The sequence below is a fragment of the Nycticebus coucang genome, chromosome 18 (genome assembly GCF_027406575.1).
Source record: "Nycticebus coucang isolate mNycCou1 chromosome 18, mNycCou1.pri, whole genome shotgun sequence".
NCBI lineage: Eukaryota > Metazoa > Chordata > Mammalia > Primates > Lorisidae > Nycticebus > Nycticebus coucang.
The window spans coordinates 59005673-59147545 of NC_069797.1; the positions used below are offsets into that span (position 1 = coordinate 59005673).

The 141873-nt window shown below is 46.1% G+C and overlaps 3 protein-coding genes across 7 annotated transcripts; 1 reads left to right on the plus strand and 2 right to left on the minus strand.

Moving 5' to 3' along the window:
- The first annotated feature begins 21792 nt into the window (after positions 1-21792).
- Positions 21793-67437, plus strand: DHX8 (DEAH-box helicase 8). Its single transcript, XM_053568350.1, has 23 exons — positions 21793-22055; positions 25686-25771; positions 26629-26701; positions 27370-27455; positions 28868-28977; positions 29687-30046; positions 31097-31241; positions 31334-31537; positions 34528-34615; positions 37934-38031; positions 40893-41040; positions 47848-48029; positions 51336-51530; positions 52551-52736; positions 52859-53069; positions 54282-54463; positions 56691-56831; positions 61143-61298; positions 63122-63259; positions 64074-64202; positions 64383-64579; positions 65022-65201; positions 66367-67437. The coding sequence occupies exons 1-23, from the start codon at positions 21908-21910 to the stop codon at positions 66584-66586; spliced, it is 3663 nt and encodes a 1220-aa protein (XP_053424325.1). The 5' UTR covers positions 21793-21907; the 3' UTR covers positions 66587-67437.
- On the minus strand, positions 44974-45992 carry LOC128569819 (cofilin-2-like). The gene is made up of 2 exons (XM_053568360.1): positions 45689-45992; positions 44974-45418 (listed from the first exon to the last, which is right to left on the minus strand). Exons 1-2 carry the CDS (start codon positions 45961-45963, stop codon positions 45247-45249), a joined length of 447 nt encoding a protein of 148 aa, XP_053424335.1. The 5' UTR covers positions 45964-45992; the 3' UTR covers positions 44974-45246.
- Positions 67438-70971: 3534 nt separating the features above from the next.
- On the minus strand, positions 70972-87661 carry ETV4 (ETS variant transcription factor 4). Of its 5 annotated transcripts, none has more exons than XM_053568352.1 (13): positions 87450-87661; positions 86837-86947; positions 86558-86651; positions 86293-86340; positions 77928-77981; positions 76623-76749; positions 76004-76165; positions 75508-75776; positions 73159-73233; positions 72935-73003; positions 72540-72712; positions 72144-72245; positions 70972-71846 (listed from the first exon to the last, which is right to left on the minus strand). In XM_053568352.1, the coding sequence occupies exons 2-13, from the start codon at positions 86894-86896 to the stop codon at positions 71622-71624; spliced, it is 1458 nt and encodes a 485-aa protein (XP_053424327.1). In that variant the 5' UTR covers positions 86897-86947; positions 87450-87661; the 3' UTR covers positions 70972-71621. The 5 variants fall into 5 exon arrangements, with proteins under 5 accessions (XP_053424327.1, XP_053424326.1, XP_053424328.1 ...); XM_053568351.1 differs by lacking the exon at positions 87450-87661 and adding an exon at positions 87150-87251; XM_053568353.1 differs by lacking the exon at positions 87450-87661 and adding an exon at positions 87069-87219.
- Between the last annotated feature and the right edge of the window lie 54212 nt (positions 87662-141873).

The window sequence follows — 141873 nt, forward strand, 5'->3', positions numbered from 1 at the left end:
ATTCCAGAGCGTTCTGCCACATAGGATGAGGGGTGTTTGTGTGTGTGTGTGTGAGTGCTACACAGAAAGAGAAGCCAAGAATCTGAACAGACAGGCCTTGCTGGGTTCCCTCTCCCCAGTGTATTACATGAGATCATACCCTTTTGAACAGTCACATTTCCATTTGGCTGTCCATTTTTTGTGGAATCTAAGCATAAAAACAGAGTTTTCCCTGGTTCTTTGGGCCTGTATTTCGGAAAGTTCCTTTATCATGTACAACTTTGATTAAATACATTTGTTATGCTTTTTCTCTTGTGAATCTATCTTTTGTTATGAAAGTGTTATCTTTATAATGCATGAGGAAAGGTATCACTCCTCCTGCCCCTGTATTATCAAGCACCATCCTGTTTACTTCTGTTTTTTTGTTTTTTGTTTTGTAGAGACAGAGTCTCACTTTATCACCCTCCGTAGAGTGCAGTGGAGGTCACACAGCTCACAGCAACCTCCAACTCCTGGACTTAGGCAATTCTCTTGCCTCAGCCTCCCAAGTAGCTGGGACTATAGACACCCACCACAACGCCTGGCTATTATTTTGTTGCAGTTTGGCCGGGGCCGGGTTTGAACCGGCCACCCTTGGTATATGGGGCCAGCGCCCTACCCACTGAGCCACAGGCATCGCCCCTGTTTACTTCTTTATCAGTTTGTTTGTTGTCGGACTCCCTGGCCAGATTGGAAGCTCTGTGAGAGCAGAGACATTTCTGCATGTTTTCCAATGCCCATCTTCAGTGTCTTCAGGAAGAGTGCCTGACACATAAAAGATTGTCAATATTGGGTGGCGCCTGTGGCTCAAAAGGAGTAGGGCACTGGCCCCATATGCCGGAGGTGGTGGGTTCAAACCCACCCCCAGCCAAAACTGCAAAAAAAAAGATTGTCAATATTTGTTGAATGAATGAACAAGGACCATGTTTGTCACAAACAGGTGTGTCCAGATTAAAGAATATATCCTCTTTATAAAAAAGGAGGATTGTCCTGAAAATATTTTACTGCATAAAAAGAGAAAAGAAAAAAATAGAAAAAAGGAGGAAAATTCTGATACATGGGTAGATTAGGGTTGTAGTGGAACTCTTCCCATTAATCCAGAGTCATTTCCTACACAAAGCATGAATTACAGGGTTTCTTTGGCTAACATTAAAAAATATTAGCTTATATTTGCCTTGATTACCTACTGTGTGCCAGGTACTGCTAGGAGCTTTCACATATGTTATGACTCAATAGAGAAAGTCTGTCCAGTAGATTAATATCATTTACAATTTTGCATCTTTCTTTCTTTTTTTTCTTGCATCTTTCTTTAAAAAAAAAAAAGCACAAGGACAAAAAATTTAAATACCCATTTTATAGAGGGCTCCGGCTTCTGGCTTATTGGTTCTTTATTTGCTTGGCATTAAGTGCCCTGGAGTGCCCTCCATATGTATCTTTCCGAGTATCTATCCCACCACTTCCCTTCAGGTAGGCCATCAACTGCACAACAGCAAATCAGCTGCTCACAATTCCTGCTCTTTTCTTCCTATCCTATGCACCTGCTGCTTCTGTTCTTGTCCCTGGACTGTCTCTTTCCTAATCTCCATGCGTCTATGCCTACTCACCAGTTAAAGTCTAGCTCCTCCAGAAAACCTTTCCTGATACCACTGTGGATTTATGGTAGGGCATCCCTTATCTCTTCTCTTTGGGATCAGGGAAGCTTTTTGGTGAGCCCCTGGCTGCTCCTCCCCTGGTCTTTAGCATGGATTTCTGCACATAGTAGGAGATATAATGAAATTAAAGGGTTTAGCATAGGTACAAAAAGATTTTATTCACTCTTGTATTCATTTGCTAGGGCTGCAACAACAAAGTAACTAATAAATGTTTGTGGCTTAAACAACAAAGACTTAATTTCTCATAGTTCTGGAGGCTAGGAGTTTGAGATCTTCTAGCTGGGTCCCCCCTCCCCAGTATATTACACGATAACATGTAATATGTACAGGAGGGTTTCCCTTTGAGGGCTGTGATGGATAATTTGTTTCATGTCCTCCTTCCAGCTTCTGGTACATTGCGGGCAATCTTTGGCATTGCTTAGCTTTTAAATGTATCAGCCTGATCACTGCCTTTATCTTCATATGGCATTCTCCCTGCCTGCAGGTCAATCTTTGTGTAAAAATCTTTCTTTTTGTAAGGACAACAGTTGTATTGGTTTAGGGCCTACCCTAATGACCTCAGTTTAACTTGATCATCTGCAAATTCCTTATTTGTAAATAAGTCACATTCACAGGGGTGTGCTATGGGTTAAGATTACAACATCTTGGCGGGTGGATGGGTTAAGATTACAACATCTCGGCGGGTGGGCGGACACAGTTCAACCCATAGCAACTCTTTTTTACCTTTGTGGTATGAGGTCTGACAATTAACTTCACAAACTCATCCCAGAAAATGTGCTACATACCTCATTGCTGAGTATCACTATAGTCACCTTCAAACTACTCTCCCCTTGGGAGGCTATGACCCAATACCAGGGCCTAATCTACCTTTCTTTTTTTTGAGACAGAACCTCAAGCTGACACCCTGGGTAGAGTGCTGTGGCGTCACAGCTCACAGCAACCTCCAACTCCTGGGCTCAAGCGAGTCTCCTGCCTCTGCCTCCCAAGTAGCTGGGACTACAGGCGCCTGCCGCAACGCCCGGCTATTTTTTGGTTGCAGCCGTCATTGTTGTTTGGTGGGCCCAGGCTGGATTCGAACCCGCCAGCTCAGGGGTATGTGGCTGGCACCTTAGCCGCTTGAGCCACAGGCGCCGAGCCTAATCTACCTTTCAAAACAATTTTGGAACTCTTTTTCTGGAACAGCCATCAGAACTGTTGTCATATTACCTTTGATGTCCTGAATGTTATCAAAATGTCTTTCTTTCAATATTTTCTCTTTTTTTTTTTTTTTTGGCCGGGGCTGGGTTTGAACCCACCACCTCCGGCATATGGGACCGGCGCCCTACTCCTTGAGCCACAGGCGCCGCCCTCCATATTTTATTTATCTTCAGGTAAAGAAAAAAAATAGAATGGGGGCCAGACAGGTGAGCACGGAGAGTGTTCCAATAAATACAGTTATTTGTTTACTGGCTAAAAACTCCTACACAGACAGCGCCATGTGAGCTAGTGCATTGTTGTGTTGTAAAAGCCCATTTTTGCACATACCTTCCTCATGCCAAGATTTTCAATTAAGGTTTTCCTATTGATGTTTACTTGGTCCGTTATGCTTTTCACAGTAAGCTGACAATTTTGGCACACAATTTGATGAATTTCTGCAATGTTTTTGTCAGTTCTGTACATGGCGGCAAGTCCAAGAACTTAAATGTCAGACCTCTTGTAGGACTGACTTCCCTAGTACAAGAATACCTTGATAAACCATAGAGTGCTAGGAAATAGAGGAAGTTCTGAATGAATGGACTTTTCTAGTTAAAGGATGGCAAAAATAAACCTCTTTTAGCTTAGAAGCTTGTTGAAAATCTTTCTACATTAGCCAGGTGCAGGGGCTCATGCCTGTAATCCTAGCACTCTGGGAGGCCAAAGTGGGTATATTGCCTGAGCTCAGGAGTTTGAGACCAGCCTGAACCAGAGAGAGACCTCATCTAAAAATAGCTGGGCTGGCGGCACCTGTAGTTCAGTGGGTAGGATGCCGGCCACATACACCAAGGCTGGTGGGTTCAAACCCAGCCTGGGCCAACTAAAACAACAATGACAACTGTAACAAAAAATAGCAATGGGAGGCTGAGGTAGGAGAATTGCTTAAGCCCAAGAGTTTGAGGTTGCTGTGAACTGTGATGCCACGGCACTCTACCCATCTACCCAGGCGACAGCTTGAGACTCTGATTCCAATAATAATAATAATAATAATAATAAAATAAATAAAATAAAAAATAAATAAAAATAGCTGGGTGTTGTAACAGATGCCTGTAGTCCAGCTACTTGGAAGGCTGAGGCAAAAGAACTGCTTGAGCCCAAGAGTTTGAGGTTGCTGTGAGCTATGATGCCACAGTACTCTACTGAGGGTGACATAGTGTCTCAAAAAAAAGGAAAAAGAAAAAAGAAAATCTTTCTACATTAGTCAGGCATGATGGCTCACACCTATAATCCTAGCACTCGGGAGGCCAAGGTGGGTGATTGCTTGAGCTCAGGAGTTTGAGACCAACCTGAGCAAGAGCAAGACCCCGTCTCCACTAAAAATAGAAAAAAACTAGCCAAGCATTGTGGTGGGCACCTATAGTCCTAGCTACTCAGGAGACTGAGGCAAAAGGATCACTTGAGTTCAGGAGTTTGAGGTTGCTGTGAGCTATGATGATGACTCTACCCAGGGCTACAGAGTGAGACCCTGTCTTAAAAAAAAAAAAAAAGAAGGGCGGTGCCTGTGGCTCAGTGAGTAGGGTGCCGGCCCCATATGCCGCGGGTGGTGGGTTCAAACCCAGCCCCGGCCAAACTGCAACAAAAAAATAGCCGGGCGTTGTGGCGGGCGCCTGTAGGCCCAGCTACTCGGGAGGCTGAGGCAAGAGAATCGCTTAAGCCCAGGAGTTGGAGGTTGCTGTGAGCTGTGTGATGCCATGGCACTCTACTGAGGGCCATAAAGTGAGACTCTGTCTCTACAAAAAAAAAAAAAAGAAGAGAAAGAAGAATATCTTTCTTCATTGTCTTGATCCATGACTTTAGAACTGTGTGGTAAAGATGAGATGTTTTTTGATTCAGAATCAAGGGACTTGTTTGGGAGCGGCTGTGTTCAGTACTGGCAAATTATATACATAACAGTGAATGTAGGTAGGTGATTTGGGTTAAAACCATGGTGACACATAAGATTAAGCCTAGTCTTTACCTTCGAAAAAGAACACAAAATATTGGTTTATTCTGCTTTTGTGCTTCCAGTTAAAAAATAAGCATTAAAACACAAAAGAATTCGCTTCTTTAAGCAAAGATTATGTCTGATTAACAGAGATTTTATTGTACATTTAGATTACCTATACATTTGTATTAAATTTTGATGCCACAAAATTTTGAGTATTCGATAATAGTAAGTGACGTATGTCATGCATATGTGTCAGGTACTATCCTGACTGTATTTATTAACTCATTTAATCCTCAAAATAGTCCCATGTAGGTATTTTATTATCCCCATTTTACAAATGAGAATGCTGAGGCTCAGAGAGGTTAAGCAATTTGTCCAAGGTTACACAGCTAGAAAATAGCAGAGTCAGAATTTGAATCCAGGCTCCAGAGCTCACGTTCTGCTCTTCTGTGTAGGGTGAACAACTTGTCCCAGTATGCCAAGGACTTTCCTAATTTTGGCAATGAAAGTCCTGGGCGGCACCTGTGGCTCAAAGGAGTAGGGCACGGGCCTCATATCCCAGAGGTGGTGGGTTCAAACCCAGCCCTGGCCAAAAACTGCAGAAAAAAAAAAAAGAAAGTCCTGTGTCCTGGAAACCCACTCAGTCCCAGGCAACTCAAGATGATTGTTACCTTGGCTTCTTCAATTTAGCTTTTTAGCCAGGAACAGTGGCTCACATCTGTAGTCCCAGTGCTTTGGGAGGCCAAGGTGGGAGGATTGCTTGAAGCCAGGAGTTTGAGGCCAACTTGGGCAACAAAGTGAGACTCCTATCTCTTCCCTCCCCCCAAACAAAAATAAGCTAGTCTGGTCACATGTGTCTGTAGTCCTAACTACTTGACAGACTGAGCCAAAAGTAGGATGACTTGAGCCCAGGAGTTTGAGTTTATAGTGAGCTATGATTATGCACTTCAGCTTGAGGGACAGAACAAGACAAAACTTTGTCTCTAAAAAATAAAATAATATAAAATAGGCTGGGCACCTGTAGCTCAGTGGCTAGGGTGCCAACCACATACATGGGAGTTGGTGGGTTTGAATCCAGCCTGGACCTTCCAAACAACAATGACAACTACAACCCCCAAATAGTGGGGTGTTGTGGTGGGCACCTGTAGTTCCAGCTACTTGGGAGGCTGAGGCAAGAGAATCTCTTAAGCCCAAGAGTTGGAGCTTGCTGCGAGCTGTGATGCCATGGTACTCTACTGAGGGCAATGTAGTGAGACTCTGTCTCCAAAAAATAAATTAATTAATAAATAAAATATAATAATATATAGAAAAACTGGATGATGGTGATGGTGATGTCATCTCTAATGCTGGTTGAGATTGTGTCTAATCATTTTACCAGCATTAACTCATTTAATCCTTAGGCAGTGCTGTGAAGTGGGCACCACTAATATCTTACTTTACAGATGACAAAATTGAGGTTCAAAGAAGTTAAATTAGGCAAATCCTTGTAGCAGCAAAGGAAACAGCTGACCTCAGGAAGGGATTACTTGAGAAAGCCCAAGAAAAGGTGGTGGACTTAGACTTGTTCGTGGCTCAAGAATTTTTTCAAAACGTTGTCAATTTGTACTTTTTCCAGAATCTATGAGGACTGAAGTACTTTTTCCAGGCAGGCCTATGATCAACTCAGATTTGAACAGCATAAAGACTGATGGTGAACCTGCCTTTTTCATTCACCAAATTACTTTCCTGCAAGCAGTAAACGTCTTTTCTTTTTTTTAGACAAAGTCACTTTGTTGCCCTTGGTAGAGTGCCATGGCATCACCATTCAAACTCTTGGGCTCAAGTGATCCTCTTGTCTCAGCCTCCTGAGACTGGTCTTGCTCTTGCTCAGGCTGGTCTCTAACTCCTGAGTTCAGGCATTCACCTGCTTCGGCCTCCCACAGTGCTAGGGTTGCAGGCATGAGCCACTGCACCTGGCCTAGCAATAAACTTCTTTTACGCACAGAGCTTACCACATGTCCTGGTTTTTCTGAGTTATTAAGAGTCAGGTATCTCCTGTGTGACTTGGCTGGATAACTAAACGTTAATGAGTGACTGGCAAGAAAATATGGGAGCAATTGCCCCCATTAGCTGTCCCAGTGCTGCAGGAGATGCTTTCCTGATGTCTGCCTTCAGGGTCTGCTGGAACACCAGTTTCATTTTATGCACCAAGATTATTTATCTGTTACTTTCAAGGGCTTGCGATTAATTTTCATTTGTCGTGGTCTTTTACAAGAGGCTTACAAATGTCTCCCTTCCTAGTCTTCTGCAAGAGTCTTTCCTTTTAAAATAATCCCCTATAATAGGTAGAGAAGATTTCTTTAGCACTAGATAAGTATATGAAGGGCTTTTGTTTTGCTTTGAGAAGGGAGTAGGCCTAATTTCCCAAAATCCCAGTGGCTGTCCTTGATTCTGCTCTCAGAATGTATTTTAAAAGGTGGCAGTGCTTTTGTTCTTGCTGTGTTTTGTTGGTACCATTGCTTTAAAAAAAAAACCACTGATTTAGTGGATGTGTAAAGTGTGAGGTTGAATGGAAGAGTAACTATCTGCATGCATTTTAAAAAATAGATATACATGGTATTTATTTATTTATTTACTTCTATGTTTTGTAGAGATGGGGTATCACTATGTTGTCCATGCTGGTCTTGAGCTCCTGGTTCCAAAAATCCTTCCATCTCATCCTCCCAAGTGCTAGAATTACAGGTATGTTGCTTGAGTTTTAAAAAGATACTGTGTGGCCAGGCACGGTGGCTCATGCCTGTAATCCTAGCACTCTGGGAGGGCGAGGCAGGTGGATTGTTTGAGCTCATGAATTTGAAAGCAGCCTAAGCAAGAGTAAGACCTCGTCTCTACTAAAAATGAAAAACTGAGGCAAGAGGATCTCTTGAACCTAAGGGTTGAGGTTCCTGTTAGCTATGATGCCATAGCACTCTACCAAGGGTGACAAAGTGAGACTCTTTCTCAAAAATAAATAAATAAATAAACAGGGTGGCACCTGTGGCTCAGTGGGTAGGGCACTGGCCCCATATACCGAGGGTGGAGGGTTCCAATCCGGCCCTGGCCAAACTGCAACAAAAAATAGCTGGGTGTTGTGGCGGGTGCCTATAGTCCCAGCTACTCGGGAGGCTGAGGCAAGAGAATCGCCTAAGCCCAGGAGTTGGAGGTTGCTGTGAGCTGTGACGCCACAGCATTCTACCAAGGGCGACAAAGTGAGACTGTCTCTAAATAATAATAATGATAATGATAATGATAAATAAATAAATAAAAATAAAAGATACTGTGGTAGAACCCACCTGGCTAGCTCAGCTGGTACAGTGTGACACTCTTAAAAAGATTGTGGTAAAAGCCACGTAACATAAAATTCACCATCTCAACCATTTTTAAGTGTATAGGTCAGTAGCATTTCACATTAACCTTGTGCTACTATCACCACCATCCATCCACAGACAAACAGAACTTTTTTTTTATTTTGAGGCAGTCTTGCTCTGTCACCAAGGCTAGAGAGCAGGGGAGTTATCATAGCTCCCTGCAACCTCAAACTCCTAGGCTCAAGCTATCCTCCTACGTCAGCTTACCAAGTATCTGGGACTACAGGTGCCAGCCACTATGCTGGGCTAATTTTTATTTTTGCAGAGATGGAGTCTTGCTATGTTGCCCAGACTGGTCTCAGACTTCTGATCTCAAGTAATCCTCCCATCTTAGCCTCCCAAAGTGCTGGGATTGCAGGCCTGACCCACCATTCCTGGCCATCCACAGAGCTGGTTTTATCTTGCAAAACTGAAATTCTATAGCTACTAAGCATTAACACTTCATTTCCCTCCCCCTACCTTTGTTTTTTTTGTTTTGCAGTTTTGGCTGGGGGCAGGTTTGAACCCACCACCTCTGGCATATGGGGCCGGTGCCCTACTCCTTGAGCCACAGGCGCCACCCCCTACCTTTGTTTTTGACAGTATGTTTTAGGATGATCGGAAGGAACATTGAAAGTGTCGATTTGGGGAGGGCACCTGTGGCTCAAAGGAATAGGGCGCTGGCCCCATATACCAGAGGTGGTGGGTTCAAACCCGACCCTTCCCTCCCAAAAAAGAAGCAAAAAAAAAAAAAAAATGGTATGGATTTGGGTGCGCTGAGTGGCTCATGCCTGTAATCCTAGCACTCTGGGAGGTCAAGTCGGGTGGATCACTTGATCTTAGAAGTTGGAGACCAGCCTGAACAAAAGCCAAACCCTGCCTCTACTAAAAATAGAACAATTAGCTAGACGTTGTGATGGGCACCTGTAGTCCCACCTATTAGAGAGGCTCAGGCAGGAGGATCACTTGAGCCCAGGAGTCTTGAGGTTGCTGGGAGCTATGATGATGGAACTGCACTCTAGCCCTGGCAACAAGTGAGACTTTGCCTCCAAAAAACCCCTCCAAAATCCAAAAAAAGCCTGTTATTATGATGTGATTTTATGTCCTCTATGGATTATAACTTGCTGTGGGCAGTGGCTTTTTACCCACTCCGGAATCTCCCACAGCATTTATCCTGTACTAGGTGTTCAGTTGCTTTACTCAATTGCTTGTTTGAATGACCAATTACCTAGAACCATGCAGAGACCTGGGATAAGTCTGACTTCTCATTTTCCCCAAAGCCAAGGGAGATTCCAGGTGCCTGGTGGCTGACCTGGAGGAGTCTGTCCAAAGGAGCAAATGATCTCCCCATGGGAATTATTCTATTTATTTCCTCAGGATTGAGTCTGGTTGGAATCTAGCCAGGAGCCCAGATGGTCCAAGACAGATTTGAGTTAGACATTCGCACCCAGCTGATGCTGCCTGCCCAGGGAACAGAAGCATCTGTCAGGTGCCAGGGTAGTCCATGACAGATGTCTCCCAGTGGGAGCAGAAAGAGCTTTGACAACTTCAGCTGGGGGACATTCCCCAAGTGACAGAACTGCCTCCGCCCCCATTTACATTTTGATCTAATTTCTGCATATGATTTCTGAACTGACATTCTCCCGGTGACAATGGAATAAAGCAATGACAGGTCTGAATCATCTTCATGTGCTCAACAGGAGAAATCACGTATCCAATTGCTGGGACTGCCTACTAATAGGGCAGGGTTTTCACTTCCACAGGTTTTAGGCAATGGAATGCCCTGATGCCTCCTCTAGTTAGCTTCACATGTCATTGAGAGCAGTGAAAGAGCTTGGGGCCATGTGTCTAAATTATAAATCCTTTGGCAGTTCCTGTGTTAATCATTCTATTTTTCTTGAATGTTTTGTGCTCAAGCCATAAATTTTGATACAACTTGCTTGAGAAGCAAGACCTTTCAATGCTTGAAAAATCTAATAATTTCTAGGGCCAGCAAGCATTTATTTGAAGGATTTTCTGCAGGGCTGGCAGGCATGAGTTGTGCTTCTCTCCTGCAGTGGGGAAGTAAGCTCTCTGAACTTGTAGTATATAAATTCATGAAAGGGTTAGGAATGCTCACAGTTTAAGATGTAGTATTGTGTACAGTGATCCAGGGCAAAATAACCCAAGTTTAAGTGCCTCCTCTGCCCCTTTTTAGTTGTGTCACATTGCATGAGTCACTCCATTTGTTCATTCTTCAAATGGTCACCAAGCGTCCATAGCACAGAATGAATGAAGGAGTTTATTGAGCACCTACTATGCTCCTGACATCGCAGGAAGTGTCTTTTCACAGTTTTCTCTTCTATAAAATGTAGGTAATACCGTACCTGCTCTCTACCCCTCCAGGGTTGCCACAAGATCCAAAATAAGATCTCATGCAGGAAAGTGCTTTGGAAGCAGCAAAGTATATAACTATGAAAAGGCCTGTTACCTTTGCCTTTAATTCAGACTTTCCACATCCTGTTTTCCCCTCTCTTTCTTCCAAGTCTGCACAAGTTTGCCTGGGTGTGGACTTGTGGGAATGATTATTCACCATGTCCCATTTAAGTCCAATATAGACACACAGCTGGGAAGGAGTGTAGCATTTCCTTCTTATCCCATGCCCCTAGGTGCACGTGTCATATTGAAATGTATAGCGCCAGTGGGAACACCAGGTTCCCAGATGCTTTAGGAGATTGAGGCCGAAATGTGCATGAGTCACATAAAGTTGAAGTGCCTTTATGCTGAGTTTGGTGCCTTTATGCTGTTCATTCCCACGCTGGCAGGGATAAGATCTAAGTGACCAGGTGAACTTGAGCTCCTGCAGCAAAAAGAACATGGGCTCAGAAGTCAGACCCTGCCATCCAGGCCTCTTTAGTCTGCTAGATACTAGTTTTATAAAGATGGCTTGACCCAGCTTGGAGCAAAAGGGAGATGTAGTAGGAGGATCCTAGGGCATCTAGAATCAGGGATAATTGGAATAAGGGACTTAAATACCCCATGGCACTCTTTTTTTTTTTTTTCTCTCTCTCTTTTTTCCCCCCTACATGTTGGCTTTATTCTTTCAGTCCAGCTTTCTTCCCAGAGAGGGGATCATGGCTTCTGGTATCTCTTGTGTTTCATGGATCATCCATAGCTTTTTTTTTTTTTATGCAGTTTTTGGCCGGGGCTGGGTTTGAACCCACTGCCTCCAGCATATGGGGCCGGTGCCCTACTCCTTTGAGCTACAGGTGCCGCCCCAGCTTTTTTTTTTTGAGACGGAGTCTCAAGCTGTCACCCTGGGTAGAGTGCCATGGTGTCTCACAGCTCACAGCAACCTCAAACTCCTAGGCTTAAGCAATTCTCTTGCCTCAGCCTCTCAAGTAGCTGGGACTACAGGCACCTGCCATAATGACCGGCTATTTTTAGAGATGGGGTTGCACTCTTGCTCAGGCTGGTCTGGAACCTGTGAAATCAGGCAACCCACACAGCCTCCCAAAGTGCTAAAATTACAGGTGTGAGCCATTGCGCCCGGCCTTGAAACTTTATAAATATTGGAAAATGCAAACTTACCTGAATATTACTACAAAACTTCCAAAAGGACAAAACACAGGGGCCAACACAAGCACCGGCTATCCTCGGGGCTCATACCTATAATCCCTGCATTTTTTCTGGCTGAGGAAAGAGAATCACTTGAGGCCAGGAGTTTGAGACCAGCCAGGCAAAAGTGAGATCTCATGGAAAATAAAAAAATCAGTCAAGTGTAGTCGTGCTTGCTTGCACTCTTGCCCAGAAGACAAAGCAAGACTCTCTCAAAAACAAAAAACTGAAAACAAACAAAAAAAATTATATAGGGCAGTACCTGTAGCTTGGTGGGTAGGGTGCTGGCCACATGCACCGGGGCTGGTGGGTTCAATCCCAGCTCTGGTCTGCTAAAAAAAAAAAAAAAAAAAAGCTGGGCAATGTGGAGGGCACCTGTAGTCCCAGCTACTCAGGAGGCTGAGGCTAGAGAAAGCCCAAGAGTTGGAAGTTGCTGGGAGCTGTGACACCATAGCACTCTACCAGGGGCAACAAAATGATACTGTGTCTCAATAAAAAAAAAAATTATGGGGTGGCGCCTGTGGCTCAGCGGGTAGGGCGCTGGTCCCATATGCTGGAGGTGGTGGGTTCAAACCCAGCCCCAGCCAAATTAAAAAAAAAAAAAATTATATAGTGATCTTATATTAAAATGTAGATGCTCAATAAATACCAATTATTTTCCTTTTCTCTTTCTTTCTTTCTTTCTTTTTTTTGAGACAGGGTCTCATTCTATTGCCTAGGCTGGAGTGCAGTGGCGTCATCATAGCTCACTGCAACCTCAAATTCCTGGGCTCAAGTGATTCTCCTGCCTCAGCCTACCAAGTAGCTTGGGATATAGATGTGCACCACCACACCCAGCTAATTTTTGTATTTTTTGTAGAGATGGGGTCTTACTGTTGCCCAGTCTCATCTTGAACTCCTGGGCTCAAGCAATCCTACAGCCTCAGCCTCCCAAAGTGCTGGGATTATAGGCATGAGTCATCATGCCTGGCCTCAACAATCTTTAAAGAAATCATGAGCACACAAACAAAGATGGCTACAGACATTCCATTATAAGAGCTGGCCATGGTTAATTATTGGCTGTGGTACCCTCTGATTTGTTTAAAATTAGCCCAGAGGATCCCACAGTGATTCTTGATTTGGCCTAAGCAAGCTCATTTAAAATAGATTTTGGTATTCTGAAAGCTTTCCCGGCCCATAAGGAATCAAAGGAATCAGGCAGGCTGCAGCATGTTTGCATGAAGACTCACATCTAGCCCATAAACACATTAAAAAACGCTTATACAGTATTATTTATCTTGTATTACACAGACCCATGCACGTAATTATAGTGGATGGCATACCAAAGGCTCAAAATAGCAAAAAAGTTATTTAAATTGTAGTTTAGAATTCCTGAAATCACTACCTTTTCCTGAGAAGTCCATGTGCTGATTACTTTGTTAGCCCAATTAAAAAAAAAAAAAGAAGGAAATACGGGTTTTATCATCTGAATGCACCATCTCCATCATATGGCAGAATTTCTGTAACTGGTTTGTGGCTGTGGGCAAACCACTCGATCTGTTCCATTCAAAATGTTTGCATGCCTACCACGTGCAAGGTTTTGAGATGGACTTCAGGGGGATGACTCAGACTTGCCTTTAAAGAGAAGGGCCTTCTGATTGGAACTCTCAGTAAAAGTAAGTGCAGAAACTGCAATAGTTCTGCACAGGGCATATTTAGAAGTGGGAACTAGCAAGTAGGCTGGTTTGGCAACAGTGTATGGGACATGCAGAGATTGTAGGGAGCTAAGGTTGTAGGGAGCTATTAATGATGTAGGGGTCATGGCATTGAAGGAATGTGGCATCACAAATTTGGAACCTGAGTGACTCCGAGAATGGGACTGCCTTTTCTTTCTTTTTTTATTTTTAGACAGAGTCTCATTTTGTCGCCCTCATTAGAGTGCTGTGCTGTCACAGCTCACAGCAACCTCTAACTCCTGGGCTTAGGCGATTCTTTTGCCTCAGCCTCCCAAGTAGCTGGGACTACAGGCGCCCACCACAACGCCCAGCTGTTTTTTGTTGCAATTTGGCTGGGTTCAAACCCGCCACCGTCAGTATATGGGGCCAGCGCTCTATCCAGTGAACCACAGGCACTGCCCTTCTTTTCTTTTCTTTCTTTCTTTTTCTTTTTTTTTCTCTGTTGCCTAGGCTGGAGTACAGCGGTGTGATCATAGCTCACTACAACCTTGAACTCTTGCACTCAAGCAGTCCTCCCATCTCAGCTTCCCGAGGGGATTACAGACATGAACCACCACATCCTATGATTATATTGTGTCTTAAACTCTTTCCAACTCTATGAGAAATATGAGTGAGTGAATATTGCATTACATCCAAATTTCCAAGCAGCTGACAGTGTGACCCTAACCAATCCTTGTTCTAATACATGTGAAGTCCCATTAAGTCCATAACTTGGACTATCTTGGGGGTTTCTGCATGTGCTCAATGGTGGGAATAATCAATCCATATTGGACCTCTATGTCTTTCAAAAACTTTTATACAGCCAGGTGTGGTGGTTCATGCCTGTAATCCTAGCATTCTGGGAGGCCGAGGCAAAAGGATTCTTGAGTTCAGGAGTTCAAGACCAGCCTGCGCAAGACTGAGACCCTGTCTCTACTAAAAATAGAAAAACTAGCTGAGTGTTGTGGTGGGTGCTTGTTAGTCCCAGCCTCTTGGGAGCTGAGGGAAGAGGGTCTCTTGAGCCCAAGAATTTGAGTTTCTGTGTGCTGTAATGCCACAGCACTCTAGGCTGGACAACAGAGTAAGAATCCATGGCAAAAAAAAAAAAAAAAAAAAAAAAAAAAAACAAAGAAAAAGAAATTGTATAAATTCTACTCATACCATCATTTGGGAGTGGGTTGTGGGAGTTAGGAAAGATTAGCCTTTCTTTGTCGCAGAGAAACAAATACATGACTAAGAAGAAAAAACATCTTTGCCCCACACATACCCAGGTGATAGAGGTTTATCCTTACTTCCCTCTTTCCTTTCCCTCAGCCAATTTGAAATAAAAAAAGGTAAAATGTCGATGTCCTGGAACAAATCACTTTGTCTGAAAGGCTGAATCACAAGTTGGTGGGTATGGGAAGACTCAGACTCAGACTCAGACTATTATGAGGAAAAGAAGATGCTTGTTAGGGACTTGTGATCATTATCGAACCAAGCTGGGGGACCAGGGGCCCTGATCTCTGTCTCTTTATGCTGTGTTCTGAAAGCAGGAGCTCAGCTCCCTAATTGCCCCATATGCTGGTTTTACATAGTATTTGGTGGCTCAGCTGGGTGGAGTGAGGCCCTGGGAAGAGATGCATTCATTTTTAGTTACTTCACCAGATTGTTAATTTTCACTCGAGAGGCATAAATCACCATAATTACTGTAATCCCAAAGTGAAGGGGCTGCTATTCTGGTACAAGGGCAGCATCTATTGCTACCAACACAGCTGTTTTACCTGAGGCTTAGGGCTGGGGGTGGTTTGGTGTGGGGAGCTGCCTATGGCTAATATTTGGGATGGAGGGCATGCTGAGGACTCATTCTCTTGTGAGGGTGGGGCGACAAATGGAGGTCCTGGGGGAGCAGCTTTTTCTGTTAGTGGCAATAGCCCAGGGTTTAAGCCAGAGTGTTGGCTGTGGGCTCTTAGGGCAGCTGTTTACATGCTTGGCTTGCAAATAGGATGTCAACAGAACTTCAGAACTAGAACATCAGTCCTCTTCTCTATCCCTTTTTCCTATCAACTTACTTCTTGGTTTGGCTTTGTTCTTGTTTTTACATCTCTCTTGGGGAAAGCCTTAAAAGTTCCTGAAGAATTCCCTCAGACAGAAACCGGAGACAGCAAAAACACCCAATTCCCCAGAGTGGGGGCTAAATGCCATTAGAGAGAAGAAAAAGCCCAGTGTAACTTGTTACTTTGTCATCCATACTTGTAATGTGGATTTAGAAAGTTTTTTTAAAAAGAAAACTAACCTGGGCGGCGCCTGTGGCTCAGTGAGTAGGGCGCCGGCCCCATATGCCGAGGGTAGCGGGTTCAAACCCAGCCCCGGCCAAACTGCAACAAAAAATAGCCGGGCGTTGTGGCGGGCGCCTGTAGTCCCAGCTGCTTGGGAGGCTGAGGCAAGAGAATCGCGTAAGCCCAAGAGTTAGAGGTTGCTGTGAGCCGTGTGACGCCACGGCACTCTACCCGAGGGCGGTACAGTGAGACTCTGTCTCTACAAAAAAAAAAAAATAAATAAAAGAAAACTAACCTAAACTAAGTCTAAGAGACACCCACTAGATTCCAAATCAGGGTGACTTAATAAATGAACAACTTTAGGCTGGGTGTGGTGGCTCACATCTCTAATCCTAGCACTCTGAGAGGTCAAGGTGGGAGGACCCCTTGAGCTCAGGAGTTCAAGACCAGCCTGGGCAGAAGCAAGAAACTATCTCTACTAAAAATAGAAAAATTAGGCCAGGCACAGTGACTCACACCTTTAATCCCATCACTCTGAGAGGCCAAAGAGAGTGGATTGTTTGAGCTCACAATTCAAGACCAGCCTGAATAAGAGACCCTGTCTTAAAAAAATAGCTGGGCATTGTGGCAGGTGCCTGTAGTCCCAGCTACTTAGGGGACTGAGGCAAGAGAATTGCTCAAGACCAAGAGTTTGAGGTTGCTGTAAGCTATGATGCCATGGTGCTCTACTGGGGGCAAGAATGTGAGACTGTGTCTCACAAGAAATTAAAATAACAGGGCGGCACCTGTGGCTCAGTGGGTAGGGGGCCACCCCCATATACCGAGGGTGGCAGGTTCAAACCCAGCCCCGGCCAAACTGCTACAAAAAATAGCCGGGCATTGTGGCGGGTGCCTGTGGTCCCAGCTACTCAGGAGGCTGAGGCAAGAGAATCACTAAGCCCAAGAGCTGGAGGTTGCTGTGAGCTGCAATGCCACAGCACTCTACCGAGGGCGATAAATGAGACTCTGTCTCTACAAAAAAAAAAAAAGAAAAGAAATGAATCCCCAACAATAAAAAAAAATGGAAAAAAAATTTTAAATAACATAAAATAAAATAAAAGTAGAAAAATTAGCTGGGTGTGTGGCAAGGGCCTATAGTCCCAGCTACTTGGGAGGCTGAGAGAGGAGAATCACTTCAACCCAGGAGTTTGAGGTTGCTATGAGCTAGGCTGATGTCACAGTATTCTAACCTGGGCAACAGAGTGAGACTGTCTCCAAAAAAAAAAAAAAAAAAAACCTCATAAATAAATCATGAAAATTCCTCACCATTACCATGGACAGTGGAGAGACAAAAAGGTAGAAATAACATTTTCTTGACAAGTTGACATCGTAGTGGCGTCTGGGTACCTGGCTTTGCTTTTGTTTTTGCCTGACATTTTATTTATTTATTTATTTATTTATTTTTTGAGGCAGAGCCTCAAGCTGTCGCCCTGGGTAGAGTGCCATGGCATCACATCTCACAGCAACCTCCAACTCCTGGGCTCAAGCGATTCTCCTGCCTCTGCCTCCCAAGTAGCTGGGACTACAGGCGCCTGTCACAACACCTGGCTATTTTTTTGGTTGCAGCCATCATTGTTGTTTGGCGGCCCCAGGCTGGATTCGAACCCGCCAGCTCAGGTGTATGTGGCTGGCACCTTAGCCGCTTGAGCCACAGGCACCGAGCCTTGCCTGACATTTTAAATGTAGTATTAAAGTGAGGGAGAAGAAGAAACTTGACTATAACAAAAAAGACAAAGACTGACAAGGAGAAATGTTTCTTTGCCTAACATAATACTAGAAAGCCTTGGAGAATTTAGAGCCCAAAGCATCCATTCTTGCTAATGGCCTAAGAAGGAAGGGAATTTTATGTCAGGAATGTTTTGTGCAAAATGAAGATAAGGCAGACAAATAATGGATTGCAATACACTAAGTTGCCCTGAGATACACACACACACACACACACACACACACACACACACACACGCACCCTCCTCCAGGCTGTCCTCAGATGACAGGGAATAGATCTGCTTTGCTTGTTTCTTGCAATCACCTCCCTTCATGTTTGGGCAGCAGAGAGACCTGAGCTACAAACAGCTCTGCCAGGAGCTCCCTTGGCCAAATATGGCATTTAGAGTATTCTAGTATTCCTGTTCTTCCTTGATGTTTTTCACTATCTTTCAGATTTGTTCATGATCCTTTCCATTACCTGCCTCACGGTGCCTGGGCACAAAGTAGATGCTCAGTATAAACTTGATCAGTTGGTTCAAATTCAGAGAAGAATTTTGGGGAAAGTCAATTAAAAGAGTGAAAAAGAGGGGTATTTCCACGTGCCTAGCAGTGAGGGCCTCCAATGAAAGGGTTCACACCATTTTCACCAGGGTCTTTAGATGGTTCCCAGGCTCTCTGGTTGGGTCAGGACCCCAAGGAAGCAGTGAAGAAAGGGCCATTTTTCTGAAGTCTCTGCATGAATGACAATAGTCACGTGGCAGTCACATGCTTAGAAGCAAATATCCTGATTTTGCTTTCAAGAGCAGAGATGTTTCCCCTAAGATCCCAGTTTTACCCCAGCAAAAAAATCCAGAGATGTCTTGGTTGCAGCCACATTATTTTATTTTGGTGATAGGAAACCTTGTGATTTTTCTTAATCAACTTCCCTGAGGATGCTGCATTTCAGGTACACACACTTAGATTATTTCTTCTTTTTCCCACCCAATCTAGGCTTGCTAAGAAGTTCAATAGTTTCTTCTCTGCCTCCTACCTCATCTCAATCCTTAAGTTCTACTCAGATACCAGGAGCTGGGATCAGTCTCTGCAACAGAGAAGAAATAATGGAATTGGGCGTAGGATTGAACACATATCAATCTAGGACAGGCAGAAAAGCAACACCTTTGTTACTTCTAGAAGAGTGGTGGGAAATTTTTTTTTTTGGGGGAAATAATTTCTTAACCATCATGGGTGGTTGTGTGGGTAGTAACTGAATGTAAGCTATTTGTAGAGGTAAATTATTTACTGGGCTATATTATCAATGGCTATGTTAAAGGGCCACATGGAAGCTATCTAAGGAAAGTCACACAATAACAACGAACAATTCATACCTGATATATTAAAATATATATATTCTGGGTGGCACCTGTGGCTCAAAGGAGTAGGGCGCTGGCCCCATATGCCAGAGGTGGTGGGTTCAAACCCAGCCCCAGCCAAAAACTGCAACCCCCCCCCAAAAAATACTACACACACTCACAAAAAGAATATATATATATATTCTATCCAAAGAACAGTTAGAATTATTTCTTCCTTCCTTCCTTCTTTCTTTCTTTTTTGAGACAGAGTCTCATAGCTCACAGCAACTTCAAATACTTGGGCTTAAGCAATTCTCTTGCCTCAGCCTCCCAAGTAGCTGGGACTATAGGAGCCCGCCACAACACCTGGCTATTTTTTGGTTGTAGTTGTCATTGTTGTTTAGCAGGTCCAGGCTGGGCTCGAACCCACCAGCCTCTGTGTATGTGGCTGAGTGCCCTACTCACTGAGGTATGGGCGCCAAGCCAAAATGCATTTACTTTCAAATGGCATTTGGCTCAGTGTCTCTTATTGGGAGAGAGAGGAGGATTTCATGTGCATCTGTGTTTGGACCGTCAAATTATCTGTATCTATATATTTGTTTTCCCTTTCAAAAAATACCTGGTGTTAGAGGAAATAGGTGTATTGCATAAAAACTGTCATTTAGGAGAATGTGGAATTAATGGCATATTTAAATAAAATGTAATAATTATTGCTTTTAATATTTACTATCGAGATATATGTTCAATAATTCAAGTAATTCTAAAAACTCTTACAGTATTTATTGCTACTACTATTACATGTTATGATTCTACAGCTCCTTTTCTGACAGCTTTTAACACAAAACAAACTCTGTATCAGCACTCAGTTAGATACTGGAGAAAATCAGAATAGAAACATGAATTTTGAAAGGCAAAGCAGCACAGAAAAAGGAAGTCAAGTGGAATAAGCCTCTGCAGTCCTAATGATACCAGAATTTTTTCCTCAGTAGGTGCTTGGTCTTGTGGATTCGAAGAATGAACCCACGGACCACAGATCAGTGGTAAGATAGGATTTTTATTAGATAGAAAGGAATACAGAAGTAAAAAGCACCTGAGTTTCTGGAGGGGGGGAAGAACTAACTGGGGAGTCTCTACCTGGGCTTTTCATCTAGGGTATTAGGTTTTGAGAATTACACTTGGCCAGGACTTGGTAGGTGGAAAAACATCTTTTCAAAGTCTTTGAGTGTATTAACAAACGAATGAATGTAGTTCCTCCTTCACTAGGGTAAGGTTATCAGGTCCTTATAGTTTTTGTCTCCAAGAAGGGATTAAGGTGTGTGCTCCCTACAAGGTGGAACCACCCCCCAAAAAACATCTCAGGCTGCTTTGTTTATGATCTCGTTACAGCCCAGAGGTTGTGTCCTGAAAAAGGCAGCCTGTTTGTGCCTGGAAATGAGGGTCTGATTTCTGAGCTCACTCGGGCCTAGAGAACGGGTGGTGGAATCCATGTCCAGCCCTGAGTGGTGGAATCCTGTATCACTAACTCCAAGCTGGCAAGTTGAATACATTTAATCAAGTGCAGGGTTTTCCATTCCAATTATGGGAAGGAGGAAGAGAAAGGGGATGGGGCAGGAAGAGCTCAGAGGGTACAATCCTCAGGAACCTGGAAACAGGGAGTCCTTGGAGACAGTGAGGACTGCTTCGGTTTTCTCCTCCTGTCCTTGGCGAGATGTTGGAGGGACAGATCCAAAGGTACACCAGTGTAATTAGCCAAAACAAGAAGCAGAAGAGTCAGATTTCCTCACTGTTTAATTGGCTAGCCACTCACTTTGGAGGGGTGGGGGTGGCTCACGTCCCTTATTTATCCCAGAGCGTGGTGCTGTGGGGAAATCCCTACCCCACCTTAGGGTTGCCACAAAGGAAAAAGGGACCTGATGTAGAAGGTGGGACACCTGAACTTATAACCTTGGGTTCAAAACACAGCTGATATTTGGGGGGTACAAGTTCTGAGAGGACTGAGAGTATTGGCATCAGGAAAACTGGGGGATGTGAAAGTAGGATTTCACCAGAGAGAAGGCCGGTGGCTCTGTGGGGTCCCAGACTGACCACCGTCTTGGCCTTGGGATATTATAGTAACTGCCATTTGTAAAGTGCCTACCGTATGTCAGGTGCCTTGTATAGTTTTCACCTACACCCAGTTACAATAGTGTTGTCTCAGTTTATAGCTGAGAAAACCAAGGCTCCAAAATTAACTTGCCTGAGGTACCCAGCTGGATAGTGGAAGTTCTAGTTTCGTTTTCTGTAAAATGAGAGCAGTTAATCCACCGCCTGCTGGTTTGTCAAGAGTCTCTCTTTTTTGTTTTTTGAGACAGAGCCTCAAGCTGTCACCCTGGGTAGAGTGCTATGGCATCTTAGCTCACAGAAACCTCCAACTCCTGGGCTTAAGCGATTCTCTTGCCTCAGCCTCCCAAGTAGCTGGGACTACAGGCGCCCACCACAACGCCCGGCTAGTTTTTGGTTGCAGCCATCATCGTTGTTTGGCAGGCCTGGGCTGGATTTGAACCCACCAGCTCAGGTGTATGTGGCTGGCGCCTTAGCCGCTTGAGCCACAGGCGCGGAGCCAAGAGTCTCTTGAGATCGAACATCAGGAGCCACGAATAGGCAAGCCCTAAAAACATGCGGGTCTACAAGAAAGCGTGTTTTGGTTTTCTCAGACGCGTTTAGAAGTCTTTTTCAGGCTTCCAAAGCCGCAGGCGCGGACGGTATGAGGCTGCCGCGGCTGCTTCCTTGAGCTGGTGACGGTCGCTCTCTGCCGACTTAGAGCGGGAGCGCGCTGAGAGGGAAAAAGCCTGAGGGCGGGAGGAGATTTAACTAACCTATAGAGGGCGCAAGTCGGCGTGGCGAGTAACCCGCTCTCGCCGGCCCTTCCTTAAGAACTTCCTGTCTGATCTCTATGATCCATCCTGTGGCGGCTAGAGAGTTCCGGAAGTTTTCAATTTCCAGTAAACAAAAGAGACGTGCGCCAACCCGGAAGTAAAAGCCAGAACCCGGCTACAGCACCTCGGAGCTGGAGTAGGGAGGAAGGAGGCCCAGGGAAAATTGTAGCCATGGCAGTTGCTGTGGCGCTGGCGGGAGCCGTAATCGGGTCGGAACCAGGCCCCGCAGAAGAACTCGCCAAACTCGAATATCTGTCTTTGGTGTCAAAGGTTTGCACTGAGTTGGACAATCACTTGGGGATCAACGACAAGGATCTGGGTGAGCCTGGGGAGGTCTCTGCGACCTCTGGGCTTGGGTTGGGCCTGAGGGAAGTGGCAGGAGAAAATGTGGTCGATGGGCCCAGTTCGTGTGTTTGTGTGTCTCTCTATTTGTCACAGACAACCGGGCCCAGGGAACCTGCGGCTATGGCCTCTGCTTGCGAGCCCTGCAGTTCGAGCTGTTAGAAACGATTTCTCAGCCGGGCGCGGTGGCTCAGGCCTGTAATCCTAGCACTCTGGGAGGCCGAGATGGGTGGATTGCTTGGGCTCACGAGTTCCAGACCAGCCTGAGCAAAAAAAAGAGAGACCCCTGTCTCTACTAAAAATAGAAAATCTGAGGCAAGAGGATTGCTTGAGCTCAAGAGTTTGAGGTTGCTGTGAGCTATCATGCCACAGCACTCTACCCAGGGCGACAGCTTGAGACTGTGTCTAAACAAAAACAAAAACAACCATTTCTCAGAGTTGTCAGTGAAGCCCGAGGCAGTTATCTCTGCTTGATTGATTTTTCCAGCCTGAAATAATTAAACAGCTTTAATAACAACAGCAGTAGCCGCTGTGATGATGGTGATGGTGATGATAATGACGGGCATTGTTGGGTAGTACTCACTATGTGTGAGGTGTTATTCTCAGTTCTTTATTTACATTGTCTTATTTGGTCTTTTTTTTTTTTTTTTTTGAGACGGGGTTTCACTTTGATGCCCCTCTCTATCCCCCGCCCCCCGCAGCCCCCAGTGCCATGGTGTCATAGCTCACTGCAACCTCAGATTCTAGGGCTCAAGCAATTCTCTTGCCTTAGCCTCCCGAGTAGCTGGGATTAGAGGTGTCCACTACAACACCTGGCTCTTTTTTAGGGCTGGTCTAGAGCTTCTGAGCTCAAGCATTCCTCCTGTCGCGGCTTCCCAGAGTGCTAGGGTTATAGGCTTTAGCCACGGTACCGGGCCTATACATACTATCTTTTAAACAACAGTTAGACGTTTGGGACAACCTACATCTGGGGAGCTCAGTCTGAGGAATGAGTAAAGTCTAGTGTCCTAGACCTATGGAGTGTCTATGAAGGTAAACAGGAATGGATGGGATCAAGGATTTTAGTGGAGAGATTGATCCATGATAGAGCCATTGTAACAGGAGAGAGGATAGAATATAGTCGTAGATGCAAATGGGTTTAGAGATTGGTGATAGGAAGAATGAGTGAGAGAGGTCCATCTGACTTATTTTCTAAACCAGCTGTTCTCAACTTGTGGGTCTCGACCCCTTTGGGGGTGGAACCGACCCTTTCACAGGGTTACCCAAGACCATCCTGCATATCAGATATTTACATTATGATTCATAACAGTAGCAAAATTGCAGTTATTAAGTAGCAACGAAAATAATTTTATGGTTGGGAGTCACCACAACATGAGGAACTGTATTAAAGGATTGCGGCATTAGGAAGGTTGAGAACCACTGTAAATGAAAATGAAGTGACATCATCAATTGAAGAGATAGAAGGGAAGGGGCAGATGACAGAAGGGGTAAGGAAGGTTAGATATATGACCTTGGATAAAATACTTGGTTTCTCCAAAGCTGTTTTTATCATCTGTGAAGTGGGATAATAGTATCCCTGGTAATCCCAGGGTTACCAGGTATCACTTAGTAAAAGGTGAAAGATTTATGTGATCTGAAGAGAAACCAGAGTATATCCAACTAGTACTTAGGAAGATGCCCTGCAGCCAATGTATTTTAGTTCGTTTTTCTCTTGCCTCTCAGTGAATATGTGCCTGTCCTGTATAATTTTTCCTGGATCTCCCTCTTTGAGGTGATAGTCTTGTCAGTTTTGCTATCTGGATAGTATGTTTCCTTCATTCCCCAAATATTGAGCTATGGGACTAGGAATACAGCAAAGAAAAAGACAGATTTCTACTGTCGTGGAGCTTATATTTCTCTCCATTTTTGTTTTAACTTCAACCCCCTTTGTTTACCTTCTTGGCCCTTTTAGAGGAAACAAAAAGTTATTGACACCTTCCAGAGTTTCATTGTTTTGGTGTTAATCTCATTATGTACAGAAGTAAAATGAGGTATGAACTCCTATTCTCTTAGTTTATATATAATTAAATATCCCAATTCGTTTGCATATAAACTATAAATAGACTTTCTGTTAAGTACGGAATTACAAAATCAGTAACATTAAAAATACTAACATTGGTTTAATGTGATAGTGTTGTTTTTGAAACTGAATTGCTAGAGTTGGGTTTAATAACAGAAAGGTATATATTTGCTTCTTTTGTTTTATTTAGTGCCTGATTCTTCTATTTTTTGGCCTTGATGGATTATCATTTAGATCAGTGTCATTATTTTTCCTATTTTCAACACTGAACTTGTTTTTTTCTCTATTTAATCATAACTATGTACATTGATGTATTTATGGGGTACAGTGTACTGATTTGATATACAATGCGAAATGCTTACATCAAACTCATTAACACATCCATTACCTCACTTACTTATAATGAACTTGTTTTTAACTACTAATCCATTTCTGATAATGGATTCAGTTAATTTAATGGTACCCCATAAAGTTCTGAAAATGAAAAATATTGATTAATGATGACTGGCAGTGTGAATGTTTAGAAATGGGATTTTTGTTTGTGGTGCCTAGCACCATGTAACTTAATTCTCTCTCCACATTTCTTTAATGAATGTAGACTCTGAAGTCAGATTGCCTAGGTTCCAGTCCTGGCTCCACCAGTTATTATTGGATAGGTCAGTGCCTCCAACCCTTAGCTACCTCATCTATGAAACAGGACAGTAATGGCACCTACTTATGGTGGATGTTATGAGGATCATGGGAATAACCCATCTAAAACACTTAGCATAGTACCTGACACATAATAATGTTGAATAACCATGAACTTTTGTCCATGTTGTTATTGACTTGTTATACACAAGCTATGTCCATGTAGCCTGATGGCATTTGGCTTTCACTTAATGTCATCAAAAGATAAAGGTAAATTCTAGCATGGAAATGATAATGGTAGTTTAAGTTTATAGATTTGTCATCCAGATCTTTCATGTTATTTATTTATTTACTTTTTAAGGATTAGCATCCAAATGAAATTATTGAAAACTTTTTGTGGGACTCACAGTGTGAAACTCATTATCTTAATCTGTGGTAAAATGTACTTCCTTTCTGAAAGTCTCTTAATAAATAGCTCTAATATTAGATCTTTCAAGAACTAGGCAGATTTGTAGAAAAAAAATTGGGAAGCAAGTTATTTATTTTTTTCTTTGGCGATAGGATCCCACTTTCTTGCCCTGATAGAGTGCGGTGACATCATAGCTCACAGCAACCTCAAACTTTTGGGCTCAAAATCCTCTTGCCTCAGCTTCCCAAGTAGCTGGGAATACTTGGCTGTTTTTTTAGAGATGGGGTCTTGCTCTTGGTCAGGCTGGTCTCAAACTCCTGAGCTCAGGGGATCCTTCTGCCTCAACCTCCCAGAGTGCTAGGATTACGGGCATGAGCCATTTCATTTCATTGGTCTTTCGTTTTTATGACTGTTGAATAGCTTAACGAGTTTCATTTTCAGCATACTTGAAACTGACTTCTTACTCACGTCTCCATTCTTTTAATTTGAATTTCTTTTCTTATTTGCAGCTGAATTTGTGATCAGTCTTGCTGAGAAAAATACCACCTTTGATACTTTCAAGGCTTCTCTGGTCAAAAATGGTGCAGAATTCACGGTATGTGTATCTGGCAACTTTTAATCACTAGATATTCATGTTTTAGTTTATGGGTTTTTTTTATTGGACCTGTTTTGTGTGCATAATTTGTTTTAATGTCACTATTGAATTTAAATTCAGATTTACTGTAGGATTTTGATACAGAAAGGAGACAATTTGTACAAACCAGCTAAATAAGCCTTTAAGCATGTAATGTTTCCATGCCATTAGACAGTGATGTAACCAAATTTCCTGTGACACCTTTCTAGTAAAACAGGGCAGAATTTCTTCTCACTGTACCGCCCTCGGGTAGAGTGCCGTGGCGTCACACGGCTCACAGCAACCTCTTAACCCTTGGGCTTATGCGATTCTCTTGCCTCAGCCTCCCGAGCAGCTGGGACTACAGGCGCCCGCCACAACGCCCGGCTATTTTTTGGTTGCAGTTTGGCCGGGGCTGGGTTTGAACCCGCCACCCTCGGCATATGGGGCTGGCGCCCTACTCACTGAGCCACAGGCGCCGCCCAACAGGGCAGAATTTCTATCATTAAGTTCCTGTGGGTATTTATATTTTTGTCTGTAAGTCAAGCAGTCAGAAATAAGAGTTTGGGTTTTGGGGACAGTTCTAAATCATAGGAAATAAAATGGTTGTGAGGAGTTAAATAACTTTTCTCCCCAAGTGTCCTAAAAGTATCAGCTTTCTCTGAAGCTACTTTACTAGTTTCATGCTATAGCAGGTTGATACCCTGTGCTTCACTTGTTCCAATTAAATTCTGGTGTATAACCACCCTTCTCTAAAGGACGTTCTTTGCCTTCTTCTTTTTCTAAGTGTGTTTAAGCATGGATCTAGGACCTGACAATTTTTACGTTTCTTTTCAAAGGATTCTCTTATTAGTAACTTGCTGCGTCTCATACAAACCATGAGGCCTCCAACAAAGCCTTCTACAAGCAAAGGTGAGCAGAACTTCCAGCTGAGCTTAGTCTCCAGAATGGTTTAAGTTGTTAGCATTCTGTAAATTGCATTTCTTTTCTTCTCCCACAGCTGCTGAGTAAGTAAATGTTCTAGTAAAATTTTTCAAATGCCTTAAGAGAAAATTGAAATTATAAGCCATAAATAAATGAGTACACATGCACCCCTTCTCTGCTATATGCCCAGATAATTTTTTGAAGATTTTGTGGTCATTGGTTTTAGAAAATTAATTATTTTTTTTTTTTTTTGAGACAGATTCTCACTTTTTTGCCCTCAGTAGAGTGCCTTGGTGTCACAGCTCACAGCAAACTCCAGCTCTTGGTCTTAGGCGATTCTCTTGCCTCAGCCTCCCGAGCTGGGACAATAGGCGCCTGCTACAACGCCTGGCTATTTTTTGTTGTTGTTGCAGTTTGGCTGGGGCTGGGTTTCAACCCGCCACCCTCCGTATATGGGGCCTGCGCCCTACTCACTGAACCACAGGCGCCCTAGAAAATTAAATTTTATTTACAGTAATGTATATGATTAACATGGAGCAAAATGCCATGTTCTGTTTCAGGTTGATGCAAGTCAGATGTTGAAGTTATTTTCTTGACCAATAATAATATTAAATATATCTTTTTGTTAATCCCTTCATGCTCTTTAATGAAACAAGATCCAGTTGTTAAACCAAAAACTGAAAAAGAAAAGTTGAAGGAACTCTTCCCAGTCCTTTGCCAGCCAGATAACCCTTCTGTTCGGGTATGTTCTCCTTTACCTTTTTTCTATGTCTCATTAGTAATTTTATTAATTTTAAGTTTGTTTTTGTTGTAACATATTTTTCAGTGTGAGTGAGTGATCGGTATACCCTAAGCATGTACTACATATAGAATAGTGTTAAGGGATTTTGAGAATGGTATTCTAGAGAAATGAGATTGAGAATTGTGGGAAACAGTGATTGGGGATATGAAATATATGTGAAATAACCAAAGGTTCTGGAACAGATACTTGATGTGTGGAATTAATTATTTTTGCTCCATTACATATGTTAGAGGGTTTAATTTTTTAAGTATTTTTATTTTTATTTGTTTTATTTTTTTATTATTAAATCATAGCTGTGTACATTAATGCAATCATGGGGCACCATACACTGGTTTTATAGACCGTTTGACACATTTTCATCACACTGGTTAACATACCCTTCCTGGCATTTTCTTAGTTATTGTGTTAAGACATTTACATTCTACATTTACTGAGTTTCACGTATACCCTTGTAAGATGCACATTTTTATTTTTAATTTTTTTTTTTTTTGAGATCAAGTCTTACTTGGTTACTCTCAGCAGAGTGCCATGGTGTCATAGCTGACAGCAACCTTTAACTCTTGGGCTCAAGTGATTCTCTTTTCTCAGCCTTCCAAGTAGCTGAGACTACAGGAGCCTGCCACAATGCCCAGCTATTTTTTTAGAGACAGGGTCTTGCTCTTGTTTAGGCTGGTCTCGAACTCCTGAGCTCAAGCAATCTACCCACCTCAGCCTCCCAGAGTGCTAGGATTACAGGTGTGAACCACTGTGTCCAACTATTTCTATGTTTTTGAGACAGAGTCTTGCTCTGTTGCCCCAGCTAGTATAGCTCACGGCTCATCATAGCTCACAGCAACCTCAAACTCTTGGACTCAAGCCATTCTCCTGAGTAGCTGGGACTACAGGCTCATGTTACCATGCCTGCCTAACTTTTTTCTGTTTTTTGTAGAGATAAGATCTCTTGCTCAGACTGGTCTTGAACTCCCGAGCTCAAATGATCCTTTTGCCTTGGTCTCCCAAAGTGCTAGAATTATAGGCATGAGCTGTTGCGCCCAGCCAAACACTGTCCTATGTACCTGAGTTGTAGCAGTGAAGAAAACAGATAAGATCTTCTTTCTGCCTTTTGGAGCTTATATTCTAGTGTTGGGATGGGGAACAGGAAATAAACATGAAAACAATCTAGTGGGGAGGAGCTGGCAATAAATAAATAAGTATAATAACAGTGGATAGTGATAAGGGCTATGATGGAAATCTTTGTCTCCTACTTCCTTTACATAAGTGGTTAGTGATTTGTAGATGCACCTAAAGTACATTCAGGTTCTTGAATGGCTTTTTTTTCCTTCTTCTAACTTTATTGGCTTTTGTCCCTATAGACAATGCTGGACGAGGATGATGTGAAAGTTGCTGTGGATGTCCTGAAAGAACTGGAAGCTTTGATGCCTAGTGCAGCAGGCCAGGAAAAGCAAAGAGACACTGAGCACCGGTTTGTCCTTAGTGTCCTGTTCTTTGGAAGTTTAGGATACTGCTAGCTAAATTTTGTGAACTAGCCAAGCAAAATTTTAGACAAGTTTATAGAATCTGAACTGGCCATGCACTGTATACTTGAATCTATTTTCATTGCTCCCTGCCAAGAATACTTCTGCAGCAAATGCTAGGATGTTCAGAAGATAGAAATCAGGGTTGAAAAAGGCTAAATATGTTTGTGGTCTGCTTCTTTATTGGCCTGTAGGGATGTTAGTTATTGAAAAAAAATTTTTTTGAGACAGAAAAAAAGCTGTCACCTCAAGCTGTCGCCCTGGGTAGAGTGTTGTGGCATCACAGCTCACAGCAACCTCCAACTCCTGGGCTCAAGCGATTCTCCTGCCTCTGCCTCCCAAGTAGCTGGTACTATAGGCGCCTGTCACAACGCCTGGCTATTTTTTGGTTGCAGCCGTCATTGTTGTTTGGCGGGCTCAGGCCAGCTCAGGTGTATGTGGCTGGCGCCTTAGCTGCTTGAGCCATAGGCGCCGAGCCTAGTTATTGAAATTTTAATTCATTTTCAACCTTAGTGGATACCTACCACTTGCATGGTACTGTGCTTGATGCTTGGGATGCAAAGATGATATTGAGCTAGTTTCTTTTTCTTTTCTTTTTTTAATTTACTTTGGTTAGTTTCTTTTTCAAACTGGTGCTTGTTGATTTGCTTGGGACAGGACAAAGAAGAAGAAGCAGAGTCGGAGCCGAGATCGAGATAGAGACAAAGACAGAGACAGAGATCGAGAGCGAAACCGAGATAGAGACCACAAGCGGAGGCACCGATCCCGCTCTCGATCACATTCCAGGACCCGGGAAAGGAATAAAGGGAAGTCTAGATACAGATCCAGGAGCAGAAGTCAGAGTCCCCCCAAAGACCGGAAGGACCGAGACAAATATAGCGAGAGGAATCTAGACCGATGGCGGGATAAACACGTGGACCGGCCTCCCCCTGAAGAGCCTGCCATTGGGGACATTTACAATGGCAAGGTTACCAGCATCATGCAGTTTGGTTGCTTTGTGCAGCTGGAAGGACTAAGGTAATTTTGGTACTTTTCACACCTCTGATAGGCAGGATTTCTTTTATCACTAGGGATTTACATTCTTCTTTTTTTCTTAGTATAGATGGGGATTTAGTAGGATGCCTATAATCCTAGCACTCTTGGAGGCCAAGGCAAGAAGGTTGCTTGAGCTCAGGAGTTTGATAACAGCCTGAGCCAGACTGAAAGCCTGTCTCTACAAAAAATAGAAAAATTAGCTATGTGTTGTGGTGTATGTCTGTAGTTCCCACTACTCAGAATGCTGAGGCAGGAGGATCACATGAGCCCAGGAGTTTGAGGTTGCAGTGAGCTATGATGATGCCACTGCCCTCTAGCCTGGCTACAAGAGTGAGACTCTGTCTCAAACAAAAAATTAAAATTATCAGTAATAGGTAGGATTTCTTTTATTGCTAGAGGTTTTCACATTCTAAAAAGTTACTATGATTAACGGCACTTTAATCTGCCATATATAGTTCTTAGAAATTGACTTTTCTGGGCTGTTTGGTCTTTCCTCTGCCTTCAGGAAATCTGTCCTTTGCTGGTTATAGCAGCTAGGATTTATCCCCCTCTAAGGTCTTTTCCTTGGGAAGGTAGTAATACTATTTTATTGTTTGACCACTGCCTTGGTACTTCTCTCTTGTGTTTAAGGCCATTTTCATTTCTTTTTAGGTTTTTTGTTAGATGGGGTCTCATGCTGTGCCCTGGGTAGAGGGCCATGGTGTCCTAGCTCACAGCAACCTCGAACTCTTGGGTTCAAGTGATCCCCTTGCCTCAGCCTACATAGTAGCTGGGGCTACAGGTACCCATCACAATGTTCAGCTACTTTTTCTATTTTTAGTAGAGATGGAATCGTGCCTTTGCTCAGGCTGGTCTTGAATTCTTCACCTCAGGCAATTCTTGACTCCGCCTTGGAGTCCCAGAGTGTTAGGATTACTGATCTTTTCAGTAATCGCCTGGCCCATCATTTTTGTTTGTTCAGTTTTAATAAGGACAGAGATTGGGGAAAAGGTATTTTTAGGCTTGTTTCAGATGTGTCTGACTCTCTCTCAGGAAACGCTGGGAAGGCCTTGTGCATATCTCTGAGCTCAGGCGGGAAGGCCGTGTGGCCAATGTGGCTGATGTGGTGAGCAAAGGACAGAGAGTCAAAGTCAAAGTTCTGTCCTTCACTGGAACCAAGACCAGCCTGAGCATGAAGGTAGGTGACATGTTCAGCCTATTTCCATATCTGATGGCTGAGGGAACATAGAGGGCAGCAAGTGAGTTAGCTTCCTTGCTTTTGTGGCTTAGGATGTGGATCAAGAGACTGGAGAAGATTTAAACCCAAATCGACGACGAAATCTTGTTGGGGAGACCAATGAGGAGACCTCGATGCGGAATCCAGACAGACCCACTCACCTCTCCCTTGTCAGTGCCCCTGAAGTAGAGGATGACTCACTGGAACGCAAGCGCCTCACCCGCATCTCTGATCCAGAGAAGTGGGAGATCAAACAGGTTGGGGCCATTAGTCTTCATGGTTACATGGTCATTCAGCATGTAGCATGGTGGTTAGGAGTGTGGGCCCTGCAGCACAATGGGCTGGGGTGACTTCTGGCCACTTAGCCAAGTTATTCTACCTCTTTGTACCCCAGTGTCCTCCTCTGTAAAACAGGGCCTGTGGTGGTGGTATGGGGATTGAATGAGATGATAGAGATGAAAATCTTAGGTTAGTGCAATTGTGAAGGATTACATATTTATATAATAAGAATGTACCTAAGAGCTATGGAAACAAGGGAAGGAGAAGGTACTTCTTTCTGGGAATGACAGCTTTAAGCCTGTGCTTTTCAGCACCATGTTTTAGAACTCTTCAGGGATGGGAGTTTTGTACCCAGGAGTTCCACAAAAACCACATTGCCAAACAAGTCAAATTTACAGCAGAGTTCTTTTATTGAAGAGCCAGCTGGTGGGGTGGTGCCTGTGGCTCAGTGGGTAGGGTGCTGGCCCCATATGCCAAGTGTGGCGGGTTTGAACCCAGCCCTGGCCAAACTGCAACAAAAAAAAAAAAAAAAAAAAAAAAGAGGGCGGCGCCTGTGGCTCAGTGAGTAGGGCGCCGGCCCCATATGCCGAGGGTGGCGGGTTCAAACCCAGCCCCGGCCAAACTGCAACCAAAAAATAGCCGGGCGTTGTGGCGGGCGCCTGTAGTCCCAGCTGCTCGGGAGGCTGAGGCAAGAGAATCGCGTAAGCCCAGGAGTTGGAGGTTGCTGTGAGCCGTGTGACGCCACGGCACTCTACCCAAGGGCGGTACAGTGAGACTCTGTCTCTACAAAAAAAAAAAAAAAAAAGAAGAGCCAGCTGGCAACTGCCTCAGTGTCCCAACATGGGGTTTCTGAGTGCAGCCCCAAGTGTTTAAGGAGTCAGATTTTTAAGATTTGGTCTGCGTCCTGGTTGGCACACAGGCTGTCCAGGTGCATTTGGGAGGAAGGAGGGGTAGCAAGTAAGCATTGTACAGAAGCAGAATTTTGCGGTTAGTTAGCTATACATCATATATCTTTGTTTTAATATTTTCCCATACATTTTAGTTCCAGTATTTTTTCTCCATACATCTTTGTCTCAGTATTCTCTCCACCCGCCAATGTTTAAAGGTCAGTCTGGGGATAGTCCAGACCAGGAGTTAGTCAAGCAAGAAGTTAGTGAGTACTTACACATCTGTCTTGAGAGTGAACCAGACTTACTCCATTTTGTTGAGGGTTTGCAGCCCAGGCATTTGTCAGGAGTTAAACTGGTATTTTTCTACTTTAGCCTAGACCTAATAGGAGTATGACATTTGAGGTCCTGATGCCCTAAGTCAGAGAAGGAAAAAATCTCTGGTTTTGTTTGTAAAGCCTCTGAAATTAATTAATTCCTAAAAAAGAAGAGTTTTGATGCTAGTGGATTATAAATACTGCCTTCTGTTTTTTTTTTTTTTTTTTTTTTTTATTGTTGGGGATTCATTGAGGGTACAATAAGCCAGTTACACTGATTGCAATTGTTAGGTAAAGTCCCTCTTGCAATCATGTCTTGCCCCCATAAAGTGTGACACACACTAAGGCCCCACCCTCCTCCCTCCATCCCTCTTTCTGCTTCCCCCCCATAACCTTAATTGTCATTAATTGTCCTCATCATAGGATTCATGCTTCTCCATTTTTGTGATGCTTTACTAAGAATAATGTCTTCCACGTCCATCCAGGTTAATACGAAAGATGTAAAGTCTCCATTTTTTTTAATGGCTGAATAGTATTCCATGGTATACATATACCACAGCTTGTTAATCCATTCCTGGGTTGGTGGGCATTTAGGCTGTTTCCACATTTTGGCAATGGTAAATTGAGCTGCAATAAACAGTCTAGTACAAGTGTCCTTATGATAAAAGGATTTTTTTCCTTCTGGGTAGATGCCCCAGTAATGGGATTGCAGGATGGAATGGGAGGTCTAGGTTGAGTGCTTTGAGGTTTCTCCATACTTCCTTCCAGAAAGGTTGTACTAGTTTGCAGTCCCACCAGCAGTGTAAAAGTGTTCCCTTCTCTCCACATCCACGCCAGCATCTGCAGTTTTGAGATTTTGTGATGTGGGCCATTCTCACTGGGGTTAGATGATATCTCAGGGTTGTTTTGATTTGCATTTCTCTAATATATAGAGATGATGAACATTTTTCATGTGTTTGTTAGCCATTCGTCTGTCGTCTTTAGAGAAAGTTCTATTCATGTCTCTTGCCCATTGATATAAGGGATTGTTGGCTTTTTTCATGTGGATTAATTTGAGTTCTGTATAGATCCTGGTTATCAAGCTTTTGTCTGACTGAAAATATGCAAATATCCTTTCCCATTGTGTAGGTTGTCTCTTTGCTTTGGTTATTGTCTCCTTAGCTGTACAGAAGCTTTTCAGTTTAATGAAGTCCCATTTGTTTATTTTTGTTGTTGTTGCAATTGCAATGGCAGTCTTCTTCATGAAGTCTTCCCCCAGGCCAATATCTTCCAGTGTTTTTCCTATGCTTTCTTGGAGGATTTTTATTGTTTCATGCCTTAAGTTTAAGTCCTTTATCCATCTTGAATCAATTTTTGTGAGTGGGGAAAGGTGTGGGTCCAGTTTCAGTCTTTTACATGTAGACATCCAGTTCTCCCAACACCATTTATTGAATAGGGAGTCTTTCCCCCAAGGTAAGTTCTTGTTTGGTTTATCAAAGATTAGGTGGTTGTAAGATGTTAGTTTCATTTCTTGGTGTTCAATTCGATTCCAAGTGTCTATGTCTCTGTTTTTGTGCCAGTACCATGCTGTCTTGAGCACTATGGCTTTGTAGTACAGACTAAAATCTGGTATGCTGATGCCCCCAGCTTTATTTTTGTTACTAAGAACTGCCTTAGCTATACGGGTTTTTTTCCGGTTCCATACAAAACGCAGAATCATTTTTTCCAAATCTTGAAAGTACGATGTAGGTACTTTGATAGGAATGCCTTCTGTTTTTTGGCTAGATGATTGCTGCCAATGTCCTTTCCAAAGAAGAATTTCCAGACTTTGATGAAGAGACTGGCATTCTCCCCAAGGTGGATGATGAAGAAGGTAAGTAGCCACTTGGATTGAGCAGGATAATGGATCAGAAGAATAACTGGCCAGTTGAGCCAGTGGACTGGGTACTCTGTAGTTTAATTCAGTGGTTCTTTTTTCTTTTTTTTTTTTTTTTTTTTTTTTTGTAGAGACAGAGTCTCACTGTACCACCCTCGGGTAGAGTGCCGTGGCTTCACATGGCTCACAGCAACCTCTAACTCTTGGGCTTACCCGATTCTCTTGCCTCAGCCTCCCGAGTAGCTGGGACTACAGGCGCCCGCCACAACGCCCGGCTATTTTTTTGTTGCAGTTTGGCCGGGGCTGGGTTTGAACCCTCCACCCTCGGCATATGGGGCCAGTGCCCTACTCACTGAGCCATAGGCGCTGCCCCGGTTCTTTTTTCTTTTTGAGACAGAGTCTCACTCTGTCATCCTGAGTAGAGTGCTGTGGTGTCACAGCTTACAGTAACCTCAGAATCTTGGGCCTCAGCCTCCCAAGTAGCTGGGACCACAGGCGCCCGCCACAACGCACAGCTATTTTTTTGTTGTAGTTGTTATTATTGTTTGGCAGGCCTGAGCCGGGTTCAAACCCGCCAGCCCCAGTGTATGTGGCTGGCACCCTAGCTGCTGAGCTGTAAGCACCTAGCCAATCCAGTGGTTCTTAATCATTTATTCTCTGGTTCTTAGGAGTCATCTCTAAGACTAAGTCATCTCACTCACCCTGGGTAGAGTGCTGTGATGTCATCATAGCTCACAGCAACTTCAAACTCTTGGGCTCAAGTAATCCTCTTGCCTCAGCCACCCAGGTAGCTGGGACTACAGGCATCAGTCACAAGCCCAGCTAGTTTTTCTATTTTTAGTAGAGACAGGGTCTCACTCTTGCTCAGGTTGGTTTGGAACTTGTAAGCTCTAGCATCCTCCACCCTCGGCCTCCCAGAGTACTAAGATTACAGGTATGAGCTACCACAGCTAGCTGTACTAGGAGTTATCTCTTGAAGAATAGGGTCTTTCCATGATGGAAGAAAGAAGTTTGTTTTTCTGATAAGCATTTATATGTTATAGTTGTCGCTTATAATAAATTTTCTTTTCTTTTCATTTTTTTTTTTTTTTGAGACAGAATCTCACTTTGTCACCCCGGGTAGAGTGCTGTGGCATCATAGTTCCCAGCAACCTCAAACTCTTGGGCTTGAGCAATCCTCTTGTCTCAGCCTCCTGAGTAGCCAGAACTATAGGTGCCCACCAAAAAGCCTCTATTTTTAGTAGAGATGGGGGTTTCGCTTTTGCTCAGGCTGGTCTTGAACTCCTAAGCTCAGGTGATTCACCTGCCTTAGCCTCCCAGAGTGCTAGGATTACAGGCGTGAGCTACCATGGCTGCCTTGTAATTATTATTATTATTTTTTTTTTTTTTTTTTTGGCTGGGGCTAGGTTTGAACCTGCCACCTCCGGCATATGGGACCAACGCCCTACTCCTTGAGCCACAGGCGCCACCCATTTTTTTTTTTTTTTTGTGATTTTTTGGCCGGGGCTGGGTTTGAACCCGCCACCTCCGGCATTATTTATTTATTATTTTTGAGACAGAGTCTCACTATGTCACCCTCAGTTGAGTATAGTGGTGTCATAGCTCATAGCAACCTCAAACTCTTTGGGCTTTAAGTGATTCTCTTGCCTCAGCCTCCAAGTAGCTGGGACTAGAGGCACCCGCCACAACGCCTGGCTATTTTTTGTTTCAGTTGTCATTGTTTAGCAGGCCTGGGCTGGGTTTGAACCTACCAGCCTTGGTGTATGTGGCTGGCGCCGTAACCACTGTGCTACGGGTGCCGAGCCAGCCTTATAATAAATTTTTAAGATATAAGGCCAGACATGGTATCTCATGCCCATAATACAAGCACTTTGGGAGGCTGAGATGGAAGGACTGCTTGAGGCTAGGAGTTCAAGACCAACTTGGACAACATAGCTGAACCCCTTCTCTATACATTAAAAAATTAGCCAAGAATAGTAAATATATGCCTGTAGTCTCAGCTATCCAGCTACTCAAGAGGCTGAGACAGGAGGATTGCGTGATTCCAGGAGACGGAGGCTGTAGTGAGCTATGATTGGACTCCAGCCTGGGTGTCAGAGCAAGACTTTGTCTCTTAAAAAAAAAAAATCTTTTTTCAGGATATAAAAAACTTATCATTGTATTTTTGGGAATAAATTGTAAATTCCTATAGTTTGGTAATAATTGTTCTGAAAACTTTGGATTCATCTAGTTACCTTTGAGTTGTCCTGCAAACCACTTTTTTTGTTGTAGTTGTTATCGTTGTTTTTAGCAGGTCTGGGCCAGGTTGGAACCTGCCAGCCCCGGTGCATGTGGCCGGTGCCCTAACCACTGAACTATGGGCACTGAGCCCTGGCTATTTTTAGAGATGGGGTCTCACTCTTACTCAGGCTGGTCTCAACTCATGAGCTCAAGCAATCCACTCACTTTGGCCTCCCAGAGTGCTAGGATTACAGGCATGAGCCACTGCGCCTGGCCTGCCCAACTAATTTTTTTATTCAATTAATTAATTAATTTTTTGTTTGTTTTTTACAGACTCAAGATTTCAAATTCATGGTGCTTCATTTTCTTTTTTTTTTGAGACAGAGTCTCATTATGTCACCCTTGGTAGAGTGCTGTGGTTTCACAGCTCACAGCAACCTTGAACTCTTGGGCTTATGTGATCCTCTTGCCTTAGCCTCCCAAGTAGCTGGGACTACAAGTGCCTGCTACAACGCTCAGCTATGTTTTTTTTTTTTTTTGGTTGTTCCCTGGCTGGGTCCGAACTCGCCAGCCTTGTGGCCAGCGCCGTAACTACTTTGCTACGGGTGCTGAGCCCTAACTAATTTTTTGAAAAAACTTTGCTAGTCTTTTATGGGTTCAGAATTATTCCACAGTAAAATTGGATGGCAAATGCCTTAGTACCATTTAGAGTATCAGAACAGCATTTTTCCACATGTTCAACTTCTTTTGAAAGTAACTCCTGTCAGTTCTTGGGCTGGAGCACAAATGCTAGTCTAGAAATGGCTGGGGCGGGAGTGGGAGGTGGTGGCACAGTCACTTGGGTTAGAATTTTACTTGCATTGCTTTCCTTTTGACCGTGGAAGCTATTTTTGATAAAGATTGCTGGTGCCCATGGAAATTGTTTAGTGAAAATGGCTATTTCACCTGTGGCTCAGTGAGTAGGGAGCCAGCCCCATATACCGAGGGTGGTAGGTTCAAACCCGGTCCTGGCCAAACCGCAACAAAAAAAAAAAAAGAAAATGGCTATTTCTTTTCTTTGTTTATGTGTAATTCTTCTTTGTGGGGAACTGTTAGATGAGGACCTGGAGATCGAACTGGTTGAGGAAGAGCCTCCATTCCTGAGAGGGCACACCAAGCAAAGCATGGACATGAGCCCCATTAAAATTGTTAAGGTAAGAAGTGCTGGGACTTTAACCTGGAAATGTCAAGTGGACTTTTTCCCCTAAAATGATAGGTCCAGTTATTAGGTCTTTGTAAGCAGAACTCAGGCTACAGAAAGTAATATTGTCTTTTAACCAGGGTCTAGAATTTTTTTTTTTTTTTTTTTTTGCGACAGTTTTACTTTGCTACCCTGGGTAAAGTGCTGTGTGGTGTCACAGTTCAGAGCAACCTCAAACTCTTGGGCTCAAGCAATTCTCTTGCCTCAGCCTTCCAAGTAGCTAAAAAAAATGCCCGCTATTTTTTTTAGAGACAAGGTCTTGCTGTTGCTGAGGCTGGTCTTGAGCTCCTAAGCTTAGGCAATCCTCCTGCCTTGGCCTCTCAAGAGTGCTAGGATTATAGGTGTGAGCCACTGCACCTGGCTGAGGGTCTAGAATATTTTTATTGGCTTTGTTTGTTTGTTGCTTTTGGTTTTTTAATTCTTTTGTGCTCATTTATTTATTTTTTATTTATTTTTATTTTTGAGACGGAATCTCAAGCTGTCGCTCTAGGTAGAGTGCCGTAGCTTCACAGCTTACAGCAGCCTCAAACTCTTGGGCTTAAGCAATCTTCTTGCCTCAGCCTCCCAAGTAGCTGGGACTACAGGCGCCCACCACAACACCCAGTTATTTTTTATTTTTGGTTATAGTTATCGTTGTTTGGCCGGCCCAAGCTGGATTCGATCGAATCTGCCAGCTCCAGTGTATGTGGCTGGTGCCTTAGCCACTTGAGCTACAGGCACTGAGCGTTTTGTGCTCATTTAGTGTGTTTTGGGAGGAAGCAGAGATAAATAAAAGTGCTTCATATACCTACCATCATTGCCTGTGCCCTGGTTCCTTAGGGCTTGAATCATTGTCTTATAGAATTCAAAGGCAATTTTGAAGGTTTTACTTGCACAGTTGGGGCTGGCTCCTTTAGAAGGCAGGTAGTACTGGGTGTTGTGGAGGGTAGAGCAGACTTTCTGGTTTCTAAACCAGAAACCATGAGATACTTATACCATTTTAGGTATAGAAGGATTATCTTTAGGTCTTCCAGTCCAGCTACCCATATAATACTTATAATCTACCCACGTAATTCTTTTTTTAAAAAAATTTCATGTTAATGTGAGGGTACAAATTAGGTTACAATGTTTGCACCCATGTAATTCTTCTGCAGTGTTCTTCCCATGTGGTCGCTTCATAGCTGCATGACGTTGTTAATGACAGGGAATTCCCTAACACTTGAGAAGAGACATTGCGTCCATCTTTATTTATTTATGTATCTGTTAGATTCTGTTATTTTTATTTTATTTCAAAACATTAAAGGGTTTTAAGTGTTTTTATTTCATGGATGAATCAAATAATGACATTATAAGTCAGGGCTTATAGCGCGCCAGTCACCAGAATAGTGTACATTGTACCCAATAGATATGTTTTTCTTCCATCTTTATATTTTATTTATGTATTTATTTTGAGACAGAGTCTCATTCTGTTGTCTGAGGCTACAGTGCCATTGCTTCAGCCTAGCTCACAGTAACTCCTGAGCAAGCTATCCTGCCTCAGCCTCCCAAGTAGCTGTGACTATAGGTGCCTGCCATAATGCCCAGCTAATTTTTTCTGTTTTTAGTAGAGACAAAGTCTTATTCTTGGTTAGGCTGGTTTTGAACTCCTGAGTTCAAAGGATCCTCCTGCCTTGGCCTCCCAGAGTGCTGGGATTATAGGCATGAGCCTCTGTGCCTAGCCCCTTCCATCTTTAAAGCTGGAGCTGAAATCTGTTTCACTGAAGTATTTACATTGGCTTTATTTTTTGAGATAGAGTTTCACTATGTTGCTCTTGGTAAAGTGCTGTAGTATCACAGCTTTCAGCAACCTCAAACTCTTGGGCTTAAGCTGGGACCACCTGTGCCCGCTACAATGCCTGGCTATTTTTTGGTTGCAGTTGTCATTGTTGATTTTAGCTGGCCTGGGCTTAGTTCAAACCCACCAGTCTCAGTGTACGTGGCTGGCACTCTACCTGCTGAGCTACGGGCACCACTGGTCTTAATTTTAATTCTTAGGATCATATAGAAGAATTCTTGTTTTTTTTTTGAGACAGAGTCTCACTTTGTCAACCTCGGTAGAATGCCGTGACATCACAGCTCACAGCAACCTTAAACTCTTGGACTTAAGTGATTCTCTTGCTTCAGCCTCCCAAGTAGCTGGGACTACAGGCGCCTGCCGCAGCGCCCAGCTATTTTTTGGTTGTAGTTGTCACTGTTGTTTGGCAGGCCCAGGCTGGAGTTGAACCCGCCAGCTCTGGTGTATGTGGCTGGCGCCCTAGCCGCCGAGTTATAGGTGCCTTTTCTTATGTCCCTCATGCAATTAAAGGTGGCATAATTTCTGCCTTTCTTGGGGTTCTCATCTTCAAACTAAGCATCCCAATTCTTTCAGTAATTTATCATTATCGAACGGTGCCTGTGGTTCAGTGAGTAGGGTGCCAGCCCCATATACTGAGGGTAGCGGGTTCAAACCGAGCCCTGGCCAAACTGCACAAAAAATAGACTGAGGCAAGAGAATTGCCTAAGCCCAAGCGCTGGAGGTTGCTGTGAGCTGTGATGCCATGGCACTCTACCGAGGGTGACAAAGTGACACTCTGTCTCTAAAAAAAGAAAGAATAATAATTTATCATTATCCTCATTTATTTTATTTGTATATGCTATAGTTTATCCATGTCTTTCATATAATCTGGTACATTGATAGGAACTTCATTCTAGGCACTGTCTCATATTTTAGATTACTGTGGCATAACATATATATGTGTATATATATAAAATTTCCTGAATATTTAATGCATGTTGCTTTTTCCTCTGTTGCACTAGAACCCAGATGGCTCCCTCTCCCAAGCAGCGATGATGCAGAGTGCCTTGGCCAAAGAAAGACGGGAGCTCAAGCAGGCACAGCGGGAAGCTGAGATGGATTCTATTCCCATGGGACTCAACAAACACTGGGTCGATCCTCTACCTGATGGTAAGATCTTTGGAAGCGGGTGTGAACCTTTTTAAAAAAATTGAGCCTTCTAGTACACAGGAGGGGCTCCACCAATACACACTGAAAATTTAAGCTTGGTTTTTCACTTTAGTTAGAACATATTTTTTTTTAAACATGTTTAAAACCAAAAATGTTTTAATAACCTTGGTCCCATGGTCAAATCATTAGACTGGCTGAGTTTCTCTTCTGAACCACTTAGAAGATTTTATTCTAAGGCACAATGGCTCATGCTTGTAGTCCCAGCTAATTGAGGGGCTGAGGTGGGAGGACCCCTAGAGTTTAGGAGTTCAAGGCTTTAGTGAGCTATGATTGTGCCAGTGCACTCCAGCCTGGGTGACAGAGTGAGACACTCCATCTTTTAAAAGAAAAATATTGTTTTGGGCGGCGCCTGTGGCTCAGTCAGTAAGGCGCCGGCCCCATATACCGAGGGTGGCGGGTTCAAACCCGGCCCCGGCTGAACTGCAACCAAAAAATAGCTGGGCGTTGTGGCGGGCGCCTGTAGTCCCAGCTACTCGGGAGGCTGAGGCAAGAGAATCGCTTCAGCCCAGGAGTTGGAGGTTGCTGTGAGCTGTGTGATGCCATGGCACTCTACCCAGGGCGATAAAGTGAGACTCTGTCTCTACAAAAAAAAAAAAAAGAAAAATATTGTTTTTTTAAGTCTAAAGATGATATGTCTTTGAAATTCTCCTTTTCATATAATTCTTGGTGTATTAAATATTAACTACTAGATGTAGTCATAACAAATACTTTCTAATCTGTTTCACAACTGTAGATATAAATGTGAACAAAATAAAACAAACAAACAAAACCAAATGTGAACTAAATAGACATAATCTCTGCTCTTATAAAGCTTACAGGACATTAATCCTGTAAGGATTATGTAGAAGATGGACATTAATCAAATAATTACCAACCAATTAAATTATGGTCAATGCTCTGTGAAGAAGTACAGGTAGTGTAATTGTGATGGGTCACTTCCCTGGTGCAGTTGAGACCCAAAGGATAACTGAGACTCAAGTCTATGATGGGAGGATGGATGGGGGTGTTGGGGAGTGTGTTTCAGGCTCAGGAATAGTTTGTGTTGAGGCTGTGGTGTGGGGAAAATGGACCTAAAAGGAGGCTTATGTGGCTGGAATTCAGAGAGCCATGGGCAGAGTGATGGGAAATGAGGCAGAGTGATGGGAAATGAGGATCTGAAATGAGGCCAAGCCTCTGTAGACTGCATTTGGAATCTGGACTTGATTCTGAATGCACTGGGAAATGTTGAAAATTTCTAAGCTGGGGAATAGCATGATGAGAGTTGCATTTCCAAAAGATAATTCAGGGTGCCCTGCAGAATAAGTTGTATGGTGCAAGAGTGGACCTTTGAGTTGATTTAGGAGGTTTTTATTTAGTTTAGAGAGAGGGCGGTAGCACTAACATGGAGGTAGCAAAAAGAAGGGATACATTGGGCTGCGCCTGTGGCTCAAAGGAGTAGGGCACCAGCTCCATATACCAGAGGTGGTGGGTTCAAACCCGGCCCAGGCCAAAAACTGCAAAAAAAAAAAAAAAGAAGGGATATATTGAGAAATATGGTTTGTTGACTGTAGTGGGCAGGGGAGTGGGAGCTGTCAAAGATGACTTCTTGCTTTCTGGTGTGAGCACCAGGGTGAGTAATGGGAATACTGAAGGAGAAATGTATTTGTGGGGAAAGATTGCAAATTTAGTTCCGGACTCGTACCTTGGGTAATTGGAGAACATCTTACTTGAGGTGTCAAGTATGTAGTTGAGTATAAGGGCTCAGAAGAGAAGTCTGGGCTGGAGACAGAGTTTTAGGAATTATGATAGTTTGGATATCAGTTTGGCTGTATGTAACAAAGGCTCAGAATATTAGATTAACAGGAGAAGGTTGGAAATATTCGTTGATTGCTTAAAAATATAAATCTCCATTTATTCAGAATTAGCCCCATTCCCTTCCCTCCTTTCTTTTTTCTTGAGACAGAGTCTCACTCTATTGCTTCAAGCTAGAGTATGTTGGTGTCAGCCTAGCTCATTGCAGCCTCAGACTCCTGGTTCAAGTGATCCTCTTGCCTCAGTCTCCTGAGTAGCTGGGACTGCAGGCACCTGCCATAATGCCCAGCTAATTTTTCTTTTTTTCACTCTTGCTCAGGCTGCTCTTGAACTCCTGAGCTCAAGCAGTCCTCACACCTTGGCCTCCCAGAGTGCTAGGATTATAGGTATGAGCCAGTGTGCCTGGCCCCCTTCCTTCCTTTTATTGTTTTTTTTTTTTCCATCTAAATTTTTTTTTTTTTTTTTTTTTTTTTTGCAGTTTTTGCCCGGGGCTGGGCTTGAACCTGCCACCTCTGGCATATGGGGCCAGTGTCCTATCCCTTTGAGCCATAGGCACCGTCCTTCCATCTAAATTTTCTATATCTCTTTTTTTTTTTTTTTTTTTTGGAGATAGAGTCTCACTTGGTTAGCCTTTTTTAGCTCATAGCAACCTCAAACTCCTGGGCTCAAATGATCCTCTTGCCTCAGTTTCCCAAGTAGCTGGGAATATAGGAACTGGCCACAACACCTGGCTGTTTTTTAGAGACGGGGTCTTGCTCTGGCTCAGGCTGGTCTTGAACCTGTAAGCTCAGGCAGTCCACCTACCTCAGCCTCCCAAGTGCTGGGATTATAGATGTGAACCACCGCAACCGGCCTGTATCTCATTTTTTTACAGAATATTTATTAAATTTTTTTTTAGAGACAGAGTCTCACTTTATGGCCCTTGGTAGAGTGCCATGGCATCACACAGCTCACAGCAACCTCCAACTCCTGGGCTTAAGCGATTCTCTTGCCTCAGCCTCCCGAGTAGCTGGGACTACAGGCGCCCACCACAACGCCTGGCTATTTTTTGGTTGCAGTTTGGCCGGGGCTGGGTTTGAACCCGCCACCCTCGGTATATGGGGCTGGCGCCCTACCAACTGAGCCACAGGCGCCGCCTATTTATTTATTTTTAATATGCCACAATTTTTATTGCAACATGGCCTTTTCTGTGAGGGTAGGGAGTTTGATTTCAAAACAATGTTCCATTTAAGGCTCTTTTATACAGAAACTGCCATCATGACTGATATTCAAAATATCTTTAGTGTTGTGGGATTCACATGGTAAACATAAAACTCCTACACTTATTCAGTAGTGTACATTCAACAGAAAACAAAAAGGCATTGATAAACAGCTATTTCTTTTAAGATTTGCAGGTAACAGGAATGAACACTGAGGTACTAAGATAAATTGATGACACAGTTAACAAAACTTAATTGGCATTCCTTTTGGGAGATTAAACTTGTTGCAAAAAAGTGCTTTTAATGCATAGTGTTATATTCGTGCTGCCATGTCACAAAAAATAGGCTTGCCAAGGCAGGTGTATGAACCCTTGAGCCTCACAGATTGCAATCAAGTGCAACTTTAAATAATACTGAAAAAAGAGGCGGCTCCTGTGGCTCAGTGAGTAGGGCGCCGGCCCCATATGCCGAGGGTGGCGGGTTCAGGCCCAGCCCCGGCCAAACTGCAACCAAAAAATAGCCGGGCGTTGTGGCGGGCGCCTGTAGTCCCAGCTGCTCGGGAGGCTGAGGCAAGAGAATCGCGTAAGCCCAAGAGTTAAGAGGTTGCTGTGAGCCGTGTGCTGCCACGGCACTCTGCCCGAGGGCGGTACAGTGAGACTCTGTCTCTACAAAAAAAAAAAAAATAATAATAATAATACTGAAAAAAGTTTACCAGAGGGCGGTACAGTGAGACTCTGTCTCTACAAAAAAAAAAAAAAAAATAATACTGAAAAAAGTTTACCATCTGACCAGTGGATAACACTTTCAAAGCATTCAATTAGCTTACCCTTAGCTGTATTGTAAGCCATTCACATTGACAAACACATTTATTGTAGTGCTTGCTACAAGGGAGGCATATAACCAGTTGTTTCGGCTAAAATATGACAGGAAGGCGTTCCTTAGGTTCTATACAAAAGTAACATTTTAAACAGTCTAATGGCAATCACTGATAGGCTGTTTAAATAAATAACTCCTTCATTCATTGTGTTGGAAAGGCCCAGTGGAAAGGGGACTAAAACACAAAAAATAAAACAAAAATACAAGACCTAATACTATTCCAAGACCGAGCAGGATATATGGAAGCTCCTTAAGATCCAGATGGCACTTGACTGTCATTTTATAATGGTTTTCCTTCAAGTGAAACTACTACATTGCCTCCCAATTTCCCCCCAAGTGTCAAATGGTCCTTAATATCATCCAAGCCATTTACTTGCCACTCATGTTTAATACCTGTAAATTTCTTTTTAATGGCATCTTTAGAGATAGCATAAATCATCTTGCTTTTTATTTTATTTTATTTTTTTTGTAGAGACAGAGTCTCACTTTATGGCCCTTGGTAGAGTGCCATGGCATCACACAGCTCACAGCAACCTCCAAGTCCTGGGCTTAAGCGATTCTCTTGCCTCAGCCTCCCGAGTAGCTGGGACTACAGGCGCCCGCCACAACGCCCGGCTATTGGTTGCAGTTCAGCCGGGGCTCGGTTTGAACCTGCCACCCTCGGTATATGGGGCCGGTGCCTTACTGACTGAGCCACAGGCGCCGCCCTCATCTTGCTTTTTGGTGCACTTTTAGGAGCCCAGAAAATAGATACTAGGTCTTTCTTAGACTCTTTTGTTTCGTATGTGGCATCGCACAAAGCGTATCGGCAATCATTCAGAGGTAGCAACTTCACAAAAGATGTATAGGGGTCCTCTATAGTATCACCAATGTCACCCACCAAGATCTGCTTTGCTTCCTCTACAATTATTTGTCTTTTGTCATCACTTAAACAGAAGAGAACTGCTTTCTTTCTTTTTTTGATCTCCTCTTGTGTAGAAGATTTACTTACTTTCATATCATTAAAAACTTTGGTGACTTCATCATTCACTGTAACTCCAGAAGCCAATTTTAGAGTGCGTGTGTTAAGTAAAATAAGGAAGCCAAGGGCAAATGTGGCACACGTAGGGCTGCACTCTGTGGACCCTCCCGCGCCCCTGGCGCCGGGCCCGACTCCTCCAGACCGCACCAGCGCGGGGGGCCCCTATTTATTTATTTATTTGTTGCCCCACAGTAGAGTGCAGTGATGTCATAGCTCACAGCAACCTCAAACTCTTAAGCTCAAGCGATTCTCTTGCCTCAGCCTCCCAAGTAGCTGGGACTACAGACACACGCTACAATGCCTTGTTTTTTTTTAGAGGCAGGGTTTTGCTGTAGCTCAGACTGATCTTGAACTGGTGAGCTCAGGCAGTCCACCCACCCTGGCCTCCCAGAAGAGGTGTGAACCATTGCACCCACCCACATTTTTCATTTTAGAAGTCATTTATTGTAAAGGGAATTCTTTTGTCTGATGACAAACAGCAGCCATAGTGATTACTCTGGACCTCCAGAAATTGAATATATCCTTCCCTTGTTTCAGTGAAAGGTTCCCCATGACCCTCCTTGGTCTCTGCCAAAGGTCACTTATTTGGTTACTTAAGTACTGTTTTGTAGCTGTCTTTTATCATCAAATTTGTAAAATATTTGCTATTCTAGGGAACCACTAACATTCTGTTTATTTTTTTGTTTCTCTCTCAAGCCACAATACCAGGGTTAACCTTGAAAATGTTAAGCTAAGTGAAAGAAGCCAGACATGTATGAAATATCCAAAATAGGTAAACCCCTAGAGATAGAAAGTAGGTTAGTGGTTGCCAGGGGAAGGGAAAAGAGAAGAATTGGGAGTGGTTGCTAATGCACATGAGATTTCTTTTGGGGATGATGAAAATGTTCTAAAATTACATAGTGGTGATGGTTGCACAACTTTGTGAATATACAATAAACCACTGAATTGTACATTTGTGGTTTAGGATGACATAGTATGCAAATTGCATTTCAATATAGCAGTTATTTTGAAAAAGAGAAAAAGAATCACAGAGTCAAACAATCAGAATCAGGTCTTCACTTCTCTCAACAACCTTTTTTTTGTTGTTTGTTTGTTTGTTTATACTGAGTCTCACTCTGTCGTCCTGGGTAGAGTGCCATGGCTTCATAGCTCACAGCAACCTCAAACTCTTGGGCTTAAGGGATCCTCTTGCCTCAGTCTCCTGAGTAGCTGGGAATACAGGCACCCTGCTACAATGCCCGGCTATTTTTTTAGAGACAGGGTCTCCCTGTTGCTCAGGCTGGTATCTAACTCCTGAGCTCAAGCAATCCACACACCTCCCAGAGTAACTAAACTTTTTCTATCAGGAAACATCACAAGTATATAGCACCACTTATTATGGTCTCTTTCCCTATTACGCCCCCTGCTGCTCCTTTTCCTTTTTTTTTTTTTTTTTTTTGAGACAGAGCCTCATGCTGTTGCCCTGGGTAGAGAGCTATGGCATCACAGCTCACAGCAACTTCCAACTCCTGGGCTCAAGCAACTCTCCTGTCTCCACCTCCCAAGTAGCTGGGACTACAGGCGCCCACCACAACGCCTGGCTATTTTTTGGTTGCAGCTGTCATTGTTGCTTGGCGAACCCCGGGCTGGATTTGAACCTGCCAGCTCAGGTGTATGTGGCTGGTGCCTTAGCTGCTTGAGCCACAGGCACCGAGCCAGCTGCCCCTTTTCTTAATTTGTTTCTCTGAGTCCACTTGATCAAGGATCAGACTGCATAATTGAAATACTGCATATATGGTGAACACCTGCCATTTTGGTTTTTTCCCTGGTCCATCATGAGTAGTTTGAGGACAATATTAAGTTGCCTGATTTTCTTTCTAGCGGAAGGCAGGCAGATTGCTGCCAATATGAGGGGTATTGGGATGATGCCTAATGACATTCCTGAGTGGAAGAAGCATGCCTTTGGGGGCAACAAAGCTTCTTATGGGAAGAAGACCCAGATGTCAATCATTGAGCAGAGGGAGAGCCTGCCCATCTACAAGCTGAAGGAGCAGCTTGTCCAGGTGAGAGAAGCCCTTTTAGGATGTACTGGGTGAGGCGGGGGCCGTGGGGGTAAGCATGTTTGTTTATTGTTTTAGAGACAGAGTCTCACTTTGTCGCCCTGGGCAGAGTGCCGTGGTGTCAGAGCTCACGGAAACCTCCAGTTCTTGGGCTTAGGCGATTGATTCCCTTGCTTCAGCCTCTTGAGTAGCTGGGACTACAGGCGCCCGCCGCAATGCCTGGCTATTTTTTTGTTGTTGTTGTTGTTGCAGTTTAGCCGGGGCTGAGTTCAAACCCGCAACCCTTGGTATATGGGGCCAGTGCCCTACTCACTGAGCCACAGGCGCCGCCCAGTATGCATGTTTTGTAAAAAAGGGAAACATACTCTGAAGAGGGACATTTAAAAATTGTAATTAGTGGGCTTGGTGCCTGTGGCTCAAGTGGCTAAGGCGCCAGCCACATACACCTGAGCTGGCGGGTTCAAATCCAGCCCGGGCCCACCAAACAACAATGACAGCTGCAACCAAAAAATAGCTGGGCGTTATGGCAGGCACGTATAGCCCCAGGCACTTATAGTGCCACTATTTGGGAGGCTGAGGCAAGAGAATCACTTGAGCCCAAGAGTTGGAGGTTTCTGTGAGCTGTGATGCCATGACACTCTACCCAGGGTGACAGCTTGAGGCTCTTTCTCAAAAAGAAAAAAAAAAGAAAAAGAGGAACAAAAATATATAATGTATAAAATAAAATTATAAAAAAAATTGTAATTAGTGGGACAGGTACGTACCTATTTGAAGTGGTTCTTCCAAAAAGATAAGAAAAAAAACAGAAAAATTTTCCAAAGACTTTAAAAATATATGTGTGTGGGGGCAGCACCTGTGGCTCAAAGGGGTAAGGCGCCGGCCCCATATGCTGGAGGTGGCAGGTTCAAACCCAGCCCTGGCCAAAAACTGCAAAATAAATAAATAAATAATCATTTAAAAATATGTATATATATGTGTGTGTGTGTGTATAGTATACATTAGTCTACACATTTTTCCCCCTGAGGAACCTAGAACATTCCAGGTGGAGAGTATTGTAGTTCATGAACTAACAGCTCTGATCAATAATAAAAAATAGGGCTACTCTACCAATGAACCCAGGTAGGCAAGTACATTGCTTCAGGTACTTGTTTCCTTATTCTGGAAACCTTCCTTGAAGTAACCAAGTTCTCTAGTTGCCAGTGAACCCTTTCAATAATAACATATGTATACAAGCCAGTATAAATATATATGTGCATGCACACCTATTTTATTTATTTTTTAATATTTTAATTTTAATTTTTTGTTTTGATGCAGAGTCTCACTATGTTGTCCTACATGGAGTGCCATGGCGTCACAGCTCACAGCAACCTCAAACTCTGGGCTTAAGTGATTCTCTTGCCTCAGTCTCCCAAGTAGCTGGGACTTTAGGTGCCCGCCACAACGTCCAGTTATTTTTTGTGGCAGTTTGGTCAGGGCCGGGTTTGAACCCGCCACCCTCGGTATATGTGGCTGGCGCCCTACCCACCAAACTACAGGCACCGCCTCTCTTTGTTTTTTGAGACAGGATCTTGCTTGCTTTGTTGCCTGGTCTGGAGTGCAGTGGTGTAATCGTAGCTCACTGAAACCTCAAACTCTTGGGCTCAAATGATTCTCTTGCCTCAGTCTCCTGAGTAGCTGGGATTACAAGCGTGTATTACTATGTCCAGCTAATTGTTTCTATTTTATATAGAGATGGGGTCTTGCTCTTTGCTCAAGCTGGTCTCAAACTCCTGGGCTCAAGCAGTCCTGCCTCTACCTTCCAAAGTGCTAGGATTATAGGCGTGAGCCACTGTGCCCAGCCCCATTACTTTAATTTTAAAAAATTTTTAAATTTATTTTTTATTTTTTGAGATAAGCTCTCAATTTGTCACCCTCTGTAGAATGTCATGGCAGCAACCTCAAAACTCATGGACTCAAGTGATTCTCTTGCCTCAGCCTCCCGAGTAGCTGGGACTACAGGTGCCCACTACAATGCCCAGCAATTTTTTTTCTTTTTTGAAACAAGAGTCTCAAACTGTTGCCCTTGGTAGAATGCCATGGCATCACTGCTCACAGCAACCTCAAACTCTTGGGCTTAAGCGATTCTCTTGCCTCGGCCTCCCAAGTAGCTGGAACTACAGGTACCCACCACAATGCCTGGCTGTTTTTTGCTGTAGTTGTCATTGTTGTTTTAGCTGGCTTGGGCTGGGTTTGAACATGCCAGCCTCAGTGTGTGGCGCTAGTGCCCTACCTACTGAGCCACAGGCGCTGGCTTTTTTACAGATGGGGTCTCATTCCTGCTCAGGCTAGTCTGAACTCCTATGCTCAAGCCATCCACCCACTTCAGCCTCCCAGAGTACTAGGATTACAAGTGTGAGCCACCACTCCCAGCCTACCTGTTAGTTTTTAAAATTTTTGTTTTGTTTTGTTTTTTTTGAGACAGTTTCACTATGTTGCCCTCAGTAAAGTGCTATGGCATCACAGCTCACAGCAACCTCAAACTCTTGGGCTCAAGCTATTCTCTTGCCTCAGCCTCCCTTGTAGCTGGGACTATAGGCACCTGCCACAATGCCCAGCTATTTTTTCAATTCTTTGTTAAGCAGGCTCTGGCTGGGTTCGAACCCACCAGCTCTGGTGCATATGGCTGGCGCCCTAACTGCTGAGGTATGGGTGCGAAGCCTTATTTTTTTTGAGACAGAATCTCACTTTGTCATCCTCTGTAGAGTGCTTTGACATCATAGTTCACAGCAACTTCAAACTCTTAGGCTCAAGTGATTCTCCTGCCTCAGCCTTCCTAGTAGCTGGGATTATAGGCGTGAGCCACCATGACTGGCCCTTGGTTACTTTTTTTTTTTTGCAGTTTTTGGCTGGGACTGGGTTTGAACCCACCACCTCCAGCATATGGGCCAGCACCCTACCCCTTTGAGCCACAGGTGCCACCCTCGTTACTTTTTTTTTAAATGCCATTTTAGTGCTTTGTTTTGTGGATGGACTGTAATTTGTTTAACTAGTCCTATATTAATAGACTTGTAGGTCGATTGCAGTCCTTTGCTGTTATAAACAGTGTAGAAATAAGAAATAAAATAACTTTTAGGGGAAAAGTACTGGAGATTTGTGAGTTGCAGTAGGAAGGAACACTTTTTATGGATCCTTTTAATTTACTGTTGAATTCTTTAGCCAAGTGTTTATATCCCCCCTTTTTAATTTAGTTTAGAATGTAAACATTAATTATTTTATTTCAGAGTAATGCATGGCACATTAATGACCCTATTTATATTCTGTTGTTTTCAGGCTGTCCATGACAATCAGATCTTGATTGTTATTGGAGAGACAGGATCTGGCAAGACAACGCAGATTACCCAGTACCTGGCAGAGGCTGGCTACACTTCCAGGGGCAAGATTGGGTGTACCCAGCCCAGAAGAGTGGCAGCCATGTCGGTGGCCAAAAGAGTATCAGAGGAGTTTGGTTGTTGCTTAGGCCAAGAGGTAAGTAGATAGTGAAGCTGAAAATGCCAGAATAAAAGTATAAAGGCCCACATGTCTTTATTTATAAAATGGAAATACATGTACTACTACTTTTTTTTAGGTTTCTCCTGAGAGAGGGTTCTCATTGTTATGATTGATCTGTTCAGTCAAGTCTACCTTACTATGAGGAAATCATTGTACATCTTGCTCAGATTCAGGTTTTTTTTTTTTTTTTTTTGTTGTTGTTGTTTTTGTTTGAGATAGAGTCTCACTCTGTTGCCCAGGCTAGAGTGCTCTAGCGTCAGCCTAGTTCGCAATATACTCAGACTTCCATGTTACAAGAGGATCTTCCTGCCTCAGCCTTCCATGTAGCTGAGACTACAGGCCTCTCTGCCACAATGCCTGGCTAATTTTTCTATTTTTAGTAGAGATAGGGTCTTGCCCTTGCTCTTGCTCAGGCTGCCTGGTTGGTCTCAAACTCTTTAGCTCAAAGGATCTTCCTGTCTCCCCCCTGTTTTTTTTTTTTTTTGTGGGGGGGGTTGTCCTTGGTTTTTTTTTTTTGTTTGTTTGTTTGAGGCAGAATTTTGCTGTCGTTTCCAGGCTAGAGTGGTTCAGTAGTGTCATCAAACTCCTAGGTTAAATCATCCTCCTGCCTCAGCTTTCCGAGTAGCTGGGACTATATACCAATACCACCACCCTCCCCCTCCAGCTAATTTTTTAATGTTTTGTAGTGATATAAAAAAGGGGTCTTGTTGTGTTGCTCAGGCTAGTCTTGCACTCCTGGTTTCAGGCAATCCTTTCACCTTGGCCTCCCAAAGTGCTAGGATTATAAATGTTAGCCATCATGCCCAGGAAAATTCTTATCATTAAGATTATGAGTAATATTAAAAAATAATAATAATAAAATAAAACAAAAAATGTCACAGAAATTAAAAAAAAAAAAAAGAAAGATTATGAGTAACAGTCTGGGCCAAAACCTTGCCTCTTGATTATGAAAAGCAGATGTTTGTGTCTTAGGTTTTCCATTTTGCTCTGCTTTAGGTGGGCTATACCATTCGATTTGAAGACTGCACTAGCCCTGAAACGGTCATCAAGTACATGACAGACGGGATGTTGCTCAGAGAGTGCCTGATTGACCCTGACCTTACTCAGTATGCCATCATCATGTTAGACGAGGCGCATGAGAGGACAATTCACACTGATGTGCTTTTTGGATTATTGAAAAAGGTAACTAGGCACTCTTCAGTGACCCTTCTGGCTGTTGGAAACTGAATTCTGGGAATTGGATTTGAGTACCTATGCCTTTTCAGGTAGTTCTTTTTAATCAGCCACATTGCATTTCTCTTCAGACAGTTCAGAAACGGCAGGACATGAAGCTGATTGTCACTTCAGCCACCTTGGATGCCGTGAAGTTTTCTCAGTACTTCTATGAAGCTCCCATCTTCACTATCCCAGGTCGAACATATCCAGTGGAAATACTGTACACAAAGGAACCCGAGACAGATTATCTGGATGCCAGCCTGATCACTGTCATGCAGATCCATTTAACAGAGCCACCGGGTAAGGAGAAAGAGCATCTTTTAGGTCAAAGGTCATAATATGGGTATCTTTTTTGCTAATCATTTTAAAAATGTCTTTTAAATACTGCTCTTTCTCTCTGAGTCTCATGCTTGTATATTTGAAATGGTGGTAGTGATGGGCGGCGCCTGTGGCTCCGTGAGTAGGGCGCTGGCCCCATATGCCGAGGGTGGCGGGTTCAAACCCAGCCCCGGCCAAACTGCAACAAAAAAATAGCCGGGTATTGTGGCGGGTGCCTGTAGTCCCAGCTGCTTGGGAGGCTGAGGCAAGAGAATCACGTAAGCCCAAGAGTTAGAGATTGCTGTGAGCCATGTGACGTCATGGCACTCTACCCGAGGGTGGTACAGTGAAACTCTGTCTTTACAAAAAAAGAAAAAGAAATGGTGGTAGTGAAACTATGAATAACTGTGCAGGATTTTTTTTTTTTTTTTTTTCAAGACAGAGTCTCACTTTGTCGCCCTCAGTAGAGTGCCTTGGCATCATAGCTCACAGCAGCCTCAAACTCTTGGGCTTAAGCAATTCTTTTGCCTCAGCCTGCCAAGTAGCTGGGCCTAGAGGCAGTGCCCACCACAACTCCTGGCTTTCTTTTTAGAGACAAGGTTCTGCTCTGGCTCAGGATGGTCTGGAACTCCTGAGCTCAGGCAATCTACCCACTGTGGCCTCTCAGAGTGCTAGGATTACAGATGTGGGCCACTGCACCTGGCCTGTAGGATTTAAATGCAGCTGTTAAGGCTCGGCGCTTGTAGCTCAGCAGCTAGGGCGCCAGCCACATGCAGTGTGGCTGGCGGGTTCGAACCAGGCCCAGGCCTGCCAAACAACAATGACAACTATAACAACAAAAAAATTAGCCGGACATTTTGGTGGGTGCCTGTAGTCCTAGCTACTTGGGAGGCTGAGGCAATAGAATCATTTAAGTCCAGGGGGTTGAAGTTGCTGTGAGCTGTGATGCTACAGCACTCTACTGAGGGTGACATAGTGAGAAACTATCTAAAAATTGATAAATAAGTAAAATAAATGCAGCTGTTCAACATGGATAGATGATAACTTCTGTATAATGTTATGTGAACTGTTGTTTACTTGGAGGTCAGACTATGAATGTGTATTTTCTCTTATTTATAGAGTTTTGTTGATGTCACTGTAGCCTTTTTATAGAACACACTCAGAAAGTGAATTAATGCTCTGTTCTCCTTATAGGTGATATTCTGGTCTTCTTGACTGGTCAGGAAGAGATTGATACAGCTTGTGAGATCCTATATGAAAGAATGAAATCCCTGGGACCTGATGTTCCCGAGTTAATTATTCTCCCAGTGTACTCTGCTCTTCCCAGTGAGATGCAGACCCGAATCTTTGACCCAGCACCACCAGGCAGCAGAAAGGTAACACTAGGCAGAAATGAACCTCCTGGGTGCCCTGAAACCATGTGGTTATGTGTAGCCTGCCTCAGTGGGGATTGCTTAAGATGTATACAGGTTTTGTTTGTCATGTTCAGAGGCTGGTCCAACCTTTTTGTTTAGGGATAAGGGTCTTGAATGTGACCTATGCTCTTCTTCCTCTCCTGCTTCCTTTGACAAATATTTTTTGAACATCTACCAGGGTTTGGTCTCGACACCAGGGCTGCAATATGAGGATAAGCTTCTATCTGCTGTGGGCTATCCGCCAGGTGACAGACCTTCAGCATATGGTTTGAAAGTGCTGCTGCTGTTCTAGATACCCAGGGCAGGCGCTTCCTCTAACTTACTTCCCAGTGTAGTTAGAGGAAGTAAGGGTCTAAACTAGTTCAGAATAACTCACAAAAGGCAGGGGGATGTGCATTCTGAGCAGACAGAACCACTTGTGATGGCCTGAATAAAGGTGAGTGAGCAGAGAGCAATATAGTTCCAGTGGCTAGACCTGACTGTATGTGACTTTGTGTATAAGACAACAGAAAAAAAGACGGATTTTTTTTTAATAACAGCTTTATTGAAATATAATTTCAAGCTATGTAGCAACATCAGTGCCTACTCCACCCTTCAAAGCACTTTTTCTAGGATGAGTTCACTAACTTAATTGTCAGACTTCATGTGGCAATGACTCTAATGACCATTCCAGAAAAAAGAGTTCCAAAATTACTTTGAAAGGTAAAATAGGTGCTAGCATCAGTGCATAGCTTCCCAAAGGGAGTACTTCAAAAGTATGACCCTAGTGGCTTGGTGCCTGTAGCTTAAGCAGCTAAGGTGCCAGCCACATACAACAGGGCTGGCTGGTTTGAATCCAACCCCGACCTGCAAAACAGCAATGACAACTACAACTAAAAAATAGCCGAGTGTTGTGGCAGGCGCCAGTAGTCCCAGCTACTTCGGAGGCTGAGGCAAAAGAATCGCTTAAGCCCAGGAATTTGAGGTTGCTGTGAGCTGTGTGATGCCATGGTACTCTACCCAGGGTGATAGTTTGAGGCTCTGTCTCAAAAGAAACAAAACAAAAGAAAAAGAAAAAGGTATGACCATAGTGATATTCAGTAATGAGATATGTAGCACTTTTTCTAGGATGAGTTCAAAAATTTAATTATCTGTTCTTGTATTTTAATACTTTCTTTTTATTGCCAAATACTATTTGATTGTATGGATGTACTACATTTTGTTTATTCATCAGTTGACAGACACGTGGGTTATTTCCACTTTGGGGCTAGCACGAGTAATGCCGCTATGAACATTTTTTATAAGTTTTTGTGTGGACATATAAATGGACAGGATATGGTGGGTGCCAGGTGGTAGAGAGAAGGGTAAGAGAAAAGTCAGGCGTGACTCCCAGGTTTCTGGCTTGGGCAGCTTGATAAAAGACAGTGCTGAGAAGGGAAATATGGGAGGAGGAACAGATCTGGGGGGAAAGGTGGTAAATTCCTCCTCTGTTCTATTCCTAGTAGTTGGACTTCTTTCTAAGTAGGGTTTTTGTAGCTCTGTGGCAGGTAGAAGCCTTTGAGGGCCAGTAAGATGTTAGCCTGATGAGAGCTATTCACTCCTAGCAGTGATTTTTCTAAGCAATTGTGTTGTATTAGCTGAACCTCTGGGTGGAAGAATAGCACCAAGCTGAGACTAATAATCTTGCGGATCACATAGACTGCTGCACACACATACACCATGAAATTCCTCTGTCACCTTGTGGTTCATTTTACGATTAGGGAAAAAATAATCTCCCTCTTGTTCCACATATACATTTCCACAAAACATGAACAGCCCCCATTTTGTAGACCAGATGTCTCAGTAGGGGAAGGAAATATTTTGCACTGGCACGTGTGATGCCAGAAAATCTCTGCTTTCTCATGGTGCTAGAAAATTAAAATTGTAGTAATCAACATTGGATCTAGAAAATGAGGTATGTAGCTGTTTGCACCAAATGTAATTGGCTTTGATTGGCCTTAGCTTTTCCCTATTCCACGTCTCCTCTCAGGTGCCACCCTGTCTCCAACATAACTTAAGATGAAGGTACCTCCCCTTCTGCCCATTGGAGGCTAAACTGGGATTAATTATCATTTTAACCCTCTAGAGAGGGAGACAGCCACACACTCCTTTGGGAAGATGTTTGAATTCAGAAGACCTCACTCTAGCTGTGTGCTCCTCTCACCTGCAGGTTGTGATTGCCACCAACATTGCAGAGACATCACTGACGATAGATGGCATCTACTATGTTGTGGACCCTGGATTTGTGAAGCAGAAAGTTTATAATTCAAAGACAGGCATTGACCAGCTCGTGGTGACACCTATTTCTCAGGTATGGTGGTTTCTATCAATAACTTTCCTAAAAATCCTGAAAAAATTCTGAGAATTTTTATGATTTTAAAAATTAGTATTTTGAACTTTGTTGTTTTAGAGATGAACTTTTAAGATACTGAGTGCGTCAGTGGGATAAAGAAAATTTTTTTTTTGTTGTTGCAGTTTGGCTGGGGCTGGGTTTGAGGGATAAAGAAAAATTTTATGTTTTTTTTTTTTCTTTTTGAGACAGAGTCTTACTATGTCACCCTCGGTAGAGTGCCGTAGCATCACAGCTAACAACAACCTCAAACTCGCTCGGCTGAGTGTTGTGGCAGGTGCCTGTAGTCCCAGCTACTCGGGAGGCTGAGGCAAGAGAATCACTTAGGCCTAAGCTCTTGGGCTTAGGTGATTCTCTTGCCTCAGCCTCCCGAGTAGCTGAGACTACAGGTGCCCACCACAATGCCCAGCTATTTTCTTGTTGCAGTTTGGCTGGGGCTGGGATTGAACCCACCACCGTCGGTACATGGGTCCGGCACCCCACTCACCGAGCCACAGGCGCCGCCCTATTTATTTATTTTTAAATGAGGTCTGTTCAGGATGGAGTGCAGCAGTGTGATCACAGTTCACTGTAGTAAGAGGTAACTGTGATACTTTATTTGAAAAAAATGAGCCCATAAAACAGCATAAATAGTATAATCCAAGTTTTGTTTAAAAATAAATGGTGTGAATTTCTGCAAAGTGTATGTGAGTGATGTGTGTCTGAGAGTGAAAGTACGTCATCTAAATGTTAGTTGAGGTTATTTCTGAGAGGTGATGCTGGCGATGTGCATTATTTTGTTTGTACTTTTTATGCAGTTTTAATCTTTTACAATGGGTATGTATTATTTTCATGAATCGTAAAAACCATAAGGCTATTTTTATTTTGAAACTCCAGTCATAATAACAGCCAACACTTACAAGGTACTTATCAAGTAGGAGGCACTGTCCTGGATACTTTTACATGCATTGACTCAGTGCTCCCAAATTAATTCTATGTGGTAGGTATTATTATCCTCAGTTCACAGCTAAGAAGCCTGAGGCACAGAGGATTTAAATGACTTACCTAATGTCACAAGCCAGTGGAGTTGGAATTTGAACCTGGTTAGTTTGGCTGCAGCTTACATGCTCTGTGTTCTCAGGCAGTGTATGACACACTGTGATCAAAAAATTAGTTACACATGCCGTCCCTGCTTTGGAGAGAGACATCTGTAGACTGCTCTGGAGTCCTGCCACTGTGTGTGATTGCTGCCTGAATTTGTGTGGTTAGTTGTCCTTTTATACTCCATGCTTTGGTTTGGAGCTGGCATGGTAATTTGTAAATCCTGATACTGTTTGTAATAACAGATGGTTTTGTCAGAAAATGGTCCTTTTCAGATTGCTATTCACTGTTTCCTAGCAACCTATGGGTAAACAACCTTTTTTTTTTTTTTTTTTTTTTTTTTTGAGAGTGTCTCACTGTTATCCTGGTTAGAGTGCTGCGGTGTCATAGTTAACAGTAATCTCAAACTCTTGGGCTCAAGCCTCCTGCCTCAGTCTCCCGAGTAGCTGGGACTACAGGCACCTGCCACAATACCCAGCTAGTTTTTTAGTAGAGACATGGTTTCACTCTTGCTCAGGCTGGTCTCAAACTCCTGAGCTCAGGTGATCAGATTACAGGTGTAAGCCACCATGCCCAGACACTTTCTTTTTTTAGAGACAGAGTCTTCACTTTGTCACCCTTGGTAGAATGTGGTGGCATCACAGCTCACAGCAACTTCCAGCTCTTGGGCTTAGGCAATTCTCTTGCCTCAGTCTCCTGAGTAGCTGGGACTACAGGTGCCTGCCACTCGCCTGGCTATTTTTTTGTTGCAGTTTGGCCGGGGCCAGGTTTGAACCCACCACCCTCCGTATATGGGTCCAGTGCCCTACCGACTGAGCCCCAGGCGCCACCCCAGACACTTTCTTTTTAATTAAAAAAATTAGTTTTCTGGGCAGTGCCTGTGGCTCAAAGGCACCGGCCCCATATGCCAGAGGTGGCGGGTTCAAGCCCAGCCCTGGCCAAAAACTGCAAAAAAAAAAAAAAAAATTTGTGTTCTCCCTCTAATTCTAAGTACAGAAAATGGGAAAAAAACATTTTTTTTTTTTGAGACAGTCTCGAGCTGTTGCCCTGGGTAGAATGCTGTGTCATCATAGCTCACAAGAACTTCCAACTATTGGGCTCAAGTGATCCTCTTGCGTCAATTTTTCTGTTTTTAATAGAGACAGGGGTCTCACTTTTGCTCAGGCAGGCTGGTCTCGAACTCATGAGCTCAAACTATCCACTGGCCTTGGCCTCTCAGAGTGCTAGGATTATAGGCATGTGCCACCATGCCCAGCCAGGAGAAAAGCATTTTAATTATGCATAATCCTATGACCTCTACTGACATTTTGTTGCCATTTCTTTTTTTCAGTCTTTTTTCACTTCCCTGAAGTGTTTCTTTCATGGTTGCAATTTTAGTAGTCAAGTAACTATACAGTTTTGTTCTTTTTTTTTTTTTTTTTTGAGACGGAGTCTGTCTATGTTGCCCTTAAATTCTTGGGCTCAAGAGATCCTCTTGCCTTAGCCTCCCAAGTAGCTGGGATTATAGGTGTGTGTCTCTATACCTGCCTAGTTTTTTTCTATTTTTGGTAGAGATGGGGTCTCTCTCTTGCTCAGGCAGGTCTTGAACTCCTGAGCTCAAGAGATCCCCCTGCCTTTGCCTCCCAGTGTGCTAGCATCACCCACGTGAGCTACCTCACCCAGCCTACTATGCAGTTTTGTATACAGTAGAATCGCCATAGTCGATCACCTTCCTACATTGACCACTTTCTTAAGTTGACCTAATTTTCATAGACCAGACTTGCACCACATATACTCTGTGGAGTTTCCTTATGTTGACCTCCTCTCTATGCTGACCAGTTTGTTACAGTTGCTTGTGTGGTCAACTTTCAGAGTTTTGCTGTATTTTTTAAATGTTTTATTTTCCTGACTATTAAAATAATACATGTTCTACATTTGTTAATGTCTAAAGAAAATAAAACTCATCTGCAAGCCTGCCATCAAAGTTAGCCACTGTTAGTATTTTAGGGTATTTCCCCCCCAGTCATTTCCTTTTGGTGGCATGTATATATATATGTGGTTTTACAAAATTAGTATTATATTGTTGTGTAATTTACTTTTTTCACATATTAAGTGAATATTCTCCTTGGTCAAGGAACATTTCAAACCTAACTTTTAAATGGCTGCAGAGACCAGCTTGAACAAGAGCAAGACCCCATCTCTACTAAAAATAGAAAAACTTAGCTGGGCACTGTGGTGTGTGCCTGTTGTCCCAGCTACTTGGGAGGCTGAGGCAGGAAGGTTGCTTGAACCCAAGAGTTTGAGGTTACACTGAGCTACCATTATGCCCCTGTATTCTAGCCTGGGCAACAGAGTGAGACTCTGTCTCCAAAAAAGGCTATAGAATCATCACTGGTATGATAAATAGAGTTTTATTTAGTTCGTTTACATTTTTTGGTTATAATTGTAGGGATGGTATTTTTCAGCCTGTTTTATGCTTTCTCTTTCATATTGTGCAACACTAGTTTGAAAGTACATTTCTTCTATTTTTTTGTTTGAGACAGAGTCTCACTTTGTCGCTCTCAGTCATACCTCATAGCGCCTGGCTATTTTTTTCTTTCTTTTGAGACAGAGTCTTACTATGTCACCCTTGGTAGAGTGCCATTGCATCACAGCTCACAGCAACCTCAAACTCTTGGGCTTAAGTGATTATCTTGCCTCAGTCTCCCAAGTAGCTGGGACTACAGGCGCCCTCCACAATGCCTGGCTATTTTTTTGTTGCAGTTGTTCAGCTGGCCCGGGCTGGGTTCGAACCCGCCACCCTTGATGTATGTGGCTGGTGCCATAACCACTGTGCTATGGGTGCTGAGCCTGAGGCTGGTTTCAAACTGAGCTAAAGCCACCCACCCGCCTCCGCCTCCCAGAGTGTTAGGATTGTAGACATGAGCCACCATGCCTAGCAAGTTTGAAAGTATATTTCTGAGATCTTTATAATAGTTCTTCCATTTACCCTGCTTATATTTCCCTCTCCTGAACAAACTTCCCCTGAAGTGCTGAGTGTGGAGAGGGGATGATAAGAACATTGGTAGTCTTGGAAATGTTCCTAAAGAAAGTGAAATAAACCCCATTTCCAATTTTGTCAGTTGTAAGTGACCCCCTTCTAACGGTTTTCCTGGGTAAAGCTGTTAAGCAGCATTTAACAGATAAGTTACTTTCATATGCTCGCTCCTCTAGGCTCAGGCAAAGCAACGAGCTGGCAGAGCTGGGAGAACAGGCCCAGGGAAGTGTTACAGGCTGTACACGGAACGTGCCTACCGAGACGAAATGCTGACCACCAACGTGCCGGAAATCCAGAGAACTAACTTAGCCAGCACAGTGCTTTCACTCAAGGTAGAAATCACTGTCTTGTTGGAATGGATTGATGGAATAGTCCTATCCTGTGGCCTTAGTAAATGAACCTCAGTTTATGAACCTTGTTAAATACTTTAGTAACCTCATGGAACCGTTCCCATTGAGTGAAATGCAGCTGTGATAACAGCCTCTCATGGTGGGTCCGGGGCTAAGTTGGCAAATCTGCCGTGAACATATTCTTCCTTACCATAATAACCAGCAGGATATTTGGTTGTATAGGTTTTAGTTAGGAACATTTTCTAAAAAGAAATTTGAAAAATATAATCAATGCCAAACTCTGGACAAGCACACTTAACCTCAACCACTTTAACATTCAGATCCAATTCTGTTCTTTTAGAATGGGAGGAAAACTCCCTATCTTGAAACTTTTTGAGAGAACTGTCAGCAGCACATTTCATACTGGCCCTTTGGGGGCTTGGCTTTCATTCTGAATCATGGCTCTTCCTCTCTAAGTCCCCAGTGAAGACCTTCGTTCTCTTTTGGCAGGAGAAACTGTGCAAGTAATTTCCCAGCTGATGGCATTTCCCGTGATGCTGATGCTACCCTGGAGCCCTGGCACTTTACTGGTGCAGAGTGCTCTGTTTCATTTATTATTCATTCCTTACCAGAGAGTCTAAAACAGAGCTTCAGAAGAAAACCAGCTCCAGCCTCTGGAGTACCAACAGAGAGGCATCTGTGGCTCAGACTTCAGCTCTGAGTTGTATGACCTTGGGCAAGTTTATCTACTCTGCCTTCTCCTCTGTGTTCACATCTTGGCAACCTCAAACTCTTGGGCTTGAGTAATCCTCTTGCCTCAGCCCCACAAGTAGCTGGGACTATAGCTGCCCACCCTGACACCCAGCTAGTTTTTCTATTTTTTTTATTTTAATTTAATTTTTATTTATTTATTTATTTTTTTTTGGAGACAGAGTCTTACTTTGTTGCCCTTGGTAGAGTGCTATGGCATCATAGCTCATAGCAGACTCAGATTTCTGGACTCAAGAGTTTCTCTTGCCTCAGCCTCCTAAGTAGCTGGATCTACAGGCACCCACCACAACACCTGGCTATTTTTAGAAATGGGGTCTTGCTCTGGCTCAGGCTGGTCTTGAACCTGTGAGCTCAGCCAGTCCATCTACCTCAGCCTCCCAGAGTCCTAGAATTACAGGCATGAGCCACCATGCCTGGCCCATTTTTCTATTTTTTATTTTCTTTTTATTTTTTTGAGACAGTCTCACTTTGTTGCCCTCGATAGAGTGCCATGGAGTCATAGCCCATAGCAAACTCAAACTCTTGGGCTCAAAGCGAGTCTCTTGCCATGGCCTCCCAAGTAGCTGGGACTAGGCACCTACCACAACACCCGGCTATTTTTAGAGATGGAGGTCTCGTTCTTGTTCAGGTTGATCTTGAACTCCTGAGCTCAGGCAATCCACCTGCCTATCCCATCCAGAGTGCTAGGATTACAGGCAAGAGCCACTGTGCCCAGCCTGTTGTATTGTTATTATTATAGCCATCCTAATGGATACTCAATGGTATTTCATTGTGGCTTTGATTTGCAATTTCCTGATTACTACTGATGTTAAGCATCTTTTCATGTGCTCCTTGACCATTGGTATATTTTGTTTTGTTGCGGAGTTGTATATATTGTTATTGAGGGAGTGTTTTTTAAAGTTTTATAAGCAAGTACATGGAAATTACTGGTAATCTTGCTGGTGGCTTTCTAAAGTTGAAGAAATAGGAAAGAAAGTGACAGGGTGGCCTCCCTTACCTATTAACACAGGCTAGGTTGACTCTCCCTTCACAGGTTTTCTTCCCTTCTGTTCTAGGCCATGGGCATCAATGACCTGCTGTCCTTTGATTTCATGGATGCACCCCCAATGGAAACTTTGATCACAGCCATGGAGCAGCTATACACACTGGGGGCCCTGGATGATGAGGGCCTGCTCACTCGCCTGGGGCGCAGGGTAGGGGACAAACTTCATTTCCTGTGCTTTTGGAAGATTCCTTGGTCAGCCTTTCAAATTCTTGGGTCTATGCAAAATCAAGCTCTGAGAACCTAGATGAGCTTTGGTTAGAATTGTAGATGCTTATTTTTTTAAAAACCTGAGTTCTATTCCACATTAAACTGTTTTTTTCTTTATAGAAAAAGAAATTCTATTCATAGTTAATTTTACCTAGGGATATATATGTTTTTGTAGACCTTTTTTTTTTTTTTTTGTAGGATATATATGTTTCTAAGCAAGGTTTCACTCTTGCCCAGGCTAGAGTGCTGTGGCATCATCATAGCTCATAGCAACCTCAAACTCTTAGGCTCAAGTGATCCTCCCACCTCAGCCCCCCAAGTGTGTGGGACTACAGGTGCATACTACCATACCCAGCTAATTTTTTATTTTTACGTTTTGTAGAGATGGTGGTCTCACTATGTTTCCCAGGCTGATCCCGAGCTCCTGGCCTCAAAGATATTCCCTCCTTAGCCTCCTAAAGTGTTAGGATTACAGGCATGAGCCATTGTACCCTGCCCCCAGGATGTATCACTGAGTCTAGCCTTGATTACAAAAAGTCTGCAGAATTCCCACCTACCCCAACAATAGTTATGGATTTGGTCACGTACATTTAATTGGGGTTTATTTTGGAAATGAAAAAAGCATTTTTCTGATAGAGAAGACATTGTACATCATGATTTGGGGAGGTGTCTGCTGTTACCCACTCTGACCAATCTCTGGGGAATACAGGTGTCTTCGATGAGGAAGCAATTGTAGTTCTTTTTTCTCTCTGTAGATGGCAGAGTTCCCTCTGGAGCCAATGCTGTGTAAAATGCTGATCATGTCTGTGCATTTGGGTTGCAGTGAGGAAATGCTGACCATTGTATCCATGCTATCCGTGCAGAACGTCTTCTACAGACCCAAGGTAGGGAGTTCAGACTCATGTTCAGATAGGGGTGTTGTGAAATTGAGTGAAGTCAGCCTGTTGCCATTCTGACGTTTGATGCAGACACTTAATAGAGCCATGGAGGGCTCCCTAGAACTGCTGGATGTTCATTTAGTAGCTGGTGAGTGGGAAGTGATCCTTTGTCCCATTGCTTGGTAGGATAAACAAGCCCTTGCTGATCAGAAGAAGGCCAAGTTTCACCAGACTGAAGGGGACCACCTCACCCTGCTGGCTGTGTACAACTCCTGGAAGAACAACAAGTTCTCTAACCCGTGGTGCTATGAGAACTTTATCCAGGCTCGTTCCCTGCGCCGGGCCCAGGACATTCGCAAGCAGATGTTAGGTATAATGGACAGGTAAGCGGGATCTGGTGACTTCCATGTTTGGGCATCGGGTCTGTCTCTGTGTGTACCTGTAAAGCTATAGGCACCTGTTTTCTTGCTCCTTATAGGGCCCTTTTCTTCTAGCTTTTCCATCTTAGTTCTACACCTCCCTAGACAAGAATTACTTCAGAAAGTTCCTAAGAGGAAGATGATTTACTGTTGAGAATGCTGTTTGTTTAAAAGCCTCTGAAACATTATTAGTCTGGAATTGAATTCTTGTCTAAGCGAAGCATCTGGTTCTTAGTGCCTCCATCTTACACCGTGTAGAGCTGCTACTCTAGTACTATTAGGGCTGGAAGGAAGGCCCTGGTGACTGCTCTGAGGATTCTAAGATGGGGGTGTTGGGCATTGCCATTCTGGAAGGTAGAAACTCTAAAAGCAGAGTAGACTCACATCTTTGTCCTGTCTTGAATAGACACAAGCTGGATGTCGTTTCCTGTGGTAAGTCCACAGTCCGAGTGCAGAAGGCCATCTGCAGTGGGTTCTTCCGCAACGCTGCCAAGAAGGACCCACAGGAGGGTTACCGGACACTGATTGACCAGCAGGTGGTCTACATCCACCCTTCCAGTGCTCTCTTCAACAGACAGCCAGAATGGTAGGTGGGCGGGTCCCAGGATCTCAGGGTTCTTCTGGGCAGAGAGGACCTATAAATCTCCTGCACTTCATGCTTGTGTCTTACCACCATCAGTATTTCCTATTCCAACATTGCTTATATTTCTAAACTAGCAGAAACCTGAAGTAGGCACAATATATCAAGCCATATTGAGAGAAATAAAATCATAGAGATCCTAGGAAGGATCTTACCTAGTGAGGTGGTTTAGAATCTTTTTTAAAAGTAGCACTTAAAAAAAAATGGACTCAGGCAGTGCCTGTGGCTCAGTGAATAGGGCACCAGCCCCATATACCGAGGGTGGCGGGTTTGAACCTGGCCCTGGCCAAGCTGCAACAACCAAAAAAAAAAAAATAGCCGGGTGTTGTGGCAGGCAACCTGTAGTCCCAGCTACTCGGGAGGCTAAGGCAAGAGAATTGCCTTAAGTCCAGGAGTGGGAGGTTGCTGTGAGCAGTGTGACACCACGGCACTCTACCGAGGGTGATAAAGTAAAACTCTGTCTCTACCAAGAAAAGAAAGAAAAATGGACTTATGGGGGGCTGAGGTAAGATAATCACTTAAGCCCAAGAGTTTGAGGTTGCTATGAGCTGTGACGCCACGGCACTCTACCCAAGGCGACAGCTTGAGACTCTGTCTCAAAAAAAAAAAAAAATGGACTTTATAACTCTGATTTAATATCTAAAACTGATTTAAAACCACCATGTTGCCACAGTAGAAGAAGAGTTGGAGATGTATTAGAGTCTTACCTGCTTGGCCTTCCCTATCCCTTGTGGCAGTAAGGCTCCTCTAAGGCTCCTTTTCAGGGCTTTTGAATTCTGTGGAAACCATCTGAAAAAACACCCTGCCATTTTATGGGGCAAGAAATTGAGGTCCAGAGAGAGAAGGGATATATTGGCTCCATGTCACTTAACTAGTCAGAACCAGAACCAGTATTAGAACACAGTTCTCCAGAGAGCTTTCTTATGGTTAGAGGTAGGCAGGCTCCTCAGCATTGGGTGTGGCTGTCATAAACAGACTGTAGTCTTCAGAGGAGTCAGGCAGGAGAGGTAAGAGAGTAAAAAATGCAAGCTCAGCTGAGGCCCCACGGACCAGGTTGACAGGGAGTGAAGCCCACATCAGAGGCTTGAGTCCTCTCTCTGTCCTTCTTTAGGGTGGTATATCATGAGCTGGTGCTGACCACAAAGGAATACATGCGTGAGGTCACCACTATCGATCCCCGATGGCTTGTGGAGTTTGCCCCAGCCTTCTTCAAGGTCTCTGACCCAACCAAGCTCAGCAAGCAGAAGAAGCAGCAACGTCTTGAACCCTTGTACAATCGCTACGAAGAGCCCAACGCCTGGAGAATATCCAGGGCTTTCCGTCGGCGCTGAAAGGCAAGCTTGTCTGTTTGCCTCCCTGGCAGCAGCAGCCTAGGGCTTGGACTTAACTTTTATCGATGAAAAGCTGGTCCTGTGGATGCAGCTGTCCTGTGACTGAATATCTCAGCCGGGCATTTTCTAAACTTGACTAATTTCTTCCCTGATTGTAAAATTGGCACAGGAATTTAAGCCTGGCTTTGGCCAGAGACTCCAGCCCCCACCACCCCAAGTCTTGGGACCAGTTGGAATCTCATAACCAACGTGGGGACACATTGCATCATCTTCAACAAAGGGGCAACTTGTGTAGCCCTGGGATGGGAAGGGGAGTGTGAGCATCTGGCACAGGAATGCACTGAGGACACTGGTGCTTTCTGGAGGAGGGAGGCTCTGTGCTTATCTCAAGTGTTGATCCTGGTTCCTGCCCCTTCTCTTGTCCCTGTACTTCAGCTAACTTCTTGGAAATATTTATTTTCATAAGGAAACAAAAAAGATGGTTTTCTGTGACTGTTTCTTTTGATGAAAGGTTAGGATATTGGCCTGGGCTCAGGGATAAGGAGATTTAGTGTCTGTGGCTCTGGTGCATGTGATGGAGAAACCAGAGCTGGGGGCCTCTTTGTGCTTGGACATGATGTACTGCCTAGACACCCAGTTTTGTCTTTCAGCATCAGAGCTAGCCCAGTGCTGCTAGAGGATGACCCCGTGACTGACCATATCCACTCCACAGAGTGCTTCAGCCTGGGTGCCTGAGTGCTTACAGATGCTACATACTGAATACAGAGGCTCACCCCTTGCTGCTTCCCACCACACACACAGCATGCCGTGTGTCCCATTTCCTTTTGAAACATGCTAAGTAATGACTTCTATTTCATTTTGTTTTTATTCCCCCACCCCCACACCAAGTCCTCGATAGACTTTAACAAAGGGATTTTTAAGTCAAGGCCTCCCTTTTCCAACCCAAAACAGAAAAATAAATATAATACTTCTAGAGCTGGTTTGTGCTGCCCCTCACATCTGTGCTCTGGGGCTGTTCTTAATGGTTTATTCCTAGTACTTGCATTAGGAATCACCATCTCCTAGTGCCCCCCTCACAGCTCTTTTATTTTTCTTATTTTTATTTATTTTTTTTGAGATAGAGTCTCAAGCTGTCACCCTGGGTAGTGTGCCATGGCGTCACAGCGCATGGCAACCTCAAATTCTTGGACTTAAGTGATTCTCTTGCCTCAACCTCCCAAGTATCTGGGACTACAGGCGGCCGCCCCAATGCCTGGCTATCTCTCTGTTGCAGTTGTCATTGTTTTAGCAGGCCTGGGTGGGGCTCGAACCCACCAGCCTCAGTATATGTGGCCTGTGCCTTACCCACTGAGCTATGGGTGCTGCCCCTGCCCCCACAGCTCTTAAGGAGGCTCTTTACCTAGGGTAACATCAGGCAGGTTCTGCCAGGCCAGTCTATGGAACTTCTACAAAGCTCATCTGGGGGCAGTGCCTGTGGCTCAGTGAGTGGGGTGCCAGCCCCAAATACCGGAGGGTGGAGGGTTCGAACCCGGCCCCAGCCAAACTGCAACAAAAAATAGCCGGGCATTGTGGTGCGTACCTGTAGTCCCAGCTACTCGGGACTGAGGCAAGAGACTCGCCTAGGCCCAAGAGCTGGAGGTTGCTGGGAGCTGTGATGCCACGGCACTCTACCGAGGGTGACAAAGTGAGACTGTCTCAAAAAAAAAAGCTCATCTGGATGTGGATCTTGTAGAGGAGCCCCTCGGAGATGGGGCACCTCCCACTGCTGCCTCCACCCTATATTATCGGTAAGTTCTGAAAAAGTAAACACTGGAACTGTTGCAGGACTGTATGCCAGACACTAAAAGAGACTATATGACATTCTTGGACATAAAGGAATGTGCTTTATTGCTGGGCAGCAAATAAACCACATTAAAGATAAAATTCAGGAAGAATTCAAAGGAAAGGAATGTAGGCCAGAGAGTCTGCTGACTACAGATCCCTGCCCCTTCATTAAGCTGAGTGCCTCCCAGTTCTGTTTAAGTAAGCCCAGGCCAGTAATCAAGGGGCAGGATGTTGTATGTTAGCTTTGAATGCCTTATGGGGAGACACTCTGAGGACTGACAGGTAGCTCCCCAATCTTAATTCCAGGACCGTTCCCCTGGGGCACTGGTTTGTGTCCTCATTCAGAAACTAACTCCTGGGCATGGTGGCCTAGCCCATCCCATTCCGAGTCCCTGGCACTTAGAATTTTGGCACCCAAGGAGGGAAGTTTGGGTTTTGAGCTGAGATAGGAAAGGGTGTTTAACAGGCCAAACATGAGGGATGGCAGGGCTGGTTATCTTTCTGGCTTCGGTAAGGAAAAAGATGGATTCCAACTCTGTGGGTGTTCCTTGACCATCTCTACAGTGGAGCTGGGGTCACTTCTCTGCTATGACAACACAGCTGGGGTCCAACCTTTTGGTCAGTCAGGAAAGCAATGTCAGCAGCAGAGTCGTGCCTGCTCTGAGGGAGAAGGAGGCTCTCCAGATTTGAAAGGGGAGCTCTCCTGCTGCTCTCACACAATAGGGACCTTGTTTCTTTTCCCCAACTAACATTTCCGAGATTGAGTGACAGATAGCCCAGGAGAGGATGTGTGTCTCATGTAGAGAGCTGGAATCTTTTTGGCCTTAAAGTATATTGTTCACTTTGACCCCCAGCTGGAGCTTAGCTCTGGGTTGCCTGCCCTGCACATGTGCTGAGTCTGCTGTGTTTGTGTATGTAGGGGAACCGTTGGGGCACTGAGAAGCTCCACTGCTGAGTCAGGTCCTTAGTCCAGGTTTACTTCATCCAGTCTAGAGTGCGATTTGGTTTTGGCAGTCCCTCTTGCAACCCAAAGAATTTCTACATGGTGGTTACTGTAACCATCTCATTGGAACAGCTTTGAGATTTGAACAAAGAGTTGCAGGAGTGGCTTATTAATGAACAGTTTAGAGGGCAGAGGTCAAAATCACAGCCTGTGGAGACTTTTTCTTGGACATTTCTCATCTAAATCCCTCTTTTTTCAAGTGTGCATTGTCAGGCCTCAGTTTCCACTTGAATTTTACACTTTCTTCCCACCATGATAGCCTGGCTTTGATGTGGAATTAAATTATGTATTTTTAAAAAGTTTTTTAAAATTGGTTTTCTATCTCTTGCTCTAAACTGTAAGTCAGTACATTGCTGTTTTGGTTTCTAAGAAAAACCATTGCTTTTATATGCAGGTAGTGGTCAAGAGGCATCCTTTCAGTTCGGCACCTGTGGCTCAAGCAGCTAAGGTCCCAGCCACATACACCTGAGACGGCGGGTTCCAATCCAACCCAGGCCCGCCAAACAATGATAGCTGTAACCAAAAAATAGCTGGGCATTGTGGTGGGCACCTGTAGTCCCAGCTACTTGGGAGGCAGAGACAGGAGAATTGCTCGAGCCCAGGAATTAGAGGTTGCTGTGAGCTGTGATGCCACAGCACTCTACCCAGGGTGACAGCTTGAGGCTCTGTCTCAAAAAAAAAAGAGGTATCCTTTCCAGTAAGAGCTGCTGTGGTCTTGGTTCAGTGCTGGGCAGGGCTGCTGGCAGGAGCAGTTCAGGCATTAACGGAATTGGGCTGGCCCAGCCTCAGTACAGCTGCAGCAGCAGGAACCAGAGACTGTCTCCTAGGGAGCTGTTCACACATGAGCTGGCTCTGGATCCTCAGCTGCCCTTCGTCAACATCTGCCAGTCACACTCCCTCCCTGGTGGGCACTACTTTTTCAGCCTTGCTTTTTCTATCTATCCCTAAAAACTCAACCCCAGGACTCCACTCTCCCAAATTTGGCGATGAAAATCTATGTGGTTTCCTATTTCCTGCACCCCTTAAGCCCCAGTCTCCTCTCCTGGCCAGGACACAGGGCCTGCTCTAGCCTTTCTGTACCTTCTTGTCTGGGTGCCTTTCCTTTGTCTCATTCTCCAAACACCTGGCCCAAACTGCAGCGAGAATAGCAACCTGGAGCAAGGGTAGGAGGGAGAACACACAGTTGGAATACGTGTGGGACAGCACTATCATGGGACTTAGATGCTCTGTGATCACAGAAGCCAAAGACCAAAACCCCTGCCTGAGGAAGCCCCAGGATGGAGGGCCTTGCAGCTCAGTAACCCACATGTTCCCACCCCCACCCCCACCCCAAGGCAGGAACTACATTGAAGGTAGCCAAGGGGCACCCGTTCAGATTACTAAGTGCTTTTAATCTAGCACACAACAATACTGGGAGGGCAAAGAGCAGGTATCATTAAGCCCATTTTTAGAGGAAAAATGAAGTCAGAGGGGAGCTTTCCTTCTCCAAATCCAAGGCCAGAGCTCTTTCCACCCAGGACCCCCCTCCATGACAGCAAAGAGAACATGAGAACTAACAGGAGAAGCAGGGGCTTTTATTAAGGTCTGGCAGATGTGGAGGTGGATATGGAACCTCAGGCTTGAGCCTAGGCAAAGGCAGAAGGGGCTAGGGCCCCTTGGAGCAGGAACTCATCCCTCCCTGCCTGCACCCAGCACCCACTGCCCAGGGTCCTCCTTCACCCTCTCTCTGCCTCTGTGAACAGAGCACCAAGAACTGATGATCGAGGCCCCCCAGGGTGGAGTTTGGAGTCCAGCCTTCGGTGTCCCCACAGTGGGAGACCTGGGGAGCTCAATGAGCCCCCTTACCTCCCAGCCAGAATAAAATTGGGAAGCTCCTTCTCCTGGAACAGAATAAACTCTTGTTCTCTGGTTCGGAAATAGGAGTGAGGGGTTAGGCCTCTTAAGCAGGACCTAGGAAGAGGCTGAGCTGGACTTCCCAGAGGGGAAACTGCAGGGGGGTTTCTGAGACTCCACCTTTAGACTGGCCCTTTCTCCACTTCTCCTTCCCAGTGACTCTGCTGAGCTCTGGGTCAGGATGACTGACGGGACAGCGGGGATCTGCCCCAGAGACATCTGTGGGTTTAGGAGTGAAGGTTTCCCCACCACAAAATTCATCTGTGTGTACATAGGGCAGCACCCACCCACAGTAGGGGAAGCAGCCACTGGGGACTAGTAAGAGTAGCCACCCTTGGGGCCAAAGGGCTGGGCAGGGCCAGCCAGCTCTGGGAGGTAGGCGGGGCTCTCGTCCAAGTGGGACAAAGGGACTGTGTCCTCCTCACTGACTGGCCGGTCAAACTCGGCCTTGAGAGCTGGACGCTGATTGTCTGGGAAGGCCAGAGAGAAGAGGGCCTCGGGCTCGCACACAAACTTGTACACATAACGCTCACCAGCCACCTACAGGAAGGGAGAGAGGCTGTGTCAGCCCAGGAGTGAGAGATGCAGCCCTTCTGCTGGTCCAGGCAGACTTGTTCACTTCTCATCCCTATCTCTCCATGCTTCAGGCCTTTCAGTTACTGTTTAGCACTTTTTGGGGAGAGGAAAACCTTGGGATTGTCCACAATTTCTTGTCTTGCTGACTGGCTCATTATCTGTTCCTACAAACTTACTGAGAAATGCTCTCCTGGCCCTCTCCTGCATTATCCCACAGCTACTGTCCCCCACCTCCTTGTCCCTGGACCCTCAATCCCTGACCTTCTGCATGATTCCTTTCTCATAATAGTATCGAAGTGAGCGGCTCAGCTTGTCATAATTCATGGCAGGCCGGTTCTTCTGGATGCCCCAGAGCCTGGCAACCTGGGGACAAAACAGTTTTAAGGTGGAGATGCTACCACAGCAGAGGAAAGGTAGGGGGCAGGCTAGAAAGAACACTTGAGATCCTTGGTGTAAAGTGCTTAATCTTATCGTGAAATTAAGTAAAATTAAAAAACAAAGTTCTAAGCCCTGCAATTAAGCACTGGCTCATAGACTCAGGCTGGGCAAAATGCAGGTTAGGTAAAACCAGGATGACAGCAGAGGCACATGCCACCATCTCATTGACAGGGCCTAAACCTGATGGTGAGGAGGGGTAGGGACATCTGAGAGGCCCACCTCCTCAGGCTCAATTAGCTTGAACTCCATCCCCCTGCCTGTCCAGGCAATGAAATGGGCATTTGTTGGGTCATCTAACAGTGCCACCAGAAATTGCCACAGCTGCAAGGCACCCCGGCGCTGGTAGGGCGGCCCCTCTCGGAATGTGCCAATCCCTTCCTGCTTGATGTCTCCTGAGAAATAGGAAATAGGAGGTATAAGGGTTATGTCCTCGGGTCTCTCAAGCAACCTCCTCCCCTCTCCCCAGAGGTTTCTCCAAGGGGGTCTCTCCTGGTCCTTCCCCATGTGTCCCACCCTCTGGAAACAAAATGAAATGTAATGTGATTCCTGCAAGGATATAGTTAGAGGGTGTGGATAAGACCCTCTAACCTCCCATGAACAGTTACTTCTCTGACCTTCAAATTTCTCAGGGACAACGCAGACGTCATCTGGGAATGGTCGCAGAGGTTTCTCATAGCCATAGCCTTGTGGAGGAAGTTGGGGTTGCTCAGATCTGGGGGGTTGCTGATATGAGACCCCAGAGTCCAAAGGGACTCCTGGCCAGGGAAGCCCTCCCTCATGGCAAAGCTCCCTCCCCCAACCTGAAGGGCCAGGCAGGGGCAGGAGGGGGCTGGCTTACCCATGGCCCCATCACCTGGAGAGGGCCCGGAGAAGCCCTTTGTGTGGAGGTACATCGATGCACATCCAGCGACATCTGTGGGGGGAAGAAAGGGTGGTGTTATAGGTGGCTGGTGTGAAGCTGGGGGGTGGGGAAGGAGGAAGCCCCTACACACATTCACGAAGTTCTTCCTGACAGCCTGCTTTCCGGCCACTGTTCTTTTCCTAGGTGCCTGCCCACCACCAAATCCCCAGGGAAGTTCTCCCAGAGGGAGTTGAGGCTTGAGCCCTCAGCTTGATTGAGGGCTGGGGCAGAGGGCATGGCTGGCGGCAGCTGGGGCTGGGCAAGCTGTTCCACAAGGCCCAAGATTCCAGGGAGCAGCTGTTTCCTGTGAGTTCAGGGGGAGGAGTGAGATGAACCTCCGGGGAAAGGGTTTGGTGTCTACACCTAAAACTCCCTTGGAATAGGCAAACGTCCGGTCAGCAGGTCAGGTTCCCAGCCCAGTGTGTATGTGTGTGTAAGTGTGTAAAAGCAAGCCAGAGCCAGAGCGTGTGCCTACACGCTGCATGGGGAAACAAACACTGGGCATTAGACTATGTTTGTTCAGATCTAACAGCAGAGCACATTCCACTTCATTTTCATTCCATTCCATAGGATAGAAACCTCCCCACTTCACCTCCGGAGGCGGCTGTGTAAAGCCACTGGTTCAAGTTCCAACCCCTTTCCCCCCCTCCACTCCCACCTATGAATGAGGAGATGGTGAAACCTGACACCTCCAGGAGGAGGCGGGAGGGTGGGCTCATTCATGCTTCCATTTTGTGAATGGAATTCCTGACTCCATTCAAGAAGCTGAGGGGGAGGGGCAGGAGTTCAAGGGCATGAAACATGATCCCCTCCGGTCTACAGCCTTTGAAGGTCAGTGGCAAGAATGCCTCCCCCTCCTCTATTTCACTGCCAAGTCTGGCTCAGGCTTCTGCCTTCAGTCTGAGGACACCAGCACCCATCCGGTTCTCACTGGGGCAGGGTTTGTGGTTCATCCTCCTGCCCTGAAAAAGTGTGGGCACTGGGAAAGAGAAATTCTGAAGTTCTGGGACGGCGCCTGTGGCTCAAGGAATAGGGCACTGGCCCCATATACCGGAGGTGGCAGGTTCAAACCTGGCCCCAGCCAAAAACTGCAATAAATAAATAAATAAATTCTGAAGTTCTAGCCAGCTCTGAGCCTACTCTAATCTCTGAATTTATCTTTCTAATGCAACCTTGCACATACACTTAGCACTCAGATTTGGGCATAGTAACAATGTGACAGAGCCAGGAGGAAAGAAGAGAAGGCAGGGTTTTCTGGGTACTTCCTGAGAATGGCCCTCCCTCGGCAATTGGGGCTTGGAACTGTAACTATTTATGAACATGGCTAGGTGTATTTCAGCTCCAGTTAGCAGCCGGGTGGAGCTAAAATTTAAAGCAGGCTCGGTGCACATAGCACAGTAGTTATGATGCCAGCCACAGACACCGAGGCAGGCGGGTTCAAAACTGGCCTGGGCCAGCTAAACAATGACACCTGCAATAAGAAAACAGCTGGGCGTTGTGGCCGGCGCCTGTAGTCCCAGCTATTTGGGAGGCTGAGGCAAGATAATCGCTTAAGCCCAAGAGTTTGAGGTTGCTGGGAGCTGTGACGCCATGGCACTGTACCGAGGGCCACATAGTGAGCGAGACTCTTGTCTCAAAAAAAATATATATGTAAAACAAAATAAAATTTAAAGCAGTCCCTACTTCTGGTACCCAGATTTTGACAGGGTAGTGAGTCACCCAGCCACTGGGAGGCTCAAACAGAAGTGGAAATCACATGTTAACCCTGAATTCCTACTGGGAACTAGTAGGTGTGATAGGCCTGGCTAGTTTCAAGTTCATTTTTCTCTTCATTGAAATCCTTTTGTATTTCTTAACTTCAGTGGGGACAGGGACCAAGGGCATTTTCTATTCATCTTTGTATCCTCAACGCCACATGCTCATTCCTGGCACAGTAGTTTGGTCTTAGTAGGTAATTAAATCTCAGACACCTGTTAAATAGAAATAAATGCCTTAACTTTCTCATTAAGTCTTAAGTTACCTGAGGGTAAAACCTACATCCCCTCTATCTTTTTATTTAAGTTTGATAACTGAAAAATGACAATGCGTTTAAATTTATGAAAAAAAGTGAGTGAGTGGGTTGGATGTATGAACTGGTAAACAGACGGGAAGGTAAAAAAAAAAAAAAACAACTCGTGGGGAAACACTCTGGGCTTAATAGAACACTTCACTTATCACATGCCACCCCACCTGGCCAGCCCATAAACATGACTTTGTGCCCACCCCCTGCCCAGGAAAGTCTCTTACCTGAGTCGTAGGTGAAGTCCGTCTGCTCCTGTTTGATCACCACCCCCGCCCCTGGGTACCTGTGCCCATTGACCCCAGCCTGACCCATGGCTGGCTGGCCTGCCTGCTCGTACAAGGGGTCGTGGTATTCCTGCTTGAAGCTCTGCTGGGGGTAGGGTGGGCAGGGCTCTGACAGCTGGTGTTGGTAGGGGGCTGGGAGGGGTTCCCGGCCCCCTCCTGTAGAAGATGTGAAGGAGTGGCAAATGTCCAGGGGCTGCTGGAAAACGGAGCTGGATGTGATTGGATGGAGAAGAGAAGAAAATCTGAAATTAACCCCTCCACAAGCTTGTCCCTCTCAGGCCAGTACAGTGGGCCTTGGAGATAGGGGGTCAGGGGGCTGGGCATTGAGTATCCCTTCCTCCCCCACCCCACACCCCAGGTCTCTATGGAGAATACTCAGGGTTTGAGGAAAAACTGGTGAGCCTGTGGCTCTTACCTATGTCTCCAGACTTCTTACCTATGTTCCCCGAGGTACCCATGGCCAGGGTGGGGCTGGGAGGTGCTGGAGGATCTCAGGAAACTCCGTTGTTCTGCCCGGGGAAAGGGCTGCAGGGGTGACTGTCCAGGGGCACTGGGGGCGGGGGACTTGATGGCGATTTGTCTGGGGGGGTCATAGGCACTAGAATTGAGAGGGACGCGAGTGAGGGTGCAGAGAAGTTGGGTGAGCACCTCTGATCCCTTCACCCCCAGGGATTTGGGAGAAGGAAGGATAGAGGCAGCTGAGAAGAGAATGGCAGGAGTCATAGACTCAGCCCCTAATGAATTCTTCTTCTCCTTCCTTCAATTCTGCCACTGAGCCTCTTCTTGAGAATGCCTTTTCCTAGCTCAGCTTAACTGATTTGAGCGGGATGGTAGGCCTCCTGCTGGAAACAGACTTGGCCTTAATACACACCCCTAAGGCCCTCTGCTGTGTTTTCCATCCTATCTTCTTAGAGGAAATTCTTAGCTGCATTGCTCCCTTATAGGAGCCAGGAAATCCTCTCTGTTGTCTAACTTCCATCTCAACTGCCACTTCTGCTCAAGGACACCTCCCGACAGCCTTACCCTACCCTCCACCAGGCCCTGCTGGGGCTCACCTGGAGTAAAGGCACTGCTCGCCATGGTGGTAGGGAAGTGGCGGCCTCCTGCTGCAGGACAGGGCCGGGTCAGTGCAGGGACTCTGGGGCTCCTTCTTGATCCTGGTGGTGGGGCTATGGAAAGCTACTGCAGGGGGGCAAAGCAAGGCCAGAGCCTGTCACAGAAGAGGCAGGCAGGGTGTCTGACACCTGCTCTTTGAGGCAGGGCTGGGTAGCTGAACAGCCTCCTCCCCTTTCTGGGTGTCAGTTTTCTGGAATCTGTAGTTAGATGCTTTTATGAACATTTTGGCTATTTACATTATGTCTAGTTCTATACTTAAGGCTAATATCCAGTATGAACCAAGGAAACTATCTCAAGTTCAACATTTAATGCAACCACAAATTCCGGGTAACACCTTCAAAGGAGTGAGCACCTCCAAATGAGGGCTGGTGCCTTTCCTGAGTGCCCTGGAAAATTCCAAAGCAGAGAAATGTTATTTTATTTGGGGGATATAAAAAATCTTTTTCTGGTTAAAGTTGGATATCAGCCCACTTAAATGTCAGCTGAATATTCACATCCTTCCAGTTATCTGTGAAGAACATTGGCCTTTCCTATGGCCTCTGCTGGGTTCTCAAACTCCAGCCACCAGGCTGAGCAGCAAAGTCGTTTCCAAGCTGGAGCGAGTCAGAGTCAGTCTCACTGCAGTCCAAACACCCTGTTTGGAATTCACTGTTCTCTGCTGTTTTCAATTCCTTGTGCCCTGTATAATTTCACTGAAGACAGTTGAGAGCAAAGTATCTGACATTACAGTAGGGTTTCCCAACAGTGACACTATCAGTATATGGGCCAGGTAATTTTTAGATTGTGAGGGGCTGTCTGAGCATCATAGGATGTTTTTGCCATCTCTGGCCTCTGCCCAGATGTCAGTAACACCCTGCCTTCAGTTGTGACAACCAAAAATGTCTACAGACATCATCAAATGTCTCCTAGGGAGGCAAAATTGCCATCAGTTACAAGAAAATAACTTACAACATTAGAACTCGACCTGAGGAGTTGGCCCAAGCCCTTCACTTCAGAGATAAGGAAATGGTGACCTCTCTGAGGTCACACAGCTAGGATGGGGCAAGCCCCAGATATGAGCCAAGATCTTCATCTCCCAGTTACTACCCTAGTCTTTGAGACCAAACCCAAGGAAGGATAGGGAGACCTGACCTTCACGCTTTTCTCTAGGGGAGAATATGCCGAGCTCCTTGGGTTCCCTATCTTCCAGGCTGGCTTCCTGCCTTCCCTGCCCCATTCCCTCCCTGCCAGGGCTCTCTACTCACAGTTTTCTGAATGGAAATCAGGAACGAACTGCTCATCACTGTCTGGTACCTGAGCTGCAGAGAGAGGTTAGAGGTGAGTCTGGGTTGGGGCCCTGGCTGGTAGCCACTGGGAGGCGCCTTTTCTGCAGCCCTGCAGATTAGCACCAGCCTAGAAAGGGAACAGAGCCCTCTTTAGACCAAGGGCAGCTCCACCCAGGTCCTAGTGCCCTCCAACTCTTAGCTCCATTAGCCCTCAGAACCTGTCTGAGCAGATTCCAGTCTTTTCTTTCTTTCTTTTTTTTTTTGAGACAGTCTTACTTTGTCACCCTCAGTAGAGTACTCTAGCGTCATAGCTCACAGCAACCTCAAACTCTTGGGCTCAAGTGATTCTCTTGCCTCAGCCTCCCAAGTAGCTGGGACTACAGGTATCTGCCACAACACCTGGCTATTTTTAGACAGATGGAGTCTCCCAGCTGCTCAGGCTGACCTCTGAACTTCTGAGCTCAGGCAGTCCACCCGCCTTGGCCTCCCAGAGTGCTAGGGTTACAAGCAGGAGCCATGCTTTGTCTTTTATTTCCTCCATTTTTCAGAAGGGAAAACAGCCCCGCCCCTCAGAGTTTACAAAGCTCCCTGGAGCTCACAGCAGTCACCTCTGGGCTAGAACTAGGTTCTGTGCATTTAATATCAGGAGTGCTAGCCAAGGTGCATTTTTAACACCATCCCAGGTGATTTTGATATGTACAAGAGTTCTAGAGCCTGGGAACAGGGATGGAATGAAAGAAAGAGGGAGATTGAAGGGAGGTGAAAAAGGATAATAATGGGAGAGCAAAAGGCCAGGGCTGGGGACCTTTGCAGAAGGCACTTTGTACACTGGCCAGGTAGACAAGTGTCTCAGCCCTTTGATGTGGAGCTAGGAAGGAAAAGATTCCTAAGGAAGTAAGAACAGCAGTTCATCCATGGCCTCCAAGCTGGATATGAGACTCTGATTTCTAGTTCCTCTCCTGGCCTCCCCAGAGTTGGGCTTCCCAAGTGAGTGCACAGCTAAGTAAGTACCTGCTTGATCCCAGAGACTTTGCCCACTTTTGCCCTTTCTTGAGAATAAACAGATCACAGCAGAAAGGGCAAGGGTAGACACCAAGAATAACTTCCTGATAGTCTAAGAAAAGAGTGGTTTTAAGGTGATACAAAGGAACTTGCCCAAACACTGGCAACTGAAGACTGTTCTCAAATTAGAAAATGGAGAAACAGATGAATAAAATGCTTAGGGAGGCTCGGCGCCTGTAGCTCAGTGGTTAGGGTTCCTGCCACATACACCAAGGCAGACAGGTTTGAACCCAGCCTGGGCCTGCTAAACAACAATGACAACTGCAACAACAACAACAACAAAAATAGCTGGGCATTGTGGCAGGTGCCTATAGTCCCAGCTACTTTGGAGGCTGAGGCAAGAGAATTGCTTAAGCCCAAGAGTTTGAGGTTGCTGTGACCTATGACACCATTGCATTCTACTGAGGGCGACATAGTGAGACTGTCTCAAAAAAAAGCCTAGAGAGTTCAGAATGGCTGGTGAGAGGTATGAGATGGCTGGAAGCACCTCCATAGCCCTGGCCTATACACACACACACACACACACACACACACACACACCTTTTCCGCTTCCCCCAGGCCAAGGCTCCACGGGTTCTTACTCGAATTTCAGCCACAGCCTCCTATCGCAACTACCTACTTCCGCTCTCACCTTCTATAGCCTGTTGCTCTTCATATAGCTGTCAGTGATCTTTTTACAACAGAAATCAAATCACTTCTCTCTCTTGCTTAAAGCATGAAATCCAGGGCGGCGCCTGTGGCTCAAGGAGTAGGGCGCCGGTCCATATGCCAGAGGTGGCGGGTTCAAACCCAGCCCTGGCCAAAAAAATAGCATGAAATCCAAACTCTTGCTCTTGGCCTCTAAGGCCCCCGTGTTTTTGCTCACCTCTCTGATCTGCCTCTCCTTGCCTGTCCTTTCTATCCCCAAACCTGCTGAGCTCCTTCCCTCTTCCCCAGATCCTTGCGTGAAATTTCTGTCTGGCTATATTGGTCTTAGCTCACTTTGCATCTCTTCAGATGCCTTCCCTGATTACCCACACCAAAGTGGCCCCTCCTGGCTCTCTACTGCATCTCTTATTTTTCCTTGAACCTATATTTTTTGGGCTTGAGTGTGGGGGAGGGTTGGAGACAATCTTACTCTGTCACGCTGGCTAGAGTGCTGTGGTGTCACGTTAAATCACTGCAGCCTCAAATTCCCGGGCTCAAGTGATCCTTCTACCTCAGCCTCCCAAGTAGCTGGGACTACAGGCGCCTGCTACAACACTGCCTAATTTTTTCTCTATTTTTTTGAAGAGATGGGGGTCTCACTCTTGGTCAGACTGGTTTCAAACTCTTGACCTCAGGTGATCCTCCTGCCTCAGCCTCCCAGGATGGTAGGATTATAAGCATGAGCCACTGCACCCTGCCTGAGCTTATTAATTTTTATTTGTGTTTATTGTCATCTTCTCCATTAGAACATTAAGCTCTGTGAGGCCAAGAGCTTTATCTGCCTTGTTCATCTGCTTCCCCAGCATCCAGAGCAGGGTTTGGCTCAGAGTAGACACTTCAGGCATTATTTGTTGACTATGTGAATAAACACAATGACCCTTTGTCCTCAAGCAGGGGGAGCCAATAACCTAACCAGCCTAGCTTTCCTCCGCCCCTCCACTCACACACACACAAGGTAACACTAGAAGCAGGTCCTCTCTGGGAAAGCACGTCTTACAAGGGATATTTTAGGTTGTGATAAGTTGTTTGGCCGGAAGATTCTTCACTGACTTGCTTTAAATATCAGAGGTGCCGAATGCTTTTAAATATAGGTTTATAATTAGTTGGTTTCTTGACAGATGGGGAGAGAGAATTTACAAATCAGTAGCCACTGGCAGCTAATGGAGAACTTATGACAAGTTAACAGAATACAAGTCTAAAATGATCAAATCAAATAATTCCAGGGGACAAGAAATCCCCTGGCTAAAACAAACACACACATCTGGCACACATCTTCTTAAGAGCCTACCACAAAATCAGCCTTTTCAAAACTGGTCTGATTCAAGGATCACCCAGACATCGCTAAAAAAAGATCTCGTCTCCTGCCTTCTTTGGAATGAAGACTACCATTCCAAAGGCCCAAGGTAGGGCCTGGGCATCTACGTTTTTAACAAGTATGCCTGGTAGTCCTTAAGAACAGGCATTTTGAGCCCAGTGCAGTGGCTCATGCCTGTAATCCTAGCACTCTAGGAGGCCAAGTTGGGAGGATTGCTTGAGCTTAGGAGTTTGGGACCAGCCTGACCAAAAGTGAGAACCTGTCTCTACTAAAAATAGAAAAATTAGCTGGTTGTGGTGGCACTTGCCTGCAGTCAGTCCCAGCTACTTAGGAGGCTGAGGCAAGAGAATCGCTTGAGCCCAAGAGGATTGCTTGAGGTTGCTGTAAGCTAGGCTGGCGCCAGGGAACTCTACCCAGGGTGACAGAGTGAGACTCTTATCTCAAAAAAAAAAAAAAAAAAAAGCATTTTGGGCATTTGGGGGAAGCACTAGATAAAGAGAAGGAGAGAAAATCCACCCAGCTAGCTACGCAGAGGTGTAAGGCCCAAGCTCTTCATCCCTGCTGGGCCCTCCAGCCTATTCACAGGTAATACCCCCAAAGGTGGCTGGAAGGTGTGTGATGGGAGGAGTGTGGGTAACATTTCCCTTCCTACTACCTAGGCAAGGAGGGTCCCCAGAGCATGGGAGGTGTAGACCTGGGGCGGGGGTGAGGTGGGGGTGGCTGACGCATCTGGGCCCCCTCCTGGGGCCTCATTAACTGCCAGTTTCCATTGAGGTAATGGGCTGGGGGCAACTCCTGCTGCCGTCACTGGCGTCAGTGGCATCACTGGCACTGGAGAGCAGGGAGACCTAAGAGTGACCTTGCCTTTACTCCTGGCACAGGCCTGAAGGTTTGACCAGAATGTTCCTGCCCAGCAGTCCCAGAGGAGGCCTCCCCAGCACACAGATCACACCCCAAAAGAGGTGGTGCCATCTTCTATTCCAGAGCCAAGAAAAATCAGTCCCTGCTCAAACCCCTCCGAAACACTGGCCTTCTCCCAAAGGGGTAGGCCAGGGCCCTCGGTCACCCAGAGATTGTCAACAAGGATAGAAATAGGAACACGGAATCTGGAGTTCCTGGAGAGCATGAGAAGTTTTAATTACCATGTTTGGTCTTGAGTGTACACCACTCTCTTTATTTATTTGTTGACTTGGCTGAGTTTTGGCTGGCAAGCCAGTGTGCCAGGATTTGTCCCCAGCTCCATCCTGGCACTAACTTGGAGTTTATCTGCCTGGGATACAGCAAATGATTAAGGAAGGAGTGGGAAAAGTACCAAGCCAGCAAAATGCTCAGAGACAGAGAAGTTTAGGAACTGTCCCTCTAAAACAGGAGTTAGTAAAAGAAGAGGAGGGGATTGGGGAACTCCCGAGCTGAGATCCAGAAGAACTGGGAGGGTAAAACACAGAAGCAAGGGCCAGGCTTCATGGCTCACACCTGTAATGGTAGCACTCTGGGAGGCCAAGGCAGGAGGCTCGCTTGAGCTCAGGAGTTTGAGACTACCCTGAGCAAGAGCAAGACCACTCTTAAAAAACTAGCCAGGCTTCGTAGTGGGCTTATGTAGTCCCAGCTACTCAGGAAGCTGAGGCAAGAGGATCACTTGAACCCAGGAGTCTGAGGTTGTTGTGAGCTGGGCTGATGCCGTGGTGCTCCAGCCTGAGTAACAGAGTAAGACTCTGTCTCAAAAATAAAAGAAAAAAAACCCCACAGAAGCAGCGACGCCCACCGTAAGTTAGTCACCCCCCTATGCTATATATGCCCCATCACCTTCTTCCCAGGGTCCAGTGCAAGGTGAAGGGGGTGGAGGCATTCTGGAGCTCTATTGTGTCACCCTTCTCTCACCCTTACCCCGCCCCCACCCTGGTAGCCTCTGTACTGGAAGAAACCAGTTCTGTCTATGGAGGGGACATTTGTCCCCAGGAGCCTTCTAGAAGGGGAAGAGGCAGAAAGATGGAGAAGGAGGCATTGTAGCTAGGAAAGAGTCATCTCTCCTCACAGACATGCCAAAGCATCAGCGTGCATGCACGGAGATTCACACATTTAGGGAGGCACACACCCTAATTCCTTTTACTTCACTCTTTCAGCAACGCTGCAGCACACAGGTGGGTGTAATGCCCCTCCGTGAACACCCTCCCCATAGGGGGTCTCTCTTTAGACCTACAAATATGATGGGGGAAAGCCAAAGGGCAAGGGACCTGGAGCCTTTGGGAGAAGGTTAGGGGGCCATGATTCCTGTGAAAAGGGGAGCACAGACCTATCCCTTTGAGAATCTGATAAAGAGAAGATCATTCTCTTCCTAGAAAAATCCATACACTTCTATGTATGGTGCATCCTCAATAATTTAATTCACAGTATCAGTGGAATCAAGCAAGAACCTTTGCAAACCATCCACAGGGCTCTGGGAAGCCAAACCCCAGCCCCACACAAAGGACATACATGGCCCAGAGTCAATGGTCCTTACTACTAAATAGACCACAAAATCATTGTCTCTGAGGGTTCAGGGCTACTGTCATGCCTGAAAAGGAAGCCTTGACTAGAACCGGCACTTATTTCACCATAGTCAGACACATCTTGGTCTCAGCCTGCCTGAGCCTGGAGAAGCTGGATCCTTTCTCCAACATCTCAATAGATCCCAAGCACTCTGAAATCAGACACACCCTCCTATCCTCACTTCATCCCCCTCTGTCCAGAAAAACCCCAAAGATACAGGAGATGCCCATATAGAGCCCCACTCACATTCACCCGCAACACCCAGACACACAACACTGAAACCGCAACCACAATGGCATCTCTCTACACCCATCCAGGTCCAACCTGGGCATCCTCCAAATGCTGAATCTTCACAGCCCCTCTTACACAAGGACCCACTGCTTCTCTCCACATTGGGGCTTTGGAAGGAACCAAGCTGTGGGAGGGAGATTGGACTCTGGCCCCCATTCCTCCTGATGCAATCCCACCACCCGCAAGTTTACAAAGGAGCCATTCCCTCCCTGCCACCTCAAAGCTCCCTCTGGGCTGCCGGGCTCACTGACCTGGTGGGAAGAGGCAGGAGAGGAGGCTGGGGTGGTGCTGGGATGGTGCAGGGGGACAGGGCCCCGGCAGCTGCATTGGTCTCCGCAGAGGGAATGAGAAGGAGCAAGCAGCCTCAGCATCCCCCCCTCAGGCCTGGCCATCCATCGTCAGCTGGGAACCTGAGCTGCTCCCTCAGAAGGAAGGAGAAGGAACCAAGGAGCTCCCAGCACACCCCCTCCGCCTTGCAATCCCCACCCCCACTTCTCCACCCACTGGATTTAAATGTATAGGGACTCCCAGGACAGCAGCCTATAACACACACACATACACACACTTGTGCACGCACACAATCACACTGACACATGCAGACAGACACACGTACCATCTCTAGACTCATAGCCAAGGGGCGGGGCTTTGAAGATTGAGAGATGAGAACATATCCCCCCCACCACATTTCAAACCCAGGCACAAATGGACCTGCTTCTGCCCAAAAGCCAACCTCTGAGCCCACTCCTAGCTACCCCCACCCCCACAGTGGGGACCTTCAGATGACAGACAAGAAAAGGAGGCTGATGAGCCAGGCAGAAATCAAGGACTGGGGAAGGAGGTCTTTGAAAGACCATGGAAATGGCCACCTCTGCCTCTCTAACCTCGGGGGGGAGGATGGGCACATGGGCAAAGCTTTACATGTAACTCAGAGGTGGGCACTCAGGACTTCAGAGTCGGGGAAGATGCATAAAACACCCATAAAACACCCCGCAGTATCTCCACCTTCCTCCAGCAACCGCAAAGCTATTCAGCCATTAATTCTGCAAACTGTCTCGAGTGGCCTAGCCTATGCTAAATAGTCATTATCAACAAATTATGTATTGTGGGAGATACCATAGTGAGCAAGACAGACCAGACATGCTGTCATTACAAGAATCTAGTTAGAGTTCTTTTCTTCCTACTCTAAATTTCTACAGAAGGTTCCAGAGGAGTTGGATTTGAACTTTAAAAATTATCAAAGAGAGCGGTGCCTGTGGTTCAGCGGCGCCAGCCCCATATATTGAGGGTGGCAGGTTCGAACCCGGCCCCAACCAAACTGCAGCAAAAAATAGCTGGGCATTGTGGAGGGCGCCCGTAGTCCCAGCTACTTGGGAGGCTGAGGCAGAGAATCGCCTAAGCCCAGGAGTTGGAGGTTGCTGTGAGCTGTGAGCCACCGCACTCTACGGAGGGCGACAAAGTAAGACTCTGTCTCAAAAAAAAGAAAAAATTACCAAAGAAAGACATTCAGAGTGAAGGGATGGGGGAAATGCTAGGAAAGAGAAAAGACCCCTAAAAGAGGTTTCTAGTGTTTCAGTTTCTTTGTTTTCAAAGTGTTAAAGGGACCCTAAGATAGGTGTTGTTAATCCTTCCCTCTTGGGACTATCTAAAACACCATTATGTCTTCCACTTGTACCCTACCAGGGACACCCTCAGGTCCCAGCAAAACACATCAATGAATCCAACCAGGAGACCCCCAGAACACATCCAGCCATTGACCCCACTCCTGCCAGCCCTCAGCTAACCCCCCAGCATATAGGTAGGAGGCATGGGGCCTGGGGGCAGAGGTATTCAGGAGGGCTAGTGAAAGAAGTACAGTTGCCGTTACAATTACAATCAAGACTATTTGGGGAGGGAGTCCTGGGCCCTCTGTGCCAAAGGGCTGCAGAAAAGAATTATTTAAACTTTAGTTATTCTTTTGGTTCCCACAGTAAGTTGTCTGGCACAGAGGTTTGGGGAAGAAAAGAAGCCAAGGGGCTAAGTATCAATGTTTTGGCAACTCCTGAAGGTAGGTAACAAATTAATCGCTCCTTCTGTTCATCCTCCAGTCTCTCACCACCCTCCCCTCCAAACACCCCAACACACACCTTGGGCTGGCAGCTCCAGCAAAACAAACTTTGCAAATGAAAATTTCAACCAGGAAAATGGGCCTGGGGCCAAGTTCCATTCAATTAAGCAAATACCCCACACAATGGTCTGATTCATCCCCGGGCCTAGTTAGGCAAGCCTGGCTCAGGACAGAGAAAATAAATATCAATATAAGTGTCCATACTGGGCCATGAGGAGAAGAGAGTGGCAAGGGACAGGAAAGGGAGCCTTGGAAATTCCTTGAGGGTGGGAAGGGAAGCAAGGAAGTGGGCTAGGTGGAAATACTAGGGGCTAAAGACCACCCCCCTCCATAATAGAAAAGGTCACAAAACTACTCACCTTCAGCAAGCCAGGTCTCCTGGAAGTGACTTAGATCCTGGAAGAGATCTGAAGGGTGAATAATGGAATTGGGAGGTGAGGTGGCGGGGATGGTCAGAGAAAGGGAATCCTAGCAAGTCCTAGAGATTCCTCCCTTGGGGGAAGGGGCCAAGAAGGACCGAGTCCCTTAGAAGAAGTATTTTTTGGAAATGGTTGGGGATTCCAGGATGGGTCCTCGGTGTTTGTGTGTGTGTGTGTGTCGCGGTTTCTCTCTCTGGCTCTTTACCTTCGGAGTCGGGGGGCGGCAGGGAGCTCGGGTCCATGAGCTTCCCCTGCGGGACCGTCAGCGCTTCGCGCAAGCTCCCATTTCCGGGCGATTTCTGAGAGGAGGTGGAGAACGACCCCGAGTCACCCAGAGGCGCCTAGTCTGGAGGGCGGGGTTGGGGTCCGGGGGGACTCGGGAGCCGGACAGTCCACGACCCTGTCCCAGAGGGGTCGGGGCTGCGAGGAGGGTAGGAACTGGGTGCAGGGCGTGGGCGGGCGTGGAGGCCGGCGCGGCGCTCACACTGCAGAAGGTGTAGGGCACTTGCTGGTCCAAGTATCCGCCTTTCATCCTCCGCTCCATCCGGCCGCTCCCTCCGGCCACACGGCCGGGGCCCCGCGCGGGGGCCGAGACCTGGGGGATGGGGCGGAGGGGGCTGCGTTCGCACACCATCCCGGCTGTGGGGGCAGGGAAGGGTGGCGGGGAGGGGGCAGTCCGAGGCTTGGGGTCCGACCGCGAAACTTCTCCGACTCACTTGGGCTATGGGGAGGTTTCCGCCTGCTGGGCAGTGCGCCACCACTACTCCCCTCCCGCCAAAGGCCCGAGGAGGTCCCACCTGCTCCTGGGAGCCGGCCTTGCCGTTTCTGCTTTCTGCAGCCCTGCTCAGCCCGGGATCGGTTACATAAGACGTGCGTGTGTGTATGTGTGTGTGTGTGTGTGTGTGTGTGTGTGCGCGCGCGCGCGGCGCACACCATCGCACGCCCACAACTCCCGCGCCCCCTCCAACCTCGAATCACAGCGCCTCCCACCTCCGCCCTGGAATCCGCGGAGGCGGGCAGCGAGAGAGTGTGGTGCGTTGGACGCGAGGCGGGGAAATCACAGATACTTTCCGTCCCTTTCCCTCCGGCAGCCTCACCTGAGGCCCGGACGTCTGTGCTGGAGCGGCGGGGGGTCCAGAGCGTACCCCAGGGCTGACACCAGGGGCCGCCGGGCTAAGCCAGAGCGAGGAGGCCCAGACCCCGCGTCCTCCGCGCTCTGGCTTGTTTTCCGGGCACCGCAGACGGTTGTGAGCCCGGGGGTGCAGTTGATTGGTGCATTTCCTTTGCCTGGGCCTCGGCTTTCTCTCCCCCCACCCTGTTCCCTTTGTTTCATTGACTTTTGTGAATGAAACCCCAGGGCCAGGCACGCCCGCCAATCCGGAGACTTGCCCGGCAGAGATGGGGCGGAGTTTACCAGCAGCGGGAACCAATCAGGATGGAGGGGTTGGCTTTTGGCTTCATTCACCGCCCGGGATCCCATTCATAAAAAAATATTGTCCTCGCTGCCAGAGTTCATTCATAAAGAGCTGAGAGGAAAAAAAGCCGAGCCGAGGACCCTGCGGCTTCTCGGTTGGACTAGTCTCTGGGTCTGAGACGCCGCGAGTTCCTCAGGTTGGTGTCTGCACACGTTCCCGTGCATCTGCCTGTGCGTGGGAGTATGAACACTTCTGTGCGTGCGCCCCGGGGGAGAGCCGTTCGGGCTGCGGTGCTCTGAGGAGCAATAATAACTAGCGTTTATGAAGCACTCTGTTCCACGTGCTCATTTCGTTCCCATAACCGAGCGGTGAAGTGGATCTATTGTTTCTATCTTACGGGACAGTAAAAATGAAAGCTCAGAGAGGGACAATGACTCATTGAAGTCACTAGCACCGCTAGGGTTTAGAGCCTCAAATCCCTCACACTCTTGCAAGGCCCTCTGAGGCCGTAATTAAGTAAATTGAATAATGTGACAGCAACCGACCGACTGTAGGTGCTCAACAAATGTAAACTGGCATGAAATCTGGACTTTTCCTCAAGGGCCTGTGCTCTGCAGAGCTGTTTTGTGACCCACTTTTTAGTGATTGCAACAGAAAACAGAGGCCCCAGGATAGATAATTTCTGAAAGTGGAGCTCCCTCTCAGTCATCTTCCCTCTTATCCTGGAGCAAGCTGGTCATGGTCTCTGACATCTCATACATTTATCGCTTCATTCAATAAACATTTATTGTGCCAAACACAGTTCTGGTGCCAGGCAGGCAGCTGTGACCACAACTGACATCTCATGAGAACTCGGCTGCATGGCTACAGCCATGGGGGCACACAGGACATGAAGCCTTGAAGGCCTTTTTTATGAGGGACTTCTCTTGGTTTTCAGTCTGTGCACCCCTTTGAGAAAAGCCTAATTTTGCATCCTGCTGGTCTGTGATAAACACAGATACTATCCAAACACCCAGGTCAGTAGGGGCTGCTTTCAAAATTCATTAAACCCTCCAGGAGGCCAAGGCCGGTGGATCACTGAAGCTCAAGGGTTCTGAGACCAAGTGAGACTCCATCTCTAAAAAATAGCCAGGTGTTGTGGAGGGCATCTATAGTTCCAGCTATGGGAGGCTGAGATAAGAGAATCGCTTGAGCCCAGGAGTTTGAGGTTTTGATGAGCTTCTCTACCAGTGTGGTAAAGTGATACTTTGTCTGGAGAAAAAAAAAACAAGGCTCAATGCCCGTAGCACAGTGGTTACAGAGCCAGCCACATACACCCAGACTAGCAGGTTCAAACCTGGCCCAGGCCAGCTAAACAACAATGACAACTGTAACAAAAAAAATAGCTGTGCGTTGTGGCAGGCGCCTATAGTCCCAGCTACTTGGGAGGCTGAGGCAGGAGAATCACTTAAGCCCAAGAGTTTAGGCTTGCTGTGAGCTGTGACATCAAGGCACTCTATGGAGGCTGACATAGTGAGACTCTGTCTCAAAAAAAAAAAAATCCATTAAACCTAACACCTCCACTTTACAGAAGAAGCAGTGGAAATTTAGAGGCGATAACATGTACAATCTTTTCCAGCCAGTCTGGTCAGAGCTGGGTCTAGCACATCCAACTGCTGGCACTATTTAGGGTTAATTCCACAAGATCAGTTTGGGCAAATGAAAATAAATTTCCCTCTCTTCTTTGCTGAAATGTTCTTTAAGGCTTGTGTCCATTATTCCTCTAATCCAGGAAGCCATCCATGATAGCTTGAATGAGTTTCTTAACCATACAACATTCTCGCCTATATCTCTGGTATGGATGTCTTTCGCTTCTCTTCATATGGAGAGCTCTTCAGGGCCTGGAGGAGATCTCATCTGCCTCTGTAAGTCCTCCTGAGCCTGCTTCATGTTTATGAATATGGCATGAAATGCTTGTGCAGTGAATAGGCACAATAAAGACCAAACTAATAGAGCTCAGCAGGATCTCTGCACAAGGAAGGAGAAACAAGCCCAGGCAAATCCCAGCTTTGGGCTAGATGGAACCAGTTTAGGGAAGAGTCTGAGTTCTGGCCAAGTGAATAGTGGAGGAGGCCAGAGGATTCTTCCTGGAAGGCAGCACTGACGTACTCTTCATGACAGTGAATAAGATTTTGGTGGGTCTTTGAGCTGGCACTTTGAGCACTACTGTAGCCCCTCTGGTTCTGATTCTTACATTTCTCTGGCTAGTCCCTGGCTACCTGAAGAGTAAGTGTCCCTTCCTTGTTCCTTATCTTTCCTGGCCCTTCCAGAGGTGGAGAGGACCTTCCTTTCTTTTCTTTTTTTTTTTTTTTGAGACAGAGTCTCACTATGTCACCCTTGGTAGAGTACTGTGGCGTCACAGCTCACAGTAACCTCAAACTCCTGGGCTTACACAATTCTCTTGCCTCAGCGTCCCAAGTAGCTGGGACTACAGGCGCCCACCACAATGCCTGGCTATTTTTTGGTTGTAGTTGTCATTATTGTTTGGCAGGCCCGGGCTGAGTTTGAACCCACCAGCTCCGGTGAATGTGGCTGGCGCCCTAACCGCTGAGCTATAGGCACTGAGCCGGGACCTTCCTTTCTATCTTCTGCCCTAGCCTGCAGCAGGCAGAGTGAGAGAAGAGGCTGCTGCTGCTCACACTGCTGTCACTGGTCTCTGATTAAATGCCCAGACTTGGAGCAGTGACATCTCCCAGGGGATCATTCTTTTTTCTTTTCTTTTTTTGTTTTTCTCTTTTTTTTTTTTGAGACAGTCTCATTATCACCTTCGGCAGAATGCCATGGCATCACAGCTCACAGCAACCTCAAACTCTTGGGCTCAAGTGATTCTCTTGCCTCAGTCTCCCAAGTATCTGGGACTACAGGTGCTTGGCTATTTTTTGTTGCAGTTGTCATTGTTGTTTAGCTGGCCCAGGCTGGGTTTGAACCTGCCATCCTCGGTGTATGTGGCTGGTGCCGTAACCACTGTGCTACAGATGCCAAGCCATTTTTTCCCTTTTTTGAGACAGAATCTCACTTGTCACCCTTGGTAGAGAGCTGTGGCATCATAGCTCACAGCAACCTCCAACTCTTGGGCCCAAGTGACTCTCTTGCCTCAGCCTCCCAAGTAGCTGGGAATACAGGCGCCTGCTACAATGCCGGGCTATTTTTAGAGATGGGGTCTCACTCTTGCTCAGTCTGGTCTTGAACCCATAAGCTTAGGCAATCTACCTGCCTTGCCTCCCAAGTGTTAGGATTACAGGCATGAGCCACTGTGCTGGCCTTTTTCCAAGAGGATCATTCAAACCTCTTCTGATGCTTGACGTAGTCAGGGAGAGGAAGGAATAGAGGGGCTGGAGGTTTCTGTTGCAAATCACATCAGAATAACAGCCACTTACTGGAGCAAGCCCCAAATGCCATTTCCTGCTTTAAGCCCCTGATATGCACTAACTTAGGCAACCTTTAGCCATCCCTGAGGTAAGTGCTATGATTGTCACCCCCATTATGGAAATGAGAAAGCAGAGGACTCAAAAACACATGTCTACCCCAAGGGCCCACAAATAAACTGAAGACACTCAAAACAGACTCACAGGCATGCAGGCACTTTGAGGGAACACACAACAGGCCAGATAGAGGATAACCCAGCCAGAGTGTGCACATGGACTCAGATCAAGGATGCTCATAGGCCCTTCAGTTCACATAAAACATACTTTCTGATCCTCTCCCACACAGCTTGGTGGGGATTGTGCAGGTAAATGTTTTCTTCCTCTAGTAGATTGGGGGTTGGACTCTGACCTGTTTCCCAGGGATCTAAGTCATAAAATGTAAATGTGGGTTTTACAAAGGCAGCCTGTGGTTTGCTCAGGAGGCTGGAAGATCAGAGCACAGGAATGAGAAGGGAAAGAAGTTATTGGAATTCCCTGGATCAGACGCTCCAGGTGGCTCAGTATCTGAGCCCTTCAGAGAGAAGTAGTGTCTCCCTAGGGCAGGTTCAGACAATGAGTGGCAGAGGGCTGGATTTGGCCATCTGGGTTGGCTTGGCTGAGGACATTCTGTGAGTGATCTACACAGCCTGACTATGAGGGGAGGATAGAAATGCCTTCAAGGCCTGGCTTCCTCAGGGTCTGAAAAAGCTTGAGAGTCCCAGAAACTTGTAGGTGGAATGCAAAGGGTAATTCAGGGGGACACCTTGGTAAGTAAGGCCAGATGGACGAGACAGGTAGGGACAGGTAGCTTCTCATGTCCCTTTAGTGTTTCTCAGACTGAAGCCATCACCACATGAAATGAACCAGACAGCAGGGTCAGGTAGTAGGGCTGGTGGTGAGGGAGCCTGGGGCCTTCCCTATGGGCTGGTGGGTTAGGATGCCTAAAAAGGGCTACTTTTAGACTTTCCTTTGTCCTTGTGTCACCATCCCTTTCACACTGCTTCCGTTAATCTGCAGGCCTCTGGACACAGGATCAGTAGCTTTTATCCGGGTCATCATTAAAGAGTAGATCTTGAATTCCCCTGTTCCTCTCCTCCAGGTTGGGTTCCTGCACTCCCACCTCCCAGGTTAGGAACTACTGCCCTAATGTTTTTGTTTTTTTGAGACAGAGTCTTACTTTGTTGCCCTTAGTAGAGTGCTGTGGCATCATAGCTCACAGAAACCAACTCTTGGGCTCAAGCAATCCTCTTGCCTCAGCCTCCTGAGTAACTGTGACTACAGGCACCCACCACAATGCCCGGGTATTTTTAGAGACAGGGTCTGGCTCTTGCTCAGGCTGGTCTCCAACTCTTAAGATAATTGATCCACCCTCCCATAGTGCTAGGATTACAGGCTTGAGGCACCTCACCCGAATTGCTCTAATGTTTTCTTATCATAGATGTCTTTACAAATATCTTGCTGAAATACGCACTGCCCTAAATGTGGTTGTAAAGGCACCACTTTTTTTTCTTTTCTTTTTTTTTTGAAACAGAGTCTCACTATGTTGCCCTTGGTAGAGTGCTATGGCGTCACAGCTCACAGCAACCTCAAACTCTTGGGCTTAAACAATTCTCTTGCCTCAGCATCCCAAGTAGCTGGGACTACAGGTGTCTGCCACAACGCCCGGCTATTTTTTGGTTGTAGTTGTCATTGTTGTTTGGCAGGCCTGGGCTGGGTTCGAACCCACCAGCTCCGGTGCATGTGGCCAGCGCCCTAACTTTTGAGCTACAGGCGCCAAGCCGGAAAGGCACCACTTTTGGAGAATGTGCTTGGAAAGGGATAAGGCGACTGTGCTCCCCTTGTTCCTTTACGCTTTCCCCTTAGCATGAGATCTCTCTTGAGACCCACAGAGCAGGGGGCTTTCCCTCCTGCCCACTAGCTGGGACTGGATTGGGCACAAGAGGAAAGGCACAGGTAAAGCTGATGTCTGGCTCAATTTCCAGGGTGCCCAGGTGGAGGGGAGCAGTCTCTGGAGCAAAGCTCTGAAGATGAAGCCTCTCTTTCCCTGGGTGGTATAGGGATGAGGTATCGTCAAGAGCCTTGGGAGAAATAGGAGGAGATGATCCCCCCAGCCTGATTGCCGAGGTTTCTCCTCTGGCAGACAGAACAGACTGAGCTGCTGTCAGGAGTCTGACATGGCAAGGTCTGGTTCCCAGCACCTTCCACCCTAGATCACTCATCTGTATGTGACAATGTAACATCCCCAAGACTAAAGGGATAAATACAATGGCCTCTGTCAGGCCAGGCCAGTATGATCCCTGGATTTTGTGTGTGGTGGGGGGTGTGTGTGTGTGAGGGAGTGTCAACTTTTGGAGAGCTATAATTGGATACTGTCAGAAAACTAGTATTTTAATATTTATTTATTTATATAGATGGGGTTTTGCTACTTTGCCCAGGCTGGAGTGCAGTGGCAGTTCATAGGTGTGATCTCTCTACTAATCAGCACAGGAGTTTGTTTTTTTTTTTGAGACAGAGTCTTACTCTGTCGCCCTGGGTAGAGTGCCTCTCAAACTCTTGGGCTCAAGTCCTCAGCTTCCCAAGTAGCTGGGACTACAGGTGCCTACCACAATGCCATCTAATTCTTTTATTTTTAATAGAGACAGGAGTCTTGCTCTTGCTTAGGCTGGTCTCAAACCCCTGAGCTCAAGTTCAGCAATCCACTCACCTCGGCCTCCCAGAGTGCTAGGATTATAGGCGTGAGCCACCCCACCTGGCCAGCACAGAGTTTTGACTTGCTCCATTTCCAACCTGGGCTGGTTCACCCCTCCTTTGGCAACCTGGTGGTCCTCTGCTTCCAAAAGGTCAGCATAGTGATGCTGACTCACCAGCCCCTAGGTAAGGCCCCAGGCTAGAGTGCAATGGCATCAGCCCAGCTCATATCAACCTCAAACTCTTGGGTTCAAGTGATCCTCCTGCCTTAGCCTCCTGAGTAGCTGAGACTATAGGCAAGCATGCACCACTATGCCTGACATTAATATATATATTTTCCCACACTCCTCCAGCTTAATATATATATTTTTAGAGACAGAGTCTCATTTTATCACTCTCAGTAGAGTGCCATTGTGTCACAGCTCACAGCAACCTCCAACTCCTGGCTTAGGCAATTCTCTTGCTTGAGATTCCCAACTATACAACGCCCGGCTATTTTTTGTTGCAGTTTGGCCAGGGCCAGGTTTGAACCCACCACTCTCGGTATATGGGGGCAGCACCTTACCCACTGAGCCATAGGCACTACCCGGCCAGCTTAATATTTTTAAATGAGGTTGAATAAATGTGTCCTCCTTTCAGATGGAATATTGTCCTGGGAGGAAATATAGAGCCTAATGCTGGAAGGCCAGAGACCAAGGGTGTCTCGAGGAAAGCAATTTTTATTTTTAGAAGGTACTGGTGACTTCAGCTTTTTATATTTGCTGCCTCCAGCAGCTCTAACTCCCCCTGAAATTCTAAGCCTTCCTCATCTTCTTCTGTGTCCCCAGGTAGATTTCGGCCTTCTCTGTTTCTAGATGAAGCATATCCTGCCCAAGGGCTGGCCCTGTCTGAGAGCTGCCTGAGAGAGGATGTAAAATTTTTTTTTCCTTTCAATTTTTTTTTCCTTTCTGTTGAAGAGAGACAAATGGACAAATGTGAGCAGGCTGTGGGATGAGTGGAATTGGTGTCAGTTGGGCAGAGTCCAGGATACTCCTCTTTTTAATTAAGTGCGGATTTGAATTATGAGAGGCCAGAGCTCCTGTTGGGCAGGGTTCTGCTGAAGGGAGGCGGCTTCTCTTGTTAAAGATTAAATGCCGCCTCAGAGAGTGTCTATATTTGCTCTCGTTGTCAGGAATAATGGGCAACCAAATGGACTGCCCAGCTCACTGAGGCAGGGGTGGGGAACCCCAGAGCTGGTAGAAGCCTGGGGACTTAACTCTCCCTGGAATTTTCTTGGGGGAATGGTGGTAGGTGGGTGGCAGGAATTCCTGGGTTTATTTCTTAAGAATTTTTTTTTTCTTTTTCTTTTCAAAAACAGAAACTCTTCTGTCTCCCCAGCCTCTGACTATCCCTGAGGCTGTAGGGTTTTCCTGCACTCGTGTGGATGCTGCTGCTGCGGTGAATTTATTTGTCCTGTTGATGTTCATCTATCCCACTGGCAATCCCAGCCCAGATTTATCTGGTAACTCACAACTCTGATGTGAGGCCTTGGGACCCAGAGCCCAGGACATAATGCTTCTTGTGGGTGATGGTGCTGCTTTATCCTTACCCCACGGGTACTACAAGCCTGGGTAGAAAACAGAATGGCAGAAAGGAAGAACAGTAGGGGGGACAAATGTTAACAGGACACAATTCCTAATCAGATGCGGATCAGACTTTCAGGATCTCAAACTGAGTTTCCTAAATATGGTGATCTACACTTGTGCTTTACATTTTATTGATTTCCTAAGTCTTTTCAGATCTGGGTTTTTTTTTTTTTTTGAGACAAGAGTCTTACTTTGGTGTTCTCAGTATAGTACTGTGGCGTCATAGCCCACAGCAATCTCAACCTCTTGGACTGAAGAGATTCTCTTGACTCAGCCTCCCTTGTAGCTGGGACTACAGGCTCCCACCAAACGCCTGGCTATTTTTAGAGATGAGGTCTCCCTCTGGCTCAGACTGCTCTCGAACTGGTGAGCTCAGACAATCCACCTGCCTTGGCCTTCCAAGTGCTAGGATTATAGGCGTGAGCCACCGTGCCGCCACTTTTCAGATATGTTATCTTATTATATTTTCCCAGTATTCCTCAAAGTAGGTAGTTTTAGTTCCATTTTAGAGTTCAGCACTCCAAGTTCAGAGAGCAATTTGCCTCTCATCTCTCAGGGGTGGGACAGGGACTACCCCCTCCCTCCACCCAGCCCCACCCAGTTCCCAGGGTAGTAGCTTCAGAAACAATAGCAAGTTGTTCCTACTAGCCCCTCCCTAGTCCTCCAGTATCCTGACCCCACTTGACCCTCCCCTCCTTGACATTTCCTTTTTGTGTTCTTCTCCCCCCCAACAAGTCCCACTTTCCTCTTAAGAAATACCTGATTGGATCTTGCTAATTGTGTATCTTCAGGGGGTGGTTTGACATTTTCTTAAATTGCGAATCACACAAAAATGTCTCCCACAAAGGGAAAACTGATGGGGGGGCGAGCATTTTGCTCCCTAGAAATTGAGAATGTAAAGTATATTTAATTAAAATGATAAATCTGATTTTCAGTTTTGTTTTTACTACTGCTAAAACTAATCTATTTTATGCACGTTTGCAAAAGGCTGCAGCTATCAAAGCAGAGAATATTAGAGCTGTGAGGCACTTTGAAGATATGTCTGGGCCAAACACTTCATTGTAGAAACAAAGAAACCGAGTCTTGATCCGGAAAGGGCCCCTGAAGTACTGGGATGTAATTGTGGCTGAAATGAAGACAGGGGCTTGTTCTTTACGTCGCCACCTTCTTTCTCTTCTTTCAGTTTAAGAGCATCACAGGGCAGGAGTCACCAGGCTGTGCCCTTCTCCTTTAAATGCGCCCCCCCCCCACTGGGAGGGGGCTGGGCCTCTGAAAATTCCTTTCCCCACTCCAGCAAATACTGACATTCTCCATCAGTTCCCTCTCTCTGATTTCTCTAACCCCTTGTCTCTTTCCAGCCAGGATCCTTGGTCTGCAGGATCACTTGGTGATAAGTTAAATTGTATTTGGTTCTCTGTGTTCTCTCTGCCCTTCTACAAGGTAGTGACTGGACCTTTGTTTTCTTGTCTGGGTTGTATCTGCAGAGTTGAGAACAGAAGCTATTGGCTTCACATTTTATGTCTCTTTTGCTTAAAATTAGGTTGTCAATATTGTAAAACACTTATTTATTTGAATGGGTAGGATATCCCCATGACAGCACAAAATTTATTAAAAGTCATGTAATGCTCTCCATTGAAATTTTATAATCTCTCATCTCTGTCCCCTGGGAACACATTTTTACCTCCTTGGAAGCAGCCACAATGTCCAGTTTCTGGTGCAACCTTGCTGAGATAGTCCATACAGATATACAAAAGCCAATACAGGCCTCGTACACATATATTAATTCCTTCCTGTGGTTACACAAATGGTGGCATACTGTGAGCACTGTGGCCTGCGCATATCATCCAACACAGCCTGTCATAACCAGAAAACAAATAGTTCCAGAAGCAGTGTATGCAGCTGGATTAGAATTTCTAGAGGTTGTTCTGTGTCCTGTTAAGATAATCATCCCTGGGCGGTGCCTGTGGCTCAGTCGGTAGGGCGCCGGCCCCATATACCGAGGGTGATGGGTTCAAACCCGGCCCCAGCCAAACTGCAACCAAAAAATAGCCGGGCGTTGTGGCGGGCGCCTGTAGTCCCAGCTACTTCGGAGGCTGAGGCAAGAGAATCGCTGAAGCCCAGGAGTTGGAGGTTGCTGTGAGCTGTGTGAGGCCACGGCACTCTACCAAGGGCCGTAAAGTGAGACTCTGTCTCTACAAAAAATAAAAAAAAAGGATAATCATCCCTACTCTCACCTCCATTAGTTTTTTCTTTTTTTTTTTTTTGAGACAGAGTCTGACTATGTTGCCCTTGGTAGAGTACCGTGGCATCACAGCTCAAGTAACCTCAAACTCTTGGGCTTAAGCAATTCTCTTGCCTCAGCCTCCTAAGTAGCTGGGACTACAGGTGCCCGACTGAGCCACAGGCGCTGCCCTAGTTTTTCTATTTTTAGTAGAGATGGGATCTCCTGTGTGATGCCATGGCACTCTACCGAGGGCCATAAAGTGAGACTCTATCTCTACAAAAAAAAAAAAATAGAAATAGCTGGATGTGGTGGTAGGTAAGACTCTGTCTCAAAAAAAATAGTAAGAAAAAAATAGTAAGACTCTGTCTCAAAATAGAAAAATTTAAATAAATAAATAAAAAGAAGTCAGGCAGCGCCTGTGGCTCAAAGGGGTAGGGCACCGGCCCCATATGCCAGAGGTGGTGGGTTCAAACCCAGCCCCGGCCAAAAACTGCAAATAAAATAAAATAAAATAAAAACACTGATGCTTATATTATTAAAATAATAATAATAATAAAAAATAAAAAGAAGTCAGAAGGCTGCTGAAGTTCCTCCAGAATTAGGGGTCCCCTCTAAGTGCCTCTAAGGTTGTGCCCAAAACAACCAGTGCATTCTTTGGGAAATGTCTTTCTGGAATCAGGGGAGCCAGACAAAATGGACAGAATACCTTAATTTATTTGGTCTAATTTCCACAAGAAATCTTCTTTATCAACCTTTCCCTTAGCCCCAACTTCAATTCCGTTTCAGCAAGCATCTGCCAGAATATACTCTGTGCAAAAAACATGTGCAGTGTATCCAGAGCCTCAGAAACAATGAAGGCCCTTGCCCCTGCCTGAGCAGCCACCTCTGGTGATGGTTTTTGGGTGTGTGTGGAGTAAGGTGTAGTTATAAATCCTCAAAGTTTTTGTTGAAACCCAGAGGGCTCCTTCCACTGAAGGAATCAGTGAAGGCTGACAGCTAAGTCTTGAAGTTCTTATTCCTTTAAGTCCACGTCCAATGCCATTTCCTCGGTGAAGTCTGTCCTGGTGCACTTCTTCTTCTGGGAAGCCACGGCTCTCCTTCAATGTTCTCAGTTTAAGTTGTGAAAAAGTTACTTATTCATTGGAAAAGGTAAGGTGTCTTTCATGATGCAGATCTTTCCCAACCTTGTGTTACCAATGACTCTTCTGTGGACTTGTCTTAGGTCCCCCCTTAGGTAGAAAGTTCCTCAGGGACTGAGGGGTGCCCTGCTTCAATCTATACCCCATATGGCACCCAGGCCACCCCTGGAACATCCAGGGCTTTGCAAATTGCCTGTCGAGGCTGGATGGACTGCATCTGCTTTGTGTGACCTCTGCAACTGAGTTTGTAGTTCTTGGAGGAGACACAGAAGGACTGGAATTGGGCCAAGCCCTGTTTTTGTATGGCCTGTAAGCTGCAAAGTGTTTTTGCAATGATTAAAAAAAAAAAAAAAACCAAGAGAAAAAAATATATATTTTTTCTGCAGTTTTTGGCTGGGGCTGGGTTTCAACCTACCACCTCTGGTATATGGGGCTGGCACCTTTACTCCTTGAGCCATAGGCGCTGCCCTGAGAAAAATAATTTTTGACACGTGGAGAATATGAGAAATTCAAATATTTTAGTGTCCAAAAACAGTTTTATTAGGACACAGCCATGCTTATTTGCCATGTTTGGTTGCTTTGTGCTGCAGCAGGAGAGTTGAATAGCTGCACAACAGTATAACCCAAAAACCTTTGGTCCTTAATAGAAAACCTGCTCTCAAGTGCAGGTGGAGGACCTGGTTCACAGATGCTGGGAATCCACATGGAAGACTGGGCTATTCAAAGAAGGGGTGGAGTACCCCTGAGCAAGATGGGGGGCAAGGGCAGGAAGCAGAAGGGAAACTGCTCGAGGTCACCTGGTTGGGAAGGGGTGGAGCAGCCTATGAGCCCAGGCTTGTCTGCTTTCAGAAGCCATAGCCACAGAGGAGGCCTGAATTTGGGTGTTCAAAGGAGGAAGGGAGAGAGAGAGCTCCTCCTCCCTGGGAGGATGGAGGAAGACTTAAGGGAAGACTTCTTAGAGGAAGTGCTTTCAAGCTGGCATTGAGGGGCAGTGGGTGGGATTCAGGTGTGGGACTGGGGAAGGGTGTTCCAGGCCTAATGCATAGTAGGGCCAAAGACAGGAGTCTGGGAAGGGAAGAAGATGACTCCAGGGTGGTGTGGAAGGGACTTTCAGGGAGTAAGGAGATAATCCTTGGAAACCTTTGAGATGTTTGCCTTGGAATTTTCTCTTTGGGATCTTGACTCTGTGGCCCCAGGCCTGATGTCTTTGCTGGCTGTGCACAGGCTGGAGAGAAAGTCCAGGCCAGTGTGAGAAAAAGAGAGGCTCTGGTTGTCCATCCCTATGCACAGCAGTGGGCATAGACAGGTTTCCCAGGGCTCAGGCAGGGAATCCCCTGAATGGAGCCTGGGTGGGCTCCTCCATGGAGATTCCACATCCTGCTGGTGAATTTTCCATGGGCTATCACACCCTGGTACAGAGGGAGAGACTAGGGGGAATTGGTTTTACTTTGCAAGTGTGGAGCTTGTGGCTTCTCTTTACCATGCCCAGGCTGAACCCACTGCCCTCCTGGGATAGAGTGGGGGGAAATTTACCTTTGAGAACCTGGGGGACAAGTCAGGGGCCCAGTTTGGAGGTTTTGCAGCTGACATCCCCCTGAAGGATGAGCCTTAGACCTCCAACCTGCATCCTCTGGCAACTATGTTTGTGCTTAATAAATATTTGTGAAGAAGGAATGTGTGAGTGGGTGCTGGGGAAAGGGGTTTGTCCACAGGGGTGTAAAACAGGCCCCTACTTGCCAGATGCTTCCTGTTTAGTCAGGGAGGTGGGTGGAGAGTGGCAGTGTCCTGTTAGAAATAACATTTTTTCATATCTCAAGTTGGAGGCACCAAAGGCTGCCTGGGGGATATATAGATCAACACAGGGTGGAGGAGGCCGCTTTAGGAAGCAGCATTCCCATTCTAGCCCCAAGAGGCTCTGCGTTCCTGCTCTGCTTAGCAGTGGCTTATCTTGGAAGTCCCACAGTTATGGGTGCCAGGCCCTCACTTGGGTGAAGACTTCAGAGTCATGGTCTTGTGCAGAGGGGCCACTGGTATGTGTGTGTCCTAGTGACTCTAAGAGTCTTCCCTGGGATGGCAGGAGGGGCCTTGGTGACTTTGGGTCTTCTTGGCTTCCTCTGGAAGTTGCAGACTTACTTTCTCTGCTCAGACAGGGCTGGGGAAGTGGGTTGTGCTTCTTGCCCAAACCCAGTTTCAGCAATTGCGTGTGAAGGGAAAACATGGTAGGTCCAAGCCACGCTCCCAGTGCCTTGTCCCAGGTGCCTTGTGCCATGGCAGGAGGGCATCTGCCCATGCCCTTCAAGTCACCCATCTTTCCATGCCCAGTATGATGGTGTCCACCGCTATTCCCTAGTCCCCTGAGGATCTCAAATGCTGGAGACCCCAAAGTGTTCAGCTCTGACCTGCCCTGTTCAGGAAAGGGAGCCATAGGAATAGTTTCTGTGCAGCTTTGCACCATTGAGTCTCACTCAGCCAGTCCTCAATTATTATTATTATTTATTATTATTTTTTTAGAGACAGAGTCTCACTTTGTTGCCCTCGGTAGAGTGCTGTAGCGTCACAGCTCACAGCAACCTCAAACTCCCGGACGTTGGCAATTCTCTTGCCTCAGCCTTCCAAGTAGCTGGGACTGTAGGCCCCTGCCACAATGCCTTGCTATTTTTTTTGTTGCAGTTTGGCCGGGGCTGGGTTTGAACCCGCCACCCTCAGTATATGGGGCCGGCGCCTTACTCACTGAGCCACAGGTACCGCCAGCCCTCAATTATTATATTACAATGTGGGAGCTCAGAAATGTTAAGTAACTTGCCCCAGGTCACACAGCCAGAAATGGCAGTTAGAGCCTGAACACTTCTGATTCTCTGCCTAGTGTATCACTAGACTCAGTGGACTGAGAACAGGAAATCTGAGGTCTGTTCCAGATACCCCATCTAGAGGAGCAGGGCTAAGAGGCAGAGTCTCAGTCAAGGACTCTTTTTTTTTTTTTTGTAGAGACAGGGTCTCACTTTATGGCCCTCGGTAGAGTGCCGTGGCCTCACACAGCTCACAGCAACCTCCAGCTCCTGGGCTTAAGCGATTCTCTTGCCTCAGCCTCCCGAGCAGCTGGGACTACAGGCGCCCGCCACAACGCCCGGCTAAGTCAAGGACTCTTGTGTCGGGATAACAGAGATGGCAACTAGAGCAGGAAAAGGAAAGTGAAAAGCAAAGGAACCACACTGGTGGCAGAGCTCTGGCTTCTCTATGTCTGGAGGCAGGACATGTGGACTAAGGGTCTGTGCCTGGTGGCTGCTGATTCAGGATGCTCTCTGCTGCCCAAACCTTGGGATGAGGTGGGAATGGGGATAGGGTATTAATTTATGCAGAATGCTTGGGGTTCTGCCTTCTAGATGAAAAACCCCACTAATAGAAACAGCAAATAGGTGTTACACCTGGCGTCTCAAGTTGGCAAAACAGGAGCATTGCTGGACTGGGGTGGGGGAAGGAGGAGGAGAAGGTGGAATGCAATTAGTTGTTATATCCACTTTATTCCTTACTGAGCAGCTGCTACATGCCAGGCACTATGTTAGCAGATGGGAATATGAGTCAAAAACAGCAGCAGAGTCAGGTGCTGTGGCTTATACTCACCCGTAATCCCAGCACTTTGGGAGGCTGCGGCAGGAGGATCACTTGAGGGCTGGAGTTCGGAGCTGCAGTGAACTATGATGGTGCCAAAGCACAAGGGCTTGGGTGGCTTGGGTGACAAAATGAGACCTTGTCACAAAACAAAACAGAACAAACTAAAAATCCCCAGCGGGGAATCTTTCTCTCAGCACTCACCATGTGCTATTCATTTAGTCCACATCACATTTGGTAGAGCTCAGAGATGTTAGGTAACTTTCCCATAGTTACAGAGCTAGTAAGTAGCAAGGGGAGTCAGCTGAGTGAGCTCATGCCAGTAACACCACAGACCAGGTCTCCCTCTGATAGGTGTGTGCTCTGAATGTTCTGAGAGATTTGAGAGCTGGGTTCCACTTGGAGAAGTGGGGAGAAGGCATTTGAGCCAGGCCTTATAGAATGAATGAAATTTCATCTGTAGAAGAGGGAAAAAGGCTTAGAGAGGCAGTATTTGCAAAGGTTCAGGAGCCAGAAAGGAAATTTCAGGGAGTGATAAGTTTGGGGTATTCCTCAAAATTCCTACCCTTGGGCTGGGGAATGTGGGCATTTGCAGACCATGTTCAGGAGCTTAGACTGAGTCCTATAGAATCATAGGTGGGGTGTGGGTTAGAGCAATTCTGACTGGGTCAGACCCTGGACAGGAGGAACGGGGGCACTACTTTGGAACCCTCAACGGTAGCTCATCCCTGTTCCTGTCCCCTGAAGCCCAGACTTCGCCCACACCCTTGCCCTCATTCAACCCAGACAGGTGGTGGAGGTATTACTGCTAGACCATGGAGACTGACTCCCTGAACTTAAATTCTTGTTCTGCTACCAACAAGCTATGGGGGCTTGAGCAAGTCAACCTTTCTTTGCTTCAGTTTCCTCATCTGTAAAAGAGCAATAATAGTAGCACCTACCTCAGGGAGCTGGGTGTGAAGATAAAATGAGTTGATCTAGGGGAGACAGACTCTCGGTAAGGGTTCAATAAATATGCTAGTTCTTGTTATCACATGTCACCACCCTGTCCTGGCTCCAGTCAGCACTTCAGAGTCCTGCCTATCAGGAATGTCCTCCAGTCTGATTTAAATCCCTCCTGCTGGAGATGGATCCCAGCTTCCCCGACAGCCTTTCAGGACAGGGAAGCTCTGTGTTCCCAGCTCACTACCTCATCCAGCCTCTTTAATCTCAGCTCTCCCTTTTCTCCCCACCACCTGTGATTATCGTAAACTCCATAAACTCCCTGGGCAGGCTTGGCTCAGCCTCCTGTCCCTTTGAAGTCTCAGGCCAGGTTCCCAATCCCACAGACTGACATCTGAGAAAGCTGCTTCCCATCAAATCCTGCCGCCAAAAGACTCTTCTCTTAGGTATCCCTGCCAACTCCGTTTTATAATCTCCGTGCTGGGGAGGGAGGATAGTGCAGGCACTTTGTCTACAGGAAGGAAGCAATTAAATTATTAGCACTTTGAGAAATTAAACGACATAACTTATGGCAGAATAAGTTTAGCAAAAGAAAAAAAAAACCCTTGTAATGTAAGAAAACAATTAAAAAGAATTATATAAGGTTGGGCTCACTCCTTTATTGCAATAGAGTTAGCAGTTCATTGATTATCATCCTGTTATAATGCAGTAGGGTGGTATGGGCTGCCGCAGAGGCAGTGACATTCAGGAAGCTAAGTGTGCTTAGCTCGGTCCTGCAGGAGGACCGGTGGAGGAACTGAAAGGTTTTCTTGATGTGGGGAGGGTTGGCTGGGTGGGGATGGGGGTCAGAAAAGGATCACCAGAGCAGTTTTTCTCCCTTCTCCCTGTTTGTTCCACTTCACAGAAAGGGAAAAGAGTTTGTCAACTTCGGCAGCTTGTCAATTGCTGGGGTATAGTCAATTCCCTGTGCCCAATCACTCAGTTCCTAGGTATTCATTCAGTGGCTTAGCTCCATAAAGGGACATGGACAAAGATGATAGGATCACAGCAGTCTCATCTGAGGTACTCTGGGTGTCCCTGGCTGGGAGAGTAGAAAGGTCGAATGGGTGGATACACCAAGGAGCAGAAAGAAGCAACAGACTGGATGTGCACCGAGCCACATGGATAGATTTTTTTTGTTATTGTTGAGACAGAGTCTCACTATGTAGCCCTTGGTAGAGTACTGTGGCATCACAGCTCACAGCAACCTCAAACTCTTAGGCTCAAGCAATTCTCTTGCCTCAGCCTCCCAAGTAGCTGGGACTACAGGTGCCCACCACAACGCCCAGCTATTTTTTGGTTGTATTGTCATTGTTGTTTGGCGGGCCTGGGCTGGGTTTGAACCCGCCAGCTCCGGTGTATGTGGCTGGCGCCCTAGCCACTGAGCTATAGGTGCTGAGCCAACCACATGGATAGATCTTAAAATCTTAGTGCTACACAGCAGCAGAAAGCAAACTATGGCCACCCACAACGACAGAGAGGAATCTCCCAGACAAGCTTAGCAAAAAAGACACTCACTGTGTAATTCCTTGTAGATGAAGTTCAGGAACAAACTCAGCTAATGGGTGGTAACAGTAGCTGGAATAGAGGTGACCTCTGGCAGGGGAAGGAGGGCAGTTTATTGACTGGGAAGGGGCATAAGAAAAAGTTTCTGAAGTGCTCGAAATGTTCTCTATTTTGATTTGGGTGATGATTAAACAGGTGTACATACAGATAAAAAATTGAGATTTATACTTAAAGTCCAGCCACATTATGCATATATGTGTGTTACACCTCAACAGGAAAGGAAAGAACAAAAAATGATGCAGAGGGGGAAAAAAAAGAGACATATAATACAATGTTATTTATGTAAATAAGACCCACAAGCCTAAGAAATAACTACCCAGTCTGCAAACAAAAAGATAGATGCGGGCAGCGCCTGTGGCTCAGTCGGTAAGGCGCCGGCCCCATATACCGAGGGTGATGGGTTCAAACCCGGCCCCAGCTGAACTGCAACCAAAAAATAGCAGGGCGTTGTGGCGGGCGCCTGTAGTCCCAGCTACTCGGGAGGCTGAGGCAAGAGAATCGCTTAAGCCCAGGAGTTGGAGGTTGCTGTGAGCTGTGTGAGGCCACAGCACTCTACCAAGGGCCATAAAGTGAGACTCTGTCTCTACAAAAAAAAAAAAAAAAAAAAAAGATAGATGCTAACCTATGGAAACAGGGTATGGAGATAAAAGGGAATGAATGAATGTCTGAATGAATGAAACCAAGACCCACAGATTGGTTATGACAATAGGCCATGAAGGGAGAGTATCACAGTTAACTAAAGCCTCTGCTTCCAAGGTAGAAGTTCATAGAAAATCTCCAATCACATCAGAAGGTCTCTGGACTGGATGTGGTATGTGTGTGGTGTGTTGGGGCATTTTGGTCTGAGGTGTGAATGTAGGCTAAGTCACTGATGCCTGCCAGGAGGTAAGGGAGGCATGAATAGATTTCACACGTGTAAGTTTCTTTGCAGTTTGCAAAGCGATGCCATGCCCACTGGCACAGAGAGCCTCATATAGGGTGGGCAGTTCCCCGGGGGGCATGGATGGGAGCCAGCCTGCTTGCTATCACCCTCGGTTGGTTCCCCCTGGCAGGTTACTAAACTTCCACATCTCAGCCATGGAGATGACAAAATGAGTGTCAAGGTAAGGGGGCAGTCAGAACACGATGTAAAGCAGGGGTCGGCCACCTTTTTCTGTAAAGAGCCAGATAGTAAATATTAGCTTTTGTGGGCCATGAGAGCTCTGTCACAGCTACCCCAGAAGGAGCCATAGGCATAAAGGAATGAGCATGGCTGTGTACCAACAACATTTTATTTATGGATATTGACTTTTGAATATCACATACTTTTCATGTGTCACCAAGTATTATGCTTTTGTTTTGTTTTGTTTTGTTTCCCATACCTTTTTTTTTTGTGGTTTTTGGCCAGGGCTGGGTTTGAACCCGCCACCTCCGGCATATGGGACCGGCGCCCTACTCACTGAGCCACAGGCGCCGCCCTGTTTCCCATACCTTTTAAACATGTAAGAATGATTCTTAGCTTGGTGGGGGTCACAGTTTGCTGACTTCTAGCCTAGAAGGTGAATAAGCTGGAGCAGTACTCAAGAGAGCTCAGCTATTCTCACTGTCATCCCCACTGTACAGATGAGGAGGCGAAGGAACAGCTTCCCCAGGAAGCCTGTGGCAGAGCTGGGACTCTGGCTCACATCTCCTAAGTTTCAATGCAATTTGAACAAATGCTCAAGGACAGAAGAATGTGGTTGCAAATAATGTCCTCTTTTCCAAGGCCCACGTCTTGCAGCAAGAAGTCTGGCTTCACTCTGGGTGACTTGTTTCCCCTGATGGATCAGACAACCACTAGAGTGAATCGAATGTCTTCAAAACCCTTCCTCATCCTCATCTACACAGAGAGGCACACGCTCCTCTGCCCTCCTGTTTCCTTCTCTTCTTGTGTTTTGCATCATCAGTGTGATGAATTTCTTTCTTTTTTTTTTTTTTTGAGACAGAGACTCAAGCTGTCACCCTGGGTAGTAGAGTGCTGTGGCATCACAGCTCACAGCAACCTCCAACCCCTGGGCTCAAGCGATTCTCCTGCCTCTGCCTCCCAAGTAGCTGGGACTACAGGCGCCTGCCACAATGCCTGGCTATTTTTTGGTTGCAGCTGTCACTGTTGTTGGCGGGCCGGGCTGGATTCAAACCCGCCAGCTCAGGTGTATGTGGCTGGCGCCTTGGCCGCTTGAGCCACAGGCGCCGAGTCGTGATGAATTTCTTGATGTGAATGTCATCACCTGCATCAAGGTGAACTTCTGGTTCCATGTATATGCTGTGCAAAACCAGACAAAGCTGATCTACACTAGAAGCCAGGAGAGTAGTTGTCCCTGGAAAGAGCATGTGTGCGCTTCTGGGCTTGAGGAAATGCTCTGTTTCTGATTGGCAAATGATCTCTGTGCAGTCATCATACCTACCCTGGGCACATTTCTGGGCAGGTGTTCTGTTCCAGTACAGTGTAAATAAAAAAATTCCCCTGAAGGCATCTTAGTAAAAACAGTGAACTTTTGGTGTTCACTTTTCGTTTTGGGAACAGGAATGCAGAGATGATGTCACCCAAGTGCTATTGCTCTGCTGGGCAGCAAAGGACATTACTGACAAGCCTTGCAGGTGAGACAGAAGGTTCTCTAACCCATACACACCTTACACCTTGCTAGTTTTGCTTCCTCAAAACATAGAAAATGTGTGAGCATGTGTAGTGTAGTATGGGTGAGATGTTTGTGTAAGTGTGTATGTATAAATGTGCATGAGATGTATGTGAGAATTGTGAGTGTGTGAGTGGGAAGCGCATGTGAGTGACTGTGGGGTATTTGTGTATGCCGGAGTGAATGTGCATATGTGTAAGTGGTTGTGATTGTATCTGTGAATGTGAGTGTATGAGTGATATGTACACATGAGTATATGTGTGGAGATATGTATGTACGTGTGAGTGGGTGTGTACGTGTACCCATGTATGGTTGTGACTTTGTGTATGTGTGTATGATCTGTGTATGTGCAAGTGGGTATGATTGTGTGAGAGTGTGTCTATGTGAGAATCTTCAAACAGGGCCCAGAAACTTTCCTTTCCCTTTGGAGCTTGGCTTTGGCACTTCTCAGGGGCCCACGTGGGCACACATGTGTAGTGTGCAGTGCAGTGGAGGTGCTGGGATTCACCCCTCTGGTGCGAGCTTCTGGCAATGCTCAGTGCTCCAGTGAACACTCTTTATATATTTTTGTAGCTCACGTCCCTTGATTGCTGCAAATTTATGCAGAGAAAATGGGTTCTGGTAACCGGCTGACCCTTTTAGCTGTTGCTCATTTGGGTGGATCTCAGGCCCTCTATTTGTTTCTGGAGAATTTGCTGGGAATCTCTCTGAAATGTGCCAAGCTTTCTGCCTCAGAGATGAAATGTATTTAATTTATGTAATTCAGATGATTTAATTCTCTCATTCAGAGGGAGCAAAACATAGATTTTGCATTACAGAGTCCTGAAGAGAGGGAGGGAGAGAGAGGGATGTGGAAGGTTGAAACCCAGTGCGGAAGCCAGAACTGGGAGGAAACTTCTCTCCGAGTGAACGCGTTTCACACTTGGGCCTAGAGTCATGGTGGCCCAAAGGACAAGGTCTTATTGGCCAGATTTGAGAAAGAACATTCCTTTCTTTCCACCCTTTCTCACCCAGCTTGGCCCCGGCTGACTAGGCTTCCCCATCCCAACCTTTAGCAGCAGACCCTGCCCACTAGCAATCAGGCTCCCGCCTAACGTCTGTGGGCACTTCTCTCTTGTTAGCTTGAACTTGATTGTTCTAGGGACAAGAACACACCACACTCCTGCATGTTTCTCTCTATTGCTTGGAACATCTTCCTTCACCCTCAACCTACTTGGTGAACCCTAATTTGTCCTGAGCCTGTCCCCAGATCAGACATCGTGTTTTTTGTTTTCCTTTCTTCTTTCTTTTTTTTATTTTTATTTATTTTTTTATTGTTAACTCATGGCTGTGTACATTAGTGCAATCAAGGGGTACAATGTGCTGGTTTCATATACAATTTGAAATATTCTCATCAAACTGTTCAACGTAGCTTTCATGGCATTTTCTTTTTTTTTTTGCAGTTTTTAGCCGGGGCTGGGTTTGAACCCGCCACCTCTGGCATATGAGGCCGGCGCCCTACTCCTTTGAGCCACAGGTGCCACCCTCATGGCATTTTCTTAGTTATTGTGTGTAGACATTTGTATTCTGCCTTTAGGGAGTTTCGCCTGTACCCATTCTAAGATGCACCGTAGGTGTGGCCCCACCCATTACCCTCCCTCCACTCTAACCTTCCCACTCCCTTCCCCTCCCTTGACCCTTTCCTCATAGTCTTGTGCTATAGTTGGGTTATAGCTTTCATGTTGAAAGCTATAATTTAGCTTCATAGTAGGGCTGAGTACATTGGATACTTTTTTCTTCCATTCCTGAGATACTTTGCTAAGAAGAATATGTTCTAGCTCCATCCATATAAACATGAAAGAGGTAAAGTCTCCATCTTTCTTTAAGGCTGCATAATATTCCATGGTATACATGTACCACAATTTGCTAGGCCATTCGTGGGTCGATGGACACTTGGGCTTCTTCCATGACTTAGCAATTATGAATTGGGCTGCAGTAAACATTCTGATACAGATGTCTTTGTTATAGTGTGATTTTTGGTCTTCTGGGTATAAACCTAGTAAAGGAATTATAGGATCGAATGGCAGGCCTATTTTTAGGTCTCTAAGTATTCTCCAAACATCCTTCCAGAAGGAACGTATTAGTGTGCATTCCCACCAGCAGTGTAGAAGTGTGCCCTTTTCTCCACATCCACGCCAACATCTCTGGTTTTGGGATTTTGTTATGTGGGCTACTCTTACTGGGGTTAGGTGATATCTCAAAGTAGTTTTGATTTGCATTTCTCTGATGATTAAGGATGATGAGCTTTTTTTCATATGTTTGTAGATTGTGCATCTGTCTTCTTTAGAGAAGTTTCTTTTCAAGTCCCTTGCCCACCCTGAGATGGGATCACGTGTTCTTTTCTTGCTTATACGTTTGAGTTCTCTGTGGATTTTGGTTATTAGACCTTTATCGGAGGTATAGCCTGCAAATATTTTCTCCCATTTTGAGGGATGTCTGCTTGCTTTACTTACTATGTTCTTGGCTGTGCAGAAGATTTTTAGTTTGATCAGGTCCTGGTAGTGTATTTTTGATACTGCTTCAATTGTCTGGGGAGTCCTCCTCATAAAATATTCACCCAGGCCGATTCCTTCAAGAGTTTTCCCTCCACTTTCTTCAAGTATTTTTTACAGTTTCATGTCTTTTTTTTTTTTTTTCTTCAGTTTTTGGCCAGGGCTGGGTTTGAACCCACCACCTCTGGCATATGGAGCTGGTGCCCTACTCCTTTGAGCCACAGGCACCACCCCATATAGTTTCATGTCTTAAGTTTAAATCTTTTATCCAGTGAGAGTCTATCTTAGTTAATGGTGAAAGGTGTGGGTCCAGTTTCAATCTTCTACCGGTTGCCAGCCAGTTCACCCAGCACCATTTGTTAAATAGGGAATCTTTTCCCCACTGAATGTTTTTATTGGCTTGTCAAAGATCAAATAACAGTAAGTAGCTGGATTCATCTCTTGGTTCTCTATTCTGTTCCAGACATCTACTTCTCTGTTTTTGTGCCAATACCATGCTGTTTTGATCACTATTGATTTATAGTACAGTCTCAGGTCTGGTAGCGTGATTCCTCCTGCTGTGTTTTTATTGCTGAGTAATGTTTTGGCTATTCGAGGTTTTTTTCTGATTCCATATAAAACGAAATATTATTTTTTCAAGATCTTTAAAATATGACAATTGAGCTTTAATAGGAATTGTATTAAAATTATATATTGCTTTGGGAAGTATAGACATTTTAACAATGTTGATTCTTCCCAGCCATGAGCATGGTATGTTTTTCCATTTGTTAACATCTTCAGCTATTTCTTTTCTTAAAGTTTCATAGTTCTCTTTGTAGACATCTTTCACGTCCTTTGTTAGGTATACTCCCAAATATTTCATCTTCTTTGGCACTACTGTGAAAAGAATAGAGTCCTTGACTGTTTTTTCAGCTTGGTTATTGTTGGTATACATAAAGGCTACAGATTTATGGGTGTTGATTTTGTAGCCTGAGACATTGCTGTATTCCTTGATCACTTCTAAAAGTTTTGTAGTAGAATCCCTAGTGTTTTCCAGATATACAATCATATCATCTGTGAAGAGTGAAAGTTTGATCTCTTCTGAGCCTATGTGGATACCCTTGATCACCGTTACTTCCCTAATTGCAATGGCTAAAACTTCCATTACAATGTTAAAGAGCAATGGAGACAATGGGCGACCTTGCCTGGTTCCTGATCTAAGTGGAAATGATTTCAATTTAACTCCATTCAATACGATATTGGCTGTGGGTTTGCTGTAGATGGCCGCTATTAGTTTAAGAAATGTCCCTTCTGGGTGGCGCCTGTGGCTCAGTGAGTAGGGCACCGGACCCATATGCCGAGGGTGGCGGGTTCAAACCCAGCCCCGGCCAAACTGCAACAAAAAAATAGCCAGGCGTTGTGGCGGGCGCCTGTAGTCCCAGCTACTCGGGAGGCTGAGGCAAGAGAATCGCGTAAGACCAGGAGTTAGAGGTTGCTGTGAGCTGTGTGACGCCACGGCACTCTACCCGAGGGCGGTGAAGTGAGACTCTGTCTCTACCAAAAAAAAAAAAAAAAAAAAGAAATGTCCCTTCTATACCAATTTTCTTAAGTGTTCTGATCATGAAGGGATGCTGGATATTATCAAAAGCTTTTTCTGCATCAATTGAAAGAATCATATGGTCCTTATTTTCTAGTTTGTTTATGTGCTGAATTACATTTATAGATTTACATATATTGAACCAGCCTTGAGACCCTGGGATAAATCCCACTTGGTCGTGGTGTATAATTTTTTTGAGGTGTTGTTGGATTCTGTTTGTTAGGATCTTATTGAGTATTTTAGCATCAATATTCATTAGTGATATTGATCTATAATTTTCTTTTCTTGTTGGGTCTTTCCCTGGTTTGGGGATCAAGGTGATGTTTGCTTCATAGAATGTGTTGGGTAATATTCCTTCTTTTTCTATATTTTGGAAGAGGTTTAGTAATATAGGTACTAGTTCTTCTTTAAAGGTTTGGTAGAATTCTGATGTAAAGCCATCTGGTCCTGGGCTTTTCTTTTTAAGGAGATTTTGTATAGTTGATGCTATTTCAGAATTTGATATAGGCCTGTTCAACATTTCCACTTCATTCTGGCTAAGTCTTGGTAGGTGGCATACTTCCAGGTATTGGTTGATTTCTTTCAGATTTTCATATTTCTGAGAGTAGAGTTTCTTGTAGTATTCATTAAGGATTTTTAGAATTTCTGAGGGGTCTATTGTTATTTCATTGTTGCCATTTCTGATTGATGAAATTAGAGATTTTACCCTTTTTTTCCTGGTTAGGTTGGCCAAAGGTTTATCTATTTTATTGATCTTTTAAAAAAACCAACTTTTGGATTTATTCATCTGTTGTATAGTTCTTTTGTTTTCAATTTCATTTAATTCTGCTCTGATTTTGGTTATTTGTTTTCTTCTGCTGGGTTTGGGGTTGGAGTGTTCTTCCTTCTCCAGTTGCTTGAGATGTCCCATTAAGTTATTAACTTCCTCTCTTTCCGTTTTCTTGAGGAAGGCTTGCAGTGCTATAAATTTCCCTCTTAGGACTGCCTTTGCAGTATCCCAGAGGTTCTGGTAATTCATGTCTTGATTGTTGTTTTGTTCCAAAAATTTGGTGATTTCCTTCTTAATCTCATCTATAACCCATCTATCCTTCAGCAAAAGGTTGTTTAGCTTCCATGTTTTTGTATGGGTATGCAGGTTCCTGTTGTTATTGAGTTCAACTTTTATTCCATGATGGTCTGAGAAGATGCAAGGAATAATTTCTATTTTTTTTAATTTGCTGAGGTTAGATTTGTGGCCTAGGATGTGGTCGATTTTGGAGTATGTTCCATGGGCTGATGAGAAGAATGTGTATTCAGTTTTGTTGGGATGAAATGTTCTGTAGATGTCTGTTAAGTCCAGATGTTGAATGGTCAAGTTTAAATCTAAAATTTCTTTGCTTAGCTTCTTTTTGGAGGATCTATCCAGCACTGCTAAAGGGGTGTTAAAATCTCCAACTACTATGGAACTGGAGGAAATCAAGTTGCTTATGTCTGTTAGAGTTTCTCCTATAAATTGAGGTGTGTTCTGGTTGGGTGCATAAATATTAATAATTGAAATCTCATCATATTGAGTATTACCTTTAACAAATATGAAGTGTTCATCCTTATCCTTCCTTATTTCTGTTGGTTTAAAGCCTATTGCGTCTGCGAATAGGATTGCAATGCCTGCTTTTTTCTGCTTTCCATTTGCCTGGAGTATAGATGACCCTCCCTTCACCTTGAGTCTATATTTGTCTTTTAATGTAAGATGCGATTCTTGTATGCAGCAGATATCTGGCTTGAGTTTTTGTATCCAGTCAGCCAAACTGTGCCTCTTTAGAGGACAATTTAAACCATTCACATTAATTGAGAATATTGATAAGCCTTTGGAGAGTCCGGTGGACATTTTTAATCCTTTTGCGACTGTGGAACTTGGGATTTGATCAAAATTTTCTGTGTGGGTTTACTTTTGTCATGAAGGATTACACTGGTCTTTATGGAGGATAGGTCTGAGAATATCCTGGAGAGCTGGTTTAGTTATGGCAAATTTCTTCAACGTGCGAATGTCATTGAAGTATTTAATTTCTCCATCATAAATGAAACTCAGTTTAGCTGGGTACAGGATCCAGGGTTGAAAGTTTTTTTGTTTTAGGAGATTAAAAGTTGATGACCATCCTCTTCTAGCTTGAAAGGTTTCAGCAGAGAGATCTGAAGTTATTCTAACATTCTTGCCCTTGTAGGTGATGGTTTTCTTTCATCTGGCTGCTTTCCAAATTTTCTCCTTCATATTAACTTTAGTGAAATTGATTATGATGTGTCTGGGGGATGTCTTATTTGGGTTGAGTCATGCTGGAGTTCTGAAACTGTCTGCTATCTGAATTTCAGAATCTCTTGGCATGTCTGGAAAGTTCTCCTTCATAATCTCATGGAGAAGAGACTCTGTGCTTTGTGAATCCACTTTGTTGCTTTCGGGGATCCCTATAAGACGAATATTGGTTTTCTTCAAATTATCCCAGAGCTCTCTGAGAGAGTGATCTGTTTTTGCCCTCCATTTATCTTCCTCTCTGAGAGTTTGGGAGCCTTTGAAAGCTTTGTCTTCAATGTCCAAAATCCTTTCTTCTGCTTGCTCCATTCTGTTACTGTGGGATTCTACTGTGTTTCTCAGATCTTTGAGGGCTGCAACTTCTTGTCTCAATGTGTCAAAATCTTTGGTCATTTGGTCTTTGAATTCATTGAATTCTTGAGATATCTTTTGGGTTACTACTTGGAATTCTAATTCAATCTTATTTGCTATCCAGATTCTGAATTCGATTTCTGACATCTCAGCTATTTGTTTGTGCATGGGATCTTGTGCTGTATCTGCCCCATTGATCCTTGGGGGAGTTGATCTACTCTGATTAATTCATATTGCCAGAGTTTTTCTGATGATTTCACCTCATGATTGTTTTTCACCGTTGCCTCTGGCCGTCCTCAGAGTTGGGGAGGTGTCTCTCCAAGATTAGATCCCAGCGGGATCACTCTATTGTTGATGGATCTTTGTAGGGAGTGACCCTGTGTAGTTCCTCTGGGTCTGCCCCAGCCACGGATTTCTGGTTGTGGAAGCAGCTCTGGAGTGTGACACACCCGGATCCAGCAACAGGGCAGGAGGTGGTGCACACGGTTCTGGGAGTGCCTGGCACCCAGTAACCTTGGCACAGCAGTCTCTGGCCAGGAGAAGGGCTCTGCACAGGGCAGCGCCTGTGGCTCAGTGAGTAGGGTGCCGGCCCCATATGCCGAGGGTGGCGGGTTCAAACCCAGCCCCGGCCAAACTGCAACAAAAAAATAGCCGGGCGTTGTGGCGGGCACCTGTAGTCTCAGCTACTTGGGAGGCTGAGGCAAGAGAATCGTGTAAGCCCAAGAGTTAGAGGTTGCTGTGAGCCATGTGATGCCACGGCACTCTACCCGAGGGTGGTACAGTGAGACTCTGTCTCTACAAAAAAAAAAAAAAAAAAGAAAGAAGGGCTCTGCACAGAGGCAGGGAGGGCTCCGGAGGGCACACGGCTACCAGAGTTCCCGGCCAGATGAGGAGGCTGGTGTGGAGGCAGGGAGGGTACAAGAGAGAGGATGCAGGGTTGCGCGGCTCCTGCAGTTCCTGGTCAGGGCATGCGGCTGCTCAGCGGGCGCAGGTCGCGTGTCCGGGGTCGCGGTGCATCTCTTATGGAGGTCAGGGCAGTGCTAAGCCCAGGAGTTTGAAGTTGCTATGAGCTGTGATGGCACTCTACCCAGGGCAACAGCCCGAGGCTCCAGTGTGCCAAAACTGGTCTCACTCTGTCCCTGAGGGTTAAGGCTGTAAGGCAGCTCAGTCCCCGCCTTTAGGCTGCTTAGTCACTAGGTTACTAGCTCCCGTCCAATCCTTGCTCTGTGACCCTGAGGGCGGAGCTTGCCAGGGCAGTTCTCTCGCAATGGCTCCCTGCGGCCCACAGCTGAACACTATTAGCTCCGTCCGGCTCCGTGGCTCAGTCTGGGGCCCTAGACAATGCTCAAAGTTCTCCATACTCCTGCTCAAGCTCTCCCCAAGGCAGTTCCACTGAGTGCCAAGTCCAAAAACACGAAAACAGTTCACAGGTAAGGCCCTTCCAGTTTACAGTCTCACTGCTGCTTGTACTTACGGCTGCTGGCGGGATTAGGTCTATCGAACACACGCAACCACTTGCCAGTTTTCCACTGTTTTTGTCCTCCTCTTGGGGTCCAGACGTCCCTTGCTGACTCCCTGTATCCTCAAAGGGATGATTACAGGCAGATCCTACCAGCCAGAGATGCCTAGAGTCTTATCTCCCCAGACTCACCGTGTCCTGTTGCAGGGAAGCTGTTACTTGGCTGCCATCTTGGATTGTTCTCTTTTTTTTTTTTTTCTTTTTGAGACAGTCTCACTTTGTCACCCGTGGTAGAGTGCCATGGTGTCATAGCTCATACCTACCTCAAACATCTGGGCTCAAGTGATTCTCTTGCCTCAGACTCCCAAGTAGCTGGGACTACAGGTGCCCACCACAATGCCTGGCTATTTTTTTTTGTTTGTTTAGCAGGCCCAGGGCTGGGTTTGAACCCACCAGCCACAGAGCATGTGGCTGGTACTCGAACCACTGAGCTACAGGCGCCCAGCCCAGACACTGTGTTTTATGACATGCTTTCCTATCTCCTCTCCTTTGCAAAAATCTTGACTGTGGCGCTTACCATACAGAGCTGTAATTCTTCGCACGTGTGTTTTTCTCCCACATTTTTCCTGGGTAGAGACTGTGTCTTGTTCATCTCTGAGTCACGTGGGATCCCAGTGCAATGGGATGCTAGGTGAATGGGAGCTTGCACACATAGAGGAGAATGGACAGAATGAACTTAAACGCCTCAAACGCAGACGTACAGATGTGCACACAGTCCCTCACCCCACCTTTCACGTGTTAAATCCATCACACAAATATTCACTCATGAAATGTAAGAGCCCTCTCCTAACTCTGGGTGGCTGAATTGAATTCTAGCAATTGATTACTGTTTGGCTTGGCACTTTGCTTTCAGAAGGGGCCGACTAGGCTGGGTAGTCACAGCTATCCTTTTAGACAGAGTTTACCTCAGTCTCAAGCAGCAGCAAGATGAGGACAAAAGGTGGGCCTGAGGGGCATTCCAGTGTGGAGCTAAGACCAACTGGGGAGACTTGGGGCTTTGGGGTTCTGGCCGGAAATGGGCTACTCTGTAGGAGGTAAGGGGCTGGGATGGGAGGGCTTGTGGCAAAAAGGGTTAGATCAATGACTGAGAGAAAGAAGGATCAAAGGCTACCTCAGCAGATGCTATCTCTATAGGAGGAGTGTTCCTGCAGGGAACTGGCTCTTCCTCTGCCCAGCCTCTTAAGCTCCAGTGAGAATAAGTATCCTGTGTTGAATGAGTAAATGAATGAGAATATGAATGCTGTTTGACCTTGGGCATATTACTTTACATCTCTAGAACTCACTTTTCTCTTACCTATAAGTTGGGGAGGGAGTTGAATTAGATGCCTCCAGGGTCTCCAGCTTCTCCCCTCCCCCCATGTCAATTAGTGGCCCGTGTATTGCACATACATAAATAATCATATGCTTACATTAAATATGAATTTTGCTTCATTCCTCTTGGTATCTTGTTGAACTCTCAGCAGAGAAGGACAGAGACTTCAGAGTTGGATAACTCTAGATTTAAATTTTTGAGCTTGCTACACTAGCTAACTGTGTAATTTAGGGCAGGTCTCTTCTTTTTGCTTCTGGTCCCTCATCTGTGAAGTGGGGATAATAATCTTCCTAGGTGTCATTCAGAGTTTCGAGCAGCAAGTGAGATAAATTCAAAAGAGTTTTGGGAATCTGTAAATGTTACTAGGTGTTATTTATGATTAGCCCACATAGTAAGTCCTTAGTAAATGCTCACAAAATTAATGGAGGCTTTCTGGATTTGCTTTCTGTCTTTACTCAAGCTCTGCTAACTTGATTCTTCTTCTTCTTCTTTTTTTAGACAGAATCTCACTCTTGCCCTGGCATCCTAGCTCACAGCAGCCTCAAACTCTTGGGTTTGCCCAATTCTATTGCCTCAGCCTCCTGAGTAGCTGGGTGCCACAATGCTGAACTAATTTTTCTATTTTTTGTACAGACAAGGGTCTTACTCTTGCTCAGGCTGGTCTTGAACTCCTAATGTCAGGCTATCCACCTGCATCAACCTCCCAGGGGGTCAAGATTATAAGACCAACCTTTTTTTTGACACAGTAATTTTATCACCCTTAGTAGAGTGCTGTGGCGTCATAGCTCACAACAACCGCAAACTCTTGAGCTCAGTGATTCTCTTGCCTCAGCCACCCAAGTAGTTGGGACTACGGGTGCCTGCCACAATGTGTGGCTATTTTTAGGGGGGGGTCTTGCTGTTGTGCGGGCTGGTCTCGAACTCCTGATCTCAGGCAATCCACCTGCATCAGAGGAAATGTAGCCAGAAGTTCCAGGTCACTCCATAAAGCTCACAACCTAAGTACTCTAACTTTGTCCCTCTCGTAAGTCAACAGAGTGAGTGGGGGCTGGGAGGGAGAAACAAAGGAGCTGTTAGCAGGTAGGAGCAAGTCAGCCCATCTCTGAGCAAGTCACCACCAATAAAACCTAATCAATGCAACCCCTTTTAAGTTGGTTGGATCAGTGACCCAGAAAATAGCTCCCCTGCAGAAAAGGAAATGATAGTCAATAAACCAAGCCGTCAATGGGAAAAATCTATTAAAGAGAGTGAGATATCAGGAGACCTCTGGTGTTAACAGAGACCCTCTGGAATGGAGCCATGCATCAGAAAGCAGGTTTTTAACCCTTTCAAGGCTGGGAATCACCTCTGCCCCAGCTCAGGCAGCAGCGGAGGAGCCCACAGATTCTGCAGCTTCTCTTTGCCCCTGGGTCTCCCCAGATAGTATTAAGGAACACATGCTTTGTCAGTTTCTTTGTGCTGCCTGTTAAAAGCAGCACTTTGGGGTGCATGTGTAACCTACATGTGGGGCCACTCTGAGGCTTGTCTACCGTGCTGCCAGAGATGACACCTCTCCAGCCCACCCCACAGTAAGGAGCTGGAGGTCGCTGCCCCTCCCGTTATAACACCTTTTCCAACCTGAGTGTTTCAAGCCAGAATGCAAGGCCTTGCCCCTGCTCTGCATCACCCTGCCAGTTAGTGGGAGTCACTCCTGTAAGGTTTCTAAGAAAATGAAACTGCCCCTCTTCAAGGATAAGGTAAAGTTCATGGCATGCTTGTTGTCACTTGGCCTGCATTCTGTTCCAGTGGCTCTTTTAGTCCACTGTCATCAAGTAGGGCCACAGATGAGGGGCATCGTGGTGGGCTGGTGGGTTTCAGGGTAAAGCCGTGCTAACCCAGAAAACTCTGGGAGCATACAGGCAGGAGAACAGCTCTGAGGATAGCGTGTGCTGGCTCTGGGGATGCTGCATAGCCCACCCAGCCCCTGCACCTTGCCGTCATCCCCACCAACGCCAAGTTGCATGTCTGTGTCTGTGTCATGTGCAGCCACTGAGCATGTCCCACACAGCCCAGGCTGCTGTTAAAGAACATTGCCATTGTACCATGCTCAACAGACAGTGACAACATCAGGACATTTGGGCATGCTGATGCATTGTGAATAAATGAGAAAGTGTGGCTCAGTGCCTATAGCTCAAGCAGCTAAGGCGCCAGCCACATACACCAGAGCTGGTGGGTTCAAATCTAGCCCGGGCCCGCCAACCAACAGTGAAAACCACAGCCAAAAAATAGCTGGGCATTGTGGTGGTGGGCGCCTGTAGTCCCAGCTACTTGGGAGGCTGAGGCAAGAGAATCACTTAAGCCCAGGAGTGGAGGTTGCTGTGAGCTGTGATGCCACAGCACTCTACCCAGGGCAACAGCTTGAGGCTCTGTCTCAATAAATAAATAAGAAAGTGTTAGAGTAAGTTTAACTGGGGGCATGATTATATGGAATTGGGGTGAGCTCAGCAGGGACTGGCTTGGGGCAGAGGACTGCAGGGAGTGTGACCTTGGGTGTGCCCTTTTTCCTGTCATTGGTCTTTGAACAGAGCCTTTTGCTGCCTAACTCTGTATCCAGTGACTACATGCTCCCTTTCCAGGTTATTATTATTATTATTGCCATTGTTTAACCTTTGAGGTTTATAAACAATCTCCTTTTGTTTGGTTTGGTTTTTTTCTGAGACAGAGTCTTGCTTTGTTGCCCTCTGTAGAGTGCTCTGGTGTCATAGCTCACAGTAATCTCAAACTCTTAGGCCTCAAGTGATTGTTTTACCTCACCCTCCCAAGTAGTTGGGACTACAGGCAACTGCCAAAATGCCAGGCTATTTTTAGAGATGGGGTCTTGCTCTTGCTCAGATTGGTCCTGAACTCCTGAACTCAAGCAATCCACCCATCTCAGCCTACCAGAGTGCTAGGATTACAGGCATGAGCCACCATGTCTGTCCCTACAGTCTCCTTTTGGAAGAGGTAAAGATTAAGAGCCATATTATTTATGCCATCCTGGTCAGCTTAGGGGAGATATTGGCAGTTTCTTGGCCCCTTTGGCACATTCCAGGGTGGACAGGTGGGTGTGCATGCCTCAAGAAGCCACAAACTTCACAAGAATCAGGTAAGATTACTGGATGACACAAACAAGACACTTATCCCCTGACTGGGGGTAAAGGTCATGCTTGCAACAATCTCCTTCCCTCTCTCCTACTGATAGACACATTGCTTATGGGATGTTACAGGCAAGGCAGTGGTTATATCTGATGGGGATTACAGAAGGTGTTCTAATGTATTTGTGGGGGTCATTTATAAACAACTTTATGAAAACATGATTTTGGGCACAGGCTTGTCCTGTTCCCATGGCACAGGAATGCATCAGGAGAATCACACATTTCCTGAGAGTATGAGAACCAGATGGGTCTCAGTCTTCATTTGCCCCCTCAGACTGGTCATGGCCTTGGGGAGTCTGGAGGGATGTTCCTACTAGTGGTAACAGAATAAACTGGCAAATATGCCGCAAACGCAGAAATTGAATTTCTGGTTCCTCCGAGTCATGAGTTCATGCCTTCTTTAGGATTTGGTGGTTTCTCTTTGGCATTTCAAGGAACATTCAGAAAGCTTCTAAAGTGCTCTAAAGCTTCTAAAGTGCTTCTAAAGCTTCTTTCTGGTGAGCCCAGAGCCTTGGGTGAGCTTCCATCTACTCTGGTCCCAGGAGTAAGGCATGGGTATTCCTTAGAGATCTCTTTCCCTCATCCTCTGCAAGTTAGTGATCCCCTCTACCTAAGATGCCTGTGATAATGAGTCTGGCAGAGCTGAGGAGAGTGAACTATCACTCCTGAAAGGGCAGCCTGAACTTTGGAGTCAGGTGAGCTTTCTTAAAAATTTAGGGTGATCACATTCTAGCTGCGTGACTTTAGGCAAGTCACTCCACTTCTCTGAGCTCCAATCGCCTCATCTGTAAAATGAGGGCCAATAACATTTACCTCACAGGATTTTTTTCACGATCAAACAAGATAATGTATGTATAACTTATTTATCATGGTAGCTGGCACAAAATAGAGGTTTGGAAATGGTAGTTCTTTTTCTCTTCCAAGACAGGGTCTTTTCCAAAAATGAACGTTCCAGGTAACAAGCCGTGAGAGAGGGATGCTTTGAAACAGAGCCACTCTGCTGATAGGACTGCTTCTCTGTCATAGAATGAGGTGGGGTGGTGGAACAGAGGACCCTGAGAGCCCTGTGAGCTTTGATGGCAAAGGTCCAGAGGCATCAGCTGTGTTGCTGCCACAAGGTGGCAGTGTTGACAAACACACTACATCCTCTGCTATTAAGGGGCCCAGATTAGGAAGAATTTTCTAACACCTCCAGTTTAAATTCTTCTTAGAATGGGGATATTCTTAGAGTTCACCCTAATCCCATGATTCTACATCTTTGGAAATGGAGGCCCAGACAGGGGAAAAGCTTTGCCCAAGATCACAGAGCGGGTTGGTGGCACAGCTGTGTCTGTGATCTGGGACTCCTGAGGGTTCATTAAGCAACCCATTTGCCATTCTGCTCTTTCCAACATTACATCCTTGGAGGGGGCATGGGAGGGGGGTGGGACAGAGGATCGCTTGGTTCAGTCTTAGTGTCTCCATTTTTCTGAGGAGCCATTGGACCCCAAATGGTTTACATGATTACCTGAAATAAATTGTGATATCTCAGAATCCCCAAGATTTGACTATACATCCTGCATCTCGCTGTTTATGGGTATCCTAGTGACAGAGACAATGAGAAAAATCACAGGGCAGCGCCTGTGGCTCAGTCAGTAAGGCGCCGGCCCCATATACTGAGGGTGGCGGGTTCAAACCCGGCCCCGGCGAACTGCAACAACAACAACAAAAAAAAAAAAAAAAAAAAAAAGAGAGAAAAATCACAATACATCCCCCCCCCCCTCCACACACACACACACACATCTCAGCAATAGTCTGGGGTTTACTTAAATCCAGGGTGAAGGGCTGGGTGGGCTGGGCGGGTTTGGCTCCTCACAGGATCTGGAGGATACCTATCTGGCTGTGTGTGTTAAGGAGGCTCAGTCTACCAATGATTTGGCTTCTGCTACATGTCAGGAGTCAGGCAAGTGCTAATGTCCCTATCTTCACTGGGTGGTTGGGAGATCATTTCTTCCAACCCCCAACTGAGGCAGCTGAGGCTCAGTGGGGAGAACTAACTCACCCAGGGTTGCCCAGGATGTCCTGACTCACAGCCTCCTCTCTTTAGGAGCCGGCCGCCCTGTGTGATTTGTGTCCTCAGACCAGTTCTTTGTCCTGCTACAGAAAAGTCCCTGATGAACAGAACATTCTTTGCACAGACTCCTCCCCTCCTCCTGCATCTCCCCCTCCCCACCGCAGCTTCCCACGAGTTCCTTTCCAGAGCAGTTGCTTGCTGAATAGGTTGCTAGTGGAAATGTGGTTTTCAAATTTGGGAAATCTCCATTAAGTCCTTTTATTTAAGGAGGATGTCATTATCGCGCCTCCCCGAGGACTATTACGGTTCTATTAGGCAAGGCCGCAGACTTCCTAGGTACTGTCTGGGGTCTGATTCCTGGGCAGGAAAATGTGAGACAGGAAGAAGGGGAGGTGGGAGGGGGAGAGAGAACAGGGGATGGGGAGGGGGAGGAGAAGGAAGAAAAGAGGAGAAAGAATGAAAAAGAGTATAGGAGGGGACAGAGAAAGGAGTGAGGAAGTGCAAGAGAGAAGGGCAGAGGGGCCCCCACCCTCCCTGGTGGAGGAGGGCAGAGGAGGCCCTAGTCCCCTGGGCCACCTGTTAGAGGGTTTAAGATTAAACTGGTGGGAGCTGTTTTCTTTCTGAATAGACAAGGGCTCCATGAGAGTCTTTCATGTCTGCCCTTGGGCCACAGGGTTCAGACTTAGGAGGGGCCTCTGTGAAAGCTGGGAGAGAGGAAGAGGATGTCCACAGAGGGAAGTTCTGGAACCTGGGTCTGGGTTCAGGGCTGGAACCTGGGTCTGGGCTTAGGGCATTGTCATTCCGGGCCACTCTGGTGGATGAACTTTCTCTGTTGCCCCTCTAAAAGGTGAGCTCCAGAAAAACAGATCTACTCGCTGTGTTCTTTGTTCTTCTCACTGTTCCCAGGCACCTAGAACAGTGCTAGCCCCATAGTGGGTGCCCGATGAGTGTTTAAGAAGTGTACTAAACAATGGAGGAAGAAACAATTCCACTGCGTCCCCATCTTTGCTTTGCTGCATTCAGAGCAAAGTCTTCTGGTTTGATGACTGCATCTTTTCTCTCTTCTCCCCAAAGGCTGGGGATCCTTGATGCTTTTCAGATTATCTTTTGAGACATACACACACTACCCTAGGCAGGCTTTAAGGAGGGTGAGGAACCACATGGCAAGCAGCTGACATGGGCCTGCTCATGTGAAAAGAAAAAAAATACATCTCTCTTGGGACCTTCCTGATCTGGGGGTTACCAGCTGCCTGCCGCCTGCCCTGCTGGAAGCTTTGTAAACTTGGGGCAGGAAGGCTGCTGTTGTGCAGACAAACATCCTGGCTGGGAAACCCCCTGGCCTGTGGGTTGCTAGGGCCTGGCCAGCCTCTTTCCAAGCCACCCTGCCCACTTCAAATCTCCCCCCTGGCTCCTAGGCCTGAGGCCAGGCCCTCTCCCTCTGCCTCTAGGAAACCTGGGAGAACTAGCCCAGGGCCCCTGGGGTGTCCCCTCCCTAGGAGCTCCTGTGCAGAATTGATTAATGAGGCGGAGACAAAGCCTTTCTTCCCCAGCTGTGTCAACATTGCCCCGGCTCTTGTGGCCCTGCTAGCTGCAGGTAGTGGGGGCCGGGAAGGGCTCCAGGCTGACCGGGCAATTGCCTCGACCAGGCTTGTTCCTCTCTATTCCCCACACACCCTGGGCTCCCTTCAGAGCCCTGGGCCTCCCACGGGGCCATCTGAGTCTGATGGTGATGATGATGATGATGATTTTATGATGCCCGCAGCACTTGATATTTGTTAGGAGCATGACCCTGCTTTTTCTCAGCTCCTCCTTCCCGCAGCCTAAGCAAGAGGAGCAGGTGTGGCTCTCTTTGGTTCCTACAGAGTAACTGTACTACAGTTGCTAGTGCTGATACCACCTCCTCGGGGAAGCCTTCCCTGACCACTCCTAGCAGGCTTCAGGCGTGTCCCCCTCCTCCAGTCCCCGCTGGGCATTTCCTGCATGAGGAGCTCACCTGCTCCCCTCACTGCTTCCTTAAGGGAGGTGAGTTTGTGTTGTTCTGAGCCTTAGGTGTCTTTGTACCTGCAATCTTCTTGCCCCATAACTATTGTTTCTTTCTTTTCTTCTTCTTCTTCTTCTTTTTTTTTTTTAGACAGAATCTCACTTCCCTGCCCTGGGGTAAAGTGCTGTGATATCATCATAGCTCACAGTAACTTCAAACTCTTGGCTCAAGCAATCCTCTTGCCTCAGTCTCCTAAGGACCTGGAACTACAAGTGCCTGCCACAACCCTGGCTATCTTTAGAGATGGGGTCTTGCTGTTGCTCAGGCTGGTCTCAAACTCCTGAACTCAACCTATCCACCTGCTTCGGCCTCCCAGAGCGCAGGGATTACAGGTGTGAGCCACCACACCTGGCCCCCACATCTATTCTCATGGTGCCTAGCATGGTGGTTGGCATGTTCTATGACAAATACTTAATGAATGAACAAAAGCCCTGTAGATCTGGAATGATCTAGAATTCCAGGGCTTAGCTCTATGTCATCTGTGGTTCTGCAGACTGATTACCTTGTGTTTGAGCTGGCTCAGACCTGCTCAGGACTGCACACCTTGCCTCCCATTCCAGCTCATCTCTGTAGGGTTCCCTGTGGTTTTCACCTAAAGAGCCCTGACAGGACTGTGAACTTGTGCTGCTGGGGAGTAGGGGGGGCATGAGATTGTGTCGGGAGCCAGGAAGTCAGAAGCAGCTGCATGCTTTTAAAAAATATATATAATTTTGATATTGAGATAATATCAGAGTTACAGAAAAGCTATATAGTTTGGAGCTCCTGTATATCCTTTACCCAAATTCCCCCATGTTAATGTCTTATATAACTGTGGTACTTTTGTCCAAACTGAGGAATTAACAGTGGTACATCATTAGTAATTATGCTCCAGTCTTCATTTTGGATCCACCAGTTTTCCATTAATATCTTGTTTCTGTTCCAGGATCTAATTCGGGATACCACATTGTATTTAGCTCTCATGATTTTGAACATAACGTTTTATTTAAAATTCATACAAGTGTTGTTCTCTTCCTTATATCTTAACTTCCTCGCAGAGTTGTTTTTATGTAAGGGTAAAGGTTCTTCTGCAAATATTCTGGTAAAGTATTGTCACCATGTTTATTTCTTGTGGCTTCTTGGACTCTCTTGCCATGTACCCTGTGGGGAGTGAAGGGCCAGTTTAAAAGGACAGTCTTGGGTCCTTTTCTATATTCTTAGCATTAAATTATCTGACTCCAGGCCTGATTTGAGAAAGAAACAGGGATCATTGGGCTGAAATAGGGCTGGGAACAGTGGAAAGGTGGTGGGGAAAGACGGGGGAGGGGGGCAGTTCTGTAGGTACTAGCCTGGGGTCCCCTGAGAGATAGAAATGTGGTATTGAAGCTGCAAGTGGGATAAAGTCCTGGGATCCTATTCTTCATGGGTCCCAGCCTTTGTCTTTTTGTATTTACATTTTATCTTTTCATGTATGTTTATCTATTTATAACATCACAGTTGGTCTTGATTTTGTGTGCATTCCTGGTAAACTGGAATAACTACAGTTAAAATTTAAATTAAAATGTTACTGGATGTTCTGTTAATAACAGAGGCGAACATTCCACCTCGCTTTAAGGAAGACAGGATCTTCCTGTGGAGCTAAGTCTTCGGAGGCCAAAAGGGCTGGAGGAGAAAAAAGGCAGAATGCAGGTGGGATGATGGGTCAGTTAAGGTCCCTGCTCTTTGTCTCCCTCTGTAGACTGGCCCACCTTCTGGTTTGCAGGTCTCTGAACAATGTCCACTGATACCATTTTCTGCTCTTGCTGGTTTCTCCCATCCCCCAACCCCCCGCTGGGGACTCTAGAGGTCAGGCTGGTGGGGCTGTGGGAGGGTGTGGGAGGTACAGTACTTGGAGTTTGGTTTGCGAGTTTGTCCTATTTTTGGAGAGATAGCCAGTGACATTTAGGAGAGGCTTCTGCAGGCTGTTTCAGTGAGGGGTTGAACTGGGAGGAGTGACAGGAGGGGACAGAGGATGGAGAAGCAAGTGCGACCTTTCCACCCTTCTGGGGACAGGACACCCCACTGGGTGGACCTGAGGTCAGAGGTCCAGGACACTACTTCAGATTTCTACCCTATTTCTCCCCAGGCCTTGTATTTACTGGAGGGGGAGGCCAGCCCAAGGCCAGTGAGGCCAGCAGTGCACAGTCAGCACAGCGGGGGAACTGTCAGCACACAGTCAGCTGAGCCTTCCAGAGGGGACAGCTCCTCTCATCTGGGGCAGGAGCCATCTGCTGTGTAATTCTCTGCCACAAACTTGCTTCCTGGCCTTAGTGTGACAATCTCAAAGGTCTGTAGTAAGTGGTTGTTGACTTAAGAACCCCCAAATCATGGTTTGAGACCTTGTCATTCTCCACCTCCTATCATTCTCCCAGTTTAGACCTTATCACATTAGACAGCTAGTTTAATTAATTAATTAATTAATTATTATTATTTTTTTAGAGACAGACTCTCACTTTATCACCCTCAGTAGAGTGCTGTAGCGTCACAGCTCATAGCAACCTCTAACTCCTAGGCTTAGGCGATTCTCTTGCCTCAGCCTCCAGAGTAGCTGGGACTATAGGCGCCCGCCACAATGCCCAGCTATTTTTTTTGCAGTTTGGCTGGGGCCTGGTTTGAACCCTCTAACCTTGGTATATGGGGCTGGTTCCCTACTCACTGAGCCACAGGTGCCGCCCTAATTAATTTATTTTTGAGACAGAGTCTCAAGCTGTCCCCCTGGGTAGAGTGCCATGGCGTCACAGCTCACAGCAACATCAAACTCTTGGGCTTAAGTGATTCTTTGCCTCAGCCTCCCGAGTAGTTGGGACTACAGGCAACTGCCACAACAGCTGGCTATTTTTTGGTTGTAGTTGTCATTGCTTTTTGGCAGGCCCGGCCTGGATTCGAATCCACCAGCCCTGGTGTATGTGGCTGGTGCCCTAGCTGCTGAGCTATAGGTGCCAAGCCTGGGCAGCTGGTTTAGAAAGGAGCATGGGAGCCAGGCATGGTGGCTCACACCTGTAATCCTAGCACTCTGGGAGATGGAGGCGGGTGGATTACCTGAGCTCACCAGTTAGAGACAAGAGTGAGACCCTGTCTCTAAAAATAGCCGAGTGTTGTGGTGGTGCGCCTATAGTTTCAGCTACTTGGGAGGCTGAGGCAAGAATCGCTTAAGCCCAAGAGTTTGAGGTTGTTGTGAGCTGTGACACCATGGCACCCTACTGAGGGCAACAAAGTGAGACTCTGTCTCAAAAAAAAAAAAAAGAGAGAAAGAAAAAGAGGATCACTCGAGCCCAAGAGATTGAGGTTGCTCTGAGCTAGGCTGAGCCATGACACTCTACCCAGGATGATAGAGTGAGACTCTATCTCAAAAAAAATAGAAGAAAGGAGCATGGGTTCCAGACATGCCCTAGGGTATCTGCTTCCCATTCCAGCCTCTGTAGGGAGTGCCAGCTAGACAATGGTGGTGGTCTGAGTCCTGAGGTCCCCAATCATTGCTCCTGAGAGGACCAAGGTGGGCACTTGAGCCAAGGATGGCCAACAGTAGCCTGGCTGGTGACACCAAAGCCCTGCCCTAAACCAGATCATTGTCTTAAATCTCCCTGGACCCAGCTGGGACAGTAGCTGAAGGGGATCCTGTGAAATTGAGGATGAAAATCCAAAGCCTCGTGTAAGCCAGAGTGACAAGGGAGGTGAGGAAGCTGGTTGGCAGGGAAAAGAGAACAATGGGACAGCTGCCCAGAGAGAAGCAGAATGACCAGAAGACGGAACAAATGCCAGCACCCTTCCCCATGGCTTTCCCATCCCATTCTGGTTCCAGACTATTGATTTCATAGATCTTTGCCACAAACCCCCTTTTCTTTCTTTTTTTTTTTTTGCAGTTTTTGGCCAGGGCTGGGTTTGAACCCACCTCCGGCACATGGGGCTGGCGCCCCATTCCTTTGAGCCACAGGTGCCACCCCACAAACTCCCTTTTCCTTGAGGTGACTGAGTGGGTCTCAGTTCCTTGCAGATAAATGAGCCAGAATATATAAGTCTTCCTTGCCCAGCCCTGGGAGCCCAGTGCCTACCTTTCAGCATCTTTAAGATGGTGAGATATTCTCTAGTTCTTTGAGCTGGAACAAGGAGTGTGTTTCCCATGCATCTGGTGGATTACAGGTGAAATGAGTTTTGACGGTCTGATTGGGGAACATAAGAACCATGTAGGAAAATGAGTGTTGAATTTGAAACCACCAGTTTAGTCAAGGCCCTCTGTCGCTTGGAGTCCGAGCACTGTGCTCCTGTGTGGCCCAGTCAGGCTCTTACCTCTCTCTCCATTTCCTCTTTCCTGTTGATCCTAAAACCCTGCCTTGTAAACCTGCCTCACTTTCTCACTGCTCTGGACTCTGCCTGTCCCACATGTTACGACCTTCTCCTCTCTTCCTCAGAATTTCCTCCTTTTATTCTTTTTTTGTTCTTATGAGATAGGGTCTTGCTCTGTTGCCCAGGTAAGAGTGCAGTAGCGTCATCATAGCTCACTGCAGCCTCCAACTCCTGGGCTCAAATGATCCTCCTGCCTCAGCCTCCCAATTAGCTGGGACTACAGGTATCCACCACCACGCCCCACTGATTTTTTCTATTTTTAGTAAAGATGGTGTCTTGCTCATGCTCAGGCTGGTCTCAAACTTCTAGCTTCGGGATCTTCCTGCCTTGGCGTCCTGGAGTGGTAGGAGTACAGGCATGATCCACTGAACCTGGCCTTCCCAGAACTTCTGGAAGGAACTCTCCACACTTACTGTCTTGGTCAATTCTGAAATTGGTTTTGCTAAAGTCACCAACTTGCCTTGCAACTACAGCTTGCTTCTCATCTTCATGCCCTTCCTGCTCTTCTGCACTTAACCCCTTTTCCTCCCTTAGTCTGTCAACTCTCCTGGTCTCCTGCATGTCACTTTCCTGCTCTTCCTCCTGCTGCCTCTCCCTTGCCAGCCCCTGGTCTCCATCATCTCTTCCACCTTCCTCTGATGACCTCTTACCTTCAGCTCTCTTCTTGCTCTAAACTCTCTCCCTGGGTCAGCTCATCCAGGCCCACATGCCCTCCACTCACACAGCAACTTCAGAATGAACTTTCCCCCAACCCCTGAGCCCATCATATCTCATTTGGTCATTTTAGCTGAATAATCTTTCATGCCCCTTGAAGGCAACAAGTCCATAGTTAAACATGTCCTCTGCTCCCCAACTTGTGCCTTCTCCCATATTTCCCCATTTGCTGTTACCACTACCCACAATCTATAGATCGGAACACTGGAAATCAGCCTAGACTCTTCCCTCTCCCTCCCTCTCCACATGGAAAAGACCTGCTTATCAGAAATCGCTTTTAACTCCATCCCTGTTCTCCATCCCCACTAGTGCTACCTCGGTTCAGGCCTTTATCATTTCTTTTTTTTTGAGATGGAGTCTTACTATGTCACCCTTGGTAGAGTGCTGTGGCATCATAGCTCACAGCAACCTCAAACTCTTGGGCTTAAGTGATTCTTTTGCCTCTGGCCTCCCAAATAGCTGGGACTACAGGCACCCACCACAATGCCTAGCTATTTTTGTTGTTGTTGTTGTTGTCATTGTTGTTTAGCAGGCCTGGGCCGGGTTCGAACCCGTCAGCCCTGGTGCATGTGGCCAGTGCCTTAACCACTGAACTGTGGGCGCCGAGCCTCAACTAACTTTTCTATCTCCAGATACTTCCAGCTTCTATTCCTTCTCTCCATGGCTGCCAGCATTTTCTTTCTATAATAAAAGCAGATTGAAACATGCCTTTTTCTTTATAAAAGCTTCCAGAATCTCCCATTGCCAACAGAATGAAGTCCCAATGTTTGTCTCAGCATTCAGGGCCATTCACAGTCTATACCAAATTTACCTCCCCCTTCCCCATCACCTACTTTTCCTGCATGCTTCGCTCAGCCTCCTGGTTTCTAATCACACTGCCTACTTTCATACTCTGCCTTGGCACATGCAGGTCCTAATCTATCTTGATTTCTGAGTTTTGGGCTCCCTCTTAAATTGTGTGCCAAGGCGGGTGGACTGCCTGAGCTCAGAAGTTCAGAGATCAGCCTGAGCAGCTGGGAGACTCCATCTGTCTCTAAAAATAGCCAGGCGTTGTGGCAGATACCTGTAGTCCCAGCTACTTGGAAGGCTGAGGCAAGAGAATCACTTGAGCCCAAGAGTTTGAGGTTGCTGTGAGCTATGACGCTAGAGTACTCTACTGAGGGTGACAAAGTAAGACTGTCTCGAAAGAAAGAAAAGACTGGAATCTGCTCAGACGGGTTCTGAGGGCTAATGGAGCTAAGAGTTGGAGGGCACTAGGACCTGGGTGGAGCTGCCCTCAGTCTAAAGAGGGCTCTGTTCCCTTTCTAGGCTGGTGCTAATCTGCAGGGCTGCAGAAAAGGCGCCTCCCAGTGGCTACCAGCCAGGGCCCCCACCCAGACTCACCTCTAACCTCTCTCTGCAGCTCAGGTACCAGACAGTGATGAGCAGTTCGTTCCTGATTTCCATTCAGAAAACTGTGAGTAGAGAGCCCTGGCAGGGAGGGAATGGGGCAGGGAAGGCAGGAAGCCAGCTTGGAAGATAGGGAACCCAAGGAGCTCGGCATATTCTCCCCTAGAGAAAAGCGTGAAGGTCAGGTCTCCCTATCCTTCCTTGGGTTTGGTCTCAAAGACTAGGGTAGTAACTGGGAGATGAAGATCTTGGCTCATATCTTGGGGCTTGCCCCATCCTAGCTGTGTGACCTCAGAGAGGTCACCATTTCCTTATATCTGAAGTAAAGGGCTTGGGCCAGCTCCCCAGGTCAAGTTCTAATGTTGTAAGTTATTTTCTTGTAACTGGTGGCAATTTTGCCTCCCTAGGAGACATTTGATGATGTCTGTAGACATTTTTGGTTGTCACAACTGAAGGCAGTGCCTGTAGCACAGTGGTTATGGCACCAGCCACATACACAGAAGCTGGTGAGTTCGAATCTGGCCCAGGCCTGCTAAACAACAATGACAACTGCAGCAAAAAATAGCTGGGCGTAGTGGAGGGTACCTGTACTCTCAGCTACTTGGGAGGCTGAGGCAAGAGAATCGCTTGAGCCCAAGAGTTTGAGGTTGCTATAGCTACGACGCCACTGCACTCTACTGGGCAACATAGTGAGACTCTGTCTCAAAAAAACCCCCCAAAACAAAGTGCATATCTCATCTTGGTGTTCTCCAGCTCAACTCTCCAATCCCTTGGCACAAAGTCCCAGTGCCCTAAATGATACACTCTCTCCTTGACCAAACTTGAATCAGGCTCCTCTTTTTTTTTTTTTTTTTTTTTTTGCAGTTTTTGGCTGGGGCTGGGTTTGAACCCACCACCTGCGGCATATGGGGCCGGCGCCCTACTCCTTTGAACTCCTCTTTTGATTACATCTTGACCTTGGGCTCTGTCCTTGGACCACCTAGTCCAGTTGTACCAAGAATCCTTCTGAGTTTGTATAGCAAAAATCCCTCATCCTTGATGTCTGATCAAATTTCTCATCTCCCACCTGTGATATCTTATCACACTGGCCTGTCCTCAGGCCCCCTAGCAAGATCCCCTAGCCTGGAGCCTGGATGTTTCTGCTTAGTAACTTTCCATCCACTGACCCCACTCTGCTCCTTAGCTATGAATCTCTACTTTTCCTTGTCTTCAGAGTGAGCGTTCTCTCTCTCCCCTATTGCAAAACTGCAGTGTAGTAGCCCCCATTGAACAAAATCTTCCTTTTATTTATTATTTAATATTATTGTCTAACAAATGTTATAATTTTTGCTTTAGCAGAACAAACTGCCATCTTGAATTGGACCAGCTCTCAGATCCTACGGCTGCAGTCACACCAGATCCCTTGTGTGTGGGGGGTGTGTCCCTTTTCTTTCCTGCGTCTCTGCCTCTGCACACACAGTTCCTTCCCTTGGATGTTTTTCTTTCTCTCATCTGCCTCTGAACTAGCCCAAGTCTCCTCTCTGCTCACCTCAGTTTCCCATTGTTCCTCAGAAATGTAGTTAAATTTATTTACTAGGTCTGTGTCCCCTGCCAAACTGAAAGCTTCTTGAGGGCATATCATGCCCATTTTGTATCCCCCGTTCCACTCATTCCCACACCCCACAAAATAGGTGATGAGTTAAAGAATAAAATGAATGGGCTCAGCGCCTATAGCTCAAGCGGCTAAGGTGCCAGCCACATACACTGGAGCTGGAAGGTTCGAATCCAGCCTGGGCCACCAAACAACAATGACAACTACAACCAAAAAATAGCCAGGCATTGTGGTGGGCGCCTGTAGTCCCAGCTACTTGGGAGGCAGAGGCAGGAGAATCACTTAAACCCAGGAGTTGGAGGTTGCTGTGAGCTGTGATGCCACGGCACTCTACCCAGGGTGACAGCTTGAGATTCTGTCTCAAAAAAAAAAAAAAATGAATGAATGAATGGAAAGGACACCAGTGCAGGGAGAAAGCTCACTTCTTGCTTGCAAGCTTCATAGCTTGAGACTCCTATAAACAAAGAATAGATGAACAAGAGAAAAACATACATATTTATTTAGTAAGTTTTATGTGATGTAGGAACCTTCATAAATGAAATGAAGACCACAAAACATAGGGAAAATTGTGTATATTCATGCTTAGTTTCAATGAGGAGAGGATAGTCCTGTAGACATATGATTAGACAAAGGGGAGTGATCTAATGTAACTATTTAGGGAGAGTTTAGCCTGTTTGTTCAGGTTCTTCTCTGTGTTCTCATTCCTTTCCTCTGGGTATACAGAGGACCCCTCTGGAATGAGGGTCTTGTGATCTTCTTGAGAGGGAGTTCACATAATTCTTTTATGGTCTGTTTCAGGAGAGAATGGTGGGAGAAGGTCAAAGAGATCTTCCTGCTTCTGCTCTTTTCTTCAATGCCAAGGTGCTATATTTTGGGGTAATGTGTCCTGAATGCCATCATTACTTGACATTTTAGGATTTGCCATACAGCAAGATTTTAAGCAGAGCCCTAATCCCTGGCTTCATTTTAGAGCTTGTAAGATCAGGTTTGGAGGTTAGGGGTTCGCGGTGCCCCAGCACCAGGGAGGACTGGTGCGAAGGCCGCCTCAGGAGAGCTGGGCCAGTACAGGGAAGGAAATTAAAATTAAATTGCATTAATTAGTTTTCATATTGAACCCTGCTTCTTGAATGTGCTAAATGTCTGGTTAAACAAACAACAACAAAAGATAGAATCACTTTGCTATCATTTTAGTAGTAAGAAAAAAACAAAGATGTTGATTTCAGATGCAGCCTGGGGCTAGGAAGCTGGGGTGTCTGGGGAAACCTGGTGAAGGCTCCTGTTGTTTGGGGTCGGAGGTCGCAGAAGCAGCGGCTGCCTGGGGATCAGGCTCAAGGTTCTGGAATGATGGAAAAACCTGGCCTGACGCTTTTCCTCAGCGGACCCTTAACTCGCTAACAGGAGCCAGCTGAGCGAACACAAACAGAGGCGCTGTAACCGGCGCAGATCCCAGCTTCCTCTGAAATTTCCAGGCCTCTTTTTTCCTGTCGGATTCCAGACAGATGAAATTTTCCTGGCCCCAGCCCATTCCTGGCAGCATCTCCCCTCTGAATCATCATAAATCAGGACCGGGGGTGAGCAGAGGGATTTTCCTGATTGACAAGCTGCTGCCCTGGTAAAATGGGGCTCCGCTTCTTAGGCTAAAAATAGCTCTGGGGTGCTTGTCTGAGTCCTCCCCATTGGCAGTCCCTGCCGTGTGCTCCCCATTGGCAGTTCCTGCCAGTATCTGCTTTGTATTTTAAGTATTCGTATCTGTCTACGATTATTATTTCATCAAGGACTGTGGACGTGCAGATGTAGGCCACTGGGGGCCGAGGTGGTCGTAAGTGACACCATTGTTCAGAAGATCATATGCGGGGTTGGGGGGAGTGTGCATTCCTCAAAGTCTCCATCATCCATGGAGCCCCCAATTAATTTCAATACAAACACCGGATTTGGCCTCCCCGAGCCTTTGCAGCCATAACACATGAGGTCATGCCGCTTCAGTTAACCAAAGGAGTTGCTGGGGTGAGGTGGGGGGCTTCCAGGCCCCTGGGAGGCTGGGGGTATCTGCCCTGCCTGGCTCAGGCCAGGGTGTTTACTGCAGTGGGGTCCACTGTGCACCCACACTCCCTGTTACACCTTCCTTCTCTTAGAAAATCTGAAATCTTTGATTCCTTTTGTCTCTTTTCTAGCCTCTTTCCTCATCTCTAGCCACTCATCTGCCAGCCAACTACCAAAAAACCTGTGGTTCTTTGACAACCCCTCACCCTCTGTACTCTTGCATACAGCTTTATTCACCTGGGACATCTTTTTACCTCTTCATCAGGCTCCTCTTCCTTGGGAGATTCATGGCAGGAGTATCTTCCTCCAGGAAGCCCTCTGCGATCATTCCATTCAGGATTAAGGACCATGGTCTCTTCTGTGTTCCTACAGCTCATTGATTCTCAGACAGTAGGCTGCATCCAATCACCTGGAGCGCTTGTTAAAACAGATTGCTGGGTCCCTGCTCCCAGTTTCTGAATCAACAGGTCTGAAGCTAGGCCTGCAAATTTGCATTTCTAACAAGTCCCAGGAGACACCCATGCTTCCATAGCCCCCTGTGACCACTTCCATTGATAGAACTTATCCTGCTGGGTTGCAATTACCTGTTTATTTTTTGTTCCCTCCCACTGGGAGGACTGGGATGGTCTTTTTTATCTTCCCTACTACTGCTTGGCAAACAATGGAGTTTCTCACTGGAGGTTTGTTGATTGAATGAGCTGTGGATACAGAAGAGACCTGCTGGTTGCAGAGCTCAGTCAAGGGAGGAGGACAGCTGCTGTTTGCACAGAGGGGGCTGCTGGGCAGGAGGACTGATTCTTGAAGACCTTGAGATCATGAGTGGGGGTCACTCCAATCAAAGTAAGTGTGTATAACTGTCTCCCAAGCTTTTCCAGAAAACCCCAAACAGGAGGGCTACTGATTGAGCTGCCAGTAGGAGATGCCAGAAGGAGGAATGGGGAGTCAGGATTTTAACTTGGTTTTTATCCTCTGAGACCTAGAAATGTTGGATGATGAAAGGATACTGGGGGTCCCAGCCCTGCCCTTGAGGTCGGGCTAAACCCTGGACCCTTTCCTGCCATCTTATGCTCCAGCCTCACAGTTGGGCAAGATCTCACCTCCTGCCCAAATTGCGAACTCTTTGAAGATACATCTATGGCTTAACCATCTTGGGAGCAACCCCTTTCCCTTCCACACTAGGCACTGTGTTTTCTGTATCCTTCCACGCACCATTGCTTTCACACTGCCACACCTCTGCTCTTGCTGTCTCTCTGCTCAGCATTCCCCTATTCCTTCTTTGCAGGTTGACACCCAACTCATCCATTTAAGGCTGAGCCCAAATGTGGCCACCTCTGGGCAGGCCACAGAGGCTTGTTTGCTCCTCTGGGCTCTCACATGGTAGTAACTTGGTCCCTGCACCCGATGGGACATCTCATTCATTCCTTTACATCTGTCCTCCAGCCTCCAGCATTGTGCCTGGTTGATAGGGGGTGCTCAGTCAGGGCATTTGGAGTTGGACTGACGTGCTTGTCTTTTTTTTGGAAGACAGAGTTTCACTTTGTTGCCCTCGGTAGAGTGCTGTGGCATCATAGCTCAGAACAACCTCAGACTCTCGGCACAAGTGATTCTCTAGCCTCAGCCTCCTGAGTAGCTGGGACTACAGGCGCCCGCCACAATGCCCAGCTATTTTATAGAGATGGGGTCTCACTCTGGCTCAGGTTGGTCTCGAACCTGTGAGCTCAGGCAATCCACCCGCCTCAGCCTCCCAAGTGTTGGGATTACAGGCGTAAGCCACCGCTCTCGGCCCATACTCATCTTTCGTAGTGACTATTCTGGTGAGGGGATCAGGTTGGGGTATTGCTCACCCTTTAACTGCCAGAGCTGCTTGGCTGAGTAAGAGCTCTCCCACCAACACCCCACTCCTGGGTGTCCCTGTCAAGCCACATGCTCATCTGAAATAGATAACTGGCTGGAGTGGATGAGGGAAGAGCCATGCAACTCAGAGAGTAGGGCCTCCAGACTCCATCTGGAAAGAGTTCAAAGCGTCACTCTGCTTCTTACCACTTGTGTCACTTTGAGTAAGTTATTTGTCATCATTAAGCCTCAGTTTCTCCTTCTGTAAAATGGGGATTATATCCCCACTTCCAAGGCTGTAGTAAGGGATAAAGAAGGTAACATATGCACAGGCCTCCGCTTCTTCACCAGAGCATTGAAACAAGGACTTTAAGCTGTATCTTTGTCAGTCTCAGAGGTCGTCAGCTTCCCACAGATCGCCTCCTTAGTTTTCTTACAGTAACAGAGGATAACAGTCTTAAAGGGGAGTCCAGCAGGGCTGGGAGCAAGCTGCTTTCATCCAGGCTGATTTCAGCTGAAAACCAGACCTCAGACAGGAGGGAGGAAAAATTATTAAAGGATTAAATCCAGAATAATCCTATAAGCCCCAGGAGGCTCAGAAAGCAATAAGCCACAGACTTAAAATCTGATCTGTGAAGTCACAGGGGTGGAATCAGCATCCGAAGGCAGGGAGTGGGTTTCAAGTGTACAGTGTGGTCAGATCTTTACTAAAATATGGCCTCATTGTGGCTGCTTGGACAGCATTCCCCCCCACCCCCCATCTTGTCATGGTTTTTTAATAACAATGAGCAAGCTGCAGGAATGGAGGAAACTTTGCTTAAAATTCCATAAAAGTAAAAATTTAATTAAAATACACAAGTCGTGAAATTCCATCCTTGTAAAGTGAGACATCTTGGGACTCTGCCCTGAGCAGATCTTGTTCCCTGGAGCCCAGGCTCACGCTGGCTCCTCCTTAGGCCCTGCTAGAGGAGACACAGCCTTGACCCCTGTTGCCAGTGAATGGAGGAGGCATCTTCCAGCTCCTCCAAACTCTCTTCTGGTTAAAGAAGATCCCCAGTGCCCTCTCATAAAGGAAAGGAGGGTCACAGGACTGGAGTGGGGGGCGTTTTATGGATCTGGAGGCATCCTTGTAGGTGGGATGTGGAAACTGAGCACCTGGGCTTTTGGGGCAGAAAGTAAGGTTTTTACCTTTTCCCAGGCAGAGAGAAAGCACAAACCTGGGCACTAGAGCCTGGGAATCTTGAATTCTAGCCTCAATGATGTCACAATTAGCTGAGCAACATGAACAAAAGCAACTTACTTTTTTGTGGGCCTCAGTTTCTCCATCTGTAAAATGGGATAATTAGGCTAGCTCAGGATTTTTTTTTTTCCCCCAAACTGTACATTGATGAGTCATGAGGATCTCACAAAACTCTTCTCAGGAAATCCTAGGGGTCTTGGCTCGTCAAGGTCCCCCTCCTCCAGCCCCCTTCCCTTTTGTCTGTTTTACAGATTGGGGGGTTTCCTATAAGATTTTGTCTGAATAAAGGGTGCTAAGGCTGAAAACCCTGAACATCTCTGAGGATCCTCCTGGCAGGAATAGTCCATGGTCTGCCCTTTAGCACTTGGCTCCAGCTTCCCCCTGAAACCTGCTTCCTACTCCAGTGCACTAGGACCTTGCCCTGCCCCACTCCCATCTCCTTCCTTTTTTCTATCTTGTTTTCTGAGTCATGGAAACTTTTTGAAAATCTGATGAAAGCCACCAATCCTCTCTTCTGAAAATATATGCAGGAAAATATATGTATATACACACTGTGAAAATGTATCTATTTGAGCATCTGCACCCTTTTGAGCAAGAAACTGTCTTTGTTTGAGAAAATGACTTGACAAGGCTATGGGCCCCAGGGTAGGATGTGATAGGTGGGAGCAGAACCAAGGGAAGACCGCATGCTGTGCTTAAGAAAGCAGTTTACTCCTGGATCCTCTCACCAACTTGTAGGCATAGCCCTTGCTCTGCTCTGGGTTGACCCCAGAAGAAATCAGCCCATCTTCCCAACTTCACTAGCATAAACTGTGCTGCAGATTCAGCTGAAGGTTTGAAGACCCATAAGGTAGAGTAGATGGAAATCCCCTCTTATATTTAGCCTTCTAGTAGTGAGTGATGGAATCTCAACTGAAATTTCTTTCTTTTCTTTTTCTTTTTAGTTTAGCATTGTGGTCTCACTCTATACCCAGGCTGGAGGGCTGGAGTACAGTGGCCCTGATTATAGTTCACTGCAGCCTTGAACTCCTGTGCTTCAGCCATCCTCCTGCCTCAGCCTCCCAAGTTGCTGAGACTATAGGCATCTGTAACAATGCCCAGCTTCAACTCAAATTTCTTTTCCTTTCTTTTTTTTTTTTTTTTAGAGACAGAGTCTTACTCTATAGCCCTTATTAGAGTGCTGTGATGTCACAGCTCTTGAGCTTAGGCGATTCTCTTACCTCAGCCTCCGGAGTAGCTGGGACTACAGGCACCTGCCACAACGCCTGGCTATTTTTTGTTGCAGTTTGGCTGGGTCCAGTTTCAAACCTGCCACCCTCGGTATATGGGGCCAGCCTCCTAACTCACTGAGCCACAGGCACCGCCCACAACTCAAATTTCTTAAAAAAGAAACTAGGAAAGATGGAATCTGCTGGGTCACCTAATGGGGAGGTTGGTTGCCAATGAAGTCATGGACCTCCTGAGTCTCACAACTCAAAGAGACACTATTCACACAGTGGCAGCTGTCACTGGCTCAAGTGGATCCAGGGACTCAAAAGACTTCTTGTCCGCTGTCTGTCTTGGCTTGACTTCTTTTGGTCTTGGCTTCTGTCTCATTCCCTATCGAAAGGACTCTTCCACGTTGTTGCACCTACCATACGCCGGCCTCTGGGGAGTGGGGTAGTGTAATTGGATTGGGCCAGGCCTGGATCAGGTGTTTTCCCCCAGTAGCTGGGTGGGCCGGGATACTGTATATGACAACATTTCCTGAAACATGGAATTGGGAAAAGGTAGCTCTGTTTTTACTGGGAAGATAAAATATAAGCATGTAACACACACAAATACAACATCAAGAACAAAATGAATGACTACTCCATCTTGCCGGTCCTTGAACATTTACCCAAGTCTGCAACATACTTTTGAGTGATTTTTTTTTTCAAAATGAAGTCATGGAGAGGGACAGTTTTCTGTCTGGGTCAACCCAGAGTAGAACATGAGTAGTACCTGCAGGATGACGAGATGATTCATAAACTGAACTAACTTGGCAGATAATGAAAAGTGATAACCAGGAAAGTCATTAGCTGGATCCCAAGATCAGCAGGGGGTATGGGGGGCATGTGGGATGGGGTAGGTGCGGATTTTATTTAAACTCAAAGGATTGGGTGTCTTAGCTGATATCTGGATTAAACACACAAAACATTGCATAAAATTCTGGGACTTCAGGATCCCAGGAAACGCATGCAGTTGGAAGCCCCCAACTCAGATGCTGCCTCTTTTTCCAGTCTTTGCTTCTTCCCACCATGCTCTCATCTGCGTATGTTATCTCACCCAGCAGCTTCCAGGACTGAGGCCCCGCCCGTAACACTCAGTCTCTTCTAGCTCTACTCTGCGATGTGATACATACTCTCCCATGGGAATTTCTGGACTATCCTCAGAAGACTATTGCACAAGCCTGGCATTCTGTATTTGTACCAGTCCTCCTCCCTCTGGATGAGGTAGCAGTCTCAGGAGAATAAAGTCTCCTGCTATCCCACCCTCCTCCCCCCATTGCCAAGGACCTGTCCTTCCTGGTGACATAATCTCTGGCACAGAGCCCTCAGCTAGAACGAGCAGCTGGGGTCATCCAGTGCAGGCTGCTCCTAGCATGGGGACCTGTCATGGCTCAGTCCTGGGCCTTAGCTGCTGTAGGATTTACTGCTACCTGCTTTTCTTGGATCTGACAACTGCAGACAGGGTTGGAGAAAGGATTTTGAACTTGTCCCAAGGAAATAATTCAGAAGAAGAAAAACACTCCAGCAGAAAGATGTTCATGGGTATGGTAGTTACACTAATCATGAACAATCTAGAAGTCCAGTGATGAGAGTAACTAACATGTGTCCTCATGTGAGCAAGGTGGGCATTTAGGCCAAGTTTACGCAGTGAGTGAGAGACAGAGTTAGACTTTAAACTGAACTCTTTCAACTACACCAGCTCTCCTGGTGTTCCCTTCATCTGGTTTTATCACTTGCCTACTCCAGTTAAGTTAGCTATGAATGCTTTCTATTGACTGTGGGTTTGCTGTGTGCCAGGCACTATACCAGGCATGTGACTGTGTGCTCTCATCAGATCATCCCCCCCAAAGTTAGTATCCCCCCACATTAAAGATGAGAAAACTGAGGCCCAGAGTGGGTAAGTTATTTGTCCAGAATCATAAATATGCTTTTAGTTTGTGTCTGATAATTACAGCCATCACAGTGATGAATTGCATGCTGATTCCAGCATTTTTTTCTTTTTAAAAATTGATTTCCTTGGAATAAATGAAAATTCTTTCTTTCTTTCTTTTTTTTTTTTTTTTTGAGACAGAGTCTCACTATGTTGCCCTCAGTAGAGTGCCGTGGCGTCACAGCTCATAGCAATATCAAACTCTTGGCTTGAAGCAATTCTCCTGCCTTAGCCTCCCAAGCAGCTGGGACCACAGGTGCCTGCCACAACGCCGGGCCATTTTTTGGTTGTAGTTGTCATTGTTGTTTGGCAGGCCCGTGCTGGGTTTGAACCATGTGGCTGAGCTACAGGCGCTGAGCCTGAAAATTATTTCTTCTCTCTGAGCCTCAGTCTCTTCATCTACAGAGAGTGCAGTTGTGCTAAAAGCACCAGGCAGAGTGATTGGCATTTAATGAGTCTCAATGAATGTGGGTTTCCTGACTTCTTCCCTTGAGACCAGTTTCTGTATTTGCTGATCATTTTAGCCAACAAGATGGTCCAGATGCTTGACCACAGATGCAGGTGGCTCAGAGTTGAAAGGATAAATGCAGAATTGAGTCCACAGGGTCCCTAGCTGGTCAGGACAGGAAGAATGGCTATTTTCTAGAGCTAATGTAAAATTTTGCCTTTTTTTTGTTTTTTTTTTTTTTTTTGAGCCAGTCTCACTTTGTCACCTTCCATAGAGTGCTGTGGCATCATAGCTCACAGCAACCTCAAACTCTTGGACTCAAGAGATCCTCTTGTGTCAGCCTCTCCAGTAGCTGGGACTACAGGTGCCTGCCACAACGCCTGGCTATTTTTAGAGATGGGGGTCTTGCTCTGGCCCAGGCTGGTCTCGAACTCCTGAGCTCTAGCAATCCACTTGCCTCAGCCTCCCAGAGTGCTGGGATTACAGGTGTGAGCCAGTGCACCAGGCCCCCAAATTCTGCATTTGGATTTAAAAAGTTAACGGCACATGTACACA

Bases quoted from the DNA above. Each gene is read 5' to 3' on its own strand.
- DHX8 (XM_053568350.1), top strand. From the start codon at position 21,908: ATGGCAGTTGCTGTGGCGCTGGCGGGAGCCGTAATCGGGTCGGAACCA. The intron at 34,616-37,933 runs GTAAGTAGCCAC...GGGAACTGTTAG, and splicing joins CAAGGTGGATGATGAAGAAG to ATGAGGACCTGGAGATCGAA. The intron at 53,070-54,281 runs GTAAGGAGAAAG...TTCTCCTTATAG, and splicing joins CCATTTAACAGAGCCACCGG to GTGATATTCTGGTCTTCTTG.
- LOC128569819 (XM_053568360.1), bottom strand. From the start codon at position 45,963: ATGAAAGTAAGTAAATCTTCTACACAAGAGGAGATCAAAAAAAGAAAG. The intron at 45,419-45,688 runs AAAAAGCAAGAT...AAAATAAAATAA, and splicing joins TGGGCTCCTAAAAGTGCACC to AATAAAAAGCAAGATGATTT.
- ETV4 (XM_053568352.1), bottom strand. From the start codon at position 86,896: ATGGAGCGGAGGATGAAAGGCGGATACTTGGACCAGCAAGTGCCCTAC. The intron at 86,652-86,836 runs GTGAGCGCCGCG...ACCTCCTCTCAG, and splicing joins TGCCCTACACCTTCTGCAGT to AAATCGCCCGGAAATGGGAG. The intron at 73,004-73,158 runs GTAAGCCAGCCC...TTCCTCCACAAG, and splicing joins TCCAGGTGATGGGGCCATGG to GCTATGGCTATGAGAAACCT.